The sequence below is a fragment of the Lepisma saccharinum genome, chromosome 19 (assembly GCF_977018435.1).
Source record: "Lepisma saccharinum chromosome 19, izLepSacc3.1, whole genome shotgun sequence".
Taxonomy (NCBI): Eukaryota; Metazoa; Arthropoda; class Insecta; order Zygentoma; family Lepismatidae; genus Lepisma; species Lepisma saccharinum.
In genome coordinates, this window is record NC_139247.1 from 61,289,668 (window position 1) to 61,411,253 (window position 121,586).

The 121,586-nt window shown below is 37.6% G+C and overlaps 1 protein-coding gene and 1 long non-coding RNA gene across 38 annotated transcripts; one reads left to right on the forward strand and one right to left on the reverse strand.

Annotated features, from left to right (window-relative positions):
- The first annotated feature begins 2,459 nt into the window (after positions 1-2,459).
- Positions 2,460-64,111, forward strand: Tm1 (tropomyosin 1). Of its 37 annotated transcripts, none has more exons than XM_083140961.1 (11): positions 2,460-2,606; positions 20,876-21,039; positions 22,171-22,296; positions 42,733-42,866; positions 45,179-45,296; positions 48,389-48,459; positions 50,054-50,129; positions 52,099-52,161; positions 56,222-56,291; positions 58,025-58,149; positions 62,176-64,111. In XM_083140961.1, exons 2-10 carry the CDS (start codon positions 20,926-20,928, stop codon positions 58,105-58,107), a joined length of 855 nt encoding a protein of 284 aa, XP_082997087.1. In that variant the 5' UTR covers positions 2,460-2,606; positions 20,876-20,925; the 3' UTR covers positions 58,108-58,149; positions 62,176-64,111. The 37 variants fall into 37 exon arrangements, with proteins under 37 accessions (XP_082997087.1, XP_082997085.1, XP_082997086.1 ...); XM_083140959.1 differs by lacking the exons at positions 48,389-48,459; positions 52,099-52,161 and adding exons at positions 49,280-49,350; positions 51,946-52,008; XM_083140960.1 differs by lacking the exon at positions 48,389-48,459 and adding an exon at positions 49,280-49,350.
- An 8,002-nt stretch (positions 64,112-72,113) lies between these two features.
- Positions 72,114-92,128, reverse strand: LOC146003174 (uncharacterized). The gene is made up of 3 exons (XR_014443796.1): positions 91,842-92,128; positions 83,837-83,979; positions 72,114-72,390 (listed from the first exon to the last, which is right to left on the reverse strand). It is a non-coding gene; the product is annotated as an uncharacterized LOC146003174 (long non-coding RNA).
- Positions 92,129-121,586: the final 29,458 nt, after the last annotated feature.

The window sequence follows — 121,586 nt, forward strand, 5'->3', positions numbered from 1 at the left end:
GACAATGGGGGCAAACTTTGACGGTCAAGTGTGCCTGCAGGGGGCAATCACCGTTCACAACTTCAAACATTTTGCAAATAAAAATACTTCTCGTAAAATTTTCCTACTCGCTTCGCTCGCAATGCCTGCTTTTCTTAGTCTTATCAAGTTCAGTCTGTAGATATGGGCTGGCGGGAGTCAGCCCTGGGCGCCAAACGATCTAAATGGAAATAAGTTGTAAAATTGATTGATTGATTTGTGGATTGAAGTCCACTTTATGCACAGAAAGGCTAATCCGGACCTACAGTTTAAAGTGGGATCCGAACCACTGTGCCATGTGCCTCCACCGGGTATCGAACCCGGGACACCTTGATCACAAGGCGACGATGTATTTTACTACACCATCGGAGAAGCACAAAAGTTGTAAAAGAGAGAATGCATTGGTGTCCTGTGAAAATATTTGCGCCCTATTAAATCAATATTGATGTCAGCCTGCAAAAATTTGTTCTTTGTGATGCATTGTAAATTGCCAGACAGAGAAATAAGACTTGTCTTAATTGATTTCGTTTTCAATGCATGAACAATTGTTTTGAGAGAAGGGAGCGTGCACATTTGAGAGACAATTTATGTAACTTTTGCTGTTGGTTTATTGGGAGATGGATGAATTGGTTGTGTAATGTATTTAAAAAATATATGTTGTGTATATATATATATATATATGTATTAAATAAACTTTGAATACGTACGCAATTAGTACGTACACATATATCGTGCATGAAAGTTATAGCCTACATGTTAATGTAAAAAATAATTATATTTGGAATGCATTTATCAAACATTTTGTGTTAATAAAAAATGTATGTGTGCTTGTTTTCCATTATTAATGTGAAATTGAACGTGTTAAGAAAATATTCAAATCGTTTGTTCGAATACAAATGCTTTAGCACCAACTTCTACCCCCTCTTGCATAATTTACGAGGGTTGTTGTTGTTGTTGTTGATTTAGTTTATTTTACTTCGCATTTTGTGCCTCTTGGCTAATTTGCGAAGATGGGGATGAGTGATGAAATGATGAAATTGATGAATGGACATTCACAAACAACCAAGCCCGACCAGGATTCGAACCCGGGACCCTTGGCGTCGCAGCGCGATGTGCTAACCACTCGGCCACAGGGTCGGGCAATTTACGAGGGTAATAAGGTATTTGATACTACTACTATTACTACTACTACTACTACTACTACTACTAATAATAATAATAATACGGTCCCGAGTTTGATTCCGGACTTGGGCATGGATGTTTGTGAGTGTCCATTCATCAATTTCATCATATCATCACTCATCCCCATCATCGTAAATTAGCCAAAAGTGGCGCAAGAAGCTAAGTAAAATAAAGCAAATCAATAATAACAACAGCAATAATAATAATAATAATAATAATAATAATAACAATAATACTGTTATTATAATAATTATTAGCATTATTAAAATAATAATAATTTTATTATTATTATTGTTATTATTATTGATACGTATATCCTGGTACTTGCCCCCACCGACAAAAATTCGTGGTTGCGCCTCTGCCTTGATGAAATCCTGCGTACGCTACTGCCGTAGGCTAATGTGGCTGTTAGTCTGGAACATGCAGTCCAGGGTGACAGAGAAATGCATCAAAGGACACTTTTTCAGCTGCTGTTCCGTGTGAAGCACTAAGGAGCATCAATTGAACAGACAAGACAACATCGTTTCAAAATTACATTTTTATCTGCTTGAACCTTTTTTTATGCTGTATGTTGTAATTTTTTATAGACATAGTATAATGTAATTTAACACCTGCCAGAATTTTTGAACACAAGATGCACATTGGTACGGTGTCCCGATGCTTGACGTCTTGCTCTCCCCGTGAGCCATCGCAAATTGTAATCCGAGAGAAGAAGGATGACGTCACTGCATCTATTTTCTCCTAAACGTGCGGCCTATTTCTGAAACATTGAGATTTTTCGTCCTTCTTGCATACGAGCCACAGGGACGACGTGCGTCTGGGAAACACCAAAAGCGAGGTAACACACGTACACAGAGAAAATGGGGAATGAATCAGTGTGTTTCTTCAAGGTGGACAAGTTACCTAGACCCGACGGTCGCAACCTTTTTAATAAAACCTGCCACACGTATCAAGACCCAATTACCTCCTTGCTCCGATACATGCATCACGGGAAAAAAGAATTGAATAACGCTCGTTAACACCTATATATAAACAATAATAACAAAAGTGTTGATGAACATCAAGATAGTGTCGCTGACAGGTCTGTAAAGGTTGGTAGATTTGCATCTGACTTGCTCGTTTTCTGGGAGGTATCTTTTTTTTTTGGAGGTCGCGTTGGTAGGATTCTTGTGTGGAGGGGAGGTGATATTTTGGAATGGTGAGGGGGGCCTAAATCGCGAAATTTAGTTCCAGTGAATTTGAGTGGCGCGCGTGAGCTAGCTGGCAGGAGCCGAACTGCGCAACCCCTGTAAGGCTAAGCGAAAGGCGATACTCGAAGCTTTGAGGTGTTGAGCCAAGTTAGAGTCAGTCTTGCACGGACTCGTGATCTGTAAGAGCATATACCACCCCGGCCTCTTAGGAACAAGGTAAGTGTGTCTGCGCTTAACTTTTCATCGTTTTGTGAACGGAAACCCACTCTTGGTTTGCAGCGGCCGGCGACAACGGTTCCACTGGAATTACACCTTTCCAAGACAAGTGCGCAAGTGAGTTTTCTCGTGGAGCATTTACTTCTTTTTGCCGAATCAACAATCAGTGATGGTTTACAAGTGCAACGATTTCGGAACACAAGACCACATGGTAAAGTGATTGGCCGCTTGTTATCCCCGATACAGTTTTTTTTTTAATCCACCGGTGTGAGATGAGACCTGGCAACGCTGGGGAACTGCACCGATCAACTTCTTTATCACGTGTCTCGCTACGAAAGAATGTTGAACGTAGAAGAACAAACCTGTACGAAGAATGGTATTCATCTGGTGTCTCAGTGCATTCCTTTTTATAGCAGAACCTCGCCTTCAAGCTTTATATCTTATTTCGTTTTCAACACCAACATATATTGTCGTTTGAGATTTGAAGAGGATGACATTTTTAATGTCCTCAACAGGTATCGAACTCCCCAACATTAGAGAGAGCTCAAAGCAATATTTCTAGCATTGCTTCACACCGCATTACAAATATGCTTTGCTGTTTAAAGCAAGATAAAGCCACAAACCCCAGTTCGCTGCGAATTGGTCCTGTGTTACGTCTAGCACGTTTTCAAATAGACAAATCTCTGATTTCGTTCTTAAAATCTGTAACATCGCCATAGCATTTTGTTTGGTTTGGGAAAACAATATTACCATGCTGACTCTCAATGTCTGTGCTAAGTATATTGTACTTTAACTGTAAACAATTAACTGATTTCTGAAAATACTTATTTCCATGTCTAAAAATCTCTCGTTGGGTGTACAGGAAAGGGAACTCAGGCTTATTTCATGAAGGGGCTGTAGCCCCTTCTCTGCCCCAGTTGGCAACGCCATTCTTTAAAAATAAATACCTTGTCATAAATAATATCAAACTACTATTTACGATTTCATTTCAGGAGAAGGGTTTAAGTTATTTTTTTTAGCGCTACACCTATTATGTACCACCAGTCTATGCATACTCCACAGTGATTGCAAATAAGAATTTGTTAAGCCAACGAGATGATAATTGAAATGATTTGTTGGTTTCAGGTCATTCCGGGACGACCCTTTAAATGCACCACTTAAAAACTTATTAAGGAATTGACCAAACCAGCAATCATGGAAGCATATGATTTTCCACTGCTTGTACTACACTCCACCCCAGGGGGATTTTGATATGCCCCACATAAATGCCATATGCAGGGACTTTGAATGTCGGTCGCCAAGGTCGCGCAGCCGCGATTCTATCGGTCTTGAGCGATTATATGAACTGTTATGATCTTCGTTCAAGTGGCGTGTGAATAAGGTGCTCCATGTGTTACATATTGATGAATATAAATTGTTTTGGTGCTGGAAGCAAGAGAAAAAGCAGCGAAGTTGAAACGAATCATAATAATGATTATAGTAAAAATCCTATGTAATTGAATTTGCATTTTGGTCGTTTTACACACAGGAAAAACTTTGTTTGGAATAACCAAAAAACAATTTCTGCTAACGTAATACACTCCTCACAAAAAGTTTGGAATATTGTTGCGTTAGACAATAGGTGATAGACACGGCCTTGGAATGCAAAAACACATGGTATCTGTCTGGTGGACATTCTCGTCTTTTCGCCGACATATGCTACCGTGCCTATCGCCTATTGCCTAATATAATAATATTACAAACTTGTTGTGCCCAATATAACGATATGCCAAACTTTTTGTGAGGAGTGTATTTGTTAAAATGCTGGACAAACAAATTATTGTTCCCAGAACAAAATTATTTTATTAATTGTGTTCTTTTGTTCATAGTTATCAAACAAAGATTACCAAAATTACTGAATTTCTTGTTTACGGTTACCAAAAACTTAACGTGTTTTGTTTATTCAAATTAATCAGTTTTTTCTGTATACGTCGGTTTTCTGCCACTATAGGATAATCGTGACGAAGATGATAAGTTTGAAATCGGTAGAGGAAGAAAGATAAAATAACACTCATGCTCTAACCTAGATCCCTTATGTCCTTGCGTTTATGCCAGAAAGAAAGGAAGTATTTACACATTGGTTGTTGCTAAATTTGGTAACGATCCAGGGACTTTGGGTTAAATTAGGATAGCTAACTTGTAGGTTTTGCAACTCGTGTCGAACAGACAACGGTAAAGATTAATAGTAGGCAAATTGTCCACCGTTATTTTCATTCTTTTTTATTCTACAACCTAACCTGTATTGTTTTATGAAATGGAAGTCTGATGCGAAGCATATATTGCCCTCTGCTTAGTGAAGTTTTGGAATGGTGTGTGGAAAACACATTGTGGAAACAGAGTGAATGATGGTTAAGGGCAATTCGCCTACTGTTACTTTTACCATTGTGTGTACATTGGAAATTTTTCTACATTATGGATTAAGAATGATTTTTCAATAACTTTTGCGGGGGGGTGCAAGGGTGACCCTTTCCGAAAACGCCTAAATGTTAACCTCCTTTCCACGTAATTCATTCTGGACTGCATTTTGCAGACTAGCGAGGCTCCGGCGTCTGGACTCACATCCAGCATGATCCTCTGTGGGGCTCATGTGGTGTCGTCTCTATGAGTTTTTAATTTTCCCTTCATCCTTCACTTATCACCATTCATACTTACCTTCGCGATTAGCCAAATGTGTCAGGAAAGCGAAGTAAAATAAAAACCAAAAGCTCTTGAGTGCCTCGCCGATGACGTAGTGGCAACTGTAGGTCCAGTCCCAATTAGCTCATCTGTGCATAAAGTGGCTTAACATCTCTATTTATATATTTCTTTATGCATTGCGTCTGCGAGGTGTTCAGACACTTTATATTGGCACGCAACCTTCTAGACCTTTAAGGCCTAGTAGTAAAAAGGTCTTTGTTAAGATTCCTAATATTGGATCATGTTTCAATGATCGACATATTCTCAATAGACCTTGATGTTTTGTGTACATCAGTGGCACCGACTTAAAATAATATCTGTAAGGGAGGGGCAAGATGGACATATTGTACTGTACAATCCCAAGACAAGTGAATATATGTTGTTGCCACGTATTTCTGTTAACAAGTGAACAGTGAAAGACATCGTAATATACACTGTCAAAAGATAACAGTTTTAGCTAGTGCTACCCAATATGGTGGACCGAGAGGAAGGAGGGGGTCACGTCTACGTCTTCCTTTTTTTAACCCTATATATTGCAACATTTTTCTTGCATTTGCCGTCCTTTAGAAAAATTACAATCAGAAGGGAGGGGTGGGCAACAATTCCCTGGTTCTCAACTCTTGCACGAACATTACGTGGTACCAAGAAACGGCGCGATTTGTCTATCATAATTGATTTCAATGTCATTACGATTATGTTCCATTTCATGCATACATATTAAGTATCATTGGTCATATTTAAGGGCGATTGGTCCAGTTCTTTTAGTTGTAGTATATGTTTCTTCACATAAAAAAGATGCACATTTGGAGTCGTCCTTATTTTTTAGATCCGGAGTGTAAGATGCGACCGTTTGCGAAGACATCCAAATCTCACCTTCCCTTCCAGAACTGTATTTTGCAAGACTGCCGTCTGAACTTACATCTAGTATGCTCCTGTGTGGGGCTCGTGTTGTGTTCCACTCCCGTCCATGTGCATTTGTGATTGTCCATTCATCAGTTTCATATCATCCATTCATCACCATCTTCGCGATTATTCAAAAGTGGCATAAAAGCGAAGTAAAATAAACTAAATCAATAAAGCAACAATTTTAGAACCGTTGGTTAACATGACTGAGTTTCTTCTTCCATGATATTGACTTGCATTTAGTAAGAAGAGTTGCAATTTCACCTCTCGGTGGGATATAGTTGAGATCGCCAAAAAGCTTGTATGTAAAAGTGACGACTTAACGATAAATAACACCCATCGTTGGGAGCTGCAAATCGCATGGCAAATTCATCCATCCACCGATTTCAAACTGAGCAATCGAATAAAAGATTGTAGTGTGGCAAACAGAAATTCCATTTCCTAAAGACTGCTCTGTCTTATTTGTGTGGCGTAACATGTTTCATTAACATTGCCATGATTAATCGTGACAACCGTGTTGTTTTAGTAACTGTTAAGCCACGTTTCGAAGCGAGCATTACGAAAAGAAAACACTTCTGTCCCAATCGAATAATTTTGAAACTTTTGCGGCACGTTTTATACGAGTATGATCTGTTATAAATTAAACATTTTGATTTGATTTGATTTGATTTAAATAAATTAAACATGATAGCATGTTCTCGACCATATCTAAACTTTCTGATCTGCTCCCAACCAAATTTCGTTTGGTTATCGGCAGCGTCTACAGTTTGATGGATTTGATACGTTGTGATCACTACAACCCACAGTCACCGGCAATGAAAACGGTAGTCGGACAATTGCGATGGCGCACAATTGCAATGAACACATTTAGAAATGAGAGGGGGGTGAACAATTGCGATGAAATTTTAAATCTTCTATCAAATTGAAGGGTGACTTAACATCCCGTATAATATCTCTTACAAGAGAATTATGTGAAATATTGATATTTTCGAATTAAAATCAGTGTTACTCCACACATCGTCAGTCATAACTATTTCCTCAATCTCGTATTTTTGTTATTACTTATCTTCCTTCTCTTATTTCTTGTCAGCACGGAAGTGCTTCGTCAAACTTGGCTGGGAATTGGTTCAACCAAGTTTTCGAACATGAGCTAGAGCCAACAGACACCTTTTGATGTCACCCGTCCGTTTCCTCATATGTGCGAATACATTTTCCAAATCTCTCGTCGCTTCTTGCTTTTCTGACCTTCTAGATTAAGTTCCATCCGCATGTACTTGATGTATGTGTAATCTGCTTGGCTCTTCAGGCAGGCCAGAACGTCATGACTCTTTGGATGCGGTCTTCCAAGCCACCTATTTATTTTGTTGTTTCAACCTTCTACAGCATTATTAGCTCTGTGGCGCTTTTGGTTAGATTAGGTTAGGTGCTGATTGTCGCAATTGTCCTAACATTAATTTGTAATATGACCTTCACCGTCAAAATTGATCGCAATTGTCCGTGATTTTGGCGCCATCGCAATTGTCCTAGATTCATAAAAACAGGGTACCTAGATCCTGAAATATTTGCTTCCCTGCAAGGCGCTATGTGTGTTGCGTAACTTCACGGCGATAAGTGGATTTTAATAGTAAATTTTCAATGGCAACTTCAACCACCTCCGTAGATTTATGCAACACACATAACGCCTTGCAGGGGAGCGAATATTTCAGGATCTACCTGCCCCATTTTTATTGCCGATTACTCTACATACTCGTACATACCAAATAAATAATTTGGGAGCTACCTGCATGTATTTTGTCAGGTTCCTTCAATTAGAAAGTCGTATCAGTTTATCGGTAAAAGTTATTCTAAGTTTAGTTTTTGTTGTGCACCTGTATTCGGGATATGTCCATTGAAGTATTCTTTCAGAGATGTTGATCTCACGGCAATATTTGGAATCCAAAATCTTTGAAGATGGCATTACAAACTTCAACTCCCTACATAAAGAGAGATTTTCTCTGGTGAGAACTATAATTCCGTTTGGAAATTATATCCTGGCGTGCAGTCAACCACATCGGACAGATGTTGTTGCTGTTGATACATCAGCTAAGTGGCTAAATTACAATTTTCCTGGGCCCTACCACCAGATGTGTACATATTTTTAGTTTGTTTTATGTCCACTTTATGCACAGAAACTGAATTGACCTGCAGTTTTCCGGCCCCTGTGGCGGAGTGGTTAGCACATCGCGCTACGACGGCAGGAGTCCCGGGTTTGATTCCCGGTCTGGGCATGGATGTTTGTGAGTGTCCATTCATCAATTTCATCATGTCATTCTCATCTTCGCAAGTTAGCCAAAAGTGGCACAAAAAGCGAAGTGAAATAAAGCAAATCAATCAATCAATAAATGGACCTGCTGTTTAAAGTGGGGTCCCAACCACAATTTGCCTATACGGCGTATCGAACCCGCGACCTACGATACCTACGCTATCGGGTAGGCCCACGGTGGTAACCAGTGCTTTGTCAAGCAGACAAAGAAGCCAGCTAAGTACCACGTGAACGGGAGGTCTTTTCAAGGCAATATTGTAACAGCTGTGTATCAAGAGTTGCTCATCGTCGAGAAACAACTTTCACCGTTCCTTCGGACGGACACAGGATGCGTCGCTCTGAGACCGTGACAAGGCAAGGCGACTTGGATGTGGAAAGGTCTTGCGACACAATAGCCCAGTCACCTAAGCGGTCTGGGAGGATTTCAAGTTGGGTGTTCCAACGTGTGGAGTCTTTCGAGAAGAAGATTCCAAACCAAAGACTGGGAATAGATTTTACAAACGTAACATTATGAATGGGTTATGTATATTAACAAGGTTAAAACCGTGAGAAAGTGCTGTTAGCAAAGTTACCCTTGATGGAGTGATGCTAGATGGTCTAGGTTCAAGTCCTGGTCACACAAGAGGTTTACCGATTAATATGATGAACTGCTCACTAACCTTCATCGTCGCGATGACTCTATACATGTCTAAAATTGACGCAAAATAACCAGAATACAAATCATTGCAACAATACAGAGGCACAAACAAAATGGTAATTCTATAGAAAAATGTTATTTATCATCGCCAAGATTGCCTATTCGCGACGACGATGATGAAATTGAGGAAATGAAATTTCCAAAGAACAACCGAAACCCACCCCGGGATTCGAACCTGAGAACTTTGGTAGTGAGATAGAAAGTCCACCAATTAAGGCTCCTGGCCAACGAGCCGGCCAATGCTACTGAACCTTACAATATTACGTTGTTTATAAAAATTGACCGTACATAAATTTAAAACAGAATTTAAAAACTCATATTTTCCTTAGCCATGGCTGCATCAATCAAATTCATTTCTAGCCTCATTAGCTGACAGAAAAAAATATTCCGACCTATGATTTTTATTTTTTTAATTTTTTTTACGCACTCCTTTCAAGAGAAAATGTGTTTCGTGTGTTTACTTTCTCATTTTAACAAACATATTCAAGGGTTAACCATGTTCAGCATCTATATTTTCTTTGTAAGTCCGAAATTCTATAGTATACTTTTGGCATTGCAGACACAATTATCTCGGTCCGAATGGGAAAAGAGAAGAGAGTTTTCCAACGAAGTTGGGTAAAACAATCGTCGGAAATGCATGGAATGCTGAGGCTAAATATTCATTCAGCGCCTAATGTTGACTCATCTGCTGAGAATCTGCCGCGTGGGCGGAATCGTTTTAGGTCGACTGGACCGACAGGTGATAGCTATTTGAGAAACGCCCTCAAACGTGAATGCTCCAGTTGACACGTTCCTCTCCTCCCTATCTTCTCCAGCAAAGTATGGGCCTCCCTGTGGCGCAGTGGTAGCGTCGTCGCCTTGAGGACCCTGGTTCGATACCCGGTGGAGGCACAAGTGGTTCGGATCCCACTTTAAACTGTAGGTCCAGTCCCGATTAGCCTTACTGTGCATAAATGGACTTAAAATGCCAAATCAATCAATCAATCAATCCAGCAAAGTATGCCTTCTGAAGAAAACAATTTGTTAATATAGTGGAGTAAATATAGGTGAGGGATGCAATAAACTTTGTTACTGATTGTACTAAGTTTCTCTTACCACTGGTTTACCAATAGTGATATCTACTCATGATTTTCCTCATACGCCTTGTAATCAAAGGATTGCGGGTTTGATATCCGGTGGAGGCACATAGTGGTTTGGATCTCACTTTAAACTGTAGGTCCAACCCCGATTGACCTATCTGTGCTTAAAGTGGACTTTAAAAATCAAATTTTCTAGACTTGAAAATCTTTGCTCTCAATGCAATATTTCGTCACGGAATTTAGTTTACTTTAGCGTTTACCAGTTAGTAAAAATTTTAGGGAGCTTACACAGTAACCAATCACATTAATGTCCCGTCGCTGCAAATGTTGATCTAGCAGCATCTCCTCGACACCTGTTTGTCTACAATAAAAAAAAAATGTTCCTTAAAATCAGGAAAAAACTCAGTTACGAAGTCAAAACCCCTTGAAATGAAAAATTGTTAGCTGGGGTATATTTGGTCGAGGCTTGGAGCTAGCTCGCGGGAATATGCTTTTTGCTTTGCAAAAAATTGCTAGCTGGGAGGATGCCATACCTCGACATCCCTCGGGCACTGTCTATGAGGGTAATTACAATGCGTTACTATGCAGTATATTTAGTATAATCATTACAGAACACAGAGAATCCTTAATACAAGAGTGTTTCTAATAGAATAACACTGTAAAAATCATTAGTACTTATTATATATATATATATATATATATATATATATATATATATATATATCTGTGTGTATATATACACACATACCCTCTTGAGAGAGTGCCTTGTTCCCCTCTCCCAAAGACGTCGCCTATGGTAAAAACAATGCTTATTCTTTAAATATAATACATCAGGACGAGGTATATTTTAAAATGGAAATTATTGATAATTTGGTTAATTTGCGTCGCTTTTTCCACTTTGGGCTAATCGCGACGATGGTGAATAGCGATATGATAAAATTCACGAAAGGGCAATTACAATCACACATGACCAGGACACAAGCCCCACAGAGGATTATACTGGTTGTTGGTCCAGCTGCCAGAGCTTCGTTAGTTTGCAGCGATGCAGTTCCAGGTGTACTCAGTAGACACTTGAGTGACTTCTGAAAAGGCATCTGCTTAGTAGTCCTTAACACCCTTTGCCCAATCTGTGCATCCGTGGTACACTCGCCTCATGTTGTAGTGCCACAATTCGCATTTTTGTAAGGTGCAATTCGACCGACATTGTTCGATTGTTATTGAATAGAATTTTCTATTACGTGGTGTAATTAATCTTTAACTCTTCTTAGTGGAAGTTAAAACTTTTCTAATTAATTTTACAAAACATTAAAATGGGTGCATGGCAATTGCGCTGTATAAATTATACAGTTTTTCCAAATTCGTTGACTGTACTATTCCATGCATTTTCCAATTTCTGAAATTTATAAAAATATGAGCTGTGTTTTGTTACTTACATTGTGACAATATCTATAGGTTGCTAATAATATCCTTGAACTGCCTGATCCATTTACTGTTCGATTTGCCGAGAAGAGCTCTTCTTTTACAAGTAATATTTCCAATGAAGCCTTCTGGTTATCAGAATCGAGCAAGTGACTCTGAATGAGAACAAGGTCACGTATGGCTTAGTAGCTACTAAATCGACCTTTCCGTTTAGTTCATTTGACCGTTACCTGCTATATCTTGATTCGAAACGTGTGAACATGTGGATTTTTCCTTCCACGTCCCCAACAATGGTACTTGAACACGTGAATGTTTAAGGGCATAACTGGAATTCCGTTTATGATACATGGACGTGTGTATTTTTGTATAGTCCTTTTGTCCATATGTGGAGTTAGTGCGTGCGTTATCCTTGTGGAAGGAGAATTACGAAAGTGGTGACCTTGCGTTACAGGCATCCACGACAGACTAAAATTACGATACAACGGTGCCTCTTAGTTTTGTTGCATTCAAGGTTGTCGAACTTTGATTAAATCCAATGATTTTCGCCTGGGGCACCATTGCAACACATACGAATATAAATGGCATATTGTATATTACAGGTATTTTGTTCCGTATATCCTATTCATCGAGATGAATGTTAACCTTCGATTGTATTGTGAAGTAGATTTATTAGCTAAAGCTTGCCACAAGCAACTTATAAATGCTACTACATGTATGTCGGACGTTTTGAAAAGGGGGAGGGAAGCTTGACCCCGTCTACGTCTTCCAATGGTTTGTTAACTGTAGGCTGCTGCAGGATTTTGAATCTGGGGGTGCGATGCTGTTAGCCGAATTTATATATATATATATATATATATATATATATATATATATATATATATATATATATACATATTTAGTTAGTTAGTTCCATGAAAGGTGGTTTATAATAAATATTGTTACCATTTGCATAGAGCTTTATCACAGGAGTAAACATTATAAATAAAACAAAACGCTGTGGGGTTTGCAATAAAGCTTACAAGTTTCTTTTTACTTCCGTTACGACGAATATATAATCAGCTCTAGATGGACTACATAAAATTAATCAAATGACAAGTATTCTGTAACATATTTTATGTTAATATTTTTGTTATAACTATAGATCCAAAATATAGAATGCAAAACGAGCAGTAATAATACATTATAAAAAAGGTGATAGAAGCAATTTCGTAACAAATTTATATAAAGCCAACTAAAATGGAAAGTCCATGACTGCTTTATAAGAAGATGTTTTGCATAGTATTAAATAACAATAGTTTATTTACACAGAGGTTAATCGAGGCTGGACTACGAATAGGCACATTCCCACCAAAGGCACATGATGTTTATAGAAGTTGGAGGATTATAATGATTAACTTGTGTTCGTTCATATTGCATGAAGTCAATGAAACGTTCTAAAAAATAAGTTTTGAAACTATTTGATACTAGAGCTTCTAAACAATATTCTCGTTTATATAATATAAATAATTATATCAAATGCGAAAATATAATTTTTTACATCCTGTATAATTTATCTGTCTAATCCTCAGAAGAAGTTTTGTTGAATTCGATTAATTCTTCAAGTAAACTTCGCAGAGTGATTATACAGTTCTTGTGACGGTATAAATCAGAAACGATAAATAATAACAACAAGACGAACGCATTCCTCTGTGTTTGCAAGTTCTCACTTTTCGTTTGCAGTTTCCTGCGAATTTTGCTTGCCTCTTTTTTTCCCCCAAAGGAAATTTCTTGAAAATTACCTTGACGATACTTTTAGCCAACCTGTGCAATGGTGGACACAAGCGATTGAGCGTAGCAGCCAAGTTTAAATAATGATTACCATTGACTGCTTCCAGCGAACTAATTAACGGATTAACAATGGAAGGATGAGTTTGCTCTTTCAACGTGGCAGCCTGTTTGAAGTTAACACGCCACTTAACGTCGACATTAAACGGTTGTTTCAATTTGATGCTTACTTAACTCGTGTGATGGATGAAGACAGGTATATTGAAAAAGGGAAGAAACTATTCTGACCTCCTACATTGTTCGTTGATACACGGTTGCATCTAGAACTTGAATTTATAAATGTTCAGTCGGATTTAGGTCGAGGACTCAAGAAACCATTGATTAAAGGAAAATACATAATACTTTTGAAAAGCACAGTATGAGAGGGAATGCAAGGTTTGCTGACTTGCTTCGAACGCTCGTAGGGAGCTTTCAGATCAAAGCTACGCGCGGTCACATCGAAGTGATAACCGACACGGATATTCACTGTCCAACAGACCCAGGCGACATGATGCACGGTATTGAGAAAACAGGCCAGACCGTGCCACACGCAAGTGACAAGCGATGCATGCAGCTTGTCGTGTTACTTTGGTACGAAAGATTGCATTTATTTCTGAAGGCTCGTTTCTAAGCGACACGTCGCTTATCTCCTTGGTTTGAATCTGAAAGCTCCTGTAACAAGCGAAGCGTGCTATTTGGAAGCAACATTTCAAAAAAAAAAAATATATGCAACTTTTCGTAACGGAGTGACACGACAAGTGAAGATCTGAACACAGCTCTTACCCCCCTCCCCCGATGGCGTAATGACAATATCGTCCCCTTGTAATCAAGAAGTCCCGGGTTCAATACCCGGTAGAGGCACATAGTGATTCGGATCCCACTTTAAACTGTAGGTCCAGTCCCGATTAGCCTTGCTGTGCAAACGAACAAAATGGACACAGCCGTCCAAAATATTTACGTTAGGTAAATTATTCGATTACATGGTAATACTTCTACAATCCCATTTAAAGAAACCAGATATATGCTTGTTCGTTATTTTACGTCGCTTTATCAACTATCTAAGTTAGCCGCAACGATGAGGATGAATGTTGGAGTGATGAAATAAAAATAGACACAAATAAAATGTTCATTACATTCGGACGGTGCCGTAAAAACCTATGGTGCAAGCGGGGCCCCATCCAGCGTTCTTTTGTAACTCGGAAAGAACACTTGTTTTTGTATTTGTACCACAGTTAACAAAGATGAAATTGGAGAAAACTATCACTTATTAAATAAAACAGACTTTTGTTTTACTAAACGCACGTGTGTAGCAGAAGGCTTCGAGATAGAATCGCGCCTGTACCATCAATAGTTGTTTTGATGTAAAATGCATATCTTTTTTCAATAAACATTAGCCACTTAATGTTGATTTCCCGTGTTTTAGTCTGCTTTCTTAACCTAAACGCGCACCATTTTGTACTGAATGCATTGTAATATCGTCCTCCTAGCGCAAGAAATATCAGTAGGGGTATGAGTACAGCACTGTTTGCCGAGAATTCGAACGTAGAACTCCGAGTTTCGAGAAAAATATTTCAATAGTAATGAAATTTTCATTTGGAAAACAGACGTACGTTTCCAAAGCGTCGTCGAAATACTAATTTATTTTAGAGCCCTATCGGGCATGCCTTTCAAATCAAGAACAGTAGGCACTATTTCAACAGATCACGCCTCCTTTGTTCCTTAACATAACAATTGAGGCAGGTATTGATACACACGCTCTGCAAAGCCTTTCAAAACACGACTTCAAGTATTGACGTGAGGCGTAAGCCTGTCCATGCTATCAGCGGTTTGTATCGTTTTATACCTGGCCGTCAGAAATGACGCTTGCTCATGATACGCCCAAATTGCACCAGTTTTAGGCCAAGCGTGAAAAAAGTGACCTTGATGTCTTACGGCAATTCGGTAACGGTATTCGAAGGTCATGGGCCTTTCTTGCTTCGGTACTGTGCCTGGAATCACATGATGCATTGTAGGGCTACCGACAGAGGCATAGTAACATTTTTTTATTACTGGCCGAGAGCCGACTGGCGTTAATACCAAAGGGGGTAGCATTTGAAAGGAAAGCAAATCCATATTATTAACAGTAATTAGAAAATATGAAGACACAACAAGTTCTACAGAGAACCATCCGGGCTGTGAATCCAGACGCCAGAATCTCGTTAGTCTGTAAAATGCTTTCCAGGGTTTACTACGTGGCAGTGAGGTTAACATTTGGATGCCTCCCAAAGAGTTGTCTCATACAACACTCGGACACTTATGGGATAAAATAAATAAAAATGAATAAAACAATTGTCTCAAATATGGAGCAAAAGTCTCTCCAAATATATAAAAATATTAATAAATTGCAATATAAGTAATAGGGCCTCCCTGATGGCGCAGTGGTAGCGTCTTCGCCTTGTAATCAAGGGGTCCTGGGTTCGATTCCCGGTGGAGGCACATAGTGGTTCGGAACCCACTTTTAACTGTAGGCCCACTCCCGATTAGCCTTACTGTGCATAAAGTGGACTTACAACACCAAATCAATCAATCAATATAAGTGATATTCTATTATTATTGGTTTATAATATTATTTTATTTTTTTCTACTTTTCAATTTTATGCCCCTTCAAAAATTTCTTGCGAAACCCGTGCAAGCGATGAAACCTGCTAGAATTGAATGAGAGAAAAATATTTATTTCGACGTGTAAGGTGAAAGAAATCAAAATCTTTGACTAGAATTCAGTAAGCTTCTGACTCGGCTAAACGAGGAAGGATCTAGGGCTTCAAAAGCAGCAGTTGAGCCCAACCCAAGGAAGATATGAAGCTTGATTGTCACTCGGCTGCAGCCTTCTCATCTGTTCCGAGTAGAATCCTCGTTAGTCGAAGAAACTGGTTTTGTGTCGTTGAGATAGGAGTGGAATGGAACACGGACTGCAAGAAAAAAAAGAACCACACCGAGTGATTAACAGCCGCGTACGGAATATCCCACAGTGCAACGAAACGTACTTTCCAGAGGATGGAGCTGGTGATGGAAAGACTTGATTGTCGAGTGCAAAATGGTTGTAAATTAGCTCATTCTTATGCAAAGTCCGCACCTATGTCATTCCCCAGTATCATAAGCGTCCGGAAAGTGTTGTATAATAGGCAAGCAGGCATTTGTAAATCGCCTGTTGGAAAAATTATAAAATGTGTTGCTGATATGGAAGGTTATGAATATTGTGGTGTCTCCGAACGGACATCGGCTAGATTCGCTCTCTATTTTTAAATTCACCTGCTGGATTTAATTAATTAATGCTTGGAAATTTTAGGTCTTGTCGCTGATTAAAAGAGATTGTGTGGTTGCTTCAGCATTGGCAATTAATTTCCTTTATCCCTTCTTTCACAAGATGTTTTATGTATAATGTCGAACTCCTTTGTACATTTTAATTCGTCTTCGTCTGCGCAGTGGCGTGCCCAAGGGGGGGGGGGTTGGTGGAGGTCCAGGATTCCTAAAACAAGAAAGTCAAAGGCTGGAAAAAATAGCCAAATGAGAACCAATTACTAAAAAAATGTATACATAACCCCTCCCTTTCGAAAATCCTGGGTACGCCACTGTTCGTGCGGCAATCAAGAACAAAGCACACAATCAGTGAGTGCATCGTGTTACCTCTGTTATTCGCGCATTCCCGGTGAAATCTTGCTTATGGACTGAAAAGACCTGTGTCACTTGATCCTTTGGTGTAAAAACCTTGTGTCGCTTCGGTCTGAAACCTTCCTCAGTATCTCTCTCTTCTCTTTATTCCTCCTCGTTTTGATAGTTTCATTTTTCTCATCTTCTCCTTTATCTCTCTCTCTCTCACTATACTACTCGTTTCTTTCTTCATTTCTCTTCCTCTCTCTGTTTTCTTTCACATCTCTTTTTCTCTTTTAAACTTCTTTTTCTCTTTATGACGACTCGTAAACATTTCGATCTGCGGGACCTGTTTCTTCACCAAATTCCTGCATAAAATCATCAATGGTAAAATTAAAACAGAATTTCTAATTAATCAATTTCAGCAACAAGTACCCACACCATCAACCCGGAACGTAAAGCTCTTCCACAATCCCACCACAACGGTCTTTTTTTTTTGTAGCAGCAGTGCTCAAAGTAGGGGATGCTATTCCCAGTTTTTTTTTTTTTAATCTCATAATTTGCATAGGCCTACCCCTAACCACTTCATCTGCTGTCTTTAATGACACTGCCCCATGTTTTTACGCTACAAAGTCACCATTCAAATTATATGAGTTTTCCTGATATGTCGGAGATGGGAAGGGTTCCCCTGGGTCCCCTCCGCGGGCATCATTGAATAGTGTGTTGCGAAAAAGGTAAGTGGATATTGGTACCTTTTTATTGCAACACCCTGTATGTGTAAATTTTAAATTATTTTTTGTGCCATCTTGTACTGCCTTGTTTTGGTTTTGTTGCTGTGCTCCGACTGTACAGTTTCAGTATAAAATGGTCATTCAGTACTGAGCCTGATACTTTAAGTCAGGGATTCCCAACTCTTTTGCGTTCGCGGCACCCTTGTTAGATTTTTTTCAATTTTTAATCTTAAATCGAAGTGGACGCTACGATGCTACGGGTTCTGGGTTCGAATCCCGGCCTGGGCGTGGGTGTTTCTGAGCGTAAAAAGGTAAAAAAAGGTAAAGTGTTCCCCTGTGCATTGCACCACGCCATGAAGGCGTATAGGGGGTGTGGGGGTAACGCCCCACACTTTCTTGATCCGGTCGTGAGTGGGGGTGATGTGATCAGCATCACGCCCCTAACCGCCTTTACCCCCCAGGGTTTCCCCCGGGTACCCATGTTATTCGACGCTGGGTAGGCGCCGGGGCCGCTTCCACCGTTAGAAAAGTTCCCGGATTTGAACCGGCCGGGGATCGAACCCGGGACCTTGAGCATGGTAGTCAGACGCGTTACCGACTGAGCCACCGCGGCCACTGAGCGTCCATTCATCAATTTCATTGTATCATCACTAGACCTCAGATTTTTAGGTTCTAAAATGAGTGATTTTAGGTTTCTAAAATAGGCTCTAAAAATCCTAAAATAGGTTCTAAAAAATCTTAAATTAGGCTAAAAAAGCTTCAAGTAGGTTCCAAAAAATGTAAAATGGCTCAAAATTCATGAAAAATACTGATTAGGTACAATCGTTAAAAAACAAAATTTCAATTTTTGGGTACATTCATGGGCGTCCGGAAGGGGGGGCAAGGGGGGGCCGTGGCCCCCCCCTGGAAAACGAAAGTCAACCAAAAATTACATATTTCACACATATAATTTAATTTCAGCCAAAATAATGTGTGTTAATTATTGCACGAACATGATAAATTCAAATTTAAGCAATGTTTTTTGAAGGATGAACAATATTATTGGTGAAAATATGCCATGTTGGCCCCCCCTGGAAAAAATACCTTACTTGCCCCTCCCTGGAAAAAATCCTGCGGACGCCCATGGGTACATTGGAATCGCACAGACTCTTTATATTGTTAATATGTGTGTGTGTGTGCACACAGAACCCAAAACGTATCAATTGACATTTATATTTTGATTTCAATAACACGTTAACGCGCATAAACTGCAAATGATGCACCTTTAGGTGTGTCGAAATACAAATAGACATGTATAAATGGGCATTTTTATCAGATGAAGTTCCCTGTGATGCACTAAAATGCATCAATTTTGAAGATCAGACAAGATCATTTCGAAGATAACAAACTTTCACTTTTAATACATCAATTTACTTAGATAGATGTGTAATTTTGTTTTCTTCGAAATGATCTTGTCTGATCCCAAATTGATGCATTTTAGTGCATCACAGGAAACTTCATCTGATAAAAATACGCCATTTATACATGTCTATGTGTATTTCGACACACTAAAAGGTGCATCATTTGCAGTTTATGCACGTTAACGTGTTATTGAAATCAAAATATATATGTGTCAATTGACACGTTTTGGGTTTTGTGTCTGGTGAGAGGCGGTAATACGTAAGGTTGAAATAGAGAAAATATCTGCCTGTACGATTGAATTTTTGAAAATTTTCCCTTGAAAACCAGGAATTATAGTTCAATTTTATCATGGTCCTAGACTGACCACCCTAAATACATAATTTTTTTCATGTTATCCACAGTCAAACTTCGCTTTTTTCTGTGAGGATTATCGATCTTTCAACAAAAACAGTCAGTGGTGCAAATTTGAATGTTGAAACGTTACTTTGCAAGGCATGAATGCCACAAAGCACAGAACGATCGTACAGGTAACAGTGGCGCCAGACATTTTGCATTGTTTAGAGCAGGGTTTCCAAACTTGGTGTTTCAAAATCTTTCCAAGTCAGAATGTAGGCTTGTCTAACACTTGCAGCGCTCTGTTAGTGTTGTTAGGTTGCTTGCCCTAAGTTAGAAAATAAACACATATTTCAAATTCAGAAACTTTTTTTTGTGTAAAAAGTATTAAATAACCACATATTTGGAACAATCATATCATTGATTGAATATATTGGAACATTTCGCGGCGCCCCTGTAAGCCAGCGCCTCAGTGGACACTTTTGGAACTACTGGTTTATAGCTTTGAAAACATCATGGACTTGGGGAGGAGGAGAAATCGACAGAACGTTTGTTTCAAACACGTTAATCATTGACTTTTTTCGGTACCAAAGCAAGAAATTACCTCTGTGTGATAGAAAAATCCTTAAAAACCTATTTTAGGCACTATAAAACTTCATCAGTTGTCGCGTTTTTTAATGAAACGCTGACATAACTTATTTCTTATTTACCTGCAAAGGAAAAAATAGGTTAAAAACCTAAATTCCGACGTCTAATCATCACTCATCCCCATATTTACGACTAGGCAAGAGCGGCAGAAAAGCGAAGTAAAAAAACAAATGAATCAATCATATCAATTGAATCGACGAGGAATATGTTATCAGGAGCAAGTTAAATTTATTGTCAAATAAATGCCTGCTCCAGTACGTAAAACGTGCGATTAATGCTTAGAACACAAATGTTTGGTATCAGGAACTATGTAAGAGTAACTAATCCATACTCAGGAACGTGTGTGTCGATCAGTGTCACCATCTGTTGGGCATGAAAGTAATTAATTTGACAATATTTATTTTGCCTACTTCCTAATAATATTTTTTTCGTTTTTTTTCCTTCTTCGCTAAAATATCTCTCGGTACCCCTAGGCCAATCTCGCGGCACCTCGGTTGGGGATCACTGCTTTAAGTACACAAATAAATAAACAAATTTGCGCACTTTCCTTCTTGAACTCCCTGAACGAACGTTTCCCGTTACTTATGAAGGTCTGTTTCTATCTATTGCAGTTCCTCAGCTTTCTCTTGTCGCAGAAGGAGAGTAAACCCCAACCGCCGCCATGGATGCCATCAAGAAGAAGATGCAGGCGATGAAGCTGGAGAAGGACAACGCAGTGGACAGAGCCCGCCAGAACGAGCAAGAGGCCAAGGACGCCAACCTGCGAGCTGAGAAGGTACGCATGCATTGGTACGCTTGAGGGACTTCTCAAGGGCCTTCACTAGGAACAGGGTTCGAATTGGACACAATCAGGGGCATAATTACGGGGTGGGTGGGCTGGTGAAAGTCTAAGAGGCCCACGAGGTTTTCCCGGCAAGCGGCGCGATTTCAGCCGCTACACGGACCGCGCACAAGTGGCACAATAACCAAATGAAGATGCTGTATATCTCTATTTATTTCCTTTCTAATAAAATACTTGCATAGTATAGAAATCGATTCAGAACATGTATTATGGATGTATTTGGTTATGTATTTTTTATTCAAAGTATAGAAAAGTCGACAATTTTACAATTTCCGAATAAAATGTAAGAATTATTCCTCGTGCAGTTTACGGTTCTTACAAGCATGCATTTAAACACGTTTTTTGATCTAACTTTTCGTAAAGACATGCTGTCTTCACCAGGCATTTATTTGTAGTTTGATCAGTTACAGTTATATCAATACTAGAAATGTAACAAAACAAAAATAAGCAATACAATGATATTGTCAATAATGTTACACTGTTGCAACCTAACAACTCAACTGCGAAACAAGCAAGGGAATTATAGAAATCAAATAAAGCCCACCTTGCAACATTGCCCTCACTCATCCTCATCGTTGCGATTAGCCAAAAGTGGAAGAAAAGCGACGCTACCTGACAAGTCTGTAGTTTTTTTTAGGAGAGGCAGTCACGTTTATAATACACCTAAATATACAAAAAATGCATATTTGGGCTAAAAAGCGATAGAGAGTGGGACAATGGAAGAGAATTAAAGGCACAGAGAGAGAGAGAGAGAGAGAGAGAGAGATGGAAAGAAATGAGAAATAAGAAATAAGAAAACGAGAGTCTGAGAGAGAAGGAGTAATGAAGAAATGAAATATAGAGGGAGACAGAGAAGCGACACAGAGAGAGGGGAGCAGAGAATATCAAGGAATCGAGAGAGAGAGAGGTGGAGAAATAAAGAAAGATGCAAGTAAAGCAAGTTACAAATAAAAGGGAGAAGGGGAAAATAATTCAGCATTTTTCCTTGAATTACAGTGGGTCAACCCAGCGGTGTGGTAGTAAGTGTATTGATATTTTCATACAATTTCTGTTCTCTTCTCACAGGCCGAGGAGGAGGCCCGCTCTCTGCAGAAGAAGATCCAGACCATTGAGAACGAGCTTGACCAGACACAGGAACAGCTGATGGCCGTCAACACCAAGCTTGAGGAGAAGGACAAGAATCTCCAGAACGTGAGTACTCACCATAATTTAAGGAGTTTTAATTGTTTAAGCTAATTTTTGATGCAGCAGATGAAAAGAGCTTATTTTCAGGTCGAAAGTTTCCATTCTACCTATACTACGTCCCAGAAGTCTGTGGAGCAAAGCAGTGCGCGCTGCTGGAAACGGCTGGTAGCTGCAGCCGCGTTCATTATTCGAGTCCTCTCGAGTCACTACTAGCGCGGAGGATTTATTTTCGTTTGCTTGCTCCAGAGACTCCTAGAACAGAGTATAAACGTTTATTTCAGAAACAGTTGATAGGAAAATGAATATTACACGACGAATACATAATTAAATTCCGAAGGGGCGAAATTGCACTACTTTTTTCCTTCCGCAAGTCAACCTCAGAGTTCTCAGGAGAAAAAAAATCGTAGTATGTGATGTGATCGTAAGAGGGCGTATAACTTCTTTTTTTCAGTTTTTCCTGCACTTTGCTACCTTTACCTGCATGCATCTATGCGGTCGACTCCTCTGGAAATTAGCCTCGTTCATTTTCAAATTACAAAAAGTCAGAAAGCTTATTATTCTTATAACAGAAATTATGTTCAGTTAATTAATATTTTAACGGAATAATCAAAAGCAAAATTTAAATTAGGTTGAAGAACTGAGTGTAGGAACAAAGTTAGATCTTTACATTCTGCTAATTTATCCAAAAAACAAATGGCTCCATGAGTTCTCAAAATTCCAAAAGAAAGTAATAGATCACACAGCATGATTTTTATGACTAGATTTTCTTCATAAATTCTAACTTTTCAACGAAGTGGGTAAATGTATATAATTCTATAATGCATTTCAATATATTCAGTGTATTGACGGTATGGAATGTGATATAATACAGGAAATACCAGATATTCACTCATCTAGTATGGAGTAGAAGGCTTCCCCATAATAAATAAAAAATAATAATTTATTATGAATTCGTATTGTAACTTATTATTATTACTATTCAACTTTACAACAGACTGACCCCTTGAAAATCAAGTAAAGCCTACCTGCGTACGCCATTGCCAGGCTGAATTCACTTTTAACCTTGTAGGAACTTCAAGGCAAGTGATTGAAATGCAGACGTGGTTTTATCCTAAATGGCATGTAGTATGGATGACGTTCTTGCGATTCGCTGTAACGCCAAACGTGAGATATTTTCCAAAGGAAAGCTACGTGTCCGAATGGAATGCGAATACTATAGGCGCAATCGTCAAGTGGTTGACAACGGAAGTACAGACACTGTTGCCACATTGCAAATGTATGTAGTACAACAGCGCTCATTTATCACATCCATAGCTCGATCTCCTTACAATCTGTTCGAAGTAAGATTGCAGTAAACTTCAGTGAGTTTCCTGAAATATCGTCGACTCGACACCCTCCAATCTTCACTATAAATACTTGACTGGAGAAATTAATAACGGTGTAAGAGCATCAATTTCTGCTGTCATCCAAACAGCATAAAAGAGATGACTGTTTTTCAAGTATTAACAGATATTTCATAGCTAACCTGATTGATGCACTATTGCCTAAAGTTTGAGTTACTGGAAACGTGAATTTTGGTCAGTTTGCGAAAATAGCCCATCGAATGCATTTCTTTCCGCATGTTATGCTCTTGCAAGGGACTCCCGGCATGACGACGGGTAGTGCCATCTATCGTGGAACACATCCATTTCCGGACATGTTCATATGGACTTTTTTGTTCTTTGTCGGAATCACCTCCTGAAGTTTGTCTGTATTGTTCAGAATCGGGGAGACTTTCCACTTGATACACTACATGAGTGACTATCACACACAACTGTTTTGTTTATTTTTTTTAATATTTCTTACTGAAATGCACAGTAAATATATTTTGTTGCCAACTTTTACGTCTGGTTCAAGAAAATCTTCGAAAGTTAGAACATTTTAATGATAAAGTTTATGTAAATATATTTCTTTTTGAATTTTGAACTTTCATGGAACATGTACCTTGGATTAAGTCGTAGACTATGAAAGCAAGGCCCCTGCATTTAGCTCCTAATTTCTCGAACCCGGTTTTAGCTTTCCATTATTTATGTAATTCAGTATCAAAATATTTTTTTTTTCTGTCAAATTACATACATTACAGAAGAAAATAATATTTTGATACTGAATTACGTAAATAAATTCTGCTAAATAAGTAATTCAAAGCTAAAACCGGGCTCGGGAAATTAGGAGCTGATACTGAGGCTCAAAGGGCTATTTTCGTATCCTCCTTATATTCATGCTTGTGTACACTTTACCTAAGGTTCCCAGCCTTTTTTATTTCACAGTCTGCTTTTATATCATCCAAAAGTTTATATTATTTTAAAGTCACATTTCATATAAAGTGTACAAGAATGTACTATTGCGTGTTACTGTATAGCATATGGTTCAAACAATTCCGTTCAGTAAGCGTCCTCTATTGGCAATGGAGAAATATGACATTTTTAACTGGATTAAAAAAAAACGAGTGATGGAGGAGGGAAAATGACAATGACCAAGAAAGGATTAGTATCTTGCTTTCATAAACCTAACTTCTCTTCCTTGTTTCTTGGCGAGAAGATGAGAAATAATAATTGAGGGCGTATCAAAATTAATAATAGAAGAGAAATTAGAACACGTATCCAGAACATACTTTGATCTAAAAATCGGACACCAACAGCTAAATATATGCCATATCCTATGTGTGTTAATATGTTATGGCTATGAGCAAACGTGTGAAAAAAAAGGGGGCCAAATAGCGCGCATATCTCTACAGCAAAGGTTCGGAAAAAGTATTTGACGCAATAAGCACAGGGCAGAAAGAGGGAAAAGGAACCGTTCGGTTTGCTGTAACCGAATCCGTCTAAATTTGGACCTTGCAGGAGCGGTATAAATATAGGAACCGATCATCTAGGCTGGCACCAAATATGGAGCACGCCTGGTGCACCGTTCGGGACGGAACGGAGATCTTGCCACACTCGCTGCGTTCCTATAGTCTGCGAGATCAGTGTTGCAAGCTGCGAAGTTTTTTTGCAATGTGACGGAGCTCGTTGATCATGTTATTCTTTGAATCGTGCGGAAAAGTGTTTCTAATCGAACTGTCTAGGCGTTTAGAAGGAATTAGTATAATATATGCACACAACTGTTTAGTTGTCTTTCTGTGGTAATCTGAGGAACGGATTTAGTAACACTGCAGGCCATTAACAGCCGCCAGACGAAAACACGAATGTGCTGATAAGAAAAGTCGAAGGTCAATCTATGCGCATGCATTTTATTTATGTTTAATAAAAAGAAACTGAGGTTTGCTTCGATGTAAACTTTTAATAAAACGCTATAAAATTACTTAGGGGGAGGGAAATGTAGTGCCTGTGCTTACGTATATGTTGGACGAGTTCCCATGAACCCTAACGCAGGCACGAGGTTTTCACGGGCCAGTCGACAGAGCTTGCACGCGCCGCCGCTTGAAGGCGCTCGCGGTCCTCAGACCTTCACAAACATGGCAGAGGAGTGATGGCTGACGGTACATCGAAGCGTGCGGTTTCGAAGACGGAAATTAAATCGACAGTCTCCAGAGATGAACGCGGACTGGCTTCCGTCGAGGACGGCAAGGAGGCGGCCGGCCAGGACGGCCAAGTGTCGGGCAGTGTTGTTAGAAGTTCCGAAAGGAAGACGAGACGTAAAGTTGTGTCTAGGAATCGAACTTGTCCAAGCGCGTCGGGAACTCAGCAACAGCAGACCGCGAGTGTCTCAAGTGCCGAGTGCGAAGGTGCAGCTAAGGAAGGCGAAGCGATGACCGCCGGTCACAACAACAGCGACGAAGAAAACGACCCCGAAACAGCCGAACTTGCGAAACTAAGGTGCACTAGTGAAAGGACTGAAGTGATTGCCGAACGCGAAACCAGGAGGCGTAGACGATGTGCGGACTATCCGGGATTAGCTTTCGGTTCCTCTATGTTCAGTTCGGACACTATGATGAAGTTTAATATTATCAAGAATGAACTGCACAATATTATGAACACTCAGCTGAAAAGGGTTAGTACCACCATGTTTTAATCTCCCTTCCCTTCTATCTCTCTCTTCCGATCAGCTGTTTTCTAACTGTTTACAGAAAGTTTGTCCACAGTTCACATGACTCGTGGGCGGGACGAGGGCCATGTCGTCACGTCCGGGGTGTGGCCTGTTTAGCATTGAGTGCGTGGGGAAAGGGAGGTCCCAAGCTGGGAAACCGGTTGTCGACGCATGCCTGAGCATGTGATGGACGGATGAGCAAATGAATCAAAGTATGTAATTTTGCGTAAAGCGAGGGTGGGTTTTGTGTTTCACACGAACTAAATCAAGCCCGGAGAAAGATTCCCAGGCTCCGTTAGGAAATTCAAGGGCATTGAGCTTTGTTCGTACCCGCCATTAAAGGGAGCTAAGTTAAGCGGTCTGGTCCTTTCTTGCCGTCATAAATACGGACTGAACTTTGACCTGTGCGAGACAAGCATCATCAATTTAAGAACAGAGTGGGAGGAGTAGCTGATTGGGGCTGTACTTAAGGCAGTGCGTAATCGTAATGTGACGTTATTTTTGAGAGTGGACGAAATCAGTCTGTGGCGTCACTCCGCTCCTCAACCCGCAAAGGGACACAGCATAAATAATAGCCTGGTGGATAAAAACGAAACGTCCAATAACGTAAAGTTATTCAACATTTGTAAGCCCCTCCCCGATGGTGTAGTGGTAAATTCGTTGCCTTGTAATCAAGGTGTCCCGGGTTTGGTAACCGGTGAAGGCACGTAGTGGTTCGGATCCTACTGTAACCTGTAGGTTGTCCATTCAGCGCATAAAGCAAAAAGCAAACTCATCAATTTAAAAACTAAGGTAATTTCTTGGGTACAATGGCATTGTAGGATCAAAATAACTTTGTTTTGGAATCATTGATTGATTTGCTTTGTTTTACTTCGATTTTCTGCCACTTTTTGCTAATCGCGGAGATGCGGATGAATGGTGATGTGATGAAATTGATGAAAGGACAATCACAAACACACGGACGCCTTCTGGGTGCCTTCAGAAAGGGTTGCCCATTGCAACCATGATTTATCGACTTCCCACAAATTTCCTCATCTAAAACTTTTCACAAAAGTCCAGATTATGGTTATTTTGGCTTCAAATTTGCACCTACCCCCAAACGGAAAATTCTGAACAAACCGTCGATATATGCGGACAGCTGGCAACAGGCGCGGATCCACAAGGAGGGCAAAAGTGCTAATCTATACAGTAATAAAGCTGACACGCGTCATGCTTTCATACAATTGTTTACATCAGTGGCGTATACTGAATCCAATATATGGGCTATCTCACTATGTCACTGGTCCTAGGCTATGGATAGAAATGAATTTACCAACTCCTAAGAAATCAGGTTGCCAGCTCATAAGAAATCAGGTTACCAACTCATATGAAATCAGGTTGCCAACTCATGAGAAACAGGTTGTCAACTCATAAGAAATCAGGTTGCCAACTCATAGGAAATCAGGTTGCCAATTCATAGAAAATCAGGTTACCAACTCATAGGAAATCAGGTTACCAACTCCAGAATCAGCATTATCGTCTCACTGATATGAATTAGCTAATATTATTTTCAATTTCTGATCGATTTTTCTCCTGTATTTTATTCTCTAGACTTCAGGCTTCGCAGGTAGCCTAGCGAGCCTAGAATATACGCTCCTGGTTTACATACCGATGTTATCCACAAATTTCAAACCAAGGGGGGGTGAATTTAGTGCAAAAATGACCATAAGTTAGGCTTTTATGAAAATTTTTAGGTTGTGGCGTTTTTGAAGTATGTGTATTTGTAGATAAATTACTGTTTACATAAAACAATAGAAATGCAGATTTAAGTGCGATTTCACACCGAAGCGACATGTGTACTTGAAGATTTCATCAATCGAATGTAGGCTTGTGTAGCGCGCCATGTCACTATAGGAGGTGAAACGTTGCCGTTCTTATGTTTTCTCATCCCTTTCCTGTCTTGTTTTCTTCTTTATTCTCTCTTATTTCTTTCTCTTCTCTCGGTATCGCTTTCGTAGTATTTCCCTTCTTTTTGTTTCTTTCTCTCTTTTTCCTCTTTACATTTCGTCATTATATTTCTCCTCTTTTTCTCTGTGTGTGTGGTTTCTGCAGTTCTCAGTTTGTATCTCTTCTGGCACACTGACGTGTAAATTTTGACCCCCTTTGGAACTTTTTGAAGGGGGGGATAAAGGGGGATTTTCCCCTCTCTGGTTTCTGCATATCCCCTCTGCCAGAAAATTTTTGATTCTTCTATCACGGTGCTTCAAGCTTAGTTATTAGAACGCTTCCCCCTCACTGGAAACATTCCAAATACAACACTGGTTGCTACCGTAGGCCCAACTTGTGGGGACAAGGGGACAGCTTTATTAAAAGTTACAAGTTAAGAGTATTTTTGTTAAACTCCTGGGGCCCGAGGAACAATGAGTAATTTTTATGATTTTTCAAATGTAGCAGTTATATAGCAAACTAGTCCTGCGCTCTATTGTCATGTGATGGAAAAAATCCCCCTCCCAGCCCTCTCCAAGTTAAGCCCTATGTTAGATTCTGCCCCCCCCCCCCAAAGTTTGGCCCAAGTACGCCCATGAATGCTACCATTATTCACGAAGAGTTAGCACTATTGTTTTGCAATCAGGTTACATTACAGTCCACGATTAGTCAATTTGTTTCTTAAGCTCACGTCAAACAGAGGCTTCTACTATTCAGGAAGTCGATAGCCAAGTTGTAAGAGATTCAGTTGCACTCAAAGCATCGAATCACAAGGAAATTGCGATACAATAAGTTTGCTAATCAGACCATGGACGTGACATTGTCTCTGCATTGCGGTAGACAAAAGTACATGTCACGAACTACGTGTTTCCTCGTAAAGACTCATCACGTGTGACGAACTAGAGTACACTTTTCAGTATACATACTTATTTTTTCCACAGTTTTCTCAAATTTATTGCATAACTGTTCCTTCTTCATGAATTCATCATTTGTTTAATTCACATTCGCAGCACATTTTTGGATTAAAAATACACTTTTAAAAAATTATATTTGAACAAAATGGCGTTTTCGTGTAAGCTTTGGAGTGTGGACCTATCAGTGAATTATATAGGTAATAGACAAGTTTTATTGGAAATTAATTTTAAGTTTATTCTGCATGTTTGATGTGACGTGGTCTAGTCGATAGGATGTCTGACTGCAACACAGGAGACCCGGATCCGATTCCCGGTATGAATGATCTAAGGTCGGAAATTTTACGGTCTTGTCCTAGCATAAAGCGGCTCTGGGGCTCACCCAGCCTCAAATCAGTGGGCAACTGGGGTAACGGCGGACGGAGCGTGGTACTGATCACATCACCTCCAAAATGGCCGAGATCGAGAATGTGTGGGACCGTGTACCCCCCACATCCTCTAAATGTGCCTTCATGGCACGGTGCTATATGCACGGGGAACTTTACCTTTACCTTACCTCGATATTGATTCACGTGAAAGTTTATTTTACTTCGCTTTTTTTGCCATTGGGCAAATCGCGAAGATGATGAATGCCGGTAAGAGACCGTCGCTCCCTAATCTGCAAAATGCAATCCAAGATGTACTGCGTGGAAGAGAGGTTGTGACATTTGGGTGCCTTCCGAGTTACCCTTTACCCCCAAAATACAAAGAATGAAGGAAAAATGTACAATCTCATCGCATCTGTACCACGTGATCAAACATTCCATAACATACTACATCTAAATTTACATTTAGAAAGAGAAGAAAGATTCATTGTCCTTGATTTTAACCACTCCTGAATCCGCCATTGAAAAACAAAAGAGTAGCTGGCGTATCCTGTACGGTTTGAGTAGCATCTCCCTTCCTGGTGTAGAAGGCCAACGGCAGAATACACTTCCGCCACATACCACACATGCGCTCGCAAAAGCAGAGGCCTTTTCATTGGAAATGGCGCGTTCCCTATTTTACTCCTCTTTGCGGGAAACGAAACTGGCGTGTACGAATGGAATTATTTCGATAGCGAAGCAAACAAAACTCAAGCCATCATGGGAGTTCAGTATAGTTGTGTATATGAACCGCGGTATTGGTGATTTTGTTTGCACATACACGTTCTTGATTGTCTTTTTGCTTTTCTTATTTACTGTACAATTAGTCTCGGATATGCTTAATTTTATATAAAAAAGAGAAACTTTATTTTATTATTAATAATAATACAATGTTCGAAAACTAACGCAACTTTATGGACAAATATGCTTTTGTACAGTCACGGACATTTCTGGGTTGTAATAATCCCATTAAAAGTCAATGGGGTTGTTACAACCCAGAAGTATCTTTCTGATGGTGTAGTGGTAACGTCGTCACCTTGTAATGAAGGGGTTTTGGGTTTGATACTCGGTGGAGGCACATAGTGGCTCGGATCCCACTTTAAACTGTAGGTCCAGTCCCGATTAGCCTTTATGTGCATAAAGTGGACTTAAAAGAAACTCAAACAACCCAGAAGAAGTATCCGTGATGTAGAAGCGCTGAAAGTGCCTAAGGTTTCCAGTGCACCCTCTGTATTGTTTGAGTCAATGTCTTGACCACAGAGAGTTTAATTTTGACCATCAGCTGTCGAATTGTGCGGGGATTAGTTGAATATGCTTGGTCTGCCCTATCGTTTTACTGAAATAAACAACCTCAGTGCTAATCGGGACTGGACCAACATTTTATAGTACTATCCGAGCCAATACAGTCAACGGCTAACGTAATGGTAAGCAAATTGTCCACCGCTATTTTCATTTTCCTTTTTTTAAATTCTACATCCTGTGTTGTTTTAAGGAATGAAACTATGTTTGTTCGAAGCAGACAGTGTTCTCTGCTTATTGACATCTTTATTTCAATTCATTGCCATCACATTGTGTAATTCAGACCAAATGAAAATGGTGGTGGACAATTCACCTACGGTTTCTTTCGCTGTTGGGTGTACAAAATGTGCCTCCACCAGCGATTGAACTTTTCCAGGAAAGAATAACTTTTTACGGACCAAATAGTCTTCCCTCAGCACTGTCTTCAAGAAGACGGTTTTGGAAGAAGCTTTATATCTGTAGTCGCCTCTAAACATTCCCCTCTATTCTCTCGGTTGTTGGAGAGAAAATACTTGCAGTTCCAGTTTCTACAACTAATTGTGGACCCTGGAGGCAGTTCACTGCATCGATATTATGCATAGTGCAGTGTTCTCTCTTTCCATTCATTTTTCCAAACATCACGCACGGAAACTTAAAAGAAAAGAACGAAGGTAGACTAGACATGTCTGTTCCTTGATGTTCGTGACTCGTCGGAAATGTCTTATTGCAGACGGCTTGGGATGGCTTGTCATGTGGCAGGTGCCTTTCCCAAGGCTATGAACAGATGGCTGCCTGTCATGTAAAGTTGCAGTTTTTTATTTTTTTATTTTTGCTCTTCTTTCTTTTATAATCCTTGCTTCAGAATCGAAAATAGATCCTCACTGCTCCTCACGAGCAAGCTTTCAACAGATGAGAAGTATACGCCTCAAATTTATTCAGCATTCTAAACCAATGATGAGAATTTGTCTTTATTCTCACCAGCACATAGTTGCAAGCAGTGGCGTGCCCAAGAATTTCGAAAGGGATGGGTTACGTCTTACTATTTTTATTAGTCAGCCCTCATTTTCCCCAACTTTCCCTGCTTTTGACCCCTTGGGCATGCCACTGGTTACAAGACTGAGTTGTTCTAGAATGAAATTAGCAATGGTGTGTCGGGATTGCGAGGGAATGCTCAGATAACGGTTGCAGGAAACGTGGACAAAATAGTACAAACAGGCTAAAAACGGTGACCTACCTTTCCTTTAAGAAAACACTACTCAGTATTTTCCCTTTTATTGGCATTTTTCTGAAATATTTGATTGGAGCATGCATTTATAGAGATGTTTCTATTGCGGTGACCTCACATCGAATCATTACTAAATACTAGTAATATTGATAATGGTGGAGTGGTGGCGTCGTCGACTTGTAATCAAGTGGTTCGGCACATAATAGTTTTGATCCCACTGTAAACTGTAGGTCCCGATTAGTCTCTCTGTGCACAAAGTAGACTTAAAACAAATTCAAATGTATTTGCCCTCCCCCCTCAAACTCATGAGCATAGCTGCGTCCTTGATTGTGAGACAAGGAAGTATACGTTTTGGAAGGATTTTTCGTAATTGTGGAGTATATAACGCATGAACCGGAAAATTACCCAGAGTATTTCACCCTTTACACACACATTTACCTTTCAACCCTTGGAATTGTGTCTTCTAATTACAAGAGCTTTATTTATTTAATAAAAATAGCTAAGACTACACAAACTGTCGAGCCAAGAAGAAACAAAACCCTTCCTTGCTTTATAAGCGAAACGAACGACTCCCTCCCAAATGGTATACCGTAGGGCATTATAAGATCTTTATTTGTCCTTGCGTGAGCGACTCTTACGGTCTCCACGCTTCTTAAAAAAGGTTATGTTGTCGCTTGGGTGACCAGGAGCAGGAAGCTAAGCGGACAAGTATCTGATGAGCTTTCGTTCACACCGCATCAAAATCAGGGCGTCAGGTAAGTGTTAAACATGTCTCTACTGTAGACACCTGAAATGTTACACCATGTTTAATTTACTCAGTTGTTATTTGTGCATTCCTTAATAAGCTTTTGGAGCTTCTGGTTGACTTTGACAAATGCCAAACAGCGTTGTCCACTTACACTATTGCGTTAGTAATTAATATTTCTTTCATTCCGACTCTGTTGTTTGTCACTCATGTCGATTGTTGACAAACTACTGCAGCTACCTAAGCAAGTATAAACTTGGGCTCGGTTTTGTTTTGGGATTATGTGGTTCATCACAACGATGAAGATGTCTGATGCTTAGATGAAATTGATGAACAAACAAAACATAGTGTCCCTCCCATAGACAAACTGGTCCCTCCCTGACGGCGTAGTGGTAAAGTCGTCGCCTTGTAATCAAGGGTTTCCGGGTTCGATATCCGGTAAAGGCGCATTGCACAGTGGTTCGGATCTCACTTTAAACTGTAGGTCCAGTCCCGATTAGCCTATCTGTGCATAAAGTAGACTTTCAACAACAATTGAATTCAATCAAAACACAGTTGAACAGCTTTCCACTGTTCAGGACTCGAATCCACGAGCTCGAGACGAATTCACAATGTACTTCACTGAGACAGTTTCATTCTTAAGAGTGCAAATCACTGACTGACTGGTTTGGTGTTTTAAGTCCACTTTATGCACAGTAAGGCTTATCGGCACTGAACCTACAGTTTAAAGTGGGATCCGAACCACTCCATCAGATATCGAACCCGGGACACCTTAAGAGTGCAAATGAAGTTTATATCGTATGACTTATGGATACCTCAGAAATGCATAATATTGCTGGAGTCGTTAGATAAAATCTAAAAATCCAGAATGTATTGTTATGTATTAACTGTTGTTGAAGAAATGGAGGCCATGTACTATATAAATGTTTTCTACCATATCTCTACTAACGAACTGTAATCTAAACCAAGTAGCCCTAGTGGAAAAAGGCCTGTTGAATCTATGTTCGTTTTTATATGCTTTGTATAATGGCGTTTCATACATCTTATTTTTCTTTGTTTTCTCAGTCATGGCGTTTAAGGCCGTGGTTCAACATTTTAAATATGATTGTTTATCTTGTCTAGCTTCAGACTTGAAGCAGCACAGACCTGTTTGTGAAAATGCCGAACGAACTGGTGATAAACATTTTTGTTTTGTCGTTCTGATCTTTGGAGTGAACTTGAAGTGGAAAATACGAGGCGAGAAGCAACACAACGTCCTTGGAGCGTAAGCACTTATATCCAAGACTGTTATACATGCGCGACAGAGAGTAAGCGGTGTTTCAAAAACAAAACAAAAGCGCTCTTGTTAGCTAGAGGTTATCAAATGAGGACTGGTCATGAGGCCAAGCTGATGACCAAGATGTAGGATGTTATTGTTCGAGAAATATAAAAGGCTATTTTTCAAATTCCTTGCTTACGTCATCAGTCACGAGTCATTTGTCTCATATACTGGCAATTCAGGGCATAAGAATGCTTTTATGAACAGCAGTTCGCCGTCTTTGTGATCGCACACGTTGAGCGCTTGACTCATATCCTCCCCACCAAACGTTCCACGTTTGAGTCCCGACTTGGGCACAGTCGTGTGTCCCCGCCATTGCGCATAATCATCAGTTATCCTTAACGCCACGCTTAGCTGTGGCGTAAAATATGAAAAATATAAATGCAAGCATAATATATGCATTCATGTATTGTATCATTAGCAATAATACTCTATCGATACTAAAATATTATATTAGGAAATGAAATTGAGTAAAATGAGCTAACATTAGAATAATACTCGTCGAAAAAAGGATTTTCAACAGGTTGAGCTTGGAGAGTAAACTTTTACTCTTTCTTATATAGTTTCTCTTGTGTGTCGTTTTGTTTATTCATGTTTTACCGAGCTTTCAGACCAAAGCAACAGGTGGCAACCGACTCTGGTCCCATCCAGTGTGTAGGAAAGCATTCACCGCGCATGCTCGATCAACAGACCGAGCCGACATGAGAAAAAGAACCAACTCAAGCGACAAGCTACACGGTCCACCTAGAAATGAACCCCCAATAGTTAATGCAAACTTTCGAACGGAAGTGACACGACAAGCTGTCGCTTGTCGCTCCCGTGTAGCTTGGACTGAGTCGTTTCCTCAGTGCAGACATCGTGTCGCCTCGGTCCGTTGGTCGTACATGAACAGTGAATGTTTCTTATATAAATTTTTTAAAAAATATATATTTTAGTACATATAAATAATTATTTTCTGCTGTGTATCGGGGCTCCTGCTTAGAAAGCCAGAAAACAGCAGCGATGGGACTCTATACGCTGACCATGGATTGCCTTGGCTCTCCAAGGATTGTTGTATGTACAGTCACTGGCACTTCTGGGTTGCAACAATCCCATTGACTTTCAATGGGATCATTACAACCCAGAAGTGTACGTGACTGTACCACGAAAGTTTAGTAATTTACTCTGTAGTTATGGCGAAATTTCCCTCGTCTCTTTTCATAATGGGGAAACAAATATCGCCATACTGTTGTTCATATGCGTTAACTAACGGGGTAAATGGGGTCCAAACCCCCAGACAGGCATGTATCTAGTAATACATTTCGGGGTAGGGGGGTCCGACGAAGTGTTTCAATAATAATAATAATAGTAGTAGCAGTAATAATAAATTAAAATAATATTAATGAAATATGTAAATTAATTAATAATGTAGCTATTGTTATTATTTCACGAGTGGTTAAAGATATGGTAATAGAATAGATATAGCTATAGAGCACGTATTCATTATCTAGCTTACATGTACATGTAGTTAAAATCACCAAAATTTGTATAAAAACAACTGCCCTGGCAAGGAAATTAATGTCAAATGGATAAAGAATTGAATATTTATTGAACAACGTAAAGGGAGTTTAATCCAATTGACGAAAGTTGCTGAATAATATTTTATCATAAGTAGTAGTGTGCATAAATCTTTGGAACTGTCCTTCAAAGCCGTATGAGGCAAATTCCTTGCCAACCAATAAGTTCAGCGGAAAATTAATAACCATCGATTATATAATGCTATAATTATATTATACAATGCTATAATGCTAAACAATTATATTTTGATTATTTAATTTTTGTACTTGGTAAGTCTTTTGGGGGTGGTGATCCCCCTAAATACGTCTTTGCCCCCCCCAGACTTACAACTCCCCGGAAATTCTCAATGGACATTGGAATTTCTCATGTCACATGTATAAGAAGCTATCAACTTGGAGCACCTAGGATTTATACACTCCCAGTTACGCCAATGTCCTGCTACTCTTCTTTAACCTTATCAACAGCCTGAATCAGATAAACCAAGAATCCTGGCGTGTAAAAGGCCAACTACCTTTACCCCTGAACGAATGACCCTTCCAACCAAGGGTAACATTTCTCTCTTATTGAGAATCCCACCGAAGCGAGGTGTCACCATTGGAAGACTTCCTTGTGACAGAAATCTCTCTTTTACGATGCCACAAATTATGGAATTATTATTTCTTCCCATTAATCTTAAATATGTAGAAGGATTTCCCACCCCTGTGTTACCTGGTGATTAATGAAGCGATGGTTCGCGAGATCCTTTACATTGTTTCTACTTATCGGAAGTTGTAAAAACAACTTTTATTGCCTTCTGTTCCCAGCAGCTCTTACGTGAGCAGAAGAATTCTCTTCTTTTTTATTTACCTCCACTTTCTCTTTTCGTGTTCTAACCTTTTCGAGACCTGGTACCGAAACCGACATAGTCTCCAACAAACGAGAACAACACTACCTCTCTCTGTCATGTTTGTCTCGAACCTTAGCAGGGAAGGTGCCCTGGCAGTCTTGTCTCGTATTCAGTCTCGTCCCTCTCTCACCTCGAAATAATGCATTAAAAGAAATATAAAATATCTTCATAACACAAGTTTCTACACATTAAGTATCGTCACATGTACACTATCTGTAAATAAACCTCTTGGTATGTCTGAATAAGTCAGGTATTGGAGCAATTTTAATTTAGGCGAAATCTTCACATACAGTTCCAGTCATTCTCGAAGAAATTCGGACCGTATCTTCCACGTGGATGTCCTTACAAGAATTGGCAACACCGAAAGGGCAATGCGTCTTCACGTCTCGTAAAGATTGTTTGGGAGATACGAGCGCAAATCGTAAGTTCCGAATATATTTAACTTTGTCCAGATTTGAGTTTGGTTTTAAAGTCCACTTTATGCACAGGAAGGCTAATCGGGACTGTTAAAATGGAATCGGAACCACTTGTGCTCCCACCGGGTATCGAACTCGGGACCCCTTGATTACGAGGCGGCAACGTTACCGCCACGCCATCGGGGAGGCCGACTTTGTTTAGAACTGTACATTATAGTCTAATTTACTTGCGTCTCAAACGGGACTTTTTTTCTTTTTAAGTGTCTAATGTAGAGAAAAATCCGGGTGAATTACAGAAATAGTGTATTGGTGTCAGAATCCATAAAAATGTGCACAGCAGTTACCGTTTTCGGCACTATCGTTTTAACGAAAATTCATTAAGCTTGATTTCTGGCCAGTACAGGAATCCTACTGTAAACTATGGTGATATGTTACGATTGACAATAAATATATGTAGCCTGTGCGAAAAGATTACACAGTATACATTTTCCTCAAGTCTAATGATCAAGTTACCATACCACGCGAACATTTGCACCCCATACCGGCAACTGGGATCGATATGTCTTCAGTCACGAGATGGGAATTCACGGAAAAGAGACGTGTTGCATTCGAAATATTATTTTTTAGAAATGTAACAATGATTTTTTTATGGGACTTTTCATTGCTTCTTTGATGCTAAATACATCCCATGCTGAACTGTGAGTATACATTGTTGTCGCGTTAAGTGTCAGACGATCCCTGACTTGCCAAGAATCAAACCTGGATCACTTGCGTGACGTATGAACCTTTCTTGTATCGTGCGAGACATGGAAGATCAATATACTGTTTTGGCAACAGGAGTAAATGATTTCTTGAAACGCGGAGTAAAGCGCAAATCAAGCCTGATTGTATATTGTGTTCTACTTTTCATTTATTATGTCTGCTCCCATTGTCTTGTTTAATCACGACGGTTGGACTGATGAAATAAATGAAAGAATACAAACATTAATGTGGATTTTAACTTGGGAACCTTGTGATCAGCATATCACGGGGCTGATGAAATAGCCCATGAATGTAAAGACAGGATGCTCCACGTACTGTACGAGATCAATTCATTGGTAGCTTTATAAGCTGATAAAACGATGATTCCGGGAAAAAAGGCGACAATACAATCGATGATTACTTGTTATCCGGAAGTTTTGTTAAGAGCGCGTTCAGCCGGAAGTTCATGCTTTCACCAAACCTACGCCCTTCCTTCCAAGATCTCTTATCTGGGAAAATTTATCCATTACGTCATCCATTAATTCTGTTCTTCAATGCCAAAATTTAATTTTGCAGATGCCCTCTAGGTTACAAATATGTTCAATATTATTTCCTCTTTGTTGCACTAATTTTTATTTGTAGCTAGAAAAATGAAGATTTTTATCTGGTATTAACAGAAAAAGTAACACAAAATAATAAATTATCATTTACGCTAATTTAGCAAGAATGATGATGTGTTTCTCTATATTCGCCAACACATACACACTTGAGTTGTCAATAAAATTTATCTTATCTCCTCTCACGATCATTTAGCATTCCACACAGCATTTAGATTTCCCTTATCCCCTCCCAGCTCTTCAAGTTTGCTAACAGGTTTCAGAGCGAGCGCTATTTTGCAAGTAGCCTTGCGCAGGAATACACCCACCTGCTGAAGTTCACATCATTACTAGTAAGTTTTCATCTTTGAAATTATAAAAGAACACATTTCATACATTAAAATAACAACAAAGCACCCTCAAGAGCTCACACTTGCTCGTTCTGTACGTTAAAACACGGAACTACTTTATTAGGACACCTTGCTCCCAAGGCGCAGCCAGTAGTGATTCGGTCGTCAGCCAGCAAGTGTTCTCTCTGCCGTGCCGACAGCGTCCACCATCTTGTGTGTTACGGGCGGAGTGTGTTTTAGTGTCTCTAGTTCGTGTGTGTGAATAAACTTTCAAGATGACAACAAATGTACAGCAAGGTACCCTTTTGGACGTTTTAAAGAAGAAGATGAGGCAGACAAAGGAAGAAATGGAAAAATATAAAGATGAATGCGAAGAAATACACAAGAGATTGCAAGTGGAGATCATGCGCCGGGAGGAAGTAAGATACCTCTTACTTATTAGTTTTATTGCTCCATTGTAGGGTGAATATCTGTGCAGATCACACCAAATTATGTGGTATTAGTGTTTTTGAAATTTTTCTTTACACTACAGTGCAGTGTTTTAAGTGAGAAAGTTACCACGTTTACGAGATCGATTGAAAGTTCGGTTGGGTGGGACACCAGCCGTAGAATATTCAAATAACATGTGCTATTCCAGGTAACGATTGTATCAACATTTTAACACGTTGTTTCTGATATTGTACACGAAATAACAACCATGTTGAGAGTCTAGCAAATAATAATTCGATGATGCATGCAAATCAAATCGGATCGACACCATTGCCCTGACAGGAGTTCAATGATTTTTTGCCCGTAGGTTGAACCAAAAAAAAAAAAAAAAGTTGAAAGATTACATTCATACGGTGTTCCAGAAATTACCCATAGCATAATTTAGCATTGCTGGGTGAGTGTATTTGTTGACATTTGTCTGCATTTTCCGGATTAAATTTTTATTACGATGTGAACGTTCCTACTTGTTTGTGCGGCGAAGGAATAAGGAGCGAGAAAGTTTCTTTTTCTTTATTTACCTAAATTTATAATAAGTGTATTGTTTCCTCTTAGAAGGATCATCTGTTGATGCGGTTTATTGTTTTCTATGAACTTGTCCAAGATGTCATCGTAAAGGTGCGCGGGTGGCGAGTAATTATTCACATTGAAAGTAAAAGTGGGTTGACCACTCACGACGATGTCTCAGCTCGGTGATTGCACTAATCTCTCCTTCTTTGACCTCCTTTCGGAATGAAGACTGTCGCCGGCTCTAGTATGCAGCAAAATAAACATTGTAATATAATAAGTTGAATTGTTTTCATTCAAGTACTTTTTTTTTTTTTTAAAGAATAACTTGTATTGGGCGAAAATATTTTAACACTGAAAATAAACTGAAGCTACGATCGAAACCGAAAGTGTGCAAAACTTCATTTATTAGGAACTCCGTGATATGCACCCAATGATAGGGACAAAAAACTGGAATGTGCGTGGGAATCAACGAGTCTGGAAGTGTAAGCGTAGGCCGTTAGGAAGTTGGTTTGCATGTAACGGATGTTGCCTAATGATGCTGCTGCTACTATATCACTTTCAATACTGGGCGTGTAAAGCATTGGACGCAGTTTGTTTCCTCTTGCCCTCGATTTAGGGTGCGTATACGTGCATTGTCATCGAGTCAAAACTTAATGGATGACTTTCGTCCTTGGTACATTTTGTAGTTCTCAGAGGATGGGAAGGAGGGCGAACATCAGCGTCCATAGAGGAAGTGCAAACAAGTGACGTATGATGGGCGTGGCGCGAAATAGATTAGGAGGAACATGTTGTAAAGAGAAGGGGCTGATGTTGTGTTAACTTTGCCTGGGTTTGTAATAAACCTTGCTATGTCCTGTAATTCATATTAGTGTCACAATGTGATAAAAAAGCGTGAATATGTCGGTGTTATATATGACAATAAATTAGTATTTTATTAGGGCACAGTAGATTTTTAGGTGGTCATAGGGATGTATGGACATTTTTTTAAAAAAGTGGGTATTTTCATCATACTTTTTTTTTTATTAAACCCATGACCATATAATGTTCAGTCTTTAGATTGGGAATGCGTTATTGTATGTTTATTAAAATTTCGGTAGTATCGCCCGAACACCTCTCACTAGTTTATTTAGTTAATTTTAGCATTGATACTACCTATTCTGCATTGCGGAAGATTCTTTAGGTGAAGTTATGCCTTTTTCCATAAAATAGTGTGAACTTTTCATATTACGAGTCATTATTTGTCTTCCTTGCTTCGCTTGTGTAACAGACAATAGGGCGTGCACTCGTCAGGGATCTTCGTGCTTGTGTTTTGTCGATTTGCAGTGCGCAAGCAGTGTTTCAAACCTTAATAACCGAAAATTACATACTATTCTGATTTTTTTTATGTTTCCATGATTCTTGCACGATTGCTGTGCAACTTCACGACACATCCTGTACACGTCACATTTTCGGAAGTTCTTACTCAAAAATGATGCACATTTATGTACAAACCTGACCGGGGGGTACGTCATCAAACGCATGGAACATCTGATACGCGTAGTGGAAGCTAATGGAGGCTAGAGCTTTTGTGCATCGGAGACACATTAATGTCGAAAAATACATGATTTACCGGCCAAATAAATTGAAGGAAGGGAGAAAATAATTCCACAACCTTTCTAAAGTCTACAGAAAGTCAGTTCCGTAAGTACTTTCTCCTGTAAAATTGAAGAAATAAGGGTAAGAATTTACAATATAGAGAAAGTCTCCAATTTCGTTAATTTTAGGTATACTAACTAATTTTGGCCTCCTAATCACGAATCTGTTGTAAAAAACCGGGGGTCACGTCTGGAAATTGTACATTTTGATGAAAAATTGTTTGTTAGCACCAAAAACCATCCACGGGTAGCCCCACGAACCATTCACACGAGGTTAGGTTAGGTTCCATTAGCACTCATTTCACCCCTAAATTCATCGAAAAAATAGGGATCGTACTAGAATTGAACATCATAAATCATTTTCTTGTGAAACAACGGCGTGGTTGGACACAATGACAGGAGATTACATTTTTGTTCGTAAAACTACGCATATACACCTATATATATAAAAAATTCAATCAGCCTTTTTTTTCAAATTTTCAGACGTGATCCCCGGTTTTTTTCTACAGATTCGTGATTAGGAGGTCAAAATTAGTTAGTATACCGAAAATTAACAAAATTGGAGACTTTCTCTATATTGTAAATTCGCTCCAAAATAAGTTTCCCGGAGATTGAAATTTTAACACTCCTATGCTTTTTTAATTGTACTATCTAATGTCAGCGTGTTAGTTTTCTAGGATATGATGTTATGAGTTCATTTCCTGAGTTGCAAGTGGTGAACCTACAGGGGGGGGGGGGAGTATATGCACCAGAACGTGAAATCTCTTGATATTTTTTTTTCATATCAGAAACTAGTCATCAGCATGTGTATGTTTCAACATTATTTTATTTGAGTTTTGGTTAAATATATAATTTTCTCCATTAATTTGGATTATATAATCAATGCTGCTTCATTATTATTATTTTTCCTATTGCAAGAGCATTCATGAATATACTAACTGATATTGATGATTTATATTTCCAACATTGTGGACTAAAAAAATAATTTGTTTTCCCGTAGCTGCTGCTTAAGAGAGATAATTTACATAAGAAACTGTTTTTTTTGTTCTTTTGTGTACAACAATATGGAATAATCATGATTTATTTTGTAGCATATAATGTTCATTAGTACAGTAAAGGATTACACTGTAACCTGGAAATTTATTTGAAGTACCTGGAAAAGTTATGAGGCAAAATGAGTGGGAATCCTGCATTTTGTTTGTGTATATAGCTATGTAATATTTACTGCAGTTTCAGTGATGCAATTTCAACACTTTCCAACTTCTTTTTAGTATTTTCCACTTCACCATGCCATAAGTACTAGCCACATGTTATTCTTTATTACAATGTTCTTAACTGGAAAATTTTGTTTGCAGGCTGAGAGTGAAGTGGCTGCCCTCAACCGTCGTATCCAGTTGTTGGAAGAGGACTTGGAGCGTTCAGAGGAGAGGTTGTCCACTGCTACACAGAAATTGGCAGAAGCATCCCAAGCTGCAGATGAGTCTGAACGGTGGGTAGTGATTATATAGTTTAAATTACCTTAAACATGTAAATTTGGTGTAACGAACATCATTAATCAGAAGACATCAACATGTAGGGTCTTTCGAATAAAATGCCCGAAAAACAAAAATTTATAATTAATTTTATTTTCATCCCACAGGCAAGACAGGTACAGTTGTCAAAAGAGCATAGTTAAAAATTTATTTACATAACATGTTCAAAGCATTCGGTGGTCGAATCACATGTTGTCAAAAACTCTTCAGAGGTTCACAGTTGATGTTGCAGCACATTGCTCCATATTCAGTCTGAGTTTGTCTAGTGTCCTTGGTGCTTGTTTAAATACTTCTTGCTTTAAAACTGTCAAGTGAAAATAAACTTCGTCACTGCACCAAAAGTTGTCCAGCCTTACGGATTGCTGTTCAATCAAGTTAAAAAATTTGTTTACGAAGACATAGCGTTTTTGTTTTGCAACTTTTGTTAATGTCCGACACACCTGGATTTTACAGGGAAACATGTGTAAATATTGTTGCAAAATAGGCCACACTTTTTGTCACCCATAACCCAATCTCAAGTGATATGCACCGTAAGGTTTATTTCGTGGACTGTTAACGACAACTTCAATCACTTCTGCAACTCGCGCCAGTGTTCTGACTATTGATTGCATGCAATGTTTAGGGTCGCGTTGTACATTACCCATCTTGTTAAACTGCTTCGTGGTTTTGGATCTGGTGCCTATGCACAAGTTCATGTCTGAACTCTTGTTGGGCTGTGACTTGTACTCAAATATCCAGGTGAAGACTTTCTTTTTATTTTCAACCGAAAAGTTACCGGTCTGCCATTGTTACCTTTTGCTGACGGTATTGGATCAAAACAACCTTCTTAAAGAAAGTTGAATTATGCTCTTTTGACAACTGTAGTTGTTTTGTCTGTGGAATGAAAATAAAATTGATTATGAATTTTTTTTATCAGGGCATTTTTATGTGAAGGACCCTGTATAAAGTAGAAAAGAATAGTATAATAACAGATCTCTACTGCGTCAGTGTTTTCACCATGTGATCTTTTTTTTTTCTTTCTCCGATCTGAAAATACGGATAAACAGCAATCCTGCTTTGATGTTATGAATAAGTGAATCAATCTGTTTTTTCTATTTCAATCCGGTGACGAAATGCAAAATTCGTACTTTGAATGACTTACCTTCCTTGTTATGTTGTTTCCTTATCATAATTATTCATTTTTCACAGTATGAAATAATAATGGCTGTTTAGGTTTGTTTGTTATCTCGTGAAGTTTTGATTTTAACTGAAAATCAAATTAATATTTTTGTTCTTACTGTCTTGACCTTTAATTCTATTATTGCTACATATTTTTTTGATAAATTCTTACTTTAATTGCAAGTGTTTCAAGTATAAGAAACTTGCTTTAACATGTTAGTGAAATGTCTGGTATTTTTCTTTGTGGTTTTATTTTTTTTTATTATTGTCAAGAGCAAGGATTATGAGTAAGTTTTTACTACAGTCAAGTACTTATCTTTCATATCAACAATTTTAATTGGAACTAATAGAACTGGTTATTTACACTGACATGCAATGTTTTAAAGGGTTCAGCGTGAGTTGTAATTGCAGGCATCTTACTGCTGCACTCCTTCTTTGTAATACAACAACGTGATTATTGAAGAGTAAGTCTGAAGATACTAGAGCTTTGTATAATCTTTAAAACCTGCGTGGGGTACTACACTTCCATCTTGTTAGATTTAAATCTTGTATGAGTGAACATCCTTTTAATGTGTCATAACTAGTGTTAGCCAGTGTGAATGTTTATGGCAATAACATGTTGAATATAGAAATGAGAAGTTTTTTACCGACTTGCTATGTTCATGCTTGTTTGTTCCACCAACCACTTTCTTCATTTACGAGGGGATTTTCCCCTCAATTTTTACCAATAGTAGACAACATGTACAGTCAAGGCCACTTCTGGGTTGTAACGATCCCTTTCATTTTTAATCATTACAACCCAAAAGTGTCTTAACTGTACCATATGATATGTTGCTGATAATTCTGAAATAATGGTGGCTTTCATGCTTAGTATGATAACTGTATAATTTCATTGAATGTACAAACACAAAACATTATATAATAGACACATTTTTCATCACACATTGTCAGTTTCAGAATTACATTTGTCCTGTATTATACCTTTATCAAGAATGCATCTGTATGTTATTTAAAAGCTGAAATTATTCTGAGTGCATGTGTACATTTCTGATTTTACTAAATTGACATAAGTTTAATTTTACCACAATGAAATGTTGTCCATGTGTTATAGGATACGGAAGGCTCTGGAAAACAGAACAAATATGGAAGATGACAGAGTGGCTATATTAGAAGCACAGTTAGCACAAGCTAAGTTAATTGCTGAAGAAGCAGATAAAAAATACGAAGAGGTAAGGAATTGCAGGTCTAGGAGAGTTCTTTGTTTACAGGTTCCACTTGGTTGTTGGAGGATAAAGACCAGAGGTGTTTTGTGTGGTTTTTTAACATTGTCTTTATTTGTCATAAATATTGGCATTAAAAATGTAGTCTCTAGTGGTATATGTATCTCCTTGTGGTTATTGCCAATAATGGGCTATTGCCCACATTACCGTAATAAGCATAAGAGTTTTACAATGTAATTCCTAGGAAAGATGTAGCTTGTGTTATCAACTGTGCATGGAACATTGTCCTTCAGATTTTAAAGTTAAAAACTAGCAACAAATGGGACAATATAGTGAGCTTTCTTTTACTTATGCTGATGGCATTTGAGTTCCATTGATTTTAATGATTATTTTGGCAGTAAGGCAAAGTTAAAGGCTCACAAAATACGTCTGGTTGCCTTTGGAGCAGAGTTTATATTTTTTACCATGTCTTTACTGTGTAATTGATTTCCATCATTCAGATTAATGATTTTGTTTCCACAGTAATCGCAAAGTTCTTGAGAACAGGAGCTTGGCAGATGAAGAGCGTATGGATGCCCTGGAAAACCAGCTTAAAGAGGCCAGGTTCCTGGCTGAGGAAGCTGACAAAAAATATGATGAGGTGATTGGCCTTTGTGGTGGCCGGCACCCTTTATCTAGCATGGAGTGCTGTAGTTTTTTTCCGTGTTGTTCTGTCCACAGCATCGGTCATGGATTTAAAAGCACCAGTGAATCAGTGTCTTAGTTTTGGAGGTGCATCAATGATTTAACCTCATAATTGTAGCTTCATAGCATTACATGTGGATTTATTCATTGTGTGTGCACCACCTTATGGACTTACTAACTTCCCAGGTTCGCTTATTGGTGTCTTTTATTGGCGTTCAAGTTCTTTCTTTGAAAAATTTGATTGCTTTTGGTCGTTTTTCTTGACAGAATAAGAGGAATTTTTCTTGTCTTTTAAGGCAGTTGACGTGTGCCGTTAAGTACTTAGTACAGTATCATTTCTATACACATTATAAATTCTTCCATACTCATGTTAGTTCCCGCATGCATGCTTTTGATAATTTATTACCAGCCACACATTTCAGTAATTTTGAATCTTGCAGAATAATAATAAATAGTGGAACAAACACATCGTTGCTATTCTATTTGATTTTAGGAAAATATTTATTTGTATGGCCTTTTCTCCTGTTCATATTTGCGCAGCTGTGATTAAGGGAAATTTTGTTCTACACATCGATCTTGAGCTTTCTTTCTTGAATTGTTTCTACCAGATGTCAATAGCAGACTTGGGTAGTACCTCCACCCATATTCTTGAATGTGTTTATTGATGTGTATGAACCAAAAGCTCTCTTGACGTCTGAGTGTGTGGAGCGTGATTGTGGTGTCTTCATTAAAGATTCTGGGATTGTGTTGTCTTCATTAAAGATTCTGGGTTAATACCTGAGAGTATTGGTGCTTCATTTTTGTCATTGTCTTAATTCTTATTGGTGTTACTGAATAACTGTAGAAAAGGCACATGTATATTAAAATTAGATATACAATATGAAAAGTTGTGGACTCAATTTCTAGTACGTCCAAAGCTTCTTTAAACACACTCACTTGAGAGGTGTTTCCCATGAAGCTGATTTGTTATTGTTCATTACTGTCATCCACAATTTTATAATTTCATGGTAGTATAAATCAAAAGAAAGATTTCCATTTCAAGTTTTTTGACCTATGCAGTACTTTCAAAGAAATATTATTTCCTCTTTTGCTGTAAAAAAACAAACAAAAAACAACACAACACTATTGGCGCACCTCCATTAGAAGTCAGTTAGGTGTTGTACTAATTCCCATGTGTCAGCATTTTGCATAACAAAGCTGCATGTGCAGCATGAGAGATGGCGGTTGATTATTCTGTTTCAGTGTCAATTTAAAACTGTAACGTATGCTAAATGCATTCATCTTAAGAAAGCTAATTATCATGTTTTTAATAACCTATATTAACTGCATGTTTGTTTTTTTGCTAACTTCGTGAATGATTTCTTGCAGGAAGTTTTCATAGGAGCAGCTGAATGGAGGATGTTAACAAAATTTGCTCTTAGTTCATAATACATTAGGTTTAGCCTTGGCCTTGTTAGTGAAAAATTGATGTTGACCCTTTTAACCATTTTGTGTTATCTTTTGAGGTTTTTATGTGTTATTTACTATGAACTTGAGTGTTTCTTCCTTTTTCCTAAGACATAATCAAATGCATGTAATCACAGAATAATTCATGCATGGTATGTTTATCGGATAGCTGTTATAAAGTTTTGTGTTCAGAGTTCATTTGCAATATTTCATTGTATCAAAAGTTTTATCATATTGTCCACAAGTGGGGATATTCACTGTGAAGAGTTATAAATGTTAACTTGAATGCAATGTTTAATAATTTTTATCTGTAATTAATTGCATACAGATGCTTGATTTAACACATTATCAACTTTTTATTTTAATGTAACTAAACAATTAATTCATTTTTAAAATTCATTTACATCAGTTGCGAAAATTTAAATGACGTAACTATTGTATTCTACAGTAAATACTACTTCATTTGAGTCATGTAGGTATATACAGATTAAGGAAATATGTTCATGAATATTATTTGCCAACATAAATTATTATTATAAGTAATGTATGTATTCACACTTTATTTTATTAGAATTCTAGCATATACTATTTTTTAACATCCCTTTTCTGTTTGAACAGTTGAAATGTTTGTTTAAAATGTTGGGACAAAAATATCATTTAAACAATTATGCTTATTTTTGCTTTTGTTAAATATATATAGTCACTTAAGTAAGCACTGTATAAACACACACACACACAAGGGTGCACTGTGGAACTTTCACCATTGAGCTATATTAGATTCTCTTGTGGACAATTATGATAACCAGATGGAATTCATTCTGAATTTGCCATATCATATTTTATGCATTTGTTTGCAATTTCAGTAGGAAATAAAATCATTTTGCTAGTTGCGCTGAATTTTATAAGTGATCATTGTTGATTTTCTGAAGTCATCTTTGCTCATACTGATACTAATGTGAATGGCGTTTCAGGTTGCCCGTAAATTGGCCATGGTTGAAGCTGATTTGGAAAGAGCAGAGGAACGGGCAGAAAGTGGTGAATCGTAAGATTCAGTTCTTGCCTGCATGATAACAAATAATAGGATGTTCTGTTAAACCCTATTAAATTTTTTGTTTGTTTATCTTTGTTTTAGTAGCAGATTCTGTGTTATACAAGCCTTTAACGTTTTGGTCAGAAAAGCTGTTGACATTGTTTGTTCGGTTTATCAAATATTGTCATCAGTTCATTTTTCATGCAGTCAAAATGTTAAAGGCATTGTATCTGTAACTTCTTGCACTGTTTTTTAGCGGTGTGCCTAATATCACAAGTAGTTTAGACATACGTTTCAGTGATTAAAAGTGTGCATGTGTTGGAATTCGTATTGCAGGTCTAGGAAACAGTATTTTGTTAAGTTTCCTCCTGTTTGTTGAGGTGAACAAAAAAGCATACATTTCAAAGAAGCATTGTGCTGACATTTGCAGTCTTTAAAATTATTAACAACATATGGAGATGAAGCTTAGATTGTGCTAAAACAAGAAGACATCACATATATTCTCAATTCCGATACTCCTTATGAGGTTTCTACTTTTGGTAGGCCCATAATTTTTTAACACCCAGATCTATACAATTAACATTATTATTGTTCTCACATGTTACAAGTGACAAATAATTTGCGCAATAGAATTGTGTGACAGATTGAGACTGTCATTTTGATGCTATATTGTGTGTTCCACTTTGTTAACAACTCTTTTCTAGACCTGCACTCGTGTGATTTTCCTTACAATTTGTTGTTTTGTGTTTTTGTTTGTGTTTTGTTTTTTGTAAGTAGATGTTATACATGTTCTGCACGATACAATGATCATTGCATGTTGTTTGCACAATAGGTCGCACGTAAACTGGTCATGATGGAGCAGGATTTGGAAAGAGCCGAAGAGAGAGCCGAACATGGTGAATCGTAAGTATTTTGTTTTTCAGTTCACTTGATGTGCTGCAAAGCTTTTCAAAGCACATGTCTTAAATAATTAGGTTTGCAAATTGTATATTTTTTTCTTTGCATTGCTTTTGTCACTTTGGCTAATTTCGACAGTGAGATGAAATTGATGAAATATAGTGAGGGTAAGAATGGTTTTGGAAAGATGAATTTTTCCGATTTATTTACTTTCTTTCTGGAGTTATAATTTACCAATGCTCCAGTTGCCTCATTTCACTTCACGTTGCACTTTATTTACAACTAGTCATTATTAAATCATCTGATGCTGTACGAGAAACACGTGCATAGTGTTTACACTGTCCTTGAAAAATAATTTCATTCCAACAGCAGTTTATGAAAGTATTTTTGAGCAGTTTTAGCATCAACCATGGTTTTGCTCATAACCTTAAGTGTTACTATTCACCAAGGTCAGTATTATTTTCCATTTTGTGATCCTCTCTCAATGGTTTTGCATTAGTGTTTATTGAATATGATGTATAATGTTAGTAGCATATAGTGCATGCGTCGTTTTACTTACATGCTCTGTGTTTGGTGGGTGTCTTTTACACAATTCAGTATTCAAATAAAATTAAAAAATAATTGTGGCATTCATGTGCTACAAACAACAAAATATGTATAGAATTTGTTGTTATTGTATCACTAATATATAAATACTTCTTTTCTGCAGGAAAATCGTAGAGCTTGAGGAAGAGTTGCGTGTTGTAGGCAACAACCTGAAGTCACTTGAGGTGTCTGAAGAGAAGGTACGATTGATTAAAGCAGAATTTTTCATATATTGCATGGTCACATGGTGTAAAGTTTCTTTAATCTGATGAATATTTATGTGAAATCACATTTTTAACTATTTTCTAAAGATGAATCTAAATCTTTTGACATAATCAGACTTTGAAAGAAAATTATAAGCGATAATAAGATATTTGACTTTCAATTATAATTTGCATAATAATTTAGTTAGTTTGTGTGTGTAGTTTTAAATGTAAGAGTTTTAACCATATGTTTTAGAAATGCAAGGCACATCATCATCAGACTCGAAATGTTGGTCGGATATTTGTCATTTGATCTTTCTCCATATTCCCTAACAGAAACCAGTAAACTGACAAATATCAGAAAATGTCTTTAAATGCTTGTAAGTTCAGTGTATGACCTGCCTTGATTTATGATGCTAGAGTAGTTATTATAAAAAGTTACAGAATGTTCCTATTTGTGATTATTTCTTGCCTGTTTCTTTCAATGCAACATAAAGAGCAGCTTCTTTTCAGTTAACTGCAAAGAAAAGTGGTTCTCAGGTTATTGAAATATTGGGACGGGTATCATAGATTAAAAATGGGAAGTAATAGAGATTTTAATATAATACTTCTATTACTAGTGAGGACCATTAGTGTATCCGTAAGATGATAATGCATTTGTATTTTGTGGAAAAAATCATTCTTGGGTGTTTGTATTGAGCTAGACTCTGGATAAAGAACTATGGTTGATGTGTTCACAGCACTGATCTTTATGATAACAGTATATATGAAACATTCTGTTACAATGCGGAATACTAGAACAACACCATTCCTAAATACATTGTCACTTGATAGAAATGTGTGATGTTTTCAGTGGTATCAATCAGTTGCTGCAGATGTCTAAAAGAAAAAGCAGTTACACAATTTTTACCGACAGTTTAGATGCAGTCTGAAGCATTCTTTATGTTGCCATGTACAAATAATCCCTGACTTTGTTGTTGGCATTTTACAAACTCACATTTTGTTAGTGTCTAACCTTTTCCTTTAGGAGATCATTTTGCAGAGTTCCTGTAGTGTGGAGATGTGTGTGTGGATAACATTGCACTTCGTCAGCTGCATGATTCCCAACATTGTGTTTCAAGTTGAACTTTGTCTGCAAGGCAGCTTTTCAATTTACTTGAGTGGGAAAAAATGTGGACTCTAGTGTTTTGTTAATTATAATATTATTACAGTTTTCCATTGATATAGAGATACATGAATAGTTCGAGGCTGGTTGAGCCTTGGTAAAATTTTAAGGAAAAGGTGGTGTTGAAAACTTTCCCTCCTTGGAATTGAAATCAAATGTGTGCTTTTTCTGGTTAGTCATTTGACCCACCAACTTGACCAATTACTGAAACTCCATTTGTACTTATGAAACAAAAAAGTTTGATTAGATATGAAAACAATGCCAGGACACACTGAAATGACTGCAATAAACAAATTGCTACTTTTCCAAAAGATTTATTCAGTTGTTGAACCCTCTTTCCCATAGATGCACTTTCTCATGTCATAACTTGTAATATAAGCAAGGTTTTGGGGGTTTCGTATTTGAGCATATGATCAATTGTTTAGAGATTACAAGAAAACTATTAAGTTGTTCATGCAAACGAGTTACTAATAATACAGTAATCACCAGCTTTTTATATAATTTGTTACTATTTTATTGCATTCATGTTATGATCCTTGCAAACCTTAATTATATATGAATACAGTATTGAAAAGCTGCCTTGTTGTATAATTTAAAAGATTATTCTTATTGAATATTATTAATACAAACTGATTCCTTCAAACACAGGCCAACCAACGTGAGGAGGAGTACAAACAACAAATCAAGACCCTTACAACAAGGCTAAAGGAGGTATTGTAATGTGTTGAAACATTTCAGCATGGTGTGCGTGTTCTGTGATACTAATACATGTATATGTGTGTTCTTTTATTTTGGTTGTAGTTCACTCAGAGGGAGGAGACATTTGAGGAGCAGATTAAGTCACTGAGTGCGCAACTTAAAGAGGTAATGAATATTGACAGAAGTATGGGAAAAAATAGTACATTGTCTGGTGGAAGAGTTACATCTTCATAGCGAAGAACGTGTACCTTCGAGCTGGTGTCTTTATTACCTTTCAGCAACCTAGATGCAGCTGTGTTAATTTTTTTTTTAATACTAATGAATTAGTAGTTCTCTGCATGTGCCTTATTGTGTTCTGTTATAAGTTGGATGTGTTCTTTTCTGTTCTGTCTTAGCTTGCATGCATTAATGTGTTTTGTTTATAATGAACAGGCTACTGCAACAAAAGAGCATTGTGAGGACCAAATTACTATGATTTCTGATAAACTAGCCGATGTAAGTAATATTGGTGCGATCTTGTTTGTAATATGCATGAGACTGGGGGAATAAGTACGGGATATTCAAGTCTGTTGTTTATAATAATTTAATTAGCTGGAATTATTCACTTGAAATTATATTTCTGGCTTAAACAATTTGATATGGGCCATATTTTCAAATAGTTACTTTGGGAAAAATTTCATTTTTATTGACAAACCATTAATTGTTTTACTGTTTGAATGGTTCGACTACATAGTATAGGATATTCATATTATCTGAGAAGATTTTCACGATGAAGACATGTTTTTTAGTTAGGTAAAATTGCTTACAATTCCATTGGGTACAATACATGGGTAGAATTGTTACCCACTTTCACATGTGTATGATCTTACTTAAATGGCATCACTATAAGGTTGCATGGAATTCAAAAGAACTAGAAAGTGTCCTACTGTTTATTTATTGCATTGGTTTTCAGTTATGCAACATAATTTTAAAATTATTATTGTGCATGATTGTTAATTTGTTTAGGGTTATTGAATTAGCCATATAATCATTATTCATCATGTATGCAGGTTTTTACAACAATGTCTCATTTGGCAATCAATAAACTTTTCAACATTCCATGCTCTATATTACATAGAATCTGTTGAAAATATATTATCTACCATGTAAAGTTTGAAAGATATGTTTATGGTTTTAGACAACTGAACGAGATTGTCTTTCTTTTACAAACTTTTATAATGTATTATTTGACATAAGTGTCCACTATACATTGATTCATATTTTCCATTACATTTTGGAATGAATTTGTTACAGAGTATTCAGTACTGAATGCACTGGATACTTGCATTTTTGTACCATTTCTCAACATACAGATTTGATTTTTTTCACTGCTTTTGTGTTGGCCACAATTTTTGCACAGCCTAACTTGTAATTACTGTAAATCATATTCACTACTCAATGTGGTGCACATTGCATTTGTTCAGATTACCGTGGGTACGTTTGGAGGTTGAGGCTAATTTTACCATATACATTTAAGAAAATTCCCATGCTAAGGTGAAAAGAGTGGCTTTTTATAGCAGTCTGCATGAGAAGCGATGCTTTTTTTTTAAAAAAAGTATTTTGTGCATTTATTGGTCTTTGGTGTATTTCTTGAAAGTTCAACAAAAGTTAGAAATAAATATTGAATTAAGACAGAATACAGGAGGAAGTTTTGTTTGTTGAAGGGAGGAGGGGATATAATTATGTAGGAAGTTTGAGCACCTGTATATGGTTAAGACTTCTCGAGTTGAAAGAAAGCAGACAAGATGATTTTTTTACCAATCTTGAACAAGGTAAAATTAGACTTTCAAAATTACATAGGGAAATTCATGACTAGGATTACTAGACATCGTGATTCTTGTTTTGCAGAATCATCATTTCTGCATATAACATAGCGTAAGAATATGTATATAAGATATTTGTATGCAGCATGTGTTGTTGTGGAGTATTTTTCTCTTTGCTTGGGAAAGGCAGGGAAATCTCACCCTCACATTGTTATGGCTCTAATGGAAGTACCTTTGCATATAAAAGAACCAACGTTTCAATGTTCTTTTGTAGCAGTATGCCTTTTCATGTTGTCACTGTATGCAGTTTCTTAACATGCAAAAATGCATCTCTGAATACTCATCTCTTATTTTTATTTGGCTTCACTCATGGTTTATGTTTTCAAATACAGGGTGATATGTTTGAGATGTAACAAAAAGATACAAATATGTTGCAGAAATGAATTCACTTTACTACCACGTACTGGTATGTACAGTCGTGGATACTTCTGTGTTGTAACTATTCTATCAAAAGTCAATGCTATTGGTACAACCCAGAAGTGTCCATGACTGTACGTATGTATGTGGAAGAGGGGTTGCTTTTGTGTCGAAATCAGTAATGCTTCCTCTTTATTACAATTTGGTTGTGATCACCGTGGTGGATGTGGCACAATTCATAATGTGTGAACAAGTTCCACTACGTTGCATGCAGCATTTCTGTGCAAACGCCATGGTGATCTGTCAGAGGTCAGCATCATTTTGTAGTCTTTGTTCACAAGTCACTTGAAATACGAACATGAAATTGTCTGGAGACTTCACCATACAATGCATCCGTTCAAATTCAATCAGCTGAAAGATATGTATTTTACCTTTGTGCATTCAATGTATTTTACCATTGTGCATTCAATGGTTTACTTTTAAAACATCTTGAGCAGATCACCCAGTAAATGTTCCTCACATGTTAAGTGCATGGGGAATTTTATTCTAATGTGTGACTGGAAACCTAACACTGGAACTCATGATTGTTATCTTTTCATGCTTCATAATCTGTATGTACGAATTTTCTTTTTTTTTTTGCACTATGTTTATACTATATGTTTGTGTTGTGTTACTGCTTGCTCTTTTAATTGGCAATTTTACAATGTAGGGGAAAACTGTTCATAATTTTCTAATGATGGTCTTAATTTTTTGGATGGGAGCCTTCTGATGTAATAGCACTGCATGAGAATCCCTTGCTACTTTAAAATACCTTGTAGCAAAGAGGTTTGACAGTTTGATTAATGAAATTCCCCTTCTCTGGTAAGTATGTATATTAAGCATGTATGCCTTTTGAATGGCTGTTTGCACAATTATCAAGCTTAATTGTAATTAACATTTGTTACTAGCACAATATGAAGTGTAATATTAGAAAGAAACTAATCTAGAGATAGGGAAAGATTATTACATGTGAAATTAATAATGTTCCATCATTTTTAGTAATCATGCTAGATATTTTATAATGTTCTAAATGGGCACTTTGCAAATTCCCTTTGTTTATATTGTACATATAAATATTGCTAAACTGACAGCATTTTGTGCTAATAGAGCCATGTGAACATTGGTACACAATTTTGTCTTGATAAAATTCAAATCATACAGTCTGATAACACTGGTGTCCATTGAGAGTATAAATGTTTACACAAAATGCATTTTTTTGTGTGTGTACTTAATGATGATACATTTCTTGTTCTCCATGACATTTTATGGAGCTCTTTCATAACCTTCTTCCCTTATCACAAGCTCGGCTGTAATGTTTCCTGTGCAATTTCTCAATTTGCATGAATGGACATGCATGTGTTCTTCCTTGCTTGGCTTAGTTAACTCAAACATTGGTCCTGGGTAAAATCAATTCTGTATGGTAAACATGAACATGACCCATCATACATGTCTAACTATAATCCTCCCCTTGTAATTTCTGGGAGGGAGAGGGTGTAGGGAATTACATTCTGTGTAATGTAGGTCCTCTTTTGTCACCGGATTTGCATTGAGATTTTGCAACAAAGTATAACGTTTCATTGTTCAAAAGAATTATGTTGAAATCTCTAAGAGCTGTAATTTGGTCTTCCTGTCTCCAGGATGTGAAATTTAGTTGTATTTTTATGCTACAAAATTCTTGCAATGTGTATTTTATATAAACAATGTTAACACACATGGATGAAAATTTAGCAGCTGTTAGTGTAGGAAATTACAAAAGTTGAGATTTAACAGTTAAATAATTTTTGCGATGTTCAAAATTGTTGGTACACATTGTTCTTAACATGTTTCATTGACAGTTTGTGTGCTGTAGTTCACTATCTGTTGTGCTAATTGTTAAAACTAACATTAATTAAGTTGTACTTTGTGGTTAATCCCATATTTTATTGCTATGATTCTGTTCAATATAACATTTACATCATACATTGCAGGCTGAATCCCGCGCTGAGTTCGCTGAGAGATCAGTTCAGAAGTTGCAGAAGGAGGTGGACAGAGTGGAAGGTAAGTCTATTGTAAAATGTATTTTACATACTAAAGTAGTAAATGCCTTCATTTTATCAATGCCAATTATCAGAATATCCTTCAGAATTAAGTTTGAACTAATGAATTTTTCTAGAGAGTTTCAACAATTTATTGTTTCACCATTCAGAAAACTTATTGTGCCTGTCTAAGGTGTTCTTGAACTTTTTAAATATAATTTTATTTATGAACATTTTTTTTTGTGTAAAGCTTACTACTGATGAATTTCGTATCGCTAGAATCACATCCTTGCATTTTGTTACTTTGAGTGAGAGAATTATGTATTTTTATCTTCCGGATAATTCAGTGAAGATGTTAAATCTTTGTCAACTGATAAAATTGCATTCATTTTGTGTATGGCTAGCACAGTTGGAATGCACATTTTACTGTTATTGTGTATGTTAGTTCATTTTGACTGTCAGTTACAATGATGAGGACAAGAAATTGTAATTTATAATTCATAATTATATGTGTTTGTTCAAATCAGCTGAAGAATTGTCAGGAATAATTTATGTATGCCAGAAAAGTTTCCCTCTGCACAAGTGTGTGTAAAATTTTGCCCCAAAATTGACTTATAATTTTATAGTGCAAAATGCAAGGATTTTGTGATTTGGAAAAAAGGGGAAATGAAAAATCATTTATATTGATAACCTAAGTTGTTTTTACATAGACAGCTGAAGTGGATATGTTTTACATGCTGGAAGTAAGTAATGTCATGTTTGTTCAAGGAAAACTAACATAGAGCATTGGATGTGGCATACTTACTTGATTATTTTGAAATTTGTTTACCATTAAGTTTAATATATTTAAGTAAGTCTGTCCACAACGAAGTGCAGCAAATGTGATAATGTTATTGTTACGGGTGTTCGCCTTTATAGCTTATGTTTTGTTGTTTAATTTTGTGTACATTGAGGTGTTTCTCAATGTTGAAATAATGTTCATGCACTGATTAACATTATTCATGTATTATGTCTATGTATAAGCTCTAATGCTTGCGTATGCTTAGTTTTAAACTGACAAGTTATTAGGTGTCTCTACAATACAGACTTGCTATATTTTTTATATTAAGTATAAGTATATGTAGTAGATAATAACTATAGAAATATATATTTTTGATAATAAAATAGTGTGAATTCAATAATGGCCTCGTCGACGGGATGGTGTGAATTCTGTGTGTCTTTATATTGTTTTTATTTACTTTGTATAGTTTAGTTTTGTCAAACGAAAACATTAATTTTAATGCAGAATTGTGCACCATTATAAATAATAATAATAATAGCGGAGCTATCTTTATATTTTAATAGTTCTGACCATGCAATTCATACCATCCATTTTTCTTCTATCTAATTGTGTTTCTGTCTAACTGCATGGTTTGATTTTTGACAGTACAGGTAGTGTTTTGATGTTTTTAAAAAATGTTTTTACTAATATTCATTGTAATGCTAAAAACGACAGTACTTGAAACTTTATTGTCGGTGTTCTGAAGTTAGAATCCATGAAACGTAATCCTTCTGCATTTCATTGAGTGTGTTGAGAGATTACTTTTCATTCATCATTAAAACTTTGCCCCTGTATCTTAGCACCCTTGAATCGTTGAAAATCTGCCCCCTTTTTACCACCACAAGTCAGTTAACGTCAACTTTCAATGGGACAAAATGTGCCTGTGATTGGACCTGCACTGCACTGTACTGTACCTGTTCGAAACTTTTTTGCAGATGACCTCCTGGCCGAAAAAGAAAAGAATAAAATGCTACAAGAAGAGATGGAAGCCACCTTGCATGACATTCAAAATATGTAAACCATCACGCATGTAGAGAGGAGAAGCGTGTGTAATCCCCAGGTTTGATGCATTTTCCTCCCTTGCATACCTGTAACAACCTAAGGCATTCATTGCACACTTTGGGATCAGGTGATGGGGAAGCTAACACAATTAGAACTTGTAGAGCGAGGAGGTGCAGAACAATTTGACATAAAGATAGAGTATTGTGTTTGTTGTGGGACTGCTTGTGTTCACAGCTTATACAGATACTCTTTCCGTACTTAATTTAATTCATACTATGGGAATGAGACACGCGGTAATAGATAATTAAGGTACTAAAGTTTTTCGCGAAGCTGTTGTACATTATTTTCTATTAATTTCAGTAGTCACTGCCACCATCACAACGAATTCCGAGGATGGCAGTGGCTACCGAAATTAATAGAAAATAGTGTAAAACAGCTTCGCGGAAAACGTGAGTACCTTAATTATAATAATTTAATGTTAGGTGATCATGATCGCAATAGCATGTGGCACTCATATTCTCTCTTTTATCGAAAATCATTGCTATTTTGTACACCATATACTCCATAAGTAATGAACATATAGCAATCATGTAGACCTCTGCGGCGTAGTAGTTAACTCAACATGCTACGATGCCAGAGGTCCCGAGTTTGAATCCCAGTCTGGTGGGTGTTCTTTGCGAGTGCACCTTCAATTTCATAATATCGTCATAGTCAGAATTAGCCAAAACTGGTAGAAAAGTGTCACTAAATAACAAAAAATACAAACTGACACAAAATGAATTATCCAAAATTTGAATTAACAAAAACACGTACCATTAAAGATTTCAAGGGGAGTAAACTACTGTACGAATTACTGAGTAATTCATATTATCAAAGTTTTCCAACTTAACAGTGTTAGGTGAATAATGGCTGCTTTGTACACTATTAGTAGACACTTCTATTTATTTCTTACCGACTTATTCATGATTTCATTGTTCATAAACCATGAACGATTTGGTCTCTGCACCTATCAGTTAACTAGGCTTCTCACTGTCCAAATATTCCCAGCATACATGTATTAGTCCTGTTCAAGTCTGGTGGGATACAGGGTAAGGGTTTTTTTTTTGTTTTTAATTTGAATGTGCTGCTGTACCTAATTTTATAACTGGTTCTCTCTAATTTTGATTTTTTTTTGTGGTAAATTGTGTTCATGATTTTGTGTATCTGGCTATATTTTCTTGAACCTCATTCTTGCCATGAGAACAGCTTGGATAGTGTTCCACAATGGTTTGAATGCACAGGTGAAGCATAAATTTGAAATCATGTGGTTCAGACAAACTTTTACAATAGCCAAGATCAAGAATTAATAAAATAATTATTTAAAATTTTCAAAACAAGTACAATTTTTTGAATCTTTAACACGCATACAATTATAGAGAACCAAGTTGATGCCAAAATGTGCAAAGAATGAAATATTTTAATTTCATTACAACCCTGTTTTGCATGTTTGCATTTGCATAATGTTTGCATGCAATTTTTTTTCTTTGTTTAGTGGTGTAAACTGAGCTATTGCTTAAGTTGTTTGCAGCCAAATGTTCTCTCAAAAAGCATTTTTTGGGACTGCTGATTTCCTTGATAAGACTTGAAAAAAAGTACTATTATCAGATGCATGTAAAGAGATTTCATTTAGTGTGTGATGCAGCAACAGTATCTTTGAATTTGTTGTCATGATGGAAAATTACTAGAGGCATGCAAATTTCGTTTTTGACGAAAACACGAAATATGAAATAACATGTTGTAATGTTCATTTTTCATGTTTGTGAAAGGTGTGAGGCACATTTTTCTATCCGGTTTTGTCACGAAATAATGCGAAATATACTCTTAACACAAAATTTACCATTTATATACCGACGCGACACTTTCTGAAGTATCCTGTGAGTTATGCAATTCACAGAAAATTGATTAATTCTGCTGTAAATATTTGAGAAGCAAAAATGGATCGCTTTACACAGGAATAAACTTAATACTCTGGTAACTACATAAATGTGCTATTAGAAGGAGTAAGTTTATTTTGTGTAATAACTGCAGTTTTTAAATCAAATTTAGGATTATATTCACAATTTTAGAACCAAAATGTCATTTTTGACTACTTTTGATGTGATTATTCACCGCTATAACACCGAAATTTTATTTTATTTACCGCTTTTGATCCCGAAATCGACTCTTGTTTTTGTACCGAAATTTTCCTTTTTTATTTACCAAAAATATGTGCCTCTAAAAATTACATATTTGTTTTGGATAATGAACTTCATGCTATTACAACTAGAGCATACAGTTGACAACATGTATCGGTTCTTTTCACATATGCAGGTAGAAAAAACCTTACCTGTACTCTCTTGCCTCATTCTAAGTACATAATAAGTGAAGTTCAAATATTCAGTTCACATAGTTTTTTAAATATAGCTTCAAATTAACTATTGTTATTAATGCAGATATACTTGTTAGTGAAAGCAGAGGTCCTTAATTTATCTTGAAAAAACAAGTTTGCAATGTGGAACATCACCTATACAATAACTATTGTTTTAGATTATAGAATTCTTGTTAGGTATATGAAATTCACCTAGCACACAGTTTCATTTTGGCTTTCAAGGATGATATTCTGTGGTTTAACGGTGTGTAAGTACTTAAAAATCTTGACTCAGTTTACACCAGAATCTAAAATTTGTTTAGTATTTTAGTTAATTTATTTAGAAAACGTTTGTGTATCCTATTGTGCAATATTGCTTTATGAATATTGGGTATGTTAAATTTTTTTTACTTCAAGCAAATGGCCTGTTTTATATGATATTTCAATAATTGTCAAGACCTTTATAAATCCATTTTTTGTTCTGTAATTGTTAGTTTCAATTGATCAGAAAATCACACGAAACTCATTTTACAAGCGAACTTGCTTGTTCACTGAAGGGGCTTAGAGTTGTTTGTATCAGTTATTAAATAACAATAGGATGTATTTTTTTTAAAAAAATGGTAATATGTATCACAGAAACATTATTTTTGATACATGTTTAAAATGGGATTCCTAATCTCCAGAAAGAGAAACTTGAATATGGTTGATGTGGCAGTGCTAATGTATACTGTCATTCCATTATCAGGAGTGGGGCCCCCTAGATGGCATAGTGAATAGTGAAAATGTTCTTGCATTGTAATCAAGAGGTCCCAAGTTGGATACCTGGTGGAGGCACATAGTGGTTTGGATCCCATTTTTTAAACTGTAGGCCCAATCCTGATAGCCTATTAGTGCAGAAAGTGGACTTAAAACAGAAATGCAAACTTGTTATCAAAAGTAAAATTTGTAACATTTGAGGGGTGGGGCTAGGTGTAAAATTAGAGAGAAAATTGTGATTGCTGCTCATAACGTATTTTTGGCTGTGACATTTGAGTCACCCAGTTTTGTTTTCCTAAGGGGAGATGGAAGCTTTCGTTATCATGGCATTTGCCACGTGTGCAGTCAAGATTGACTACATGTACAGCCTTTATTCAGATACTTTAATTACATGTATAGCCTTTATTCAGCAAACTTTCTGTGCTTGCCTGTTATCACATATTATAAATACACCAATTTCACATGTAAACATTGTATAAGGCAAGAGATTAGCTTGAATTGTTTTGTGACATCATTGGGTTTTTATTATTTCTGTATTGCAGAATGGATACACAAAATTTATGTGCTTATGTTTTGTTTCATACTAAGAAGACAGTTTTCACAATTATGTTACATAATTTTTTAGTGTAGAAAGAATAATTCTCTTGTTGAAACCATTGAATGTTTAATGATCACTTAAGCCGTAATATATTTTCTGTTGTTTTTTTTTGTGTTGTGGATTTTCACATAGATGGCATGGACTAGCATTTTTTCGTTAGCTGTTTCGTGTATATAAGAACCCTTCCTGTTTCATCCTTATCTGAAATCAAACTTGGGGGTCAGGAAAAATTCACACTGTTCTGTGGGTTTCTTCACTGCCATTACTGAAAGTTTCAACATTTCCTTAATTGTGTTTGGTGGTGGGACATTTCTGTTCTAACTGACTTTATCTGTTCCTTTCAGATGATTTGATTGTTGCGAAAACGCAGTATAAGGTCATTAATGACGACTTGGATTCTGCCTTCGATGAATTGTATGGCATCTAAATTAGTGTCATCTTGTGTCATCGCAACTGCACTTGCACACACTACCACTGCTGCTACGCTGCTTTTTTCTTCTGCTAACCTGCACCACGAGTAGTATACAAAAATTATGCACATTATTTGATTTTGCTGTTTCTATCTTTTTTTTTAGTGTTATGGTGTCTCAATTGCTTTAAGAAGCTTAGTTTAAAATCAAAACACTTCTAAAATACAAAGCTTTATAATGGCTGAGCTGTTTGCAACTTGTTTTATTTTGTAATCTGGGGGTTACTTTTAAAGGTTTGGCTGTGCACTCATTCAACTTGTAGGTTTTTCTGTTGACATTTTGCTTACAAGTTGTTTATGTTGTAATCATGTGCAGAGCTGTTATAGTTGTTGGGAGCTTGTTGGCATTTTTCCCATCCTGTTCTTTTTCCATATCTTTACGCACTCACTGTAGTCTTTATTATTGATCATTCTTTACAGATGAATTGGTTCATGAGAAGGAGAAATACAAGTATATCTGTGATGACTTGGACCAAACCTTCACTGAACTCACTGGCTATTAGAACTGCTGTATTAAACTTTAATGCATCTGCAGGATTGCCCCCGGTATCTTTTACTTTTGGCTGTATCATTTGTTCTGTTTTGAATGCCTTCCTATTTTTTGTTTTTCTTTGTAAAAAAGAACATAGTGCATATTCAGGCTTTGATGCAAGCTTTTTTTTTTTGGTTGTGCCAGCAGCACACGCTCTCTCCTCATGTCCTTTGTACATTAAAAGGGAAATTTAAATAATGTTAATGATAACACAGCATACTATGTACATTCTGTATATCTAATTTTTAAATGTCCCAAATTATTTTTACGTTGCAAGAGGTGTTGTAATGAACTTTTTTGAACTGTCCGTTTTTACAGACGAGTTGGTTCAGGAGAAGGAAAGATACAAGACTATTGCAGATGAAATGGATCAGACTTTTGCTGATTTAGCAGGGTATTGAGTATTTTACACATAATATAAGGAGAAAAAAAAAAAAAACATTCCCGAGTGGATCAAATATCAATGGCTTCTTGCATACGTGGTGATGCTATCAGATGTGTGATTATAGCAAGATTCAAAGTGGTTTCTTTGGTATGAAAAGCCAATAATAGATATACTCTGGCGCTGTGTTGTAACATTATGTATGTAATCTGCTGGAATTGTATCTACCCTCTTTTCAATGTTCAATCCTGCACTGCCATGTTTGCCAATGTACAGAAAGTGAGTGTTTCAGAATAATGATCACACATCTGGGTTTGGATGTTCACCAGAAAATGAATCAAAAAATGGAAGTACAGTAATGTTATAAAGAAAAAAGTAGGACATGCTTGTGAGTGGTAAAATATGTGGCACTTGAATTCATCTTATACGCTATGCAATATTGATAATGCAGTACCAAACCTTTTACTCCAGATAAATTGTCACGGACCATGTTTTACCTTTCTGGAAGTGAAGGCATTTTACATTTTTCCTTTTTAATTTTTTTTTGTCTGCAAGAACTGACTGAATGGTGAAAATCTAAAATAAAAACTATTTGCGCTGTTTTAACCTGATTTGAATAAGTTTGGCATTATATTTGGTGCAGGGCCTTATACACACTGGTTTTGTTGGGCTTAAAAATAACAAAATAGCTTGCTCACGCAGCCAGGCCATCGAGGATTTTTCACAGCTTGGGATGTCAAGGGCCATTTCCAATGCAACTTGTTTTGTAAAAAAAACTATTTAAACCTTTAGTCACGAACTTCATAAAATATTTCTTATAGTAGTTGATTGTACACAGAATATACCATATTTGTGTTAACATCTTGTATGAAAAAATATATAATTTTTTGATTACAAGTTGTGGTTTGATTTTTTTGCTCAGCTCTTTCATGTGTTGGTGTAAGAAATTATTGGAAAGTAATCAACTGTTACTGAACTGACAAAATTTAAAAAATGTAAATATGTATATATAAGATACAAGGGTTACAAAAAAGTCAGCTTTGATTGTGCTTTTCTTATTACATTAAAGTAGGGAATGGTAAAAAAATAATAACAATGTTTTTTTAATGAATGACAAATAATAAATTGTGAGTTAACTTTTTCCTAAATTTTACTTTTGTTACATAGCCATCATGTCATCTAAATTATGTTTCATAACTTGTATAATTTAGGAAGGATATACATAAAAATATATATTATTTATGAATATACAATTTTGATATCTTAATTCTATCCTTTTCTTTCATAAATTTTGCTGCATTCTAATTTAAAATTAGGATGCCTATATTCAATATATTGAATGGAGGTGGCTCAGTCGGTAACGCATCTGACTACCATGCTAAAGGTCCCGGGTTCAATCCCCGGAACTTTTCTAATGTTGGAAGCGGCCCTGGTGCCCACCCAGTGTCGATTGACATGGGGTACCTTTGGAAAACCCTGGGGGGGGGGGGGGGGGTAAAGGTGGTCAGGGGCATGATGCTGATCACACCACACTCACGGCCGGATCAATAAAGTGTGGGGCGTTACCCCCACACCCTGTATATGCCTTCATGGCATGGTGCTAAGCACAGGGGAACACTTTACCTTTATATTCAACATATTTTTACAACCTTGTTCGAGGGTATATGCTCCTAAATTGTCCACCACATTCATTTACTTGTCCCAAAACAAAGAAAGAAGTGAATGGAAAATAATGGAGGACAATTTTTGCATCCATGTATCTTTGAATGTAAATGTACAAAAAAGTACAAATTTGGGAAAAAAATTTAAAATTTCAGAATGACTGGATTACTGCAGGCATGTTAAAGCTGCCAGAATGTGTGCAGTGGGAAATTTCTAAAAAATGCATTTTATTGATGCAATAAAACTATCTATACACTTGGTCACAAACTAGTCATTGCGAATGTTACAGGCATTTACAAAAGCTAATTATATTTGATCTGATAAAAAAAATTTAAATGGTCTGAAATTACTTCATGGAAATTAGTATTTTAATGTTACATGTACAGTCAACTGCAAAAATGATAATAGACAAATCGTACATCACTATTCATTCTTATTATTCTGATTCCTGTGTTATTTTAAAATATAAAATTTTGTTTATGTGAAGCAGATATTATCCTTCTTATTGAAATTTCAGTTAATTGCAGAAAACAGACTGAAAATTGTATCTACAATTTGCCTACTATTTCTTTTGCTGTTGGGTGTACAAAACTACATAAATGGTGAACATCACTTATTTCCAATTTATGAAAAGTTTCAAATTAAAAGGTCTCTTGCAAAATTCTAATAGAGCTGCCATTTTTTCCATGCATGATGTAACTGAATTACATTGCACTCTGAATTTTGTCTAAACATGGCTGCCAATTGCATTTTGTAAGAAAGGCTATTTTGCCAGCATTCAGTTTCTTTTGTATGGGACAAATTCATTTTCCAGTATGGCTGGTTCACACCGGAGAACTTGCCATGGTGGTTTCTCCTATGGGACAAATTCATTTTACAATATTACTGGTCACCACTGAAAAACCAATGATAGCCGTAATCTAACCTACGCTTTAATAAAGAAGTCTGAGATTGCGCTACTGTCCAGTAGGGAAGCAAGGTTCAGACATGGATGCCCTCTACTGTCTGGAGAGAGTCCTAATTCAAGGGCGACACAGCTTGGAAGTGGGTCATTCAAAGGACTTTGTCAAATGAAGGGTAAATGCCGATAAATAGGTCATTGAGCCAAACATTGCTAATTTCAGGAGAATTTGAATTTGACCTTGAAGGTGGTTGCCTATATTCAAGGGTCTTCCCTCTGCAGAATGGACTCTTCTGGGCAACTCCATTTTAATGAAAGGGGAAAGGGTGCCTATCTTCAAGGGTTCTCCCCTCTGCAGAATAGACTCTTCTCGGCAAGTCTGTTTTAATGAATGGGGGAGTGATGGTAATTGAGTAGTTCATGAAACCAGATGAATATTGTGTTGGTAGCAAGGGTAAGAAAGCAACAGTTCATTGTCAAGAAGATAGATGGCAGCATGGTGAAGTTTCTTCCACATAGTTCACTTTTAGAATGTAGATGACATGGCAGCATATATATATATAATTTTTAGAGAAGCAAATGATAATATGGATAAACAACTTTTATAAATGAGTGTCATCTATACTTTGAAATGCATTATTATTAGTAAACCTGAGTATTTCTAATCCACTTATAAAACCATGCAAAAAGACACCCCTATGATGCTGTATAAATGACTTATTAAAATGCACTGACCCTTGACAGTTTGTAAAATAGGCAAATTTATCTATTTTTCCCCCACATATCCAGCCCCTCATTACTGCTTCTGATGTTTTCTAAAATCATGATCTGAATTTAAAAATCGTGATCTGAATTTACTACCAAAATAATTGTGCATTTGTCCCAAGGTTAACAATTCCATTCATGTTAATAGATCAGAGGTCTCGGGGAAAGTGTATCGACAATATAAAATGCACTAAATTTGTAGATCTTGTAACTTACTAGTTCCATATTTCTACTTTTACTTTTTGAACACTATATTTGTGGTAAAATTAAACATTTAAGAGTCATTCCATGCGAAATCAACACAGCCTTTGACCTGACCATCTCCGATTTTCATGAAATTTGGGGAGTTGAAACTATGCATGGAACTTAGTAAATATGAAAAGTTTTAGTCTCATGCGTCTTGTAATTGTTAAATTATTCAAGGTCAAATTTCGCATAAACTGCCCTTTTTGAGCCCGCTTAGCTATACTACGAGGTGCATCCAGAAAGTAAGTTTCCCTATTTTTTTCCCGTGAAAGTAAACATAATGAGCCGTGTAAATTGCGCATGCGCAGCAGAGCTAAGACGTATCAATCATATGCCAGGCGGACAGATCCCGCCCGGCGCCAGTAGTGAGGCAGCAGTGGTCCGAAGTGGAAGCTCGTATTCCTTCTCCCGCCGCATGCCAGTAGCGAGGAAGCAGTGGTCCGAAATGGAAGCTCGTATTCCTTCTCCCGCTGCATGCGAGGTTCGGTCGGTGATAAAGTTCCTGAATGCATAAAGCATTGCGCCAATTGACATTCATCGTCAGCTCTGTGAGGTCTATGGGCCAAACATTATGAGTAAGCAGATGGTGCGTCTCTGGTGTCGACAGTTTTCGGAAGGTCGTCAAAGTGTCCATGATGAAGAGCGCAGTGGGCGTCCGTCCCTCATCACTGACGATCTGGTTGAGCTGGTGCGGCAGCGCTTCGTAGAGAACCGTCATTTCACGATTACGGAGTTGAGTAGCCTTTTTCCGCAGATATCGCGATCCGTGTTGCATGAGATTGTCACGCAGCGCCTGCTGTTCAAAAAATTGTGTGCCAGGTGGGTGCCGAAAAACCTGACACCTGAACACAAAATGAAACGTTCAGGAGCAGCACTGACATTCCTGATCGTCACGGGCGATGAGACGTGGATTTTGCACTTCACCCCGGAAACCAAGCAGCAGTCAATGCATTGGCGGCATAGTGGTCTCCGGTCAAGAAGAAATTCAAACAGACACTCTCGGTACAGAAAGTGATGTGCACCGTGTTTTGGGACAGGAAGGGCATTTTGCTCATTGACTTCCACCCCAGAGGTGAAACAGTGAACGCTGACCATTACTGTGAAACACTAAGGAAATTGCAACATGCCATTCAAAACAAGAGGCGTGGCATGCTTACTGCAGGTGTTGTGCTCCTCCATGACAATGTTCGTCCACATACGGCTCGGCGCACAGCAGCTGTTTTGACGGAATTTGGCTGGGAGTTGTTTGATCATCCACCTTACAGTCCTGATCTGGCTCCCAGCGATTTTCACGTTTTCTTGCACCTCAATAAATTCATGTCCTCCGGTGAGCGTTTTGGCAACGACGAAGAGCTGAAGACGTCTGTCACATGCTGGTTCCATTCACAGGCGGCAGAGTTCTACGACAGTGGGATCCAAAAGTTGATACCACGATACAACAAGTGTCTCAATTCTGGTGGTTGCTATGTTGAAAAATAGCTGAACCTTTGCTGTACCTGTTGCCAATAAATGGTTTTCTGAAACTGTTTTTTTTTTGTTTTTTTAAAAAATAGGGAAACTTACTTCCTGGATGCACCTCGTAAATGTGCTGTAACTCCGCCCCTATTTCGCCTAGTAAGCTCAAATAAAGATTATTGTAGGGATTTGAACAAGCTTTCCAATGATATATTACAAGACTACTTTTGGGTAAAAATATAATTTTGTCACGTGACCTTGACTTTTGACCTTAAATATCTCAAAACATGTCATCACCAAAAATCGTCCAAAAATTATATTTGGTCCCTCATGCCATACTCTAAAACATATCAAAAAATCATTCTGGGACTGCCATGGGATCAGAAGATACAAAATAATATGTTTAACTATGTGACTGATAAAAGCCTCATTACATGAACTATGACGAGTCAAAAGTCCTTTAACACCCCCTACAAGATGTAAAGGAGTTATCCTGTTCATGAAAGAAATATGTTAGGCCCAGGGAGATCTCTAGCTGTGTGTGTCAAGCGCAGGTCCAACATATTGTTGACCACCATATTGAATTCAACGCAAACATTTCAAAGGAAAGTGGGTGATGTGAAATATCAAATCAGGTTAGAATTCCACGAGAAATGAAGCGGCGAAGGTTTTTCCAAAGTATATTTAACCAGCAAAAAATTATTACTGCATGCTTGTAATCATTTTCTCCTTTTCGAGGTGTTAAAAACAAAGTATTAAGAATGCTCCTAACGTGTCAGGAACTCGGTGAGATCACGCTGACATCTTGTGACAGAAAGAAGTATACGCACCATTGCATATGATTTTAATCAGCAACATTCACCAAATACTTGAATAGTGGAGAATATGGGGAAAAGTATCTCAAACAATTACGTGACACTTCCTTTGGAATGAAAAATTCTTCAGTGACGATGCTAATTTTTATGTTCCTGGTGAAATTAATAAAAATTATATGCAATACCTGTGATTTGATAATCTACAGTAGACAGATCCCAGCCGAATGGATATTGCTGGTAAGCTAATGATGTGGTATAGTGTATGGAGAACTGGAATGGTTGGTCCATATTCAACAACTGAACCTTAAATGGTGAGGGCTTCTTGGATGTGTTATGTTAAGTGAACAGGTTTTTCATCCTTCCTAACGGGGTATGGCACTTTTCCAGAGTTTTGAAACAAGACAGTGTGTGACCACCCTATGTGAACATTCTTCATGGTAAATTTCTAGGTAGATTGATGGGCAGATGGGGATCTATTAAAAGGCCTGCACATTCCCCAGATCTAACATCTTAGGAGGACTTTTACCTTCAGAAACATTTGAAGAGAATGGTGCATGCACTAAAAGTCCCTGATATTGACCATCTGAGAGAAGGCATAGTTGCTGCTTGCGATGTTGTTGCACCTGCTACATTGCCAAATGTTCTATGTGAGTGTGAGACGTCAACGAGTGTGCTCACAGGAATATTGACAACACTATAATATGCATATATCGTAAGTGAAAGATATGCGTATAATGTTTTGCTGCCAAAAAATAAGTTGGAAAAACCTTCGCTGCTTCATTTCTCGTGAAATTCAAGCCTGATTTGATATTTCACATCACCCACTTTCCTTTGAAATGTTTGCGTTGAATTCAATATGCTGGACCTGTGCTTGACACACACAGCGAGAGATCTCCCTGTGCCTAACATATTTCTTACATGACCAGGGTAACTCCTTTACATTTTGTAGGGGGTGTTAAAGGACTTTTGACTCGTCTTAGTTCATGTAATGAGGCTTTTATCAGTCACATAGCTAAACATATTATGTCGTATCTTCTGATCCCATGGCAGTCGCAGAATGATTTTTTGATATGTTTTAGAGTATGGCATGAGGGACCAAATATATTTTTTTCACGATTTTTGGTGATGACATATTTTGAGATATTAAAGGTCAAAAGTCAAGGTCACGTGGCAAGATTTCATTTTTATCGATAGGTGGGCTTGTTATATATCACTGGCAAGCTTGTTCAATTCCCTGTACAATAAGCTTTATTTGATATTCCTAGGTGAAATAATGGCGGAGGTACAGCACATTTAGTATAGCTAAGTGGGCTCAAAAAGGGCAATTTACGCAAACTTTGACCTTTACTAATTTAACAATTACAAGACGCACGAGACTAAAATTTTTCATATTTACTAAGTTCCATGCATAGTTTCAACTCCCCAAATTTCATGAAAATCGGAGATGGTCAGGTTGGAAATTGCACATATCTGTGTAGATTTGGCATGGAAAGCTCTTAATTGCTGTTAGCTCATGTCTTAACACAAAGTTACTTCTTGTGTAGTGTTTCCAGATGTGCTGTATTCTGTAATTTATTTTTTTCATCCTCTGAAAGTTTGCATTATTTTAATGCAATATACAGCTTGACCAAGATAAGAATGCCTTTGTGGCACAGTCACAGGACTCATAGGAAGGAGAGAAAGGAAGGAAGAGTAGAAAACAAAACTGTGCATGTTAGTTTGAGAGTTTGCCAGGGGCATTCTTTTCTTAGTTAAGCTGTACACATTATAGAGGTTCATTTATCAATACTTCAATTAGTGTTTTGTAAACATTACATAACCCACTCTCTCAGGATTAAATACCTTAAAAACATTTCAAACTAATACAGAGGTGGACATGGTAGCAGAGAGAAATGCAACACCAAAAGATTACGCTGTAATAACCTTTATTGTCAAGGATTCATGGATAGGACAAGAAATTCAGAAGTCTCAAATTTTTTATATTATATGATGCTTCCTGAAATATGAGGGCTATTTTTTTTCAACCTTAGATAGCGCATGAAATAAAAACCACAGTGAATAGCAAAATGTGTTTATTGACAAAAGTTACGTACAGGCATAATCTACTTTTTAATGTAATCACCAAGAAGATTCAGACATTTATCGTACCGAAGCATCAGTTTTCCAATACCCTCTGCAAAAAAAGGTGCCACCTGTCTGTTGAGACATGTCTGTACGGTGTCCCGAAGCAGCTCCTCATTCGTGTTGAAGCGTCGTCATCTGAACTACTTCTTCATCGCCTGAAAAGGTGGAAGTCACTCAGTGCCAGGACTGGGGTGCAGGGAGGGTGATAAAACACTTCCCAGTGTAATCGTTGAAGCAGGTCTTGGGTCGACAGCATGCCTCTCCGTTTGTTCTGGATGGCTCTGCGTAGTCTGCACAATGTCTCACATATGCAGCCACACTGATTGTGGTCGCGGGCTCCATAACGTCAACCAGTAACACACTTGGCGGGAGAGTCGATTGTAGCAGACATCTCTACGTGCCAGTCACTCAGCTTCAACTGAAGCGTTGGCGGTGGTAGTGGCAGGGGGAACATCAATCACGCTGCACGACGCCTGGCTTCCTAGTGCTTCACGGGCCACCTCGCGGTGCCATTGGAGGTTGAAAAAAAAATAGCCCTCGTATAATTTCAAGTTTCACCTACTTCACTCATTTAAGGCCACTGGGCCATTAGCCTGTTCCAGCTAAATAGTTTTTGAAAAACTTCAATCATATTGCAAATTCTAAAAAAAAAAAAAAAAAAAGATTCATATAGAATTTCTTCTAGAGCACTGAAGTGAATCTTTGGGTTTGCCTGTTCCTACTGTTTAGATATTTGCGACACAATAAACCTATTTTCCTATACAGAAATCTGGATAATAGCAAAAGCAAAATGCCCTAAGTGGAAGGAATTCTAAACAGATGTAATTTTTCAGATTGTGGATTATCAAAGGATTTTTCAAAAGGACAGGAATTTTTGAAAATGATTGCCATGGCACAGGCCATGGTAGGTCCAGCATGGCCTCAATGCATAAGAAATAATTGTAACTGTTTAGAAGGCGACTTTCAATATATTTGCTCAAGTGTAATCTTCTCATGGTATGGGGTGGGTTAGGACCCCAAAGTAGAAAAGTTATCCATGCAATTTAAAAAATACTTTAATGTCAGGAAAAATACAGATTATCTTCTATCTGTACTACTTGTCAAGGAACAAAAATAGATTTCCTGAAGTGAACAGTAAGGTACATTTTGATATCAGTAAAATTTAATAAAACAATTATTGTTCCTTGGCATTCATAGAGTTGTTCTACCTGAAAAGAAAAAAAAAGTATTAGTGACTTCAATGGAATAGGGTGTTCCAAAAATTCAATAACCAGAAACATAAACATAAAAAGGGTATCACTGAAAATGACACACAATATATAGATAGTATGTTGGGATCTATGTATGTTTTCTCACAAACAAAAAAAAACATGACCCAATGTGAAGTGCACACTTTGTTTTCCAGGTCTAACTCATCGATGATGTTACAAGAAATGTTACTGAGCTGTCACTGTCCTCTCATGCACCATACCACCAAATAAAAATGACTGAGTTTTTAATTTGCTAACATGGGAACAGTCCTCATGGCCATATATATCGAGTGGGGTTCAGCATAGTAGTTTGAATAGTTATAACTTAATATTAGTATCAACAAACGATTTTACATCATAACCATAACCAATTACATAAAGACTGGTTTATGTACACCACTGTTCATTCTCCATTGTACCCTTCTGATGAAGGTATAGGAGGGGGGGGGGGGTGGAGTTAGGGACCCATGCTTTCTTCATCACGAACCGACAGGAAGATGAAACTCTGAGATTAATCCCTTTGCTCAATTCATGCATTGTTTAATGGTATTCAAATGCAGTAACAATATTTCAAAAGAACATTTAAGTACGTCCTCTTTTTACCCTATTAGAAATCTTGATTTAGATTTACGTTTCCTACACATATATCGACGTTCCCACGTTCTATTCCCTGTGGAGTGCCCAGAATTTCAACGCTGACCCAGCATTGTGAGTACAATATGGAACCTACTTGAAAAAGAAGTAACGGGCTCCGAAAGCCAGAAAACAACGGCGATGGGAGTCGATGTGCTGACCATGCGTGACCCAATCAAAATGCCGGCGGCGCTTAGAGGGCTGTTGCACCATGGGTTTAGTTCGACAGATATTGATTGCGCGAGGCTCTGTGCGGTGACATGCGTCACACAACCGTAACAGAAATCTATCTAGAGCAGTGCTTCTCGACCTTCGTGAGCCTGCGACCCGGCAAATTCGTTTTTATTTATAATCGACGCCCTGATCCCAACAATTTTACTCGTAAATAGCTTTCTATTATTTTAACTTTCTCGTTGAAATTTAATATTAATAAATACATTATGGCATAATCATAGAGAGTATTAGTAGACAACGACGGGATCTAATGGAACCTTTTAGTTTCCTTTGGCCAATATCATTAACTTAATTTGTTAAGTGCCGATTTTCATTGGCATGTCTCATTTCAGATGCCGAAAAATTTCAATTAATCAAAATATTTGCACTTCCAATATATCTGTTAATAAAAATGCTGGGCAAACTAAATTCTCTGTGGTGCCAGTCCGTCAATTTACAAATTTGGAGGCGGGAAGCAACTCACACTCCTGTTAGATCGAGTACGAAAGCATTTTCTGTTATCGCAGTGAAAGCCCGAATGAAAGGACATCTTTTCAGCCAGTAGTTGCAATTATAAAGAAGTCTACCTACTGTATTTATTTGTTTCTATAAAATAGGAATAGACAGTTAACCTGTGAGTGCCAGGGCCTTCCGCCCTCACTTCTACGTGCCAAGGTGGGAGATCATCCCACGATTACTGGGTGATGTGTGGTCAGCACAGCCAGGCCCGTACCCAAGATTTTTTTGAGGGGGTTGGGCCAGACCCATAGGCAAATTTTCATAAATTTTCTCTCATATTATACAGTGTGTACATTTGTATGTGAGGGCAGTGTATGGGAGATGGTCATTTGCTCATTTGCTACGAAATGTTGAAGAACAGCATTTTATAACCTGTATGTATACAGAATACAACCACATGACAAATATTTGCAGTTGACCCTGATATTTGTTTGTCAGAAAGCAAAAAGAAAAATTGTATGATGCAGGTAGACTTGTGACTGTCCAATATTGACATTCACAATTATTATGAACTTATTGTAAAAAAATTAAGGTGTTTGCAACACATTTGTTTTGTTTTTTGTTTTGAAATGTTGCTAATAAAAATGAATATCTAAGAATGGCTGTGAATACTATCTATCATTGTGATTGTACAAGTGTGTTAATATAGATATATATTCGAAATTATGATGTGTCTACATTTTCATTTGTGCAATCCGAGAACTTAACTAAAAGGTAATTTGGGATTAGGCAAAGGGCCACGTCTCAGACTACATGTATGCATAATACAAACAATTCAAATAACCTACGAAAAGCAACATATGTGTGTGGGGTTCATAGATGAGCGTTCACACCCACTTTGCAAAATCCCTGACTTTTCCAGGTATTTTACATAACTGTGTAATGATTAAACATGCTAAAAAATAAGAGTTACACTTCAACTTTGTAACTTTGTAATCAAATGAATCACGTTTGTTGAACATTTTTTAAAATAAATGACCTTTTTATATGCAATATTACCCAAAAAGGAAGATTGTTGGGAAAATAAAATGAAACGTGTTTCCAGTTACAAATTCTGCCAAGCAAAAATAATTTAATTCCCCTGACTTTTCCAAGTTTTGAAAGCTTTTTTTAAAAATCATTTGTTTCCAAAGACCTCAGTCCTAGCCAGGCCCGTAGCTAGAGGGGGACAACTGCCCCCCCCTGAGAGCCTGCTTTGCCCCCTCCTCCCCTGTGAAAAATACAGAACACATTCCTACCTGGAATTCTCACTAATCTTTACAATTATATCCTGTATTACTCTAACAACATAACAAAGACATTTATTGATTTTGTGATTTATGAAGGTGTGTGGGATTCCATATAATGTTGTATCAGGATTGGGGGGGGGGGGCATCCCTTCCAGATTCAGACTTCATTAAATGATTTTGCAATTTTCAGTATCAAGTCTACCTTTTGGTAATAGCGATTCATGTGATAAAGAGAGGGATTTTTGATTTTTGTTACTTAGCGTTGTTTTTCTGCCACATCTAGCTAATCCGGACAATGAAAGACTAACTAACTCTCTAGCCTTCTTAAACCCGAAGGTTCATGGCTGCAGCAACACAGGCCTTCCATCTTTCCCTATCTTGAGCAAGTTCTATATACTCTTTTCCATCCCTACCGATTTCCCTTAGGTCCATCTCAACGTTGTCCCTCCATCTTCGTCTTGGCCTTCCTACAGGTCTCTTACCATCAGGTTTCCCAACAAGAATCCTGTAAACTCCTCTTTCCTCTCCCATTCGTGCCACATGGCCTGCCCACCTAAGTCTTCTTGATTTAATTATTCTAATATCATCTGGACATGAATACAAATTATGTAATTATTTTCCTGTAGTTTACAGTTATTACAAGCATAAGAAAACAGTTTTTCTTTGTTAATAACTGTACACTACAGGAAAATAATTCTATAATGCAAGCAATGCGTACATCAGTGGCGTAGCGTTATAGTACGCCCGTACACCTGGCGTTCCCAGATTTAAAATTTCAAAAATGTTTAAATGCTGTGACTATAAAGTAAAACGTGACTAATTTCATATATGTTTGACCTTCATGGCATTATAATGGCTATTTTGCGCGATCCGCTTGCAACGCTCCACTCTCAACACTCGTTCTAGCATCTCTTTTCAATGCCTTTCCCGGCCGGACGCCGAACAGGTTCGGCATACAGGACTCCTATATTCCTTGCTGCCTTTATGGAGAGAAAGCTTCCATTTCTACAGCACGCTCTCTTACGCCAGTGTACGAGAGGTCTACAGTGATTGGTTCATGTGACCCTTCCTGCCTTCTGAAGCAGACGAAAGCGGCAGAATTCCTATCTGGTTCTTCGCTCTTCGCGCTCATGCAACTCGTGCTGTGTGATGCTACAATACGCAATATTGACTGACGTAACTTTACCAATCTCAAATATACTGTTCCTTAATGGCCACTGCATTGTATAATTTATCGCACGAACAGCGATGTGTATTAGAAACTAAAAGATCAACACAGTTTTTGTCAAATAAGTTGGTGAAGTCCTCGTGATAGAAATTTAGCCTGTGATTGCTCTACCACTTAATCCGCAAAACTATTATTTTTTTATTGTATTTTTTTGTTATTATCTAACTACTTAATATTGAGTGAATGGAAATGTTTAGCATTCATTTGAAAACTCTTAACATCGAATGGTCTCTGGAGAAAATTATTTTAAAATGTTTATCAGCATTCTCAAGATGTAATAAACAGTGGTCTGAATGACTAATCGGCACTGTTACGTCAGTAGAGTGTACGATATTTGGATCATCCACTCTGCTTTTCACAGTGCGCCAAGACGACAGAGGTCCCTGGTTCGAATCCCGGCGTGAGCACGGGTGTTCTTTGTCAGTGTCCCTTCATCAATATCATCACTCATATTCATATTCGCGATTAACCAAAAGTGGTAGAAAAGCGAAGTAAAATAAACCAAATCAATCAGTAGTTACATCGCCCACAACAATGACGTCTACTGTTGTGCAGAGGCACTTGTGATTCAGGTAGGTTTTTAATGACTTGCGTCATGCAGTAAGATATAAAAAAAGGTATAGAACACCATAGTTCAAAACATCTGTGGCATAGTGAGGCATCTAATTTTCTAGCTAAAACATGCAATGATGATGTTTTATTGAAAACCCAGCTTACTTCAGGCAAATAATACCTGTGGCAACTAATACCATAAGTAAATTATTAAGCAAGAAAGGGCCGACTCTTCCTTCGGACTTGGCATTCCCACCCGAAATGTCCATGCTACGCCACTGGCGTACATACAAGAAAAACAAATTATGTAGTTCTAAATTATGTAACCTTCTCCACTCACCTGTCTCCTCATCCCTTTTAGGTCCAAATATTTTCAAAAGGGATCTTATTTTCAAATACTCTCAATTTATGTTCCTCTTTCAATGTAAGGGACCAAGTTTCACATCCATATAATACTACAGGCAAAATTACTGTTTTGTATAATTTAATTTTTAGTTTCTTAGATATTAAACGAGAAGACAAAAGTTTATGAAGAGAGAAGTAACATGGATTTCCTAAATTAAGCCTACTTTTTATTTACTCTTTAATATAATTTTCATTTGTTAATATTACTCCTAAGTATTTGAATTTGGAAACTGGTTCAAACGAGTTATCAATAATTAGATTTTGATTATTACCTAACACTTGGTTTCGGCCTGTAAGCATATATTTAGTTTTCTCTTTGTTAACTTCCAAACCTATCTCTTTTCAGTTTTGAAAAATATTTTAGCATTTTTCTTAATTGTATTCACATCATCCCCCAGTAAGTCTACATCATCTGCATATGATAACAACTGAGTCACACCATTCAATTTTAGTCCTTCGTTAGTTTCTTTTACCTTCCTAACAGTGCAATTTGAAAGCTTTTTTTAAAAATCATTTGTTTCCAAAGACCTCAGTCCTAGCCAGGCCCGTAGCTGGACAATTCAGGACAATGAATGATGATGTGAAATTTAAGAAGAGGCACTCACAAACAGTGCTGCAACCACAGGGGGCAGGGGCATTGCCCCCCCAATGTTGGATGGAAGTCCAATCTGGGGGGTGGGAAACATTGAAGTAAAGAAACATGACTAGCAGAATCTAAGAATAGCAGGACAAATGGATACTCAAGATGGAATTAGTTTTCAAGTGTTTCTTGCATTTTTCTTCCAGACGGCTAGGGGTACTTGCAGAGGCTACAGAGGGGCAATTATCCGCTCGATTTCAAATTTTATACAAATAAAAGTACAATTTTTTTGCTCGCTTTGCTCGCATGCACAAATAAGATAAGCAACATAGGTGTGTGTTATGATATCAATTTTATAAAGGAAAAGTTAAGTCTTAACCCTGACTGTTTCCATGATATCGTTTCCATAGCATCTTATATATTGCTCTCAGAATTTTAAACGGCAGTAAAAATAAATGACATTTGCAACTGTGAAGCTATCAATGGCATTGCATACATTAAGGACAGAAGATGCCATATTTCGATTGCTTGTAACATCGAAAGAAGAATTAGACGAGCAAATAGTGACTGAGAAAAGTTGCTTGCCTTGATGTCCTGTCATTGTGCCTGTAGCAGACGTTGTCTGTTAAAGTACCTCATGCACAACCTAATTTTTTGACAAATAATTATGTCAACTCTTCTGCTATGGAGTGGACTCTCCTAATTTTATTCATATATCTTAAGCCATTCTGTGACTGGCAGAAATCAGTATCAGCATTAAAAAAACCCTGATATTTGGGGTTTGTACGCTTCTGCTCAAAAAGTGGTGGCGATAAGTGCCGGGAAAATGGGGTAAGGCGAAGACCCTTATATCGTTCGGTTTCGTAACCTAGTCATTAAGGAAGATATTTTTCATAATGTAAAGAGGATACAACATTTCCCTCCATAAAACTTATTATGAAATATTAATGATGACATTGTAATCCAAGAAGTCATTGATCAATCAAGGGATTCTTATTTGTTTTTCGGGTGTCAAACACATGTCTTTCAACAACACAATATTTTGCAAAATGGTTAATGTAACCAGTAGGCAAAAATTGTCTGTGGGCATGCAAGAGTCTTTGATTTGAAGCAAATAGAATCCGTGGTGGAGTAAGGGACCCATGTTTTAATGTTTTAGCAAGTAGGCCTACAAAAATGTATTACAAATTTTTAGACAATTCATCAAAATGTAGATAATATGTAACCATTATTATTTAATCAATTTAATTTTTCTTGCATAACACAACACAATGGTGTTGTTGGATTCTTGTTAAGATTCCTTTGTGCGTAAAAATCTTGCATACTGGAAACTAGAGGGAATTATTATGAAGCATGATTTATAAAGGGCTCCCTTAATCAGTTCTGCAGAGGCGCCCAAAGCTGTTGGTACATATTAATAGTCTATTAACATTATCGGCCTGTAAATATCAAGTAGATACAGTCCCTATTAGCCTATTTATGTTAAAATTTATTTTTCTTGGCAATCTGGAAAGGTCATTATCGAAATATTGCTTTTTGATGTTGCTCGAAGTTTTTTTGTTCGTTGGAGTTTCAAGATATCATTCCTTTTCTGTTACTTATCTCTTTTGGGGGAGGGGCAAGTGCCTCTGTGTACCCTGCTATATCTGCCAATGCGACACAATATATTAAAAATTTGCCCCCTCTAGGATTGACTTTGCGCCCCCCCCCCTCCCCTACAAAGAATTCCTGGCTACGGGCCTGGTCCTAGCCTTGTTTTCCTGACTCCTCCAGTTGTGAAGGATTTTGGAGTCAGTGTGAACCCTGGAAATAAATTATCTGAAGGGAAAGGCTAAGTGACTTCACCCTGGCAGTGTGTCTGCTGGCATAGTACCGGGTGGGGCAAATAAAAGTGGCCCGGAGATAGTACCATGGAACTTTGTTCTCCGGACCACTTTTATTTGCCCCATCCGGTATAGTCTCTATGGTGTATTTTCGCTATTAGAATCCTATTCGACAGTAAAAATAAATGCCAGTGGCAACCAAGAAGCTATTAAATGGGGTTGCATACATGTGGGATAGAAAATGCCATTTTCAACGGCTTGTAGAATCGAATTTTTTGGCCTTGATGTCCTCTGCACACTGTGAAAGTTGTCTGTTGTACGGTCACACCACTGTGTATTTATGTTCACGACATTTACAAGTAAAGAAGAAGAGTTGCAGTAAAACAAATTCCGATTGACAGAATTTCGTAAATAATAATGTACTTAATTTCTTGAGTGTTTTGGACAAATAACAATATGTGTTAAAAGTACTTCAGGCAATTTTTCGCCCCAAAAATCTAGAAACGATTCTGCTGTGAAGTGGATTCTCCTATTTACATACTATTAATTAACCCTAAGCCATTGAGTGGCAGAATAGACATCAGTTGCATAAAAACCCTGATGTCGGAGAAAGAAAACAAAGTTTTTTTTATCCTTCTGCTCAGTGGTGGAGAGCTATATGCCCTTATATGGTTGGTTTTGTATTGCAGTCAACAATCAAGGGGTGATCTCGAGTGTCAAACAACTGTTTTTGACTCATAAGTTCAGACAATTTTAATAATGTACACATTATTCTACAGAAAAAATCAAAGAAGGTAAAAGGAAACACTCACCAGACAGTAGAAAAATTCAAAATTTTTGCTAATTTCATCGCATCATCGGTGTGAGAAGAAATAGACGGACGGTTTGAATTTTTCTACTGTCTGGTGAGTGTTTCCTTTTACCTTCTTTGATTTTTACTTAGCCCTTTTGGCCCTCCTTGCTTTTATCCATTATTCTACAGAAAGTCCTACATAATCAGTACAATGTCTGTGGTGGTGCAAGTGTCTTTCTTCCCTTATAGCAAGTACTGTCAGAGCAGAGACGAAAAAGTCGGGATATGGATTAAAAGGAATGGACTGTCCCGACTAAATCAGAACGTCTGATAGCCTTGCATCAATGGTTATAGAACTAAAATAGCCCAATATTGTAGACTGCAGAGTTCTAGAGCCTGCCTCTCACCAGAAACAACCTATTCATTTGAGCAAGCACAAAATTGAAATTTACGCAAAATTTGAAAAACCATCAACGTAATTTTTGTAGGTTTCTATACGTTCATATTAACATTTTTCATGGCTCAAGGAGGAGGGGGCATGCCCCCCTTGGGTACGGGCCTGAGCACAGCACCCCCAGATTCCTCACGATGATGGGTGGCCACGGGTTCCATACACAGGCTGAAATCTCAGGAGAAAAGTTGTTACGCTTCCCCCAGGAGACTCGAATATGGAGCACAAAGCATGACGTAGACCGCACGGCCACGGTGTGGGACAACAGGTAAGTTATGCAAATTTTCTGTGAGGCGTGCAATGTTTTAATGCATTTATTTTTGTTATTACTAATGTCTATTGTATTTGTATGCACGAAGGTCGCAACGAGAAAGGTTGGGGGTCAAAATGCTCAGTCGATCCTTGAAATTTGCATCGTTCAATTTGTGTATAAAAATGTACAAAAACGTTATGGTGGAGGATAAAATATATAATTTAAGTTAATTAATACTTCAGCAGAATGATAAAAATATGGGAATGATTATGTATTTCAGTGTATTACCAGTGGCGAAGCCTCATAAGAGGCCCGGAGGCTGGGCCTACCCTAATATATTTGGCTATTACGGATTATTTTATTACTTATAATTTAATTAAACGACACCTTAATTCAAGAAAACTGTAATTCTAGGCCTCACAATCATTTCCACAAATTTCCATCCCTGCCAGAGGCTCTGTCGTCACATGTCGAGCCACTTCTCCGAGGGCCTCAGCTGGTCCCATTACATTCTATGTGATTCATGCGGGAAAGCAAAATTTCAATTCTGCATTCGCCCAAAATGAACACAGTGAGTCCGGCCTCATGCAGTGATACCAACCCTAGCATAATTGTGCTAAATATCATAAACCCATTTTGAGCGTCACATATTATTAATTAGGAAAATACGTAACAGAAAAAAATCATGCAAGTTACAAGTCTATGGACTGTGGTTCCAAACTCAATAGTGAAATTTATTTTGATTCAGCTATTGCCCAAAAAGAAAAAAAATAGTTTGTCCTGCTATTAAACAAATGGGTAAACTGAAGAAATTAATGATTTTGGGACCACTTTCCGATAACGTCACTGTTCAATGCCCTGGGTTTATACTGATGGAACAAGGTGTTGTCATTCTTATTCAATATAATTTGATTGTAAAGCAGGGGTATAGAGAACAAAGTTATTCAGGGTGTCTGCCAGTCAAGAAAGTCATGGAAGTCAAGAAAATGTAAAGGAATCAACAAGTAGGTCAAGAAGTCTATAAAAAGGCAATAAATTATTATTATGGTCAAGAATTTTTGCTATCATAATGACTGATTGGTTGTTTTAGTTTATTTTACTTCACTCTTTTCTGTCCTTTTGGCTAATCGCAAAGATGAAGATGAATGGTGGTAACATAAGAAGGAATAAAGGACAGTCACAAACATATAGGGACAACCGACACAAGCCCCACATAAGATTATACTGGCTGTGAGTCCAGACGCCAAAGCCTCGCTTGTCTGCCAAACACAGTTCAGGATGCATTAATACGTTTTTTTGATTGATTGACTGATTTGGTGTTTTAAGTACACTCTGTGCACAGAAAGGCTAATCGGGACTGGACCTACAGTTTGAAGTGAGATCCGAACCACTATGTGCCTCCACCGGGTATTGAACCCATGACCCCTTGCATTAATACGAGAAAGCAGATCTAATTTTCTTCTTAAATTCAGCTTCAGTTTTCATCTTAACTTGCCCTTTGGTAGGGGTTTTCGTTAAATAAATATTTATTTTCGTAATTACTAATTTCCAACTTTACCTAAGTAGGGGTCGAATAAATAATCGTTAAGAAAAAAGGAAAAATGGTCTAGAAGAGTCCAGTGTTATTTTGGTAGACACCCTGTTATTGAACTAAAAACTACCGAAGATGAAACTTCTGGAACCATTTCAAATTACGGTAATTGCTGAATATTTGTTTTCCATTACAGGTCATAATTCAAATGTTGAGAGAATACTTTCATTACCACCAGCACAACAGACTCACGAGAGAAATTATTTTTTCATAAAGACTGTAAAATATTTGGTACTGGTCCCTATAATATCAAAGAGTTTGACTGTCCACTCTAACATAAATATAGTTTGAGTGAACCTGAGATGTTGATAAAAATTGTCTCGTCTGAGAAGTACCACAGTAGTAAGGTGCATGGATTAGCATGATTGCAAGTTTTGAAATTTTGCACTTAAAAATTCATTAAGAATTCATTTTTTAAAAAACTGAAAAGTGTCATTGTTCAACTACTTTCTAACGTGTTCTATAGAAATATGTATTATTTATTGAGAATGTTTTGTGTCCTACATTTTGACTTAATGTCCTACATTTTTGGACAGCATGTCCTACATTTCCCTTACAGCGATCTGGTAACCATACTGTTGCACCAATCTGAAAGCTTCCTTAAATTATCAGGACACTTTAATATTTGAAAGCAAATTAAACAGGTGAGGCATCTTTTATGTAATATAGAATCTTGCGAACCTAATAAGAAAATAATTTGTACAGGCTATAGTACTCTTCTGTTTTTAAATCATGTACCTATATGTTTAAAATAGACAATGGCATGTAAATTAGGCAAAGTGGAAATACTTGTAAGAGACTGGTGACAACATAAAAACTTTACAAAGTTACAAAAACGTGTAACTGATAAAATATTGTCCAACTTCCAGACTATATTCACTGTATAGTATTTGCGTTATTTAGTGCCACTTTTGGCTAATTGCATCAATGACAATGAGTGATGATTAGATAAAACTGACGAAGGAACACTCAGTGTGGTACTCGAACCCAGGAATGTCAGTGGAGAGTTTAAAGTTGACCACTTAACATGCTCAGCCACCATGCCAGAGGACTGATAAAACATGGGATTGTTGGGCATGGTTCACATCCCCTAACTATTACAAGAATGAAATGTAGAAGAAAAAAAAACCTTACCTGCACTTTTTATTTTCCTAATCTATAGAAACATTCCATATCATAATCCTTAGTCCTCTCAGACACACAGAACAGCTATTACAGTCATTTAAAAAAGAACCAATCATCATGTTCTAGTAGAATGTACTGCTAACATCATGTACCTGAAAAATTAAACACAATCTCAGTACACTGAACGCTATAAATTCATACATAGAGCTACCAGACGTCCGGATTTTCCCGGACATGTCCTACATTTTAGCCTTATGTCCGGGGTCTGGGAGGAATTTGAAAAATATCATAAATGTCCTACATTTTGAGCGTTACATAATATTAATTATGAAAATAGGTAACAGAAAACAATCATGCAAGTTACAAGTCTATGGATTGCGCTTCCAAACTCAATGATGAAATTTATTTTGATTCAGTCATTGAACAAAAAGAAAAAAAGTTTGTCCTGCTATTAAACAAACGGGGAAAACGGAAGCAATTAATGAACAAAGTTTTGGGACCACTTTCTGATAACGTCACTGTTCAATGCCCGAGCAGAATTTCTTGCCTTAGGGTGATGAAACAAGGTGTTGCCCATTCTTATTCAATATAATTTTATTGTAAAGCAGAGGTATAGAGAACAAAGATATTGAGAGAGTGTGCCAGTCAAGAAAGTCATGGTAGTCAAGAAAAAGTAAATAAACCAACAAGTACGTCAAGAAGTCAATAAAAAGGCAAGATATTATTCTTGTGGTCAAGAATTTTTGCTATCATAATGACTGATTGGTTGTTTTAGTTTATTTTACTTCACTTTCTTCTGTCCTTTTGGCTAATCGCGAAGATGAAAGTGAATGGTGGTAACATCAGAAGGATGAAGGGACAGTCACAAACATATAGGGATAACCGACACAAGCCCCACATAAGATTATACTGGCTGTGAGTTCAGACGACAAAGCCTCACTTGTCTGCCAAACACAGTTCAGGATGCATTAATACGAGAAAGGAGATCTAATTCTCTTCTTCAGTTTTTATCTTAACTGGTCCTTTGGTAGGGGTTTTCATTAAATAAATATTTATTTTCTTAATTACTAATTTCCAACTTTACCTAAGTAGGGGTCGAATTAATAAACGTTAAGAAAAACTGAAAATAGGTCTAGAAGAGTCCAGAAAAATTCAAGAATTTTGGATGTGTTATTTTGGTAGACACCCTGTTATTGAACTAAAAACTACCCACACAAGATGAAACTTCACAAACCATTTTAAATTACGGTAATTGCTGAATATTTGTTTGCCATTACAGGTCATAATTCAAATGTTGAGAGAGTACTTTCATTACCATCAGCACAACAGGCTCATGAGAGAATTTATTTTTTCATAAAGTCTGTAAAATGTTCGTTTGGTACTGGTCCATAATTTCAAATTGACAGTCCACTCTAACATAAATATAGTTTGACTAAACCTGAGATTCTGATAAAAATTGTCTCCTCTGAGAAGTTCCACTTAAATCATGTAGTAAGAGGTGCATTGATTAGTGTGATTGCAAGTTTTGAAATTTTGCATTTAAAAATTCATTAACAAACCATTTTTTTAAAACTGAAAAGTGTCATTTTTCAACTACTTTCTAACGTGGTCTATAGAAATATGTATTATTTATTGAGAATGTTTTGTGTCCTTAGTTAATTTTTACTTAATGTCCTACATTTTGGGACAGCATGTCCTACATTTCCCTTACAGTGATCTGGTAACCCTATTCATACAAAGGAACCAGTTAAATAATTTGATACAACTTGCATTACATAGTAAATGAAAAAAATATAAAAAAGAACATCAAAACCTCAGAAAGCTGATCATTACTTGCAAAATACTGATACTAAGGAGAATTAATACATTCCCAAGTAACCAAACGTGGTTGGCACAACACTGAAAATGGTTGGCCAAAAGTGAGAAAATACTGTTGGGCAATGCTAATTTTGGCCGTGGACCCAACACTGGCTCAACATATGGTTTTTATGTTGGGCCAATGTACTGAAAACTAATGTCTAGATAGGTTTGTGTACACTGCCTTTCTGACATATAACTACATACATATAATATAATATAACTATTGTAGCGTGACGTCGGGTAAGGTACGGGATCGAGTCACGCCGGGACGTAGCTCAGATAAATACAATAGGTCTTAAGTTTGACTTGGCTAACCACCTCTACCCTTAAGGAGGCTGATGAAGGATTGTTGGGAGCCTGTGTTGTTGAACGCTACTCACCCCTTGCTGTTGGTCTGGCCCTCGGCTTCTGGCGTCGGCGATGGTGACAGGTGTCCGCTGTAGAGATCGAAGATGACGACAAGAGACGGCAGGCAATTCGGCGACTTGTTTTATTCTTGCAGATTCTTCGGTTGGCTTAATCCGGACTGCTATGGACTTCTCGCTCGTTGCCGCCTCGTACTGTCGCGATCTCTCAGCAGGCCGTCGTCCTCTTCTCGTCGATCAGTTTGGTGGTGATATTGGAGCGAAGTGAGAGATCGATTTACTGTCTCCAGCGGTTTTATACATTGGATTTGAGTCATAGGTTGGTGGACTTTGCACCTCCACTGTGCACCTGGGGTATCCCTGGATGCAGATGGAAATTTACAGTGGAGGTGCACTCACCGCTGGCGAGGGCCGTTGCCTTGCTGACTGTGCAGAGCCGAGTGGAAAATTCTTGTTGCTCGGCTCTGCATCCGGTGGAATGTGGGGTGAATGAGCGTTCAACTTGCGAGCTTCTGAGCGATGTTGGAGGCAAATTAATGTTTCGACTTTTATGCTCCCAATTCCTTCATCACTATATACTGCCTTCCAAAAGTTAAACACGCAATGCAAATTTTCGAAAGCGTATATGAATTTGAGTGGCTGAAAATCGCTGCGGATGTAGATGTCAGTTTTTATATGTAGCTTCCTTTTTGTAAGTAGAGTGTGAATCATCTGTACCTAGGTGCTTAATCAGTGCTCTTGTAATAGCATAAAAGGGAGGATTTCGTGCAAGAATGATCACACTTTTGTTGAAAATGCCAGCATTCTGAAGGGTTTGAGGTGCATTTAAAAGCTGATACGAAGTGGTTACAACTTTTGTAGGATTATTTTTGATAATATTCATGTTTCTATGGCTGATAGAAGAGCGTTGGCGTGCTGTCAGATGCACTGAAGCAGTACAGTCAATCAAAGATGTCGTTATTTTCTTTCGAGTTGATCATTCGGTAATTTCTCGATTATGGAAACAATTCCAAACAAGTCAAACAGTTGTCCGGAGACCTGTGCCTGGTCGTCCAAGGGTTATCGTACCCTCTGATGATTGGTATATTGCTATAGTAGCCAAGCGGAATCGATGAGTGACCTCCACAACTGTTACATCCATGGTTGAAGTGGCACTTGATAAGACAATATCTGCCAGTACTGTGCACAGAAGGCTGCACATGAAGGAATTGTATGCCCGAGTACCACGTGTTTGTGTTGCACTAACCATCCAAGCCAGAGGGGTAACATTAAAGTGGTGTCGTCAACATGTCAATTGGACTGTCTCAGATTGGTGCAACATCCTGTTCACGGACGAGTCCAGATATGCCCTGGAATCAGATGATAAGCGTGTAAGAGTTTGGAGAGAACGAGGCACATGCAATCAGGCCAAGAACATCATCGAACATCACACATTCAGAGGTGGCAGCGTCATGGTGTGGGCTGGAATTTAATGGGATATCGCACCGAGCTGCACATCTTTAAAGGCGGTTCTGTGACAGCTGCGTGGTATCGGGATGAAGTCCTAGACCCCATTGTGAGACTCTACGCTGCAGCAGTTGGTCCTGATTTCCTCCTTATGGACAATAATGCCCATCGCATCGAGCCAACATTGTTGACGAGTACCTGGAAAGTGAGGGCATTTCTCGTATGGAATGACTGGCATATTCCCCCGACCTTAATCCCATTCAAAACCTTTGGGATGCCCTCGGTTGCTGTCTCTGCACGTTTACCTCCTCCAGCCAGTCAGAGAGTTGGAAACTGCCCTAATGGAGGAATGGGCATTGCTCGCATCTGCGATGGTTGATCACCTCATTGAAAGCATGGAAAATCGTTGTAAAGTTTGTGTGAAGGTCCGGGGTGATCACATACCATATTACTGTAAGTTTTGTTTGGTTTGTTTTCCTTTAAACATCATTATGTTAATGACCCAAATGTGACGTCGTCATATAACTTACGAAAACTAAATATTTTTTTTTAAATCCTTGTACACAATTCTTGTTTTCTTTAATGCATAAACAAATCTGCTACCTTCATGTGCAATTTTGTGTTAATCAATTTTTGTTGATTTTACCATCGCGTGCTTAACTTTAGGAAGTGTGTTTATAATTTATTGTGATGCCAAATATAACTACAGTACAAATTATTTGTGTAAAATAAAAAAAAATACACAGTACTTTCTGAGTCATATGGTATCATTGTTTTCAAGGTACCTTCAAGTGGTAGCACAAAAAAACTTTCTAGAAAACAATAAGCAATTCCTAACACATCTTTCATCCATGGTGGCTAGAACTGGTGAGTGACTACAATAGCTTCTACTTTCACTCAAAAATATTATATTTCCATGGTTGGGAAAGCATTGGCAACAAGTGCTGGGCCAGCGTAAGATCAACTTCAATTTTCCAACCAACGTAAACCCAAACTTTCCCACGTAAAAACTGTAGTTGGCCTAATGGTTGTGGCTATTTAGGTTATCATTAACATAAGAACTATATTGTAGTTGCCATATTGTTGTCAATAGTCTACAGTTTCTCTCCATAATCCTGTCACTTGGTTATTCTTCTTATGAATTTTTTCTCTGCAAAACAAGCATCCAGTTATCAATACTGACATACAAAACGTTTGCAATTTTATTTTTAATAAATGGTACATCATAAATATTTAACACTCTTGGTAGGAATTTTACTGCTTGCAGTATATTTGTACTCTAAAACATTTATCTGTTGGTAATCATATGTACAGATTTCCTTTGATTTGCAGCACAAAATAGATGTCAAATCTATTGGTGAAATGGCATATGTAGATACTTTGAAGATGTTGATCATAACTTTCAACATTTAACACACTTTTTCTTGTATGCACGCAGTGCTTGCATTATAACCATTGTTATAACTGCATCTTTAGTCAAAATGAAAATAAATGTCTGATGAAGGGAGTGCGTTCTCCTGAAACGTCACAACGAAAACTGTTTTCTTATGCTTGTAATAACCGTAAACTACAGGAAAATAATTAAGTACACTTACATAAATAATTTTGAACTCAGTTTTTTGAGTTCACCTTGTGCATAGATGGACTAATTGGAACTGGACCTACAATTTAAAGTGTGTTCCAAAGCACTATGTTCCTGCACTGGGAATGGGATCCAGAATGCCTTGATTACAGGGTGATGACATGATCACTATGCTATTGGGAGACTTGGGCACATCATAATCTACATATATAAGTTTCCCCTCCAGTATGTTGCACTAGCTATGAAGTACAGTAGAAATACTAAGGTTATCAAACCTAATAATCCTAAACCTACTTAAAATATACACAAAAGAGTATCACTGTAAGCATATAGGGGCCATAGGCTTCAGGAGTGGGGTCAAAGAGGTCTGTCGACTAGAGTGCTACAATGAGCATTTTTTGCTCGAGTGGCAAATAGTTCACACGGGCAATATTAGATGGATGCAAAATTGATGGGTCTTACGTTCAAGTGAAAAACGCAGAATACACTCGAACTCTATTAGTAGACATACTTCAGTCATTTGTCTATGGTAATGGATCCTCAAATATGGATCGTGAAGTAAAAGACGAAGTGAAATTGAAAATTAAGTTAACATAGTCAAAATGCAGTTTTGTATATCTTACCGAGCTATGTGAAAATGAAATAGATGATTATGGGCTGAAACTACCAAGGCTGACATTTTATGTTTCTACGATTATTGTTACATTAAAATGATGTTTGATTGAATGTTATAACTGCATTTTATTATTTCGCAGAATATGATTATCATTTTCGTTAAGTGAACAAGGATGTACACGTATTTGTAGCCAGGCAGGGGCCAGGGGGGACTAAGCCCCCCTGGAACTGCCTTCAGCTCCCTTGACATTAGGTAAAACTATTTTGTGTAATTTGTTTGAGGTGAAAAGTGAAAATGTAGACAGCAGATATTGCTTTGCTCACAACCTTGGTGAAGGATAAATTCACATAACATGAACAGCAGCTATTACATTCTTTATCTGTACCTTCGCTGCCCCTGTTGTGACCTCCCGTTTACATTGATTGATTGATTTGGTGTTTTAAGTTCACTTTATGCACAATAAGACTAATCGAGACTGGACCTACAGTTTAAAGTGGGATCCGAACCACTTGTGCCTCCACCGAATTTCGAACCCGGGATCCCTTGATTACAAGGCGACGACGCTACCACTGCGCCATCAGCGAGCCCCCCCCCCCCCCTCCTGTTTAGACAAAAATCTGTTACTTTGATGTCATCTGCGACAAAGGTCAACATATCCCAAGTTTTGGGAACAAGTTGCATTGCTTTGGCCAGGTGTGGAATGTTGGCACTATGATTGAATATTGTGCATCTTTTCTTGTGTGATATAAATATCTGTATCATCAGAAGTAGTATGGAGTGTGTAGTAAGGGATGATTTCAGTAGCAGTCAATTAACACTTCAAGCAATGTTTTAAAAGATATAGAAAAATGTACTGTGTGTATGTTTCTAAATTTTACACACATACTTTACCTACATTTAACACTGTTAAACTTTTAAAAAATATACTAGGTTTACAAAGCCCCCTTGAAGATCAATTCTAGCTATGGGCTTTCTGTGCAACAATATGTGTAATTGCTTAGGCAGATCTGTCAGCATGTATATTTATTTTACGTTTCGGTCTGTAGATATTGCATACTTTCATATATATTGTATTTGACCCTTAAAAAAAAGGTAAAGTGTTCCCCTGTGCTTAGCACCACGTCATGAAGGCGTATGGGGGGTGTGGGGGTAACGCCCCACACTTTCTTGATCCGGTCGTGAGTGGGGGTAATGTGATCAGCATCACGCCCCTGACCGCCTTTACCCCCCAGGGTTTCCCCCAGGTACCCATGTTATTCCACGCTGGGTGGGCGCCGGGGCCGCTTCCATTGTATTTGACCCTTACATAATAATATACAGAATTATTATTTAGAATTTTAATTGCATAGAGTGGTTTCCTCACATGTGTGCATTTTAGGTTGACAAGTGCTGCTTATTAGGCCCTGAAATACGGGGCGTTGTACCATTCCACTACGAGTATGGTACGATCGAGTATTTTTGAAAAAAAATAATGTAAAATATACAAACCAGTTTTATGTTTTCACACACTAATATTTAAACCAAGAATAAATGGTTGGAGCGAATTAAGAATATGGAGAATGTCTCCAATTTCGTTAATTTTTGGTATACTAACTAAATTTGGCCTTCTAATCACGAATCTGTTAAAATGTGGGGGTCACGTCTCGAAATAGGGAAAAAAACCGATATAAGTCCAGATTTTTTTTTTTTTTAAAGCTGTATCGCATTGTTTTACGAACAATTTTTTTAACTAAGCTTGCCTAACCTAACATTGCTGGAAATGGTTTGTGGGGCTATCTGTGAATGGTTTGTTGGGCTATCCGTGAATGGTGTGTGGGGCTACCTATGGATGGTTCGTGACAACATATATATACATGATGCGATGCCCATGACAGGGGCATAATACTAAGAGCACAAAGCCTGCCCTGTCCGATATATAGCCGCACAAAAAATACAGCAAGTAATCAGACACTTATATCTGAATTACACAATTGGAACATGGGGCAAAATTTCAATGAGATGCTTATCACAAATTTAGTTATGCTGGTTAACTGGTACCAATTTTTTAAAAAAGATGTACAACTAACGTTACTTCAAACACACAAATAAAATCAAACCCTTTCACAAGAAAATCCTGCATTCTGTATTTGTGTTTTACCAACTCACCAAGTTTTGACTTTCCACAACAGAAGTCTACCATACAAGACAGAAGTACAGCCATTCATGTTCAAAAATGACTGATCACCCTGTATTCTCTGCCAGTATTGCTCGAAGCGTAGGGTAATGTTATCCTACAAGGTGTAGGTAAAATTATGCAAAGTATCTCTACCTATCCCCATGTTAAAAATTGGAGCATCCTTTCTTCCAGCCCCAAGGGCTCAACTAACATCCTCCCACCTAATGATTTCCACTTCCAATGCTGTGGGCCACAATTCATTTGGTCTGGTAACTTCATGTACCTATAAATGAAAACACAATCTCAGAACATTGGGTAAACAAACAAACAAAAACACCTAATATTTTCATAAATCACCATGGATCATTTTTTAGTTTCTATGTAATTTATTTGGTAACAATTCGTTATATCGGTGACACATTTAAATCGGATATTTTGTGTTTCGCATGGTTTGTATTTACCAAATGTGTATTGCGGAACATAGTTCAAGGTGCCATTATGCTTTTTACACGAAAACAAACACAATTTTTCACATAGAGAGTGATTTTTTTGATTCCTTTCTTTGCTTCTGTAACACACAATATGGCGGGCACATTTTGACTCATGTTGTGGGTATGCAGTGTTTCCAACCTTCTTCACCAAAAAATACCTACTATCTTGTTCGTCACATGTTAAAATTTTACATTACGCATGGGCAGCTGACTGATAGCCCCACAAACCATTCACGTATAGACCCATGAACCATTATGCATGGTAGCTGACGGATAGCCCCACGAACCATTTCCGATAAGGTTAGGTTAGGTTAGACAAGCATAGTGAAAATAAAAGGGGGTTGGAAATACTGACAGGGCTTACGTCATCAAATGTATGCAGCATGAAGTTCACGTAGCAAAAGCAATGGCAATTGTGCGTCAGTGAGATATTTCTCTTGAAAAATACATGATTTCCCGGTCAAATATACTCCACAATGAAAGAACATGCCTCGATGAACGTTGGAAAGCTTGGACAAACTCATTTCCGTAAGTAGTTCCTTCTGTAAAAATGAAGAAATGTGTCTCCGATATAACGAACTATTACCATTTATCTAGGGTAAATGATTAATGAATACATGACCTCGAGCTGCAGTGGTGTAGTTGGTAAGGCATCTGACTTTTTTTTAATTACCTATTTACTGACTTCCCCTTGTTTAAATGTGTGAAAATCTGTAATCTCAGAAAACTTAAAAAAAAAATAACAATCACGAATTGCATTCACGGACACAAAGTACTAACTTCACTATCATTACCAAAAAAAAAAAAAAGATGATCAAAACAGTGCAAATAATAATTTATTCACTAACCATGCAGGGCACAGAATGCAGGGTTCAGCCTGAAATGATAAATTTAGATGAAAGAATTCACACAATGAAAAACGTGGAACTTCTGGAGGTGAGAATGAAATTTACTCACTACATATACTTGGCTATCGAGTTGGCAGTTTGTACACAAAATACTATTCTATGGAATATGAAACAACAAATTAATTTGTCAAAGATGAATGAATGCATTGTATTGAACTTCGATTATTTAATGTCACTCCTTTCTCTTTCCACACACTGATCACATGTCCTACACAATTCACAAAAGTAAATAAAACCCCGCCAAGACAAATAAAAAGAAAATGTCATCAGATGTGGTTGAGAATCTGAGGTATGGCTGAAGTCGACAGCCTGTTGAGTGTCAAAACAAAAGGAATGGAAGGAACACATGTCGAAAAACTTAATCATAGACGAGGGAAATGACAACTTCACTGTAAAACCAAATAAAAGGGCGTTGCATTCTATTTCCTACGATTTGCTATCATACACGAAATGTTATGGAAAGTTAACTGAATACGAATCCAGTTTTGTTTTTACACTGGTAATAAATAACTATACAAATAATGAATGCGCTACATCTTTGCACCTCCAAATGAACACTTACAGACAAATATTGTGTAAAATATGGTATGCACACGTGCAATGTTATTCATATACCTAATGTGTGATAATTCTGTATGGGCATTTTTAGCACAAAGCAGATCTTAACACGCATAACTGCATTTTCTGTAATTGCATAACGAAATTATTTTCCTTCATTAAAAAAATAAAACATAATTATTATTCTTACTTTGGAGAAAAAATTATATCTGTATTCGACCATCTACTTCGGACTCGAAGCAAAAATGAAAACTCTAAATCGGACTACACGCAATTCAAATGTTCCTCGCTTCACAGGCAAGTTGTTCTAACTTGCTCCGATTTGACCGATTTCTGCAAGGTTATTAGAAGCTTGCTTGCTTGCTTTTGCTTGCTTGCTTGCTTTATCGTGGCTCACACCGCCTATCCTTTGCGGTTTCTAGCCATCGGGACCGCTTGATTTGATCCGACTTCTTGTCTCCTGTCGTTATTCCTTATGGCACCTGCACAAGACACTTTCACTTTCACTCGTGATTTTCACTATGGGAGGGTATCCTGTTAGGTATGTTACACTGTGATCTTCCTTATTGTTTTTGTTTACATTGAGATGTTGTGTTTTCGTGCGAAGCTATATAGCGTCCACATGATGGGAGCTCGAGGCTGACTTATCAGGGTTGGGATTGACGCCGGAAATGGAACAGCTAGTCGAAGTAGGGTTTGATACAACTGTTCCCGATGGGCTTGTCGTAAGGGGCATTGGAAAAACAGATGAGTTATTGTTTGGCTGGGTTCTCCGCATTGACAGGAAGTTATAGGTACCGCATTTATCCTTGCCAAATGTTGATTCACCAGAACGTGACCCGTGCGCATTCTCAAGGTGAACACAATCACGGCCCGAGGCATTTTCAAAGATTGATACCAAGGTTGTTTTGTGCCGATGTGCGTGTTCCACTTATAGGTGGTTGTGTTTTGTAATTCGTGTGCACACCATTCATCCCATTCGTGTTGGATTTTCATTTTTACGCGAGGGAGCAAGTCTGTGTAAGGCAAGCGTAAGGGGGTTACGTGTTCGAGTGTCCGAGCTTGCTTTGCGTAGATGTCTACGAAGTCGTGAGATTTGTTTTGATTGGAATGTGCCTTGATGTAGGTAAAGGTCACTTCTTGTCCCCGTTTTCGGAGCCGTAACGCTGCACTTTGAATAAGATATGGGAAAATCGTAAGTTTATAGGCTGCAGTACCTGCTCTTGACAACGTTTGGAGCACGCTCAAGGCGTCGGTCAGTATAAGACATTGTGGCAGGCCCGACGCGAGGATATGAAGTAATGCTCTATATATTGCATAGCATTCCGCCGAAAAAATTGACGCGTCGGGAGGTAATTTAAATTGTCTAATTATGTTCTGGGACGGGATATAAAATGCAGAACCTACTGCGGTATCGTCTTTTGATCCATCCGTGTATATTAATGTCGACTCCGGCCATTTTTCTTGATATTTTCCATGTTCACCACGGTCGGCGTAATGAATATCTAGATTTGGCTCTATGGGGATATTTAATTGATATATGAGTGGGTGGTCGTGGGTAAATGACAGCTGATAGGCCTCTGTGTCTATGAAATAGCAGTATAGGAAATAATATCGGGGGGTTGAATGATCTATACGCTTTATTATCTCCCATTGTCTTTGGATGGCAAATTCTCTATTGAAAGGGTGGGGGTGTATAGCCCATGTTTTGAGTAAAAATTGTACCGTGAGTTTTTTTCGTCTGTGAGTAAGTGATTGTTCATTACTCTCGAGATAGACACTCACGTTTGGGCTGGAAGGCATTAGGCCGAGGCACGTTCGTAAAGCCTGTCGTTGTAAGATATCTAACGAGTTCAGGGTTTTTGTGTTTGCCCCACCGTATACTGGGGCTGCGTAATCGTATAATGATCGAAAGCAATTTTTATAAAATAAGAGCATAATGTATGGATGACTCCCCCACTTAGTGGTGGATATGCTTCGTAATATGTTAATAATTTTTTTTCCTTTTACTTTGAGGTATTCAATGTGGGGTCTCCACGTTAGTTTTCTGTCAAAAAAAACTCCGAGATATTTATAGGAGTCTACAAGAGGTATATTTTGGATACTTGGTATATTGTTTGGATAAGTTAAAGGTTGTCGGTGATTGAAAATTAGGATTTTTGATTTGGAGGGTGAGAAGGTTAGTCCTATACTCCAGAGGTTATCCCGAAGTACTGTAATAGCCCTTTTTAGAGCAAGTATGCCTTGAGTGGCATCAGAAGTTTGTTTATAACAACATAAATCGTCGGCGTATTGTAATACTTTAAAGTCAGCGAGATCTAATTGGTGGATGTGGTGGGTATATATATTGAATAGTAGGGGGCTGAGGGGGGACCCCTGTGGTATTCCGGTTCGTACTTTTCTAGCCCCGTCCACTCGATCATCGAACCAAAATACAAGATTTCGTTCATTATATAAATTCCAGATAATATTAGCAACGGAAGGGTGTATTGATAATTTGTCTAATACATTGCATAGTATTGGGACGTAAACCGAATCATAGGCTTTCTCAATGTCTGTAAACAGGGTAAAACAATAGTCCTTAGTTATCTGACTATTTTGAATTGCTACTGTGAGAGTGGATACGGCATCTTGGCTGCCGTGATTGAGCCTGAATCCCATTTGTGTTGGGGGGAAAAATTGTTGCTTTTCCAGGGTCCAGTTTATTCGATGTTGTAATGTTTTTTCAAAAAGTTTGGTGAGTACCGGAATTAATACTATGGGTCGATACGATTGTGCGTTGTTGCGAGGTTTGGGTGGTTTGAGGATAGGAATTACGACATGATTGTTCCAGGTTATGGGGATAATACCGGTGCGATATATTTCATTGTAAATTTGTACAATGAGGTGGATACCTTCGTCCGGCAAGTGGCGAAGTACGTCATATGTAATGCCGTCATATCCTGGTGCGGTATTTTTGAGGGAGTCCAAGGTATTTGTGAGTTCTAATGCGGTCACCGTGGGAAAGTCATCTGTGAATGTTGCGTTTAATCTTTCGTCGTGTTTATAACCCGAGCTAACCGAGGGGGGTGTTAATAAAGATATGAAGTCGTTTTCCCAGGTTCGGTCTGGCGTTTTCACCTTACTTTGGGTGGGTTTGCGAATGGAGTTAAATTTGTGCCAAATGGAGCTTATGCTATCGCTGCGATCTAATGTATTGCAAAAGTTTTGCCATGCTGCTCTCTTCGCCTGGAGGTAAGTTTTTTTCGCTTTCGCTTGTAGGCGTTTTAGTTCAATCAAATTTTCTCGGAGGTGTCGTCGTTCATATTTTCGGAGTTGTTGTCGTTTTCTGATTTTAATGGTTTCGCAATCTCTCGTCCACCAACTTATGGATGGATATCTGGCCGGGATACTAAAGCGGGTACGGGTAGCACTGTGGTCCATAGCGACCGTAATCATTTCGATGAGATTGGAGTAAACTAGGTTGATATTTCGGAATGATAAAATTGGCATGTATATCCGTGAGAACGTGGCTTTGAACGCATCCCAGTTAATGGAGGCTTTATTCCATCGCCGTACTGGGGGTGTCTGGCTGTTAGCTAAGCCTGGGGGTCGGAGATTGTGACGACGTCTGATCAAGAGAATGGGTGTGTGATCGCTTCCCCGTAAGTCTGCGTCTTTATACCACGCGAACTGAGGGAAAATTTCCGGAGACGTTATCGTCAGGTCGATGCAGGATGGGTTATTTCCGTTGAGAGGGTAATGGGTGGGGGTGCCATCGTTACAGAGAATGAGGTTATTCTCAGTGATCCATGTGTCAATTGCGTTACCTAGTCTGTCGTTATGTTTGTCCCCCCACGTTGAGTGGTGTCCATTAAAGTCACCTAAAAGGGCAATAGGTCCGGGAACGTGTTGTATCATTTCTTGAAGGTCTCGTGCTCGTATGCGTTGGGAGTTAGTATTGGAAGGGATGTATATCGATATGACTGTGAATGTTCGTAGGAAGATAGAAACGCGGATAGCTACTATTTCTGCTTGGAAATCTTGTTTTAATCTTATGTCATGCGGAATCCGGACTTCTGTATGTTGAATTTTTTCGTGTACGAATATTACCGTTCCCCTATTAGTTGTTGGTGTACCGTATAGATTATAATGCGCAAGACGATATTTTTCGCGTTTGGTACCTTTAACTTCCTGTAAACAGAGAATTTGGGGTTGATATTCGGCAATTAAGTCTAGTAATTCAAGTTTTCTCGCGGAGAAGCTATTAACATTCCATTGTACTATTGTTTCCATTTCCGGTATCCATCGGAAACCTTGCTCTGTCAATGTGTGGATTCTATGATAGCCAGGAGATTAGATGTTAAAGATTGGATTTGTTTGATGAGTTGAATGCGACGATTTTTGTTTTCTGTTTCCCGCACCGCGTCCCATAAATTGGGAATCATGTCTAGAATCGAGTTGTAGATAAGATTGTGCTCTATTGGTATATGCTCTGGGGTTGAGTTATTCGAGAACACATTTGTTGGTGGCCGAACAGGATTCACTCTATCTATCTCCCTCTTACTTGTCAAAGCAGCGGGCCGGGCATTTTGTCCTATCGGTTTGGAATAATTACTTTCTGTGTCGGAGGTGGGACTGGAGGTCATGATTAACTCTTCATCATCATCATACCAGTTCCTGCTATTGTACGTTTTGCGGGGTTGATGGTCGTCTTTTCTTTTTGTTTTGGATGTTTTGGGTCGCCTTGGCGGTTTAATGGCATCAGTAGGGGAAGTATTTTCTAATACTGGTTCTTCCCTTGTGAGCACCGATTGCGTATGATTCAATATCTGATAGTTATTGACCGTTTGTGTAGAATGGGGCAAGTCAAGTCTAGTGTTGTCCACCGAACGTTCCGACCTTGGAAGACGTAATGGGGGGAAATTAGCACCTGTGAATCTTGGGCGGAGAACTTCCTCCCTGGTGGGGCTGGGAATAAAAATCCCTTGTAGTTTGTTTTTTGCCTCGTGGTATGAAATGTTTTCTTCAGCCATTTTGTTTTGTATGGCTGATTCAAGTCTACGTCGGGGGCAATTTTTTGATAAAGAGGAATGGGGTTCTTTGCAGTTAATACACAAGGGTGAACTGTCGCACTGGTCTTCATGTTTATCTTTGGCACAATTGGCACACACGGGTTTCGAACGGCACTGTTTGTGGTGGTGCGAATAACGCCAACATTGGGAACATTGCAAAACTGCTCTTGTTCGAGGTGTTACTTCGTGTATTTGGCTATTAATGATGATTTTGTCAGGTATTTGGTTCCCGCGGAAGGTAACACAGAAAAGTTTTGTTGGAACGAGGTCGAAAGTCCCATCTTCTCGCCAGATCTTTTTCGGCAAGCGTTTGACTGTGAGAACTCTGATGGGGCTTTCTATACCTTCCAATACATCTTGTTCGGAGGTATCATGTTCAATACCAAATACCAGACCCTCCCTTTGAACTAATGAAAGTGGCACCCGTGATTGAACCAGCATTTCCCGATGCAAAGCAGTCTGCAGCATGAAATTATTAGCAGCCCTTGCTGTTTTGAATGTTACCCGGACCCGATTGATACCACATTGTTCTACCAAGTTCACGGTCACATTTTTTTTCCTGAGAATGTTTCCGACGCTACCTGCGGCAAGTCTTTTCGCGTTTTTCTCAATGCCGTCCAGAAGGACGACATATGGTCCCGGCATGTCTTTGTCGTACCAGTATTCGGGAAGAGTGGGTTGAATTTCGGAAATAGTGTCTCCGCGGGGAACTTTGTCGGGCTGGATCGATTCCTCCATTTCATCCCGGTGACGTTTTTGGGTGTTTTTGTCCGCACTTATCTGAGAGGGTGTTATGTGGTTAGTCTTGGGTGGCGATGAGGGTTGATCTATTGTGTCCATGTCGGTGTCCGGGGATTCGTTCCCGTCCATGGCCGTTCGGGTCGGCTACCCGGTTGAAGGCATGCGTATCACTGTTCTATTAAACCACGCGGTATGTGTTCCTATACAATACCTGTTCACTACACTATCACTTGGTAGCAAAATCGCGAGAACTAGTTGAACGTGTAACCACTGCACGAGGATCTGCGTACGTACGTCTTGATCCTGTCAAGGTTCCAGTTGAACTCCCGGTTATTAGAAGTATAGGTTGGGCCAATCCGTTGTTTACTCGTGATGACGAAACGACGGTAAGAAGTGAATTTATCAATGAAATGAATTCCAAATCTATGCGCTAGTGTTGCACTATGCAGATAGGAAAACCATGCCAGAAACTGAACTCACGAAATCGAGTACACAAATGAGCATTTCCACCCATTTACATTTTGTGGCTTTAGACAAATTGAAAATAAATATCGATAGGTACTTATTGTTATGCGGGACAGAATATTATTGATCGGAACGGGATTTTTTTTTTAAATCCCGTCATTTGGGACGGGAAATATTCGCAATTTCTCGACTAGTCGGGAAATTTTCGGGACGGGAAATTTCGGAAATTTTCCGACGCTCTGTAAATTTCAAATTCTACACGTCATTTTCACCTTAAGTGATTGTCTTTGTATTTCTGGAATGAAAACTAACAATTTCCGATAAGTTCCAGGCACTTGCAATGTAGAAAAGAAAAGAATTAATGCCGTTTTGAAATGACCATTCGGTATTTCCCGACTGCTCGGGATCCAGAAAAGTAGGGAAGTCATTTGCTGAAGTCTGGATCGGGACAGAATTTTTCTTTCCGATCCCGGTCCCGACTTTTCTAGATACCGCACACCACTTGTTATTATTATTTATTACAAGATACATCTTCCAAGTACGTTGAACATAATGTACTGTGTATACCAGAAAAGAAAAGTTCAAATGAGCATTTATGTACGCTATATTTACACTAGGCTATGCACTTGTATTTTTTTCTTCAGTGCACAACATGTTTCCGCGAATATATCAAAGTCTGCCTAACTTGAAATGTAATATTGCACAACTTTGCTTTCACGCAAACTTGGCATAAAGTAATATTTCATTCTCACAGGTAGTGGCGTGCCCAAGGGTAAGTTGGTGGGGGTTATAACCCTTCCCGTTGGCCCAGTATTCCTAAAAAGAAAGAACGTCAAATGTAGGAAAAGATGGCAAAATCAGGGATGATTACCAAAAATAGTGTACGTAACCCCTCCCTTTTGAAAATCCTGGGAACGCCACTGCAGTCTCAGGTCAACATGCAAAGGCAGATTTTTTCCACCTTTCGATGTGTAGTCTTTAATTTCTGCAGTAGAAACCAAGTGTGGCTTCTTACCGATGTGTAAAATGATTAATACAACTTTCGTGTCGGTATTTTATAAGCACAACATATACACGAAGTTTTGTTCAAAGCTAAGTTGAGTTACTGCGAAGCCGTAATTAGATTTTTATCAGCTGTAGGGGTTTAGCTTAATGGTTTAATTTTTGCTTTGTAACTTGGCCATAAAGCAGAATTGAGTTGCAGAAGTATTGTATTTTTTAATATCGCTTATACGTTCTATGAAATAAATGTTAATGTGTCTGTAATGGTCTTACATAGTAGTATACATTTTTAAGAATATTTCAGTGAATTGAACACGTTGCCACAAATATTTAAAATACTATTACTAATTTGTATAATACATTTGAAACTTCTGCTCTATAGAATCCTTCAAAATTTCACCAGTATTTTTTTTCATACAATCAAAAGAACATCACGTTATGAATCTCCTGCATGTGATTGCAGAGTAATCGAACAAACGCCAAATTATCTATTCTTCCATTGCACGTTAAGGAACAAACACAGACACGCCCTTTTTTAACAGACTACACAGAGCCAAGATACCATTTCCTGTATCATACACTCCCTGTTATCGTCTCCCCACCCCCTCGTACAATGTGGATACTATATAGGTTGGCCCGCCAGATTGGTATTTAATTTTAAAATTTCTGTGTATATACAAGTTTGTGATCAGTGTTACAGGTCAGTGAAGTGCGATATCTATATGACCACAGCTACTACTACGAATTCAATTCTATGGTACTCCTCCACAATTCCCCGTGTTGTACACCTTCTTGACCAAGACTGCCACATACCCAGCGGTGAGGGTCACGAAGGAGAAGAATTACAAACGCTGTCTTGACTTTTTTATTTTGTTTAATCCAATATATATATAGCCCCAATCCCACCACTCACTCACTGACTCACTGACATAAATGTTCTCCATGAAGGAAGCCCCGAAGGCGAAAAATGTCCGATTACGACCCCCCATGAAATCGTCCCAAAAGACCGAGAAAATTCAAAAATCGCTCAATTAGCCCTTCCTTAAGGGTGAAAATGCCCTTTTTTCACGTCCTTAGCAACCGTTGCCACGGGCATTTCTTTTGCACACATTGTTTCCTTCAATTCTTAATTGTCGAGATACATTATATTTCTCACAGATCAACAAAAGATGAATCAACTTTTGGTTAGAAAAGGTGCTTCAAACAAGGGTGACATCTACTACATAAGCAGTTTCAGCCCAGGTACAATTACGTATAGGTACTTATATTAGTAAACTCAATGCGAATATATTTACATCGTGGTTGTTTTAATTAAATGTTTAGAGGTATAATAACAAAGAAATATTTAGAGAGTTTCCGGTACTTGTTGTTCACCATGGAAACGGACGTTGCTAAGGAACTTAAAGAAAGTTTATTATCACCCCGAAAACTACTGTAAGTGAAATATGCTAGACTTTTCGTATTTCAAAATTCAAGCGTCAGAATTTATTAGAGAGGCAAGGCAGGAATTTGAGGGAAATAAAGGAAGACAATAATTTTCCAATTACGTTTAAAAATGTGAAAATGACAAAAGACGTAAATATTGCATTTCCAATTTAGTGTCGCTATTGAATTCGTTTATGCAAGACATCCAGCTAATAATCTTGAAACTGTTATTACTTACTCAGTTTGTTATTAAGAAAATAGACAATAATGCTTTGAATATTTGTGCCTTATTAGAGCCCATACACACACAAAGTTACTTAGTGAAATTATACACTTGTCACCCTACATTCAATAAAACATGCAGACATTTTATCCCATCTATAATATGATTACGCCCACAAAGTGGCCGAAGGTCACGCATGCGAGCGTACAAGACGTGGCCTTGGCCACGTCGAAAGTACGCGAGTCCAATATATATAAAGCCCCAATCCCACCACTCACTCACTCACTGACATAAATGTTCTCCATGAAGGAAGCCCCGGAGGCGAAAAATGCCAGATTACGACCCCCTATGAAATCGTCCCAAAAGGCCGAGAAAATTCAAAAATCTCTCAATCGGCCCTTCCTTAAGGGTGAAAATGCCCTTTTCTCACGTCCTTAGCAACCGTTGCCACGGGCATTTCTTTTGCACACATTGTTTCCTTCAATTCTTAATTGTCCAGCTACATTATATTTCTCACAGATCTACAACACACAGATGAATCAACTCCTGGCTTTGAAAAGGTGGCTCAAACAAGGGTGACATCTACATAATAAGGAGTTTCAGCCCAGATACAATATATTGGTAAACTCAATGCGAAAATATTATCTACATCGTGGTTGTTTTAACTAAATGTTTAGAGGTATAATAACATCCAATTATTAGGAGAGTTTGCAGTGCTTGTTGTTCACCATGGAAACGGACGTAGCTAGGGAACTTAAAGAAAGTTTATTTCACCCAGAAAACTACTGTAAGTAAATTATGATAGACTTTTCGTATTTTAAAATACAAGCGTCAGAATATATTACAGAGGTAAGGTAGGAATTTTAGGGGAATGAAGAAAAAGAAATATTTTCTAATTACGTTTAAAAATGTGAAAATGACAAAAGACGTAAATATTGTTTTCTCAATTTAATGTCGCTCTTGAATTCGTTTATACAAGAAATCTAACTAATTATCTTGAAACGGTTCTTGCTTACTCACTTTATTATTAAGAAAATATACAATTTTAATATTTTGCTTATTTGTACCATATTAGAGCCCGTACACAGACAGAGTTACGTTCAAAACTTTCCAAATAAGCGAAACGTAAACTCAATGCGTACATATTTACATCGTCGTTCTTTTAATTAAATGTTTAGAGGTATAATTACAAACAATTATTTAGAGACTTTGCCGTGCTTGTTGTTCACCATGGAAACGGACGTTGCTAGGGAACTTAAAGAAAGTTTATTTTCACCCGAGAACTACTGTAAGGGAATTGTGCTAGACTTTTCGAATTTCAAAATACGAGCGTCAGAATTTATTACAGAGGCAAGGTAGGAATTTGAGGAGAATGACAGAAAACAATTATTATCCAATTATGTTTAAAAATGTGAAAATGACAAAAGACGTAAATATTGCATTTCCAGTTTAGTGTCGCTATTGAATTCGTTTATGCAAGACATCTAGCTAATAATCTTGAAACGGTTATTACTTACTCAGTTTATTATTAAGAAAATAAACAATAATACTTTGAATATTTGTGCCTTATTAGAGCCCATACACACATAAAGTTACTTTCTAAACTTTTCAAATTAGTGAACTTATACACTTGTTCCCCTTCATCCAATACAACATGCAGACATTTTACCCCATCTATAATATGATTACGCCCACAAAGTGGCCGAAGGTCACGCATGCGAGCGTACAAGACGTGGCCTTGGCCACGTCGAAAGTACGCGAGTCCAATATATATATAGCCCCAATCCCACCACTCACTCACTGACTCACTGACATAAATGTTCTCCGTGAAGGAAGCCCCGGAGGCGAAAAATGCCCGATTACGACCCCCCCATGAAATCGTCCCAAAAGGCCGAGAAAATTCAAAAATCTCTCAATCGGCCCTTCCTTAAGGGTGAAAATGCCCTTTTCTCACGTCCTTAGCAACCGTTGCCACGGGCATTTCTTTTGCAGCACACATTGTTTCCTTCAATTCTTAATTGTCCAGCTACATTATATTTCTCACAGATCAATAGCACACAGATGAATGAACTCCTGGCTTTGAAAAGGTGGCTGAAACAAGGGTGACATCTACATAATAAGGAGTTTCAGCCCAGATACAATTACGTACATATATTGGTAAACTCAATGCGAAATTATTATCTACATCGTGCTTGTTTTAACTAAATGTTTATGGTGTATAATGACATGCAATTCCTTAGAGCTTGCCGTGACTGTTGTTGTCCATGGAAACGGAGGTTGCTAGGGAACTTAAAGAAAGTTTATTTTCACTCCGAAAACTACTGTAAGGGAATTATGCTAGACTTTTCGAATTTCAAAATACGAGCATCAGAATTTATTACAGAGGCAATATAGGAATTTGAGGAGAATGACGGAAAACAGTTATTATCCAATTACGTTCAAAAATGTGAAAATAACAAAATACGTAAATATTGCATTTTCAATTTAGTCGCTATTCAATTCGTTTATGCAAAACATCCAACTACTTATCTTGATACGGTTATTACTTACTCAGATTATTATTAGTAAGAAAATAGACAATAATAGTTTGAATATTTGTAATTTATTAGAGCCCATACACACATAAAGTTACTTTCTAAACTTTTCAAACTTGTACACATGTTCCCCATCATCCAATACAACATGTAGACATTTTCAAAGTCATTAAGATCTATGAAGAACCCCATCTATAAGATGATTGCGCCCACAACGTGGCCGAATTTCATGCATGCGAGCGTACAAGACGTGGCCAGAGGCCACGTCGAAAGTACGCGAGTCAGCACTATATGTCTTAACTTTGTTGAGATGTCAAATGGGAGAGGTCTATGATGCGCTCCTTCAAATAATTGGCAACAATAAAACTGTCCAAATGGTCGCACATGAGGCTCGGTGTATTGCAAACTAGTTGTGTGGCTTTACATTTCTTTGCTCACTAGTTATATGGTACGTATGACTTCTTATTCCACGTAATGTAATGAGCAAATGCCTTCAAAATATTAATCTACGATGTGTTTGATGATTTCTTGCAAGCATATCGGCGTTTTGAAAAAAGCCTTTACCTCCCAGGGTTGCCCCCATGGTACACCCATTCATTTGAGGCTGGGTGAACCCCAGAGCCGCTTTTTGCGGGGAAAACGCAGGAAAGAATTAAGACCTTAGATCACCCACATTTTAAAAATCCAATCATGTATCACAGACCTACAACGGTAAACATATGAAGTCAGGCCTTCATTTCTTTCCTAATACTAGTTACATTTAAGATACGTTTAAGAGAAAGAGAGAGTTTTCATAAAATATAATAAGTTTAATATAAAATTAGTGTCGCATTTTTTAAAGTTTAACTGTGGTCGAGCGAGATATCCTTTTTTGGTTAATAGTATTGAAATAGCGTAACAAGTCTCATTATTTATTTTATAGTTTGATGTTTTACTTAGGAATATATTAATTTTCAATTTCCCGTTGCTTTCGAGAGGAAGCGGCATCTGCCGCCACCGCCCATGGCGGCAAAATTACTAGCGCCGGCCCTGGTGTACACTGTATATAACACACCTTATTTCTGACTTCCTTGACCCTGGATGTACAGGGTCAAGGAAAACAAAGAAATGAGCATAATTTTCTCTTCGGAGAAGATGTTGTACCTAAACCAAAAAAAAACTCAAATAATGAATTCGACAATGTAAATTGATGAGATTTAGTAAATCATTTGATGAAGTGAACTAATTCTGAGTGGACTAATCGCAAAGTACATAATCAGCTCAGATCCTATTACTTCTTCATGGTATGTGACGTAAAGTTTCCGCCCAATCGTTTGACGGCGTTAGTGGCTACCGTATCTCCTTTTCCACAGCCTGTAGTACACATCCTCATCTAGACATTGTTCTTGTTCTGGTGTTTAATATCTGCATACTGCAACACTGTCGTTTTGTCATTTCACGTGACTTTACATTGGAGTGATGGATTCACTTGGCCGGTCGCACGTCATCGCAAGCAAAAACGTCAACCGTTACCATGGTTTTGGGCCAGGGCTGGATTTCTGTGACGTCTGGGATTCTGTAGCAGTGTTTCCACCTCGGAATGCTAAATTCGGTGTTTCTGTGACTCTGGGATTCTGTAGCAGCGTTTCCACCTCGGAATACGAAATTCAGGGAACTATTTACGGAAACATGGACAACTCTTGGAACTCCTTAAATTAAATATTATAACATGAAATTCTGACGTGGTTCCTGCATTTTACATGAAATGTTTCTGGCTGATCCATTTTCCTTTGGCTATTGTGCTGGATTGCTAAGTAATTTACTGAATTGTATTTTTCTCTTATTTTCTAATTTGAAATGAATGGTGCCAATGTCAAAAGGGATCCACTGACCGTTTCGACCTCCAACAAAGCCCATGTTTAAGGTTTGTTTAAATTATATGAAGCTTATTTATTTCCATACGTGAAGAAAACTATTCGATTGAGATCAGTAATAATATTTGTGCTGACAGTGTACACGAAAGTGTGTAAATACTATTACTTGATAGCAGTGGCGTAGCATGGACATTTCGGGTGGGAACGCCAAGTCCGAAGTTAGGGTCGGCCCTTTCTTGCTTAATAATTTACTTATGGTATTAGTCGCCACAGGTATTGTTTATTTGCCTGAAGTCAGCTGGGTTTTTAATAAAACATCATCCATGCATGTTTTAGCTAGAAAATTAGATGCCTCACTATGCCACAAATGTTTTGGACTCTGGTGTTTTATACCTTTCTGCATGACGCAAGTCATTAAAAACCTACCTGAATCACAAGCGCCTCTGCACAACAGTAGACCTCATTGTTGTGAATGATCCAACTACTGATTGATTTGGTTTATTTTACTTCGCTTTTCTACCACTTTTGGTTAATCGCGAATATGAATATGGGTGATGATATTTATGAAGTTGGTGAAGGGACGCTCACAAAGAACACCCGTGCTAACGCTGGGATTCGAACCAGGGACCTCTGTCGTCTTGGCGCGCTGTGCAAAACACACTGACACGGAGGTGGGCGGATGATCCAACTATAGTAAACTCAACTGACGTAACAGTGCCGAGTAGTAATTCAGACTACTGTTTATTACATCTTGAGAATGTTGATAAACATTTTAAAATAAATTTGTCCAGAGACCATTCGATGTTAAGAGTTTTCAAAAGGAATGCCAAACATTTCCACTGACACAATATTAAGCAGTTAGATACTAACGATATAATAATAATAATAATAATAATAATAATAAAATATAGTTTTGCGGGTTAAGTGGTAGACCAGTCACAGGCTGAACTTCTACCACGAGGATTTCCCCAACTTATTTGACAAAACCTGTGTTGATCTTTTAGTTTTTAATGCACATCGCTGTTCGTGCGATAACTTATACAATGCAGTGGCCATTAAGAAGTGGTATATTTGAGTTTTGTAAAGTTACGTCAGTCAATATTGCGTATTGTAGAACATCATATTAACATCATTATAACATCACATAGCACGAGTGGCATGAGCGCGAAGAACCGGGTAGGAATTCTACCGCTGCTTCAGAAGGCAGGAAGGGTCACATGAACCAATCACGGTAAATTTACGCGCGTGCTGTAGAGATCCAAGCTTTCCCTCCAGATAGGTAGCAAGGAATTGATTGATTGATTGATTTAGTTTATTTTACTTCGCGTTTTGTGCCTCTTGGCTAATTTGCGAAGATGGGGATGAGTGATGAAATGATGAAATTGATGAATGGACATTCAAGTAGTGGGAAAGTATATAGGATAAACCCAAGAAAGTATGAACCCCCCTCAAGCAGATTTGGCTACACTTAAAACAAGCTCAACATGCCCATATGAGCTTTTTGCTCAAGTGTGGAACCCTGTCTAATCCAAGATTTTTGTAAAAATGTCCTCAAAAATTTCCTGAGAAAGTATGACCCCCCTCAGATTGATGAGGCTACACTTATAAAAGGCACTTCTGTGAGATTGTTGTCCATAATCCTGTCAAAAATATGCCTTTCTTGATATTTTTTTTGGCCACACTTAAAACTATGCCAAGATGCTCATAAGAGCCACCCACACACACACACACACACACACACACCCACACACACACCCACCCACACACACACCCACACCCACCCACACCCACACATATTTACTTCCGGTCCACTTCCGGTCCACTTCCGGTCCACTTCCGGTTTGACTACTTCCTGTCCACTTGTGGCCAAGTTGTGGCCTATTTCTGGTTTATTTATATTGCATCATGCTGTGCAACAAATTATTATCCAATAAATTATTAGATACGTGTTGTTTTCTGATTGGTTGCTTATGACATAATGTGATTATGTGTTATATTCTGATTGGTTTAAATAAGCAGTGTTTCTATTGGCTCTGTAAATCTATATAAGCCAGGGCACAGTGCAGATTCTTCACCATTGCTGGATCGGCAGTGGAACCCACAAGTGGGGGGCAGAACCTGAACAGGCTCCACCAAAGTATAGGAGATTTGAAGCATATAATTTGGCGGAATAACCCAAGTAAGGTCATAGAAACAATATACACTGATACAATAAAAGCCAATTTTTGGCAGGGGGGCCAAAGTGGTTCCTAAATACAAAATCTCAAGAACTAATTGACATAGAGTTATGCAGTTTTTTTGTCTGCACTGAACCCAACTGATATTTTTTATTAAGCATAGAATTTTGATCATAGAAACAATATACACTGATACAATAAAAGCCAAATTTTTGGCAGGGGGGGCCAAAGTGGTTCCTAAATACAAAATCTCAAGAACTAATTGACATAGAGCTATGCAGTTTTTTTGTCTGCACTGAACCCAACTGATATTTTTTATTAAGTATAGAGTTTTGATTTGAACCCCAAGAAATTTTATATAAATACCAAAACCAAAAATATTAACACACATACACACACACACACATATACACACACACACACAAATCACACTGCTGAACCCAACTGATTAAGCATAGAATTTTGATTTGAATCCCAAGAAATTGTATATAATAAACAACAACAAAAATGCCAAGTCAAAAATATTGTAATCAATGCAATAAAAATATATCTAGCCCCAATTGGGCTAAGCACCAAAAGATTTGTAATCCAGACAAATGCAGAACACCCACAAAAATATGCCCCAAATGCAATAGAAAATATAACATGCAATACTTCACATATACACATAAAAATACTTGCTCTGCACAGTCATCAATATTGCCCCCACAACCATCCACATCTGGTCTGAAAAGAAAGCATGAAGCACCTGTTAATGCTGGACCTGCAAAGCAGCCACGCTATGAACCCATCCATAGCAGTTTTAATGGCCAATTAAGAGATTATCGGTTTGTATCAGAGCCAAGATGTGGCATTGAGAATTTTTTGAACAGTGTAAATCCTGATGTGCAGGCAATTCTTAATGCACAAAATGGCTCTTATAAGCTGTCCCTCAAATTGTTTGCACAATATAAGAAGCCAAACGGCACAAAATTTACACAGCCCCACATAACAGAAACTGTACCGGTATATTCAAATGCAAATTCAGACAGAATAATAAGCAGTTTGATGGATCAATTGAATATTAAACACTCTGAATTTGCAGCAAAAGAGTCTGGATGGAGCCTATGCGGCTCTCCACACAAGTTATATGTTAATATTTCTGAATTCAGCCCATTACAAGGATCTACATATCTGCCATTACCTGCCAATATTAAAAACAAAAGAGCCGTGGTTAATATAGAAAATACCGACCAGAAATGCTTTTTGTGGTGTATATTAGCTGCTTTGTTTCCAGTTTCAAGGCATCCTGAGAGAATAACTTATTATAAACAATATGAACACAATTTTGATGAGGCAATGAAGGGTTTAGAATATCCAATGTCTGTTCAGAATATTGATAAATTTGAAAAAAAGGCCCGGGATATTAATGGCAAACAATTATCTATTAATGTATTTATTTGTTCCACTGGCCGTGGCAATTGCTTGATAGCACCTCTCAGAATCAGTACATTTGATGATGATTCTGCTGTTCCGATTGATCTGCTCTTAATTGAAGGGGATGGCACATATCATTACACTCTGATACATAATCTTGAAGCTTTAGTGAGAACACAACTAGACAAATCCAATACAATATTTAAGTTGTGCAGAAGATGTTTAAGTGTATTTGATGGTAAAAAAATAATAAAAGGGGTTTGTAAAGTGAATGCAGAAATTGCCAAAAACAAGTTAATTGAGCATCTGAAATACTGTGGCAACTATAAACCTGTTCATATGGTGATGCCTAATCCAAGTGAAAAAGCAAAATTCAAAAAGTTTGAAGCCTTGTTGGAACACACAGCATATATTGTCTGTGATTTTGAATCAAACCTCAAACCTCTTGCATTCTGCAATCCAGATCCTGAAGAATCTTCAATTACACCATACCAGCTACATGAACCTTCTAGTTTTTATTATGTTGTTGTACAGGATGGTGTTGTTAGTAAAGAATATTCATACATGGGAGCAGATGCCATCAAAAAATTTGCACCTAAATTGAAAATGAGTGCCATGACATAGATTCAAACATCTTATTAAAATCAAAACCCATGTTGCCTTTAACAGAGAAACAGATTGAAGATTTCAACAATGCAGAAAAATGCCCGGTATGTGATTCTGAATTTTCAGATACAAATATCAAGGTGAAACACCATTCTCATACAGATGGTAAATTCAAAATGGCCCTGTGTAATAGCTGTAATATTAAGATCCAGAGACCAAAATTTATCCCTATATTTTGCCATGGAGCATCCAATTATGATTTTCATCATCTGATCAGATATGAGGGGTTTGACAAGCAGAATTTAAATATTTTAGCTGAAAATGATGAGAAATATATTGCTATTAGCAAAATAATTAAAGTTAATGGTGTTCCTATTCACATAAGATTTCTTGATTCTTACAGAATTTTATCTGCTAGCCTGGCTACACTGGCCACTCAATTATCTGATGATCAATTCAAAATCACATGTGCCTTGTTTCCAAATCAGGACCTGAAATTAATTAGGCGGAAGGGTGTATATCCATATGACTATGTTACAGATTTTTCTAAATTTGATGAGTGTTTTTTGCCACCACAAGAAGAGTTTTACAGCAAAATCAGAGGATCTGGAATCACTGATGATGATTATCACCATGCCCAATTGATGTGGAACAATTTAAAATGCCAGACATTTGGTGATTATCACATGGCATATTTAAAACTTGATGTGACCCTCTTAGCTGATATATTGCAGGCATTCAGAAAATCTTCTATGCAAAATTATGAGCTGGACCCAATATATTTTTACAGTGCCCCAGGCCTAGCATGGGCTGCAATGTTTTTAAACACTAAAAAGCAATTGGATCTGATCCAAGATCAAGACATGTATCTGTTTATGGAGCAATGTATAAGAGGAGGCATGGTGCAATGTTCTCAGAGATATGCCAGAGCAAATAACAAATATATGCCTGATTATGATCCAGCACTGCCATCAAATTATATATTGTATGTGGATGCAAACAGCCTCTATGGTTACGCTATGATGGATAAACTGCCATATGCAGGGCTTGAATGGGTTGAAGATTTTAATATTGAGGATCTTCAGGACTTTGATGACAGTAATTATGGCCTATTCTTAGAGGTTGATCTGACAATTCCTGATGATTTACATAACAAATTTTCTGATCTGCCCCCAATTCCTGAGGTTCAGTGCTCACCTGGCTCTAAACAGAAGAAATTGATGATGACACTGGAGCCAATAAGGGCTATGTCATATATTACAAAAACCTCCAGTTCCTGATGCATCATGGTGTCCAAGTGACCAAAATTGGCAAAGTTTTGAGGTTCAGGCACTCAAAATGGTTGAAACCATATATTAATACAAATACAGAGCTTCGAACATCTGCAAAAAGCCAATTTGATAAGGCCTTGTTTAAATTGATGGTCAATTCTGTATATGGCAAAACAATTGAAAATGTCAGAAAACATACCGATGTTAAAATAATTACTGACCCCAGCCTGAGCAAAAAATTGGTTGCAAAGCCTAATTTCAATTATAGAAGAATTTATGATGAAAATATGTCACTTTTCAACATGAAAAAAACAAAGATTAAGTTTGATAAACCTATTTATGTAGGGGCTGTGATATTGGAATTGGCCAAATTACATATGTCACAATTGTATTATGATGTGTTGAAACCTTTTTATGGTGATTGTGTAAAATTGATGTACATGGATACGGATAGTTTTGTTCTTGATATTAAAACAGAAGATGTTTATAAAGATATGTCCCAGCCTGAATTGTTTCAATACTTTGATACCAGTGAACATACAGAGATTCAACACCACAACAAAAAGGTGCCTGGCAAGTTAAAAGATGAGACACTTGGTGATGTTATTGTGGCATTTGCTGGGTTAAGTGCCAAGGTGTACAGTTTTGAGACATGTAGTGGTGCTGTTGCCAAAAAGGCCAAGGGCATTGGCAGAGTAACTGTTGAAAAAGAGCTTGAATTTGAGGATTACAAAAATTGCCTCAAATCATGTAGCACAATCAGAACATCAGAATCCAGAATTCAGAGTGTGGATCACTTATTGACTAGCAATATTGTAAGAAAAGTGGCTCTGGACCCACATGATGATAAGAGATGCATTTTATCATGTGGCATACATACTTTACCATGGGGTCATTGTGATTTGAAAAGTGGGAAACAATGCCCAATTCCAGAGCATGATTTGAAATAAATAAACATGCCTATGAACTTATTTGGGTTCAAAAAACAGGCTATTATGGAGCTGCCAACACCACAACCCTCTTCTGATATGATATCTAAACTGAGTGGCTTGTTAATTATTCATCTGAACAGCATACTTACAGATATTGATGATAAAACAGGCAAAACATTGTACATATTTAACAATAATTTAAATCATTACCAATTACCTGTAGGTGGGCAATTGCAATTTATTACAACTCCTGAGGGTGATGTTAAAATTTCAGTAGGGAGAAATATTTATAGAATTAAGCACTCAAACATGATTTCTGGCACTGTTTATACTGTTTCTGCTGGTGATTGCTTATATATTGAGGTCCCTGGATCTTATGACAAGCTTATACCCTTTTTTATAGAATTAAGAATCAGATACTCTATAATAAATAACCACCAAACAAAATGCCTAATGATATTTTTGGCCATACAAGACATGAAGATCACAGTGATGAGATTTTGATGCTTGATGTCAGAGTCAAGAAATTAAGAAGTGATTTACAAGCTTTACAAACTACACTCAATGCCAGTCTTCAATTAGAAATTACAAATTTGCAATCACAATGCATGGACCCTCTTCTTAAAATTGATTCTGAACTCAAATTGCTGCTTCAGAAATATACTGATTTGGCCACATTAGATAATTTTCAAAGTTTGGAAGAAGCTGTAGCAGCTCTTCAAGCCAAATTTAAGACCCAGGCTATTAACTCTGAGCAATTGAAACAGCAATTGGAAGAGCAAATAAATAATGTCCAGACACAGCTCCAAACAATTGTCAAAAGCATAAAATCACAAGAAGATTTTGATCTAGTAATTTCCACTCTAAAGGAACAGATTCAGTCACTCCAAATACCTAATCTGGATCCTCTGAACAATGCCATAGCCGAGGTTAAAGAAAAAATTGAGACACTTGAAAATTTTATGAACAATTTGCCATCTTCTGATGCTTTGAATGCAATAACTCGGAGTGTAGCAAATATTAAGCTGCAACTTGAAACATATGAAGATTTTGGAAAAATTCAAAGTTCCATAACCCATCTTGAAGGTACAATAGCAGCAGTGCAAAGTGATTTGGCAAATGTACTAGAATCCCGATTGCCTGGAATTGTAGATACTCTTGTCAGTGTCCAGCACCAAATCACAAAGCTTGAAAACCTCAACACTGAATCTGAACTATCTCATTTTCATCACTTGATAGATGATATCCAAACAAAACTTGAAATTTTACAACAATCCACACCCTCTCAGGCAGATATAGCTCTGCTCCAAAATGCTATGCAAAATGTGGCTGATGCTTCTGAATTAAACAATGTAAAATTGGCACTTGAATTTTTGCAAAATACAGTATCAAATTTGCCTACATCACAGGAACTTAAAAATATTAAGAGGGCAGTGAATCGCATATTGAAATCAGAAGATATCAAGAATATCCAAGCAGAGATCAAACATCTCACACAGACAGTGGCCACTCTTCCAACCAATCAACATATTAATGAATTGCATGCCCTATTTGAGGATATCAGAAGACAGGTCCATGATCTTACTGCTCAAAATTCAAAATTGGCAATTGTTGAAAATTTGCAACAAATTGTAGCTAATATCAAGCAACAGCTAGGGACCATGGAATCCAATCAAGCAAATGCTCTGTCTGTTTTTGCCACCCAGCTACAAGAAATTGTGCAACAATACAAAAAACTTGCTGTTGACATAAGAATCAAGCCTGGGCACGTTGAGATTGTTAGGACCATCAATGAGCACCTTGAATCTGTAACAAGCAGATTGCTCACAGCAGAAAAAGAAATAACAGGCATAATCGAGAATCCAAAACATTCAGTAATTCTTGAATTGTACAGCATCCCCAACAAAGAATATGATTCTCCATTTACGCCAGGTGGCAAAATATATATGCTGTCCCCTGCACAATTTTATTACCAATTTTTTGTTGGGGGCACATTGAGACCAATCAAGATCAAATATTGGCTTCAACCACAGGCACAGCACTACCCCACCTTATCAATAACAAATGCTGATAACAAAGTGAAAATCACCAGTGTGGAATTAGAGGATTTTACAGATCCCAATACATTAGAAACAGCCTATGTTGAAGATGATGGCTCTTTGGAATTTAAAATACATATTGGAGACAAATTATATTTAGAAAATCCTGCAGTATCAGCTGCTGAACACCCCATAGTTGCAATATTCTTGTTTACATATTATGTCTAGAAAAATTATTGTTGATGAATTACACAGACAAGCCCGACATAATTTTAAGAGACTCCCAGTAGTCACAAAAAGCATAGATGATTTATGGCAAAGCGACTTGATTGAAATGGCAAGTGGACAGTTGAAAAACTTAGACAAAATCAACAAGGGCTACAAGTATCTACTCACTATCATAGACACATTTTCAAAATTTGCCTGGGCTGTGCCACTCAAATCCAAGACTAGGGCATGTGTTACAGAAGCCATCAGGACAATTATCAATCAGAGTGGAAGATCCCCGCGCTATTTGCAAACAGATAATGGCAAGGAATTTTATAATTCAGTGTTTCAACAATTTATTAAAAGCCAGGCAATAAAACATTATTCGAGTTACAGTGACCTCAAGGCCTCAATTGTAGAGAGATTCAACAGAACCTTAAAAAATCTTATGTATAAACAATTTACACTTCAAGGTAATTATAAATGGATTAATATTCTTCCAGAACTTCTACATAAATATAACAACTCGGTCCATTCCACAATCAACATGAAACCCTCTGAAGTAACTTCATCTGATGAGCAAAAATTGATCAGCACTGTTTATTATCCTAAATATCAGCCAACAACAAGAAAGGCCAAATACAAGGTGGGGGATCAAGTAAGAATCAGCAAATATAAGCACTTATTCAAAAGAGGCTTTACAAGAAACTGGAGCACTGAATTATTTACAGTGGTTCAAGTTAAACCCGGGACCCTTAACACATATATAATAAAGGATCACCGAGGAGAAATTCTCAAAGGCAGGTTCTATGAACAAGAGCTCAGCAAAACTAAACAGCCTGACACATATCTCATAGAAAAAATCATCCGCAGAAAAGGCAAAAAGTTACTTGTCAAATGGCTAGGACTTCCAGAACACAGCTGGATCGATGCAAACAAAATAATAATATGAGCACCTGGGATGTTATAAAAAGGCTCCCAGAACCTGAACAACAGAATAAGAGAAATGGCAAATTGCTACCTGATAATATTAGGTGTCTTATTGTTGGGCCATCTGCTTGTGGTAAAACTACACTAATGGTTGATAATTTTTTATTGGCACCCAACTGGTTAGACTGGAAAAACAGGCACTTGTATATATTTTCTAAGAGCTTGGAACAATTAAAATATCAGCAGCTGATGAAGCTATATGATGGATTGGATATAGCCACTTTTGAACCAGATGTTAAGCCACTTCATGAATGTCTCGATAATTCTGTTGTTGTGTTTGATGATATTATATTGGATAGTCAAAACAAGGTTAGAAATTTTTTTACACAGGGCCGGCACAAAAACATTGATTGCTTCTACCTGGCACAGACTTTTTCAAAAATACCCAAGCAACTGATCCGGGACAACAGCAATTTTATATGTGTGTTTCATCAGGATCATACCAACCTCAAACACATACATGATGAATACGTAGGTGGGGACTTGAGCTACAATGATTTTTCCAAGTTTTGCAGCAGGTGCTGGAACCAGGACAGTTATGGGTTTGTCACAATTGATATGACAAGAACACCCAATAGTGGCAAATACAGAAATAAAATCAACAATTTTCTAGACATTGAAACATATATAAATAAACATGAAAAGGCCAATTATTGATGATCTTAAATTAAGAGATTATCTTGTAAAAAGATTTAAGGGATGGAAATCAGAGAACCGAGGAATTTATGAAAAACACAAACAAACAGAACAGCCCATAATTGATGCTATTGGTGAATTAGGTAAAAATATCAAAACTGTTACAGAGCAAAATCAAAATTTGATCACAGAGCTTGTACCTGTAGCTGCAAGGAACATATTAGATTATCCATTCACCCCACTTTCCAGTATTCATACACCTAGTCCTATTGCTCCTAGAAGAATTGAAGCTAGTCAGGATCCTATTGAATTGGGTCTTCTTGCTCAAAAATATTTAACCACACCTAAAGACAATAAAGATGAGGTTTTTGGCTTATATGCTGACACAGAGCTTGATGGTAGCATCATACATAGAATTGGCAATTTCAGAGTAACATTTATGGGGGATGATCTGATTGTTTATTCAGAATCTCATCTTGGAGAAAAAGGTGCTTTTGTTAAGTACCCCGGCACACCTGGATTGTGGGAACTGATGACTAGGAAAAGGCCTGGCAGCTATACAGATCAAGATTATGAATATTACAAAGAAATATTAATAAAATCAGATGCTCTATACCAGAACAATGATCCCACACAAAAAAGAGTCAAGTCGAGCAGTGGGGCAAAATACAACAATTTAATCAAGCCCATATGGTCACAGATCAAGACTGGCAGTGGAATCAAACAATACAACACCCTGCCCAAAGAATTTGTGTGGGTTGATGATGTCAGGAAACTTGTAGATAGGTTATTGGTAATAGCTGGGGAGGAAAATGCTGGGAACCACAATTTTTACAATGAAAAAGTTGGAATTATGGACATGATAAGCACCAAATTGTCTAATTTTATAGTGAATGACACTAAGGGGATTGGATATCTTATAAAAATTATTAATACTCTACCACCTAAATTTTGGAATATTTCTGAGGGTCGGGGCCTTGTTAATGACATTATAAACAAGCTGCCATTTGAACTACACATTCCAGGCTATCAGTATTGTGGTCCCGGTACAAAATTGGATCATAGATTAAACAGAGGTGATCCTGGTGTTAATCCTTTAGATGCTGCTTGTAGAGACCATGATATTGCATATAATACACATTCTGATCTTGACAAGAGACATGTTGCAGACAAGAAATTAGAAGAGGCTGCATTTGGCAGATTTGTAAGCAAAGATGCTTCTTTGAGTTAAAAAAATAGCAGCATTGGGAACCACCATAGCTATGAGCACCAAACAAAAATTGGGGTGGGGGTTGTGAATATGTATATAATAAACCTACAATGAAGGCCAAGGGTGTTATGTATCAAATACCTTATGCAGGTCTCAAATCTCTTAAAACTATTGACAGTCTTTTGACCAAAAAACAGCGCAAGAAAAAAGCTCTTGTCTTGCAAAGGGACATGGTATGAAATTGTTGCTTAGTACCCCCCAATTAAAAAAATTACAGCAATCAAGAAAAAATCACATGTGGGGGGATTTATATTTACCATCCCTGCCATCTTAGCTGCTTTCGGGGCTGTGGGGAGCTTGGCTGGGGGATCAGCCGCCATAGCAAAAACAGTAATAGATGCCAAGAAAAATAGGGCAGAATTAGATGAGCAGAGGCGCCATAACCTGGCAATGGAGAAACAGGGCAAAGGTGTTAAGAGAGCCATGAATAAGTTTAAAAAAAACAAGAGCCGCTTACAAACCAAGATATTGAAGCTTTAATCAAGCCACTGGGCATCAAAAATTTTAGAGGTGTGTACATGTCTGATTCTTTACCAGAACAACCACTCAACAAAGAGTGTGGCATTGTTAATTTGGATGAGTACAAAAATCAGGGCACTCACTGGATCTGTTATCTTAAATATTTAAAAGATGAGGCAGTTGTGTTTGATTCATTTGGAGGTGTTCCACCTGAAAATTTAATAAAATATCTAAATTCAGCTAATCTTTATTACAATAATGCCCGTGTTCAAAATTTCAAAGATGTTAATTGTGGACATTTGTGTTTATCTGTTCTTAGATATATGTCTCAAATAAATAAACCATCAATTGAAGATTTTCAAAAAGCCTTGTGGTATCTGAAACATCATGGGGGTATTCCATCTCACCAGCCAAAATTCAATATTGAAACTCAAATTACATGATGATATAGTGTATCCCAAAACAATAGCTCTCAGAGCATTTTATGGCATGTACTTGATCCCTAATATTACACACCACAACAACACAATTGCAGTTGGTGATGAAAAAATTGTCATCACTCCAGGGCAATATAATCTATCTACTCTAAATGCTCAATTACCCAGAGGTATAGTATTAAGTCAAAATTCTGTCACTCACAGAGTAGAAATTGTATCTGCTACAGAAACAGTGGATCTGGGTACTATAGGAGAGCTGTTAGGATTTGAGAACAATACAAAACTTGAACCAGGCATCAAACACACTGCTATTAATATACCTAAATTCTTAGCCATAGAGACTCTAAATATTCACTGCAATGTGGCTGAGGGTATGATCACCAAATCAAATGGCATAGGAACTCACAAACAAACTGGCATAATTGCAACATTCAAACCTAATTCTGAATTTATGGAGCCCATCATCTACAATCCATCCCCAACATTATATTTTCCTGTGTGTCATAACAGAATAGATTATATTGAATTGATGGTCACTAATGAAAAAGAAGAATTAGTTGATTTTGCTGGAGCCACAACAACTGCAATCATAGAGATTAATATTTAAATAAAAATACATACAAGAAAAAAATGGAAAATATTGAGAGTTATGAGCTACAATCATTCCCCCCAAACAGGAGGACATTTGCAAATTTAAATCAACCCAACACAGAGATTGAGGTTGATCTTGATGTAGGGGATGGCTTTATACACCCCCACAGAGCAGATCTATACATCAAATTTGATGTTGTAAAGCTCGATGGAACAGATTATCCGGCAAATTCAAATATAAGATTGGTGGATAATTTTGTGCCTCATCTATTCTCTGAAATTGAGATCAGAAAGCATGGCGTTGTTATAAACAGAGTGGATTATCCGGGCATTACCTCCACAGCTTTGGCCACATTAAAATTATCCAAAACCGAGGCTTCTTACTACAAAATAGGTGGATTTGAGGCTGGTGATAAGATATTATCTAAAAACCACACAGTGCTGTTCCCTATGCGCCTATTGCCAGGATTCTTCTCAGATTACAAAGAAATTATGTGGAAGGGTGGTTTAAGAATTACATTTAGAAGAGCTGCAAATGATAACAATGCTTTGATGAGGTACAGTGCAATAAACTCTACAGGGGAAGCTCTGCCTAATACCCTACCTGATGCAGGCAAATGCATTATTCAGACTATGGAGTTAAGAATCCCTGTTGTTGAATATGAGGCCAGTTATGCTCTTAAATACAAAGCTGATATAATAAAAAATCCACAGGTTCCTCTACAATTTTATACATATCAATGTGTACAGAAGCCCGCAACTGGTACTTATTATGAGTTTGATGCTACAAATTGATTCTCCAGTATACAATATGACATGCCTGATTTTGTGGTGGTATTGTTTCAGACTGGAAGACACAATAATCAGGAAAAAAATTCAAGTAAATTTGATAACTGCAACATCAAGAACATATATCTTAAAAATGGCAGAAATGAGGTATTTCCTAGAGAAAATTACAATTTAGACATGTCCAGGAATGATTTCCTTAAATTATATGAAGCATTTACTTCATTCAAGAGGGTCACTACTGGCAATACTGACATGTATTACACACCAGATGAATTCAAAGCACAGAGACCCATGTTTGTAATCAACACTTCAAAAAGAAAACAAGTTGTGGTTAATGACAGGACAAACATTAAAATTATCTGTGAATTCCATGAGGCATTACCCGATGACACCATATGTAGTGTTATTCTCATAGGTGAAAAATCATATGTTTATGATGTAAGAAATGAGAGAGTCACGGAGCAATTCTAGAAGAATTATATTATCTTAATACTAGATATACAAGTTGAGCCTGGTGCCCAATTGAACTTAAACCGGAAGTAAATATGTATGGGTGGGTGTGGGTATGGGTGGCTTTTTAGCTTAGTTTTAAGTGTGGCCAAAAAAAAATATCAAGAAAGGCATATTTTTGACAGGATTATGGACAACAATCTCACAGAAG

Coding starts and splice junctions, on each gene's coding strand:
- Tm1 (XM_083140950.1), top strand. CDS start 25,798: ATGGCTGACGGTACATCGAAGCGTGCGGTTTCGAAGACGGAAATTAAA. Junction 42,867..45,178: donor GCTGCAGATGAGTCTGAACG/GTGGGTAGTGAT, acceptor CATGTGTTATAG/GATACGGAAGGCTCTGGAAA. Junction 45,297..49,279: donor CAGATAAAAAATACGAAGAG/GTAAGGAATTGC, acceptor TTTGCACAATAG/GTCGCACGTAAACTGGTCAT.